General features: G+C 44.0%; 1 protein-coding gene and 1 long non-coding RNA gene across 2 annotated transcripts; one reads left to right on the forward strand and one right to left on the reverse strand.

Annotated features, from left to right (window-relative positions):
* Window positions 1-57,417: 57,417 nt before the first annotated feature.
* On the reverse strand, window positions 57,418-109,076 carry LOC142362583 (uncharacterized). The gene is made up of 3 exons (XR_012765175.1): window positions 108,698-109,076; window positions 107,776-108,180; window positions 57,418-66,268 (listed from the first exon to the last, which is right to left on the reverse strand). It is a non-coding gene; the product is annotated as an uncharacterized LOC142362583 (long non-coding RNA).
* A 397-nt stretch (window positions 109,077-109,473) lies between these two features.
* On the forward strand, window positions 109,474-119,766 carry ARRDC4 (arrestin domain containing 4). Its single transcript, XM_075431878.1, has 8 exons — window positions 109,474-109,859; window positions 110,801-110,867; window positions 111,155-111,302; window positions 113,135-113,237; window positions 113,944-114,200; window positions 114,773-114,935; window positions 116,555-116,709; window positions 116,827-119,766. Exons 1-8 carry the CDS (start codon window positions 109,517-109,519, stop codon window positions 116,881-116,883), a joined length of 1,293 nt encoding a protein of 430 aa, XP_075287993.1. The 5' UTR covers window positions 109,474-109,516; the 3' UTR covers window positions 116,884-119,766.
* Window positions 119,767-132,508: the final 12,742 nt, after the last annotated feature.

The following is a 132,508-nucleotide window of genomic DNA, read 5'->3' on the forward strand; positions in this document are numbered from 1 at the left end:
ATTCAGGGGCAGCTGGGAGAAATCTTTTATCCACAAAGACCTTACATGAGAAGTTTGAATGGGGGATGCTTTTATGCTACAGGATGGAATTTGATAACTAGGCTCCGTACCTCTTTCACTTGTGGGTTATTAGGTCTCTTTCACTCTTGGGATCAGTATAGCGTATGGTTTGTGTAGGAATAGATAGTTCTTGTCTCTGTTGTGAAGACAGTGTGGTTGTAGGAGCCCTCCTGGGACTCTTCTAATGATCAGTACAGAAAACTCAAGTCTATCCTGGAGCAGGAAAGTGCATCGTTTAATGAAAACATTGTCCGTTATTAATAGAGTGATGGTAGAACTGAGGAAGAAGCAGGCCTGGGGGGCCTTTGGGTCTTCAGCTAAGTGTTTCTACTCTGCTTCTCTCTTTTTTTTTTTTTTTTTTTCCTTCCCAACCCCTGGAAAAGAGCAGTTACAGTAACCTGAAGGAAGAGATACAATCAAGAGACAGCCTAGAGCAAGAAAAGGTCTCTGTTGTATTTCAGTGAGGTCATTTGTAGTTCACAAAGCAAGGTCAGACAGATGAGACTGCTGCAGGCTCTACATGCAGTCACTATCACTAAAAGTTAAATTTTCAATTTTTTCTTACATGTCTTGCTGTATTTTGTTGGGGGCTGCATGGGTCTGTTATTACAGAGCATCTTATCAACTGTATTCTCTATAACAAGCAAATCTGCTTGCCTGAGACCTGTTTTGTTGATCATACGCTACAAAAACAAATAGTAATTGCAAGGGAAAGGGTGTGCATGGGACATTAACCTATAAACTAACAGAAAGATAGACTGAGATTGCAGTTGTTTATTCAGTGAGCTTGTTGGGTGATCACTGACATAAGTATTAGTCTCCTTGTTTTTGTCCATGTTTAATTTTCTCTGTTAAAGTCCAGTAGGAAAGTTGGTGGGGTTTCCATAAATCCACAGGCAGGAGAGCAATTGTCTGTATAGCCAATTATAAAAGAAGAAATATTTAAATTATTCAGAAGGCATATCTGTTCCTGCATATGGGGCCTGGTAGAGTATATGTGTTTTTCTGAAATCAGGATAGGGTTAGGAACAAACAAGTTCTTGATTTGCTTGCTGAGATACAGGAAAGAAATATCAGTATGTGCATATATACAGATCTGTCATGTATACACAGTTAGCACATGCGTATGTATTAGCTTTCTTAAGAGAAACTTTTCTACACATTTTGATAAAGACATTTCCCAAACTACAGAGTTTCTTTGTTAGTCCTGTGCCAGCCCTCTACATGTGATAGATTTAAAAACAATAAGTGATGTACTGAGTCACTGTTGGCGGAACTTCTAGATGATTAATGTGTTTTGAAATTTTCTTCTCGGTAGGGTCAGTCCTGCAAGGTGCTGGTGACTGAGGCCAAATCCCAAAAAACTTATGCACTCACTTAACTCTAATTAGATGCTAACATCTCTCTAAAAATCAGCACCCTGCAAGGCTAAGCCCATAGAAATTTTCAAAAAATGCATTTACTTTTTTCTATTTTTCAAGTGCTTTCTTTGCTAAAGAGAGAGTTGTAGGGCATATATGTATGTGCTTAAAGTGTGTGTTAAAATATTTTGGTGGACTAGGCTGAAGTGCTCAGCATACTTGAGTGTTCTAGGGCCAATTCTGATGTGTTCCAGTGTGTGAATCCTTCTCTTAAAAGGGACTTCTTGAGGAGTTAGGTACCACACTATGAGTAAGGATATTAGAAGCTGGCCCATAATGTTGATAAATCATTTTTAACAGATGTTTGCCATTAAACTGTATCTAACACACTGCAAATACTAGAAATACTGGGTCACAAAATATGTGAGTGATATTCGTGTAATGCCAGATTGTGCACACATGTTAGTGAGCACTTACCCACTGGGAAGTCTCCCTGAACTTACTCAGATGAGGAAGGACTTGAAAGACAGAAGGGTTGCACAATTAAACCCTCAATAATTTGATTTATAAGCAAACCACCCTGAGAATGCTCCAAGGGGGTCTCCAACAATATTATATTTTCTTCCTCAAATTATAATTTAAAACATTCTCTTAGAATTCTTTTTAAAAATAAAAAAAAACCCTATGGAAGCCCAACACAAAAAGTGATGAAGCTTAAGGGTCAGGGGAAGGCAGAGGGTGAAATAAAGGAAACATAATTTAGGGTAAAATCACTTGGCAGGAAAGATGAATGCTGTCATTTACAATCCTGCTGTCTCTCTCTCGGGTGGGGTTGTAACTTTATGGATGAAGTGATTTGAGCTGCTGGGACCATAGACACTGTGGAGAGTATCCTAATGTCCTCACCAGTCAGGGTCAGCAATGTGTCTAGTCTGCTTAAGACTAAAGAATCACCATGCAAGTTTTGGAGAGCTGGAACAGCACCCTACTGGGCAGGAGTCACTCTTGTGAATTAACTTGTGTTCTCAGAAGCTGTAGAGCTTCCTTCAGAAAGAAACCTTCTGAAATTGTGAGCTCTCTGGAGCTGGCCTCATCCTTTTTCTTAGTGTTTTGAATAATACTTAAAATGCACTGTTGTCTTTGTGTGAAATGCAGATAAATATCATTGTTTAGTCAGGAACTATTTGAAAATACGCTCACAACTATTTTGATAGAATATTAAAGGATAATTCTATTAATAAAGTATTTTTAAAAATAGTTTAGAGCCTCTTTAATTTCATATATTAATGGGAAATACGGTTTAATCTGTTAATTCCATAGAATTAGCCCTACAAACTTTTAACAGAGGTAGGTAACAGATGTTGCAGATGGTTTCAAATAGCCGAGTAGACAAGTGTTTACTTTCTGTGGGTGGACTTGTAAAATACACCCCTTCATGCATGTACACACACAAGATGTAGATTAATAATTAATTCATAACCTGTTACAGTCAGGCAGGAGGCTGCAGGCGCAGGTAGAACATGCCCTAAGGATAGGTCTCATATGAAGAACTGCAGATGTTTCAAATTGAATTATTTTTTTCATAAGTATCTGCAAGCAAATCTTTATGAAAACTGAACATTTCAGGCAATTGTCTGCTGCAGCTCAGCTCAGAAATCTTAGTTTGTGTAACTGCTACTCATATATAAAGAAATAAAGCACACAGGCTTTCAAAATCTGTGGGGGGGGATGTGCATTTATGTGAAAGAATATATGCATGGCTAAGTTTTGATGTATAATAATATAACACGTGGCCCTCAATTGACTGCAGAGTTGTAATCCAGGTGTTATGCTAACTGTTTTAATTGTGCACTGTGGTACATATGCCTGGGGCTCAAATTGGGAAGGGAATTGGAAGGAAAACAGTGATCCTCTTGTTGAAAAATGTAATTAGTTTCATAAGTATAGTAGTGGACAAAGGATGGAGTGAGGGGAGAGGTCCTTTGTTCAATGTTTACCAATGCAGCCTTGCAGGTACTCACATATGCTGAGTATTTGTCACTGCTAAAAGACAACCGTTCAAATTCATACTTCCCAAAATTCCTTCCTTTAAATGCTCTTCCACTTTTTTCCTAAAGGAATACACAGATAAGTAATGTGTGAGTTGGTAAGTGGAGTGCCCAGCTCCCATAGAAAAAGCAAGAGGCATTCCTTTTTCTGAACCAACCTGTGACCCTTCTCAGTGACAGAAATAAGAGGCAAAATCAGTGCAAATGTCCCAAGTGTCCTTCTCTCCAGTTTCAGGACTGTTCCATATCTAGAACCCTATTTCCCACCAAGGTTTGAGATATTCTTTGAAGTCACATTTTGAAAGTCTTAAGGAACTGAACTTAGTTTTCAGACACTGCCTGACAGGTTTAAAAGAACCTCCCATCGGGGAGGTTCTCCTGCTGCTTAAAGTATTTATTCCCTGAATTTTGTCATGCTTCTTTCTAAATTACTCTTTGTACCTTACTCATCACTTAGCGAAGTCAGGATTCCTCTTTGGGTAGTTCTCACAGTATCACCTTATCTCCAATTAGTCTCACCATATCATTTCACCTATTTGCATTTTCCACAGGCTTCAGGATTATAGCAGTCAAATTCTGGTTTTCTCTGTTCCTGCATCCACCTCTGTTCACCTCATCCAAATTGCTTTGTCAAAGGGGAAAAAGTTTTCAGCAAAACTTCATCACAAAACATTATAAAGTCAGGTTGATACTAACATGTAGTTAACTTGTTTCAGTGTTGTCAACTTGTTTGAAGGCAAAATGTCCTCCAAAAAAGTTAAATATCTGAATACCAGTTTGAACATTCAAAACTCTTTCAACCGTTCATTTCAAAATGCATTGTTAATTTACCTCTGAGGGCTTTTCTTCTGTTTGTTCTTGCGCTAATTCACCAAATTGCAGAAATCTCCTTTACTTCAGGTGCTTAGCCAGGACACCTAAACGTGTCAAACTATAAGGTCTGAAAATTGGTGAGTCATTTCCTCAGTTTAGGATGTGTCCCTGGGGAAGAGCTGTATCAGGATATTTGACAGGGAGTTAGTGAAGTGGCCACCACTCCAGGTGTTTCAGTAGTGGATCAACTAGTGCATAGTGTGTTGCTAATCTATCAGACTATGAATTATCAACACTTAAAAGAAAATGTGTATCTGGAAAAGCTTGTGAAGTAGTCCTGAAAAAAATAAAGAAAATGTTCTATAGTCGTTGGAAAACACTCACATTTTTGTAGTGCTGAAGCAAAATTATTGCAAAATATTTGTAATGCCCAACTACAGAAATAAAACTGCACAGAATAAAGGAAATACTTGGAGAACAAATAGCCAGCAGCATTTGGAAGAAAAACTGCAGCCTAGGACTCTTCTTACAGCCTTCTTGATAATAAAGAGTGGCTTAGCCTGCCAGCCAAGCAATCAAAGAAAAAACAAAAGTGAATTTGTAACCAAAGACAAGACCACATTGCAGATGCCTCGATAGAAGACACAGCTTACATCTGCCTCCAGAATCCAGAAGCTGTGGAATGTCTGACAGGGAGGGATATGTTTTGGCAATGTTACCTGATCTGTGTGTCAAGGGAAGCATTAACACCATACTTCCATCCCTCACAGACATAGATTGATGGAAGCAACATTCTCATAAACAAGTCACAAGGGGCCACCTCGCTCTCCTCTCACTACTTCTAACCAGGCACATCCCACAAAGCCGTATGTCTTCAGCAGGGTGTTAGAAGCCAGGCAAGACGGAACCAGTGCATTGGCACTTGAAGCAGCCAAAATTGTCATGTTGCTTGCACTATTTTTTTTATGTGCTGGAGCTTATGGGCCTCCTTTGTTACCAGACACGTGCTGTCAGGAGAGATTTATAGACAGATACTTTTTTTATGTAACATAGGTTTGTTTAAAATAAGTAAAACAAGAATAGGATATCAAGGGAACCATAGTGTATTACTAGAGAGAATAATATCTGAGAAAAAACTTTTAAAGAAATCATGTTTGCCTTTCATATTCTGTCCATAATTTCTTTTACTCTGTTAATTATTAGTGCAATTGCTGTCTTGTAGCCCTTCTTCCTTTAGATGAGCCTGCAGTGAACCCGTAATGTGATGTAATACACACTTTTACTTACATAGCATCTTTCACCTAAGAATCATAAATCAGCATATCAATAAGATTTAATTTCCAAATAGGGGAAGCCATTGCATGTTTACTTCACAGAAGCACACAAACTCCAAATTTGTATAAGGATCGGTACTCACTTCACAAAGCAGATTCAAAGACCAGTCAGGCTTGGAGGGACAGGGCAAGATGTGAGCAGAGGAGAGAGATCACTAACACTGGATAACCTTGCAACTGTTACTTAATTTTCTCACCGCATCCAAGTATAATCTCTCCTTCCACTGCAAAACATAAGTGGTTTTAAACTCTTCATCCTACATGGGCAAATTGAGATGTGCACCATTAAGCTCATACTGAAGCGCTGGTGGAGCCAGAGAGTGCCTGCTTTGCAAGCCTGCAAGGTGTGTAGGTACATTGCAATTCACCGATTAGGATCTCCTCTCCCGCTTTGATTGTGGGATTTTCTCCCTGCAAAATAGCCTGTCTTACCTCTCCGGATCCAAAAGCTGAAGAGTTGGGGGCTGGGGCTGGCAGCAGGAATGTTGTTGCTTCAAAGCAAACAGCAGCACTCTATGTCTCCAAGTGGAAGAGATTGATCTCCAAAGTATTTGAAATGTGCCGCTTCTTGGATGCTGTGGGACCATGTGCAAGTGATCCCACTTGGTACTACCAAAGCAGCACAGAGAACAGCTAAAAGAGAAGCACGAGAGCAACAGTGCCAAGAGCTTCTTGCAGCACATAACCAATCTGTGAATAAATCACCGCTTATTTTGGTTGCCTCAGAGTAAATATGTGTAACAGCAGAGTGATACACACAATTGTTGTGCTCACTGTTACACCACCGGAGTGTTGTGCTGTTGGAGATGACGTGTGTGTTAGCAAGTAGTCTGTTAGGAGTGGGTCTGTCAAGCAAAACAGTGAGGACTTGGCATCCACGCTATTCTGGTTTTGAGGGGCTGCTTTTGGCTTGGCTCTTTCTAGTCCCATTAGCAGCTGGAGTGCAGTAGGTGCACTCATGGCACGTATCTTCTGGTTTAGATTCATCCAAGAGGAATGGATGAATCTAAAGCAGCCCAGACCATTCCCACAACTCAAGCCAAAGCACAGTAAGGAGGATTAATCTGAAGCACACTCCTGAAACCAACTAAAATGATAATGTATATGCACTTGGCATCATTCAAAGGTCTTTTAGAGTTGCCTCCGAAGCAGCATGGTGTATGCCGTTAGCAGGCTGCCTGTTCCCTCAGTAACTCTCAGATCGGATGGTTAATCTCAACAATTCAACATTTGATATCAGCGCAGAGATCTAAGATGCCATGTTTCTGTAAGTTTGGGAAACACAAGTGGATGGATAGGAAAAAGCCTCCAAAACAGTGACCTTTCTGAAGATGAAGGCTGTGTTGTGAGTTCAGCTATTGAAAAGAGGCTGCAAGAAATCCAGAGGAACAGCATAAGTACCCCAGCAACAGGAAAAAAAACAGATTAGAGCTCACACCTTGTTAGACACGAAGTAATCCAAACATGAGACACAATACCACAGGCTTCACACAATCCAATCCTCCCAAAAAACCCTGCTTGCTTACGTGGCAGTCTGTGTTTCTGTGGTTATGAGGTGTAAGTTTTTCCTATCCTTCCACTTGCATGCTGGATTTTACTGTGCCAGGAAGGGCTATGTTGTTTTGTACAACTTCACTGCAGGTGACAAAGTTCAGAGCCAAGAACGGTGTTACAGGCATGGAAGGGAACAGCCCACAGGTGTTGGCCTGCAGAACAGGAGGGTGCTCCTCAGTACCTACAAACAAGGGTAGGACCTGTTTTCACCTACAGCTTTAGCTTCACTGCTGCCTTCACCACAATGTAAAAATACCCCAGGTTCTTAGCTCACATGCTGCTATTTATAATCTTTGTGTGATGCCAGACATGTGCATATATCAGTATGACACTTTCAGAAAGCAATGCTGCTATTTTAGCAGCCCTCTAATGAACAGCGTGGGCGAAGCCACCTAGACAGGCTGATTGAGAAAAGTGTTGGTGAGGGAGGGCTGAGGTGGTTTGTTTCTGTTTTGGTTTTTTTTAAAAAAAAAAGTATTAGGTGCTTTTTTTTTTTCCTTTCACACTTTGTTGCCATTAAGAATAATCTTAAATGGCCCCTTTCTTTCCTGCCAGTCCTCCCTCCCCCTCGGCACCCCTCCCCCAGATGTCTTGATTAGTGGCTGTGTGTATGCTGGTCAGATTCTGGGATTAATGATGGCTAATTTGTCTGAGGTTGGTACAGCCTAGCCAGCAGGCTCTCTACCACCAGCTTTTGCTGCCATATGGGTAGAAGCAGCTGTTTCAATTACTTTCTGTGCCCAGATGTGTCAGACGAGACACCAGTGCTCTGCGGGGTACGTTCAGCCGCTCGGCAGCTAATTACTTCAATCGCGTGTCGAAGCATGGTGCTGTATACTGTAAAAGGGGGTTTTGAAAACAGCCGAGTGCCAGCTGTCATTACAGCTCACATTGATGTGAGCCTGATAGTCTGTGACTAGATTTTAACTTCAACTTTCCCGGAATCTTAATACATACAGTGGATGTGTCTAATGGTGGGACTCTGATCTGCTTATGCATGTGCCTGTATGTGTATGTATGTACTTTTGTTGCAGAGAAAAGTGTCCTGAATAATGAAAGCTATAGAACAGGTGCTGTGTAACATCCATGTGTATGCATGTAAAATACTCTCAGCTGGTGTAAACCAGACTAGCTCTGTTAGCTTCACCGGAGTTTCTGACACTTACACCAGCTGACCATTTCCCTAGGCTGTGCATATAAAACCTGTTTTGTTGTGGGTTTTTTTTTCCTTCTCACTGACAGCGGTGTAAATTTGGAGTCTTTATATTTTACTTAATGCAGTTCCACTGACATAAGGTGAATGTGACAAGGGGATCTGGTCCATCGAATGTCTGTCAGTCAGTGTGACAATCTCATTCTAGTTCTCAGTTGCCAGACTCAACAGTTTTGCCTCAGTCCTCTAGTTTTACTTTCAGGGTCCTTTCAGCGTCAGTCCCTGCTTGATCTGGTGTTCATTGTCCCAGGTGGCAGAACCACATGTGGCTTTGAGCTGGATTCTTTCCTAGTGGAGACTTCTTTGCACTTGGCAATATAATGAGACCATCCAACGTACTCACAAGGAAGAACATTAACTGTTACACCAGCCCTAGTGTACTGATAAACCAGGAGACCTGTGTTACTAGCATTTCTTTGTGGTCCCTGCAATTCCCAAGAATATTTTTCTTATGCTGAAGTTTAAGTCATTTCCAAAGGATGTCTTTAGGGGAAGATAGAAAGGGGGCAGTTCCAAAATACTCTTCCTCCAGCAAGAAGATGGTTTACAAAGTTCCTCCTGTCTTCTGTCACCAGCTGCTCCTTCCCACCCTTCTACAGTGTGCTTCCTCTTGGGTGTATCAGCAAAACCATGGTGCTGGGTCTCAGCTGGATTGGAGAACTTACTTGCCTTAAAAGAATAATTTATTTTCCCCTCAATTTTCGGGGAGCAGATCTTGATTTAAAATGTAATAATACTTAAGCAACAAAAGCAAATGTCCAGGGATATGGGTAGGAATTAACTAAACGGTGAAGACCACTATCTTAGCCAAAGATGTGATTTAAGGTTATAGCTTAGCCCATCATTCCAAAAGCTTGTTTGGCTGGAGCTGTGTTTATTTGGGGAGATAAACTAGCCCAGCCAAAACAGTGACTAGGATATTTTGCCATTTTAACTTCCCAGATGTGCTTACCAGGATCCAGAAAGCGTGAACAGTGGCTCAGTGGAAGTGAGATAAGCTCAGCAGAGAAATCAGATGGCAGCCTAGAATCATTTGCAGGATGAATTAAGCCAAGAAGTGGGATTAGACACATAGGGGCTCAAGAAAAGCAAACAGAAGTCTCTCCCATTGTGCTACCAACATTTCTACTTCATTTAACATAGCACCTTTTTTCCCTTCAAAGCGCTTAAACCTAACCCTGCATATAGTCTATGGGTTTAAATTTATATTTTCATTTATTGTAGTGTAACTCCCTGAGTACACAATCCCTGAGTGTAAATTAAAATCAAGCCTGTGTTGTCTACTAGGTGAGAGCCTTATAAAAAGGTTAATAGTGAGATGACTAATGTCAGAAAAGTGTTGTGGTCAGCTGTGAAGTGATCAATGAATCCAACTGGTATTATAATTAGTGGAGCTGGTAGAGAGTCAGGGAGAGGGAACGGGGTGGGAGAAAGAGTGAGGAAAGAATCTGTTATAAATACACTTCTTACACAAATTACTAGAGGCAAGTCTGAAAACAAGTGCAGAGCAAAGCATTTAATACTACGCCTTTGGCATTTTGGGCAAATACTCTGTAATTTGGGGTAGTTACTAACATTATCATCATCATCATAATACACATATTTAGAAAAAATAAACATTTTTTTTGTGCTAATTCTATGGTAATCAGGGTGATTGTACTGTACTTAGCTACTGTTTGTTACCATGGTTATTTCTAGTGGTTCTTCGTTATTAATGTCCTGGAAGATTCGACAGTCTTCAGCGCTATTTCAGTGTGCTCTCCGCCAATAGGCACAAATATCTGGGGGTTTGGGTTTTTTTATTCTAACGATCTATCACAAGGTTTTATAAACAAAAATAGATTTGCTTCTTGTCAGACAAACACTAGACACTGGCTTCTTGCTTTGCACCAGTCTAGCAGTGTAAAGGCCCTGGAGTTAAGTGTCATCTATCCTCACTAGGAAGCTTTATTTATATTGCCAGATGGGTGCAGAGAAGCCTTCATGTAAAGTGAATCAGTCTTCCCCATGTGTTTTGTGGTCTATAATCTCATAAAGATGGACGGTGTTGTAACATTCTTGTAAGTGAAGTAACGGGTGTCATGAAGAACAACATAGAAACACATTTTTTAATGTATTCTAGAAGCTATTTTTAGTCTTTCAAATGAATTTTTAAAATCACAGAAGCATACTGGCATGATGGACATATTTGTGTGGGAATTAAGACTCGGATTTTACAAGTTACTGCGGCTGATCTGTGATAACCGTGTACGTGCGTGCTCTTCACGAGAGTGACCGGGGCTAACTCAGCACATGACCGTGACTGCCTAGCACTTAATGGGCTGTAACCTTTTCCTGAGTCTGGGCTTTACCTTCTAATCCTATTTCCCTGCTCACTTTCTTATCACTTCCTGCTTTGTTCAGTAGTTAGTGTATTGGTAAAATGTAAATAACAATTAAACACCCCTTTAACAGGCACTGTGAATGGCAGGTTGTGTACAAGTAGCTTGTTTGAACTGCTTATCATAGCTCTGTATGCGAGCCCAGATGAGAAAGGTACAGTTACATGTTAAAATGTATGGATCCAAAAAGCTGCTCTTATTTTTTTTTTCACTTACGTGTCTATAACATAGTAAAGTTTTACAGTTATGGTTCTTTTGGTACTATTTTTACAGTGGGACACATGGATATATCTTGGCAATGTAATATGCTATATGAAAGACTGACGGGCTCCAGACACTTCCAGACAGGAAGGAAAACTTTTGCAGCAAAACACCTTTGTACAATTTTATTCCTGATGCAATGTATGTGATATCCTTGGAACCAGCATAGTTTTTCTTAAGATAATGCACCCCTTCTTCACTGATTTCACTCTATAAGTTTGTCTAAGGGAACAGTCAGGTTAAACCATGTTCAGCAAGATTACTAATTGTATCTGTGCATATTCGATAGGTGGGCTGAGACCTGAACTGGATCCAGTTTGGGTTTGAATTGGGGGATGGCTTAATCCAAGGTTATAATTCTGTTTCGAATGGCAGAGCAGAAAATTGACGATGATAAGGGAGAGGAGGGTGATGATCAAACCTTTCTGCATCTTTTTCCACTGTGTGTAATTGCACAAACAGTAAAAGCAGAGTAATTTCACCTTTTTTTTTTTTTAACTATGGAGGTCTGACTTCAGTGTCTCTATTCATGCCCACCTGATGTTTTAATGTGCTTTTCGAAGTATTAGTGGCCATCATCAGTTGACTGTCAATCTGTTGAAAGTGGAAGGTTATAATAATGGAAATAAAATCAAGTGGAAGTCAGAAGGCAGTCAAGCCTGTTTTTGGAAAGGCAGAATCTTCAACTATGGGGTAAAAGTACCAAACTCTTCACAGATGGTGCCTCTGTACTGTGTGCAGGACAGCTTTTGAATCCTGTGGACGTTGTCTTAGCTCAGCTGGAACTTAACAAATGAATTGTCATTTCCTGAAAGAAATGAAAGTCAGAACTACAAATGAATTGCATAAACGTGACAACCTTGAAGCCTAATAAGCAGACAAAAGAGTGGAAAGCTTCCCAGAAATATTCCCTGGGGAGAAGTCAAGAATTATCTAATGTGGATAAACAGGTTAAAAGGATATCCACATCTTTGGTTTTTGATAAATTTAGGATTGACAGGTTGAATGAGGAAGAGGTAGCCCTAAGCAGAAGCTTGTATTTAGGGTGAGATGTCAACTGAGGGAAGAACAGGCTCAAAGCTGAAGCGTATGATTTAATAAAGGAATCTGACAGACTTACTGAAAACTTCTTAGATAAGACACTGGAAATAAAAGAGACAATGTCAATAAATACATGTGATTCTCATACTTGGTCCAAGAAGCAAAGTTCTTGACTAAATGGAAGTTGAGATCACATTCAAAAATACTTCATCTCTTCCTTGTGGAGCAGGGTAGAAGATCAAAAATACCGAGATGTATGTTGGTATTGAGGGAAAATGTATGCCCAAGAAGAGCTTCACTGAGTTACTGAAAAACCTAAATAAAGAGATGGATCTTCTCTCTGTGGACTTTGTAGCACAGATGAGATTGCATGAGTTTGGATATGGATTGCTAATGCAAGTTGAGCTATAAAATGAAGCAGGTGATGTCAAACCATGACAGAAACCAGATAGGCCCAGCTGGATTTGAGCATAATTTGTTTTGTGTTCATTGAAGTCTCATAGCTAGATTTATGGAGGCTAAATGCATGGGAAAGCTTGCACAATGAGTCAATAGTTAATTCAGGCTTAGAATATTTCATGGCTTTATTCCATGTCCCTATGGTATGTAACATATTTACTTGTATTCTACTGAAAGAAATGGCTTTTGTTACAGGCCTTTGTGAATATATGCATCATATTCAGGGATTAAAGGGTTAATTTGAAGGTTTCTTTTAGTTTATAGTTATACATAACGTACGGGGAATAAAAAAATTACTATCCCGTACAACATTAAATCTGGATTAATAACCTTCAGAATCCAGTTTGTGACATAATAATGTAATATACTTTTGGAAAAACAGGTCAGTTATTTTGTGCAAGGAAGAAGAATTGCCAGGTCCTCAGAAACTGACTGTATAACACGTAGAAGTTGAAGAAAAACACAGGTAAAAATGCAGCCCATGGAATCCTCTTAAAAGAAAGGAAAGAATAGGCTAGATGAGTGGTTTACTGCAGCCTTTCTGAACAGAGAGAAAGGGGAATGTGAGCATTCTTAAGTTACACATAAAAATAACATTAGTTTTTCTTCTACATTTTTACGATTGAGGAGGGAGGCTCACTGGTATCTAAGAACTTCCAGAGCTGGCAGATAACTCACAGACCTCTTTGAATACACTGCTACTCCAAGAACAAGACAGGAACCATCAAGATAATTGCCTGATACAAATCTTTTGTTAGAGTAATAGATTTTATACTGTCACGATTCCTGAATTATAGCCATATGTACTAGTGAATGATGAAACATGTAAATGGTAATTCATCATTAACTGTGCATAAGAAACTAAATTGTTCTTTTTCAATGCTGTTCTTGTATCTGAGACATGATACATTACGTTATGCTGTAAATTATAGACACGGTGGAATCAGCCAAAAAGTTGTATTCTTTTCCAACACATATAGTTTAATATTTAGGCTTCTTTTCCCTCATTCATTCAGTTTTTATTTAATTGTAATTTATTTCCTCAGGGAAAATTATGCATAGTGGCTTTCTTCCAGAAAAATGGGATGCAGCTTAATATGGCAGCTTTGGATTTGTCTAAAAGTTTTGATGCCAATAGCCTGTATAATTTTGAGGAAATCACTCCAGTCTTTCCATGTATACTGTAGGAGAGGCTAATGATACGCAACTGTGCCACAGGTGTGCCCCTTAATATTCAGAGGTGTATCTAAGAATAAGAATGGAACTTTTTACCACCACCTACAAATAATCAGCTTTATCAAAGTCAAGAAGACTTGAAAAAAAGGAAGAGAGAAGTCTACTCATGAGTGCCCCTCTCTGGGTAAAAAAATTGTCATTTTCTATTTTGAAAAGAGCATCAAAATGTCTAACTTTGAAAATAATAATTTGGCTCTGACTGCTCCATGGCATTAATTTATTTAAACCTTAAATGGAACGTGGCCTTTCAGTCTGTTCAAATGTAATGCTGCTGGGGTGCTGCTGAGGCAAATCAAACAAAGATTAGGAATAACTGCTATTTTGGGTGCCCCAAATTCTGCAACCAGAAGAAAGGCCTGGGAAAGGTAGCCAGAGTAATGGAATACTGCTACAAAAATGGTTGTGTGATTTAACTGTGTTTATTGACATTATTCATGCTGGCATGTTCTGTGCAAGCTATAGCACACACCAAGGTGATCAAATAAATGGCAAAGATTTTGCGTATTTCAATCAAAGTGATAAGAGCAGATGAAATTGAAATCAGAAACAGACTCTGTGTTGCAGTTTAAAGGCCAAAGGAGGGGCAGGGTTAGTATCAATACTCAAGAAACAAGCCTTTTTAATTGACTTTTCTGGAAAAAGCTTTCTGGTTTCGGAAAAGTTTCACCCAGCTTGATGTCCATTTCCAATGTGGTGGTTTTTTTTTCTCTCTCTCACTACATCTGTAAAACATAGAAGTGCTGTATTGTTTTATCTCCCAGGGAAGATATCCTTTCTTGTAGATGTAACCCTACCCCTAAATGACTTCAGAGTTCAGATTCCTGGAGGTGTAGTGGATATATGGCAATCCAGGCCATAATTTACAATAAACCATTTTCTGACACCACTTCCATGACTTAATGCTGGAAGTATGTTGTTGGAGAGGCTGCCCTACACTGCCATGGTGAGGGAGACTTGTGGCGTCATGGTAAATATTATTTATCCTGTTGTGGTTATTTCGTATGCTGCCACAGACGTTTTCTTAATTTGTGTTTCTGCCTGAACACATTTTTTGATATCCCTCCTGGAACAGGCAGATGTTCCTAATGGACAAAAAATTCAATGTTTGCAGCATACACTGGCTAGTTTAAATATCCTTAAATACTGAAGAAGCTTTTAATCTCTCAAGAGCAGTGTTCAAATCCTGAGCACAAAGTATTAAGGAAAGTGAGTAGAACTAGAGAAAAACATCCATCTTCTCCTTTTTTTTTTTTTTTTTTTGTTTAAAAGAATGATTGGTCAAGAATGTTTTCTATATCTCTTGATTTTTTTCTGTATTTTGTATTTTGCAGTGGGACAGTTGCTTATTTTCACACAAAAACAGTGTAATTTTGAAAATGCAGTAGTTATGAAATTGGTCAGTAAACTATATTGCACTGGCCTGCAAAATTAGCAAATATTTTCAGATCAAGAGAAGTAAAGCTGTGCACAGTGACAATATCTGGAATGCATGACCCTGCATGCCTTCTTGTTGAAGAGCATGTTTGGGACATTTGTGATCTTTAGTCTTTTTGCTGTCTTCTCCTGTTATTTTTGGACAGGTTACGTAATTATCTCATGATTCACCTTCTGCATTTATTAAGGATTTAATGATACAGGAGCAAGTGGCTTACTTCTCTGGTACCTGTGAAGTCTCACCTGTTGTAAGATTTAATCCAGGGATCAGAATGCTGGAAGTACTATCCATTACTATGAAACATTGCAATGTAATTATCTTTAAATTCTCTGCTTAGAGAATTGATTAACCAAAAAATGTCACTAAGAATTATCCTCCCCCGGTTACTAACAGGCGTCGTTTGCTAGGGAATTGGAATTGCAAGAACAATGTCAAGAAAGGACCCTGTGAAGATGAGACTTTTGAATTATCTCTGTGTATCACACCAATACACATCTACAATGCAGCAGATATTTTTGTGGGGGAGAATATACTTTAAAAAATTTATTTTACACGTGGCACTTTAATATGATTGCTTAAAAAGAGTATAACATGAACAGACCTCTCTCAGGAGCTATCTTTTGGTAAAGTGAAAAAACCCTGTTCTAACATTACAAAATCCCTACAGATAAATTTGAAATATATGTCCTTTCCAGTGTTTTGACAGACTACAGCTGAATTACCGTGAATGAAAGAAATCTTGAGGGTTGAAACTGGAGGGGAGGGGTCTGCTTTCACTTCGGGGACACATTCTATACAAGCCCGTGCCTGATGATACTCAGCTTCATTTCAGTGTTCATCATCACTAATCCTTAGTACAAATGAATATCTGCACTTTTAAACAATCAAAGGTTAAAGACAACTCAGCCATTCATGTGATCTCATTATACTATGCTGATTGCAGTACATCACAGTTATTTATAACCTTAGTTCATAAAGTTGGATTTCCAGTAAATGAGTTCCTTTCCAAAGGTTAAATATTTATGTCCTTATTTTCTGTCTGAAACAGTCTATAGTTATGAACATGCACTAACTAATGAACCATCACAGCCATCTTCAAGAAGATAAATAAAAGTTTTGAGTTGGTATACTGACTCCCAAACCTTCTCCTTGCATAAACTGCTGCTCACTGCTCCTGTGTGGGTTTTCAAAACAGATCAATGTCATGGCAAAGACTTTAAACCATTAGATTTATGTAGTCAGGCTTAGCCTCCATTGAGTGTGCAAAACAGTAGTAGTAATAATAATGATATCCTTTATCGGCTTTCCTTCTACTGAGCTCAAGGAGCCAATACAGTTACCCCCAAAGGACAGTAATATAATTAATGCTTTCAGCCCTTCTTAGTTTGTAGCCTAGGGACAGGTGCTTTGCACTCCCACAAAGTGTAGGTGGGAGATCCTATGTTGTCATTCTTTTATCCACCAATTAACACCAATTTTGATCCAGCAGTCTTTGGTTAATTGATTTCTGGACTTACATTTCTCCCATTTATCCAACATGGCTGGAACACAGTTCTCTGAGGTTACTGAGAGTGCTTTCTGTTTAAAATAAATCAGTATATAACAAGCTAAGTTGCACATTCATTATCTTGAACAGTATAAAAAACCAGATGTCTTTGTGCAAGAGGAGTACCCTGTCACCTATTGTCCTGTGAGAAGATACAGGGAAAAAATTGAGTGGATTTGTCTAATGCTGATTATGCTGATTTCTGATTCAAAAATGTATAAAGTAATGAAACTTGAAAAACATCTGTAATGAAGTACAAAGGCATTAGTATTCAAAAGGCATTCAAGACATCAAGACATCCTGCAGCTACATGTCACAGACATATTTATGCTACAGTTTACTTATTCTTTTTGTCTTGTAGTGAATTTTTTAAGCAGTAAGTAGTGGATACTAGCTTGGTTAAGATCTCTGTTGTATTTATGCTTGAAAGGCAAGTCTTAGTATTCATTACATGTCAAACTTGGAGGGTCTGTCTCTGAAAGCATAGAGAGATTAAATCCCCCAGCAAACACAGACTCCCCTAAACCAATCCAGCTGTTTTCCAGGATCACTGATACTTTCTTCAGGTTAGTCTCCAAGATCAGGTTTTGTTGGTTGTTTTTTTTTAGTATCTATCGCTTTGGAACTTTTCCAGCTGTTCTGTGATCTCTGCATCCTAAATTAAAGGAGGAAAAACATGGTGAAAGTTTCACAGTCACTAAGGCTTTTCACTTGTATCCCTTCTTGTATCCCCATAGCTACCCTTGATGTAAATCTGTGCAGAGTAAACGCTGTTTCAGCTGGGATGATGCCTTTACACATATATACTGCACAGGTAGACTTAAGTCCCAGTTATGGATGTAAATATAGTTTGTAGAGGCATGGATATGAACCAACTCTTGCTGTCAGATATCCTTGATTTGGAGAGAATTTGGGTCTGGAGCTGTTACACTGCCTTGATGTATGCTGATGATGTATCCAGCTGTCCGCTTCAATGGCAATTGCGACAACCCTAGACATTAGTGGAAGTGAGAACCCAAGTGACCTTCTCAGTATTTCTTTCAAGCTGCCTTTCTCTCCCCCAAAGGCCCTATAGGTCTTCACTTGACCACTTCAAGCAGATCACATTCAGTCCTTTAGGAATAGTATAGTCTGCAGAGATGTGAAATAAGTGTAACTTCTTTTTGCACATTTTTTCCTGAGGCTTACACTTACAAGTGTAAGGCATGTAGTAAAAGATAAATCATGTAACTTTGATTTGTCACTAGAAAAGTGCAGAAGATACCAGAGATGCTGCCAAAACTTAATTTCCCCATAGGAGCAGGAAATTTGTTAAATTGTGTACCCAGGTGATGCTACAAGGATGTTAACGTCCCAGACTCCAGAGAAGGAAGAAAAACCCAGTAATAGTCATTGTCAATTGTGGAAACAGTAGTCATCCTTAAGTCTGCTGCTAGAGTCTCTGGGTAACAACTTTGCAGTCATACAAGCTTTGAATCCCCTTTTCCCCCTACAGAATTATAGAGTGGTGAGCCAGGAGACATGATTATAATTATCTACCTAGCATCAGGTGGTAATTTCATCGAACTGTGAAATTCACTATATGAAGGCCATAACATCTTTATAGGAAGACATCCAATCTCAATGTCAATTCCATGTGACAAAATTCCTGGGTTTTCATGTGGGCAGGGAATAACACTAGAATCAGTCATACAGTTAGTGTGGGACCAACCCACATCCTTTCCATCTCCTTCAGAAAAATTGTAATCCTTATTAATTTTTTTTTTTGAGGGACTGTTTTACTACTTTTTTTTCCTTGAGTCTGAAAATTATGGATGAATAATGATCTCCCAGTTGCCCTTCACAATCATGATACAGCCAAAGAAGTTAATAAGCCACCTCTGTAGCCCCCCCTCCCTTCTCTGTACAGACATTTTTTACCACATGGGTGAACACAAAGAAATAATCAGATAGGAGATTTTTCTTCTAAATTAGGCCTCTTGTTTGTAAACTGAAAGAGTGCTAATGCAGTTCAAACTCAGCTGTGTACCACATACGCACACTCGGCCCAGGAGTATTATAAAGAGTGGGAGAATAGGAGGTTTTGTTCTATTCTTTGGTCTCTTTCTATATGAGAGGGCCATTCATTCAATGCCTATGCTTCTCTCTCTCTCTCTATTTCTCTCCATAATGCCAGCATTAGCTGCAAGCTGCTAGCTGTAAAAGTGCTTTGATGTTGACCTCTCACTGCCATTGACAGACCCTCATTGGTGGGTGAGTAGCAGAGCAATAAGGGCATGTGTGGGAGAAAAGAGGATGAAAGCCTGGACAGCTAGGAGGGGATAATATGAACAGATTCCTGCCTGTTCACTTAGTTTCTTTTTTTTTCTAACTGGGTCTTCTGATTACAGAGGTTACGAACCAGTAAAACTTCAGAAATGACCACTGAAAGCCCACTGTACATGAAGAATCAGATAATTGTTCCAGCTCTTGCCTTGTAAAATTAAATCAAGCCATGAACTAGGCAAGAACGCGTAGGGGAGTTGAAAACATTTTCCTGTTTAAGGCAATGAAATAGTGGGATTTTGTCCGATACATACAGTAATATCACAAGGGCTAGTAGCATGTAAATGGCATGGGGGTAGGGGACAAAAGGGAGAGTTTCCTACTACTGATGTTGATTATTTTGTTTCTCATCTTGTGCCAAAACCTAAAGCATAAGTCTTAGACTTTAAAAGGATCAAAACAAAAAGGTGCAGTAAGAGGTCAAAAGAACTTAGGAGAGGTTTCTGCCCTAGGGAGCACGTGTGTGCATACACATGGATGTATACACACAGAAAACTACTTATTGCTCCCCACAGTGTTCTTGCATAGAAGTGCTTCGATACCCAGATCACAGTGGGGCCCCTGGCCCAAAAGCAGCTTTGCACCCTCCAAAGAGAGCTGGAGAGTTAAGGGCACGATCGGGACCATGGGCCATATGGGCCCCCAGCCAGCTGTTTTGTGAAAGCGTAGTCAGCTAAGCTGGGAAACACGGGAAGCGTTACTGCTGCCAGTGCCCTATTGAGGCAGGATGTCTCCAGCCACTTCACCTCTGCACTCCCCCTTCACCTCTGTGAAAGCTCTGCTTGTCATACTGATAATTAAACCCTAAGGCTCTAACCTGAAACGGCCAAAAGGCTCTGCAGGGCCAGTAGAAGGGAAGGAAAGTTCACACAAATTTGTATTAGAAACTTTGTTTTTAGTTGCCATCTGAAGGACCAGCTATCACAACCAAGCTGCATGCCTATTAGTTCCCGTTCCCTGTGCTCTGTAGAGCAGCTTCTGATCTTCTGCTTATTTGGGACATGAAGAAGTCTCTTCTACCTCCACTTCAGACCCTGCCACAAATCCCTGTTGGCAGCATTAGGCCATCAGAGTTGAACTATTTTAGGTGAGCTGTAGATCATTGGTTCAAACGTGACCTATGACAGTTACAACACACATGCTGTCGTGTAGTGGGTAAAAACTGGCTGGAACAAAATCATAGAATCGTAAGTTGGAAAAGACCTCAAAGATCATAAATTCCAACCGTCAACCCAACACCACCATGCCTACTAAATGAACCAGTTGCTGAAAAAACAGGGGAACGGGTGAAACAGGCGCCCATGTTACAAACTGCCATGCAATAGCATTTGTTAGCAATGTCAGCATTCAAATAATACTCTGTTACAAGTACTTGGATAAGAAAGAAGCCATCAATGTTATGATGTGGATTGGAATTCTTCTTTAAAAATTATAAGGAATTCAGCACACACTTTTGGTGCAGAGACTCTTAACACATTAATCTACCAGAAAGAAAGAAATCTTTTACTGAATGATTAAAATACATTTTGGAGAGGAAAAACTTCTACAGCACTTTTTGCCTTGCTGTCTGCATTTGCTATCAGGGAACTAATTCTCCAGTCAATTTCACAGATGGTTTCTTGTCATTACTATACAATTCTATTTATTTAATAATAATTTTATAGGACTTTTCCGGAGGGATTTGGAATTGCGTGTTCAGCTTGTAGCAGTTTTTAGAAGGTGTGTGAATACTTCACTCAGTCAAAACTTCCTTGCCTAAACTTTTAAAATAGAAAATGCTTTTTCAATTCAAGCAAGAAACCTTGCCAGACGTGTCTTGGTTAAAGTTTTTCAATGCATTTGTCTCCATATAAAGGGAAGTGTATATAACCCTCTCTGTTCTGTCACTTTACCTTTTGCTCTTTTGAACCGATTTGAAATAAAGACTATTTCACCTTTCCGACAAGAAATGAAACAGGACTTCATAGTTTTTCAGAAAGGTACCATTTTTTATCTTGAAAGCAAAATGTAGCATATATTTTAAATTTCATATTTGCTTTCACTTTTTAAAGATAGACATGATGGACTTAATGATTGGGTCAGACACTGCCTCAAACTGGGTTTTGTGCAAGTTGAAACTCTACCCAAAAGAGAGTGTATCTGTCCTGTTTCCATTCTTCTTCCTGGAAAGATCTCCTCTGACATCAGCTGCTTCTTGATGAATATTTTCCTTGAAACTGTTTTTTAAAATGGTCCAGTATATGATAGGACACTGTGTTGTTGCTAAACCACCTGAGATTACAAGCCGTTGCTGTTTGGTGAGACTCCATTGAGCACGGCATTGTTGGAGTGAGTAAGGATTTTTTGTATGTTCCTTCAGGAGAACAGGTCTTCATGGGGAACAAGGTCTATTCTACAACTGCAAAGAGAAGATATTTGAATCTGGTTTAAGCTTCTCGAGAGGTACCTTACAGAAGCCTGTGGAGCTTCTGCACTGTGAGCTAGGCCCATGACTGTAAAAAAAAGGTCTCTTCTCTAGCATTTTCAATTAACAAAGCCTTAGGGGATCTGGATAGGCAGTTGGAGTCTCCATTCAAAAGGATTAAAAATATATATTTGCCAGAGGTACGGCAGATTTTTTGGTAGGTACTTTGTGTTCTGCCTGTCCGTGGGCTGCTGGAATCCTTACTGTTCCCTGATGTATCATTTTACTCCAGTGAAAATCGCAAGCAATAACTCAGGAGGCAGTAAAATTACAGGGGTCATGGAGTACCCCCAGTATGCTTGAAATCAGGTCACCAGGCTCACTCAGCTGGCCCTCTTGCTCATAACTCCCCTTTTCCCTTTTCTCCTCTCCCCTGTTCACTCTGTACCTCAATTATTTTTCCTAAAAAACAGGGGAAAAGAAAAGAGCCAACTCTCGAGGGCCCATAAAAACAAGTACACTTGGACAGCTATGGCAACAGACAGTGCTGGAGTAAGGGAGAATAGGTGTCTGCTACCATGTGGTCTGATCTGGCCCTGTGTTTGGCACAGCTGATAACATCCTGTGTTCCTATCATGCTTTGCAGTCTTCCAGCACTGCACAGCACAGAATGGAGCCCTGCCTGACAGCAAGTCCTGTTTCAAAAGGAAACTCAAGTAATAAATACGTGATTGTCAGCAGGAGTGACTGTTATTGACTCCCAAATGGTTTGATGAAGCATGTCAACATTGGTACTTTGCAATTTTATAGTATAAGCTGAGCGTGAAAAACGATGGAGTGAGGGAGAGAAGAGAAAAGGGCTATGGATGTAAAAGGCAGAAAGTTTTCTAGTCCCAGTCTTCTCGTGATGCTCACAGATGAGCCATGAGTGGTGGAATGAACTGGATCAGTCTTTCAAATTCAAGTTTTCTCCCCAGTCCAGCATGGTCAAGAATCAACAAAATTTATAAGAACTTAGAATATTGCAGGGGTATTTCATTGCTATAATGTTTGTTCCTTGAATTTTCTCCTACTCTCTATAGGAAAGTAAGGACTCCAAACTGAAGGGCACTGGGTGAACACCCAAAGCATCCACTGAAGACTTCTAGCATGCTAGTTACTTCATTGATTTCTTGTTCAGTGAATGCTCTCTTTATACAGTCTTTCTGATACCCAATCTCTTGTTTGGGCTTATGAAGCTTTAATTTTTGCTGATCTTTTTACAACAATTCCCTGGAAAATGCTGAGCTGGACTTCCTTAGTTTTGATAAATTGAAGTATATGTATTAGACATCTGTACTTCAATTTATCCAAACTATCCATTCTGTGATTCTGTGATACCTACTGTACGAGGCGTTTCTGCTCTGGGGGCCTCTTCTTCCGCTCTCAGAAGTCAGTACTCTCCATTCCTCACTGAGACAAGCTTTGTGGCTGTGCAAAAGTCCAGCTTCACTGAGGGTTTTTTGTGGGGTTTGATTATGTCAAAGCAAGAAAAAATAGTGATGGCTTGTTTTCTTAAAAGCCTCCAAAAAAATTTAGAGGGTGTGAGCCTTTCTTTTCCTCCTCGCTCCAAACATCCTTCTTCCTGCTAGTTCTTTGCAGAAGGAGCTCAGAGATCACTGTGCTTTGCTTGTAAGCTAGAAGCAGTCTTCCTTCCTTGCAGTGGAGGGAAGAGCCGTTATAAATCAGTAAGGCAATGAACGCATTTCAGTTGCCTGCTCGGTAGGATGGGGGCAAGGAACTGAGGAAACCACCTACAGATGAGGCAGTTGTGTGAGTTACGAGAAGAGAGAAATGTTCAGCACTTCTCAGGAGGTTTTTCCCAATTGTAGAGAGGGAGCCGAGCATTTATGAGCACTTTTAGAAGCTCCTAAGTAAAACTCCCAGAAAATATTAAGCTCAGTTAGCGCATGGACAGCCACGAGGAGGCCAAGACCCAGTGTTTCCTTCTGAGGGGTACTCATCTTACAGAGGGAGCAGGAAAGCTTTCTTGCAATGGATGTTATTGTCCAGAGTTCCTCAGGGCAGGTTTGTTCCCTTGACTTTTAATATTCCAATTTTCCTCTGTTTGTGCCAGAAAATGTGACTTGGGTTTCATTTTATAAAAGTAATAAAGCCACAAAAGGTTAAACTCAGATTTGGCCTCTTTGCTTTCTAAAGGACAGCAATAGACATTTTCAAAGGACTGATTCCAAGCTTTATTATACTACTACAAGGCCCGCAGGAGGGAAGAGTGTTTTGCCCAACTCATAGTGCAGACAGAGAAAGATGGATTTTTAAATTATCTACCTTTGCTTTGCAACGTGAACATTTCAGGGCAATTATCCTGAGATAATGCCTACAAATTGCTGAAGACTTTGGGTTTATAATTGCTCATGTTCATTTAAGGTTCCCAGCAGACTAGACCAGGAAAATCACTGCCAGTCAAGCCAAGGTTGATAGTGTACGGTAACTGAGTTTTTCTTAGAAGACAGACAAGCAAATCAGTTTTCTTTAAGAGCAATAATTCTAACTAATTGTTCGGTTTCATTGTGTTTCCATAGCAGGAGCTGTAGTGCTTGGCAAGGCAGAACAGTGACCCTTCCCATCCAAGACACATCCATGTAAATGGGCAAATTGAATTCCACTGCATGAGGTTATTCTCATACAGCAGTAAGTAGTCAGCAGCCCTCTACAGCATATCCCCACATTTCCTTATTTACACACTGGTAGCCATTCCAGTTACCTTAGAAAGTGAATCAAGAATTTACAGCGAGATAATGTTATCATGTCAACGCAGAAAGAAATAACTGTAGCTGCCTGCCATGTTTGCAATTAAAGAATATTTCTTAGTGTAATACTTAGCTGAGGTTTCAAATCAGCAAGAACATTCATAATAAAGAACATCATTTCAAAGCAGGAATGTGTTCATATCTTCAAGTCATTTGACTGCTTTTATATATACCTATTACCTATTTATATACTTATATGCCTATTTGTGTATACCTATATATTTTGTATGTAGCCTTACTCCCCACTAGTTTCATTGTGAAGCTCTGATAGCATTCATGTCGCAGACGTCCTCCACTGGCCCCAGGCATCCGTTAGACAATGGAAGATTCATATCATCCTTATTATTTGCTAAGCACAAGCAGCATTGGCCAGTTTAGGTGTCTAAACTCCAGCAGTGTAAAATCTCCCCTTCTGTCCCTCCAACTGTTGCCATTAGAGCCTCTGAATAACTGATTTTTCTCATTCAGTAACTAAGACTAAAGAAAAACTTATAAAGTAGGACTTAGCTGACATTTCTGACATTTAGGAAAGAAAAAAAAGTTAATCAGAAAGAAATCTGTTCTCCACCCCCAAAAGTGCATTGGGTTATCAAAAATATTTTGCTTGACCTATATCAAAAATGCTTGGGTGGTTTTCATGTTATTTTTTAATGCGCTTCAACAATATTTGGACTGAAAATACTGTCTGGAGAGAAATAGTGAAATATATGGTTAAAAAATGTTGAAAATGTGTGTCTAGACTTTTCTGAATATTTTTGCATTTTTTGGCCTTATTTATTAGAATTTACAGATAACAGTGGGCAGTTTGAAGCTAGATTTTTCAGTGAAGAAACTAATTTCCTGAAAAATTCTGTCTAGTATTAGGAAGCAAGTAACATGCCCTGCCCCGGAACTGAAAATGTCATCAGTACCCTGCTTGCGTACTACAGTAGCAATTGCTAAATTATTCCATTTTTAGTGGGTTATTGTATGCTCAGTGGGGAAAGTTTTTGAAACTTGTGCCTTTATAAAGTTGAGGAGATCATATGCTGTAGTTGGATACAGAACTGAAAGCCATCAGGTCAATACTCATCTTCCCAGTCAGCAAAAACATCCGCTTTCTTCTCAGTTGCTCCTTCCCAGCTCTTCTTCATTTCTCACAAACTGTTGCAAAAATAACTTTCTGGGTGAACATTCAGATGGATGCTTTCTTGTTTGTTTCCTCCTGCAATGTCTCCTGGTGGTTTTGTTTTTCTGTTTAATTTTTTCCTTTTTTTATCTGACCTTTTGCAAATTCTGCTTGCTTCTTTTTTTTTTCTTTTTTTTTAAATGTTGTGTTGTACAAAAAAATGGCAGAGCTGGAAAAAACTCAGGTCAGGGAGATAAGAGGGTTTTATGTCACCAAATTTTTGTTTTGGTATATAAAGCACAGAGATTTGAGCCCCAGATACTGCTAGATTTGTTTTACAATTTTATTCATATTTCCTTTCTCATGAAAATAAGTCTGTAAAAATAAAACTGTTTCCAGTGGGCTATATGGGTACCAATAGCTGATTTATGTCATAGACAACCAAATCTAGGACTTATCATAAATTATTGATGTCAAGACATACTTCCAGAGAAAACCAAAGAGCATATGTTACTGCTGGCAAGCGGGCTCTTAGAATGAGGAAAAATCAATTTTTTTATCCGCAGTTCTTCTCAGATAAAAAAGTAGTATTTTTCCCTAAAATGGTTTTGGGATATCACATACACATGAACTAAATATGTCACTGTCTTTTTGAGATACTAACCTGACTAACTCTCATCTCCAAAAGATTCTTCTCATATTGTAAAGTCTCCTGTTTACTGGTGTCATCATTTTGGATGGTAAAGTGATGTCTCTTCCCATCTTCCTTGGCTGTAAAGGAATAACACAAAAGACTACATGTAAATCTAAGAACATACATCTGGAATATCAAATCCACTTAGCATGGTGGCTATGGGGCAGCAATGTTACTTTGTAGCATTCATAATCTCATCAGATTGTATTTTAAAACTATCTGCATGCATTTTAGTATTTTGGTTTGGGATTTTTTCCTCCACTACACTCACTGGAAGGTCATTTCAGGAATCTTTACTCAAATGGTTAGAAACATCCTGTAATTCCCAAATTATGTGAAGTGAAAGCGAGTTTATAGCCATTTCTTCCTCGGTCACCCCTATACGTATATACCTTTATGTAGCTGGTGTGGAAGCCCCCCATTGCTGAATTGTATCTGTGTCCCTTTAAGCCTGCAGACTCCTTTCGTTTCCTCTCAGAAATTCTCTGGTTCCTTGATCATTGTAATAGTCCTCTTTGCACCCTCTGTTCCAATTTGCATGCATCCTTCTTGAGCATGGGTGACCAGAATTTATGCTGTATTTCAGATAATGTCTCACCAGTGCTTTGTGTAGTAGCATTAATATTTTCCTCTTGTTATTAGCACTATTACAGGTGATGAATCCTAGGATTGCATCTGCCTTTTCAGTTGTATTATATTATGGCACATATTTATCCTGTAATCAACTAGCAAACCCAGGTCTTTCTCCTCCTTTGTCATTCCCAACAGCTTCTAGCAGAAATTCTCATTATTAGTCCTTTAGTGCATGACCTTGCATTTTGTACTGTTCAATTTCATCCCATTTCTATTACTTCTGTCCTCAAGGTCATCCAATTCTTCCTGTATGATATTGCGATTTTCGTTTGTTTTGATGGTGCCTCCCAACTTTATACAATCTGCAAATTTCATTTGAACACTCTTACTTTTTGTGCCAAGTTTATTAATGAACCATTAAATGAGATCAGTCCAAAAACTGATCTTTGAGGAACTCCCCTAATATCTTCCCTCCAGCCCCATATTTCCCCCTGCAGCATATTACATCTTCACTTCCCCTGTCACCAACCCAGACCTTAGAGTTCTGACCAATTCTCTATTTTCCCCCAGTGAACTATGTAGTTCCCAAGCAGCACCTGCTGAAATACTTAATGAAGACTGGATAATTTTTAAGAATTCTAATTCAAAAAATATTTTTTGTCAAAAAAACTCTCAGGGTAGCCTGGCACAGTCTAGCTTCAGGAAACCCATACGGTAAGTGTCTGCCCTTTACTCCTTTTGATTCTTTCTTCAAATTTGTTCAAAAATCTCGTACACTATTAAGGGCTGACAGACAGGTCTTCCCTGAATTCCATTTATCTACTCTAAGAAGAAAATGATACTACAAGGTACAAGAAGTAGGTACAAAAGAGGTAGGTACTGCTATTCCTTCCCCGTGTTACAGTGCACCACTTTGCTAACTCTGTTAGCTACTGGCAGTTGCTACTGGATCTGCAATTTCACATGCTTATTCTCAGCTACAGATCATCCAGTCTCCTGGCCAAAATGCACTGACATTTTAATTTTATTTCCTATTTAGATGTAGGTATATTTCTAAATGACAATATCTTTGTTGTTTCCTAATGTTTGACACTGCCACTCTAAAGAGAGAATAAAAGGCAGGTGTTCATTTAGGCTTGTGAAATTTTCTGCCCTCTCAACCCATCTTTTCCACCACAGCAATTTTCATTCCTTCTTCCCTTGTTCTCTTTCCATTCACTCAAATTATGTTGTGATTAGTTAATTTCCCGTCAAAAGTGTAACACAGTTCTCTGAAGTTCCTGTTTCTCTCATCTCTCTTTAACAGCATCCTTATGAACGCTGAATCCCTGCTTGAATTCCAGTTTTGTGGCACAACTGAAAATCCAGCTCCTCCTGGCCTGTCAGCATAGAAGAAAACATTCTAGCTGTGTGCACACACACAGTGCATTAGGCTCTGCAGCAAGAAACACAACTGTTCAGGGCTCCACAAGGCTCACCATGACATTTAACAAACCTTAATATGTTTGCAAGGTTCTTGGACTCTTCTTTATCTTCACTTTCTAACTCATAGCTGCTTGAAAAGGTTTTAAGAGCTCTCTTGTCGAGTCCATGTAGATTTACCTCTCTCTGGAGGAAGGCTGTGCCACAGGAGTCAAAAAACTTTTTTTCAAAAGCAGTGGCTACAAAAGGTGTCCCCTAACTATTTTGGAGGAGCACTGCAATGTTTTTTGCTGATTACCAAAGGCAGAGACTGACAGCATACTGAAAAAGCAGAGATCCTTCCTTGGGAGAGAAAAAGGCAGGAACTTTTGAACCAAGAAACAAATATTCTTCCTTCCACCCTGGTTTGTAACAGTGCCTTTCACCTAGGTAGACTTCAAGCTGTGTCAAATTTCCCTCTGTATTTTTCCCAGGGCATTTCTAGTATGTGTGGAAGTATGTGGAGTTCAGCAAGCCATGGTTTAGATGAAGCAGCATAGCAAGCAGCATTCACAGAACCAGAATTTGATAAGCAGAAAATTAGCACCTTGCTGGCCTGGCTGGATAGTTTAACAGGGTAGGTTGTATTAAAGTTTTATTTCACCTCTTGGAAGATGCATTTGGATGATGGCAGCAAGCTGTGGCCTTCTGTGGAGTTGTGCACCAAACATCTGAGGTGCCCCCTGGAAATGAGTTTCTCATGATTCTTGTCTCAAAACCTCTAGAACTACTCTGTAAGCAGAGAGACAGACCAATATTTGCTTTTTGTGAGCTGGACTCTTCTGTTCCATGTAGCATATGCTGTTTGTTAATTATTCTTTCTCTTGTACCGTCTTTCCTGCTCCTGTTTATCCTCCACTGTGTTTTACTTTTCTGATGGTTTGATCTCTTGTGCTGCGTCTCCTCAGCCCCAGCATGCTTTTTTGCATGTTGGTTTTGATTTTCTTTTGCTTATGGGAATATACATTTATAACAGACCTTTCCGGAGCCTGAAAAGGAGTATGTCTTGATAGTCAGAATGAGGAAAACATCCTCTCTAAATAAAGAATCCCTTATGCTGATTATTGACGGGGAAAAAAAGAGTTTTAAAGCCTTGCCCTCAATCTCTTCCTTTTTTGTGGCCTGAGTTGCTTCTTTCAATATCAGAAACACTTACCTTGTCTCTTTTGCTTATGCCACTGCTGCTGGTATGCAGTGAGCATGGTGTATGGCAGCGTGATACCACAAGGTGTGGTGATGTAGCAGCCCTCAAGTATGTTACCGTGGCTGTTTTCTAATTCCACATCAGGGTACACCTTGAAAGGAGGCCTTGGCCAGCAAAACTCGTACACAAGGGTAGTGTTACTGAAATCACAGGTGCAGTTGTGGGGATGGGGTTTGGAGAGCTCTCTTCCAAAAAGGCCCCAGGTTCCATTCCAAGGCAAAAATCAAATCTGGTTTGCTTTAAAAGAGTTTTCTTATGCTGCAATGAATTCTGGGCTTCTTCTGTTTGAATTACCAGGACACCAGATGGAATAGATAGGGGCAAATTAATGAGAAGAAGACGACAGGAAAATGCCTAAGGTACCAGTCAGTGGAGAAAAGAAGGGCTCTGCCATCAAAACCTGCCCCAGTGAAAAGACCCAGCAGGATACAGTGACTAAACGTATTCGTCACAGCACTGATGGTTAAAGGAAAGTTACTTTCATTCACCAGAAGTGGAAAAAGATATCTGAAAAAGCCCTTCTCCTTTTTATTCCCTTAGTTCTTGTCAACAAAGTGAAGTTCTGAATGGCAAGGGGGAAAATCATCTCCCTACCTTTCCAGCCAGTGCAGCCTGCCTGCCATGTTGCTGTACCTGGTGGGGAAATGGTCACTCCGCCAAAGAGTGATTACAACGCGAGCAATAAAATGTGATGCTGTCAGTGAAAGGCTGTATTTTGATATTGTTTCCTGCATTTAATTTCCCGTGTGAAACCCAATGAGATTTTTTTCTTTTTGTGCTTGTGGGGGTTCAAAGGCTGCAGTATTCATCAAGGTACTTGAGAAAAGTAGGAAAGGAGAACAAACTCCAGTTGCAGTCAGAAGACTGTGCTTACTTTCTTTGTGCAGAATCCAGGGTGATTTCTGGGCATGAGTCCTGTCCCTTTCCATGGCAGGCAGTAGGTATCATCCTATTATTCACTGAAATACTAGGGCAGGGACCTCTAGTGTGCTCCAAGTTTTATAAACTCTGGAAAGGTCTTTATAGTCACGTAGCTAAATGGTTATTTGGAGTCATGTAGAAAAATGTCTCAAGGAAGGAATTGTTCAAAGAACTGGAATGGTCCAGCAGCATCCCATCCTCTATATATTGCTAGCAGATATATAGAGGATGTTTAATAAATGTTGTTCCAGAGGCTCTCAGACCACAAGCATCTGAGTCTCGGTCCTTGGTCATGCTGAAATCTCTATTTCTTCCATTACTGTGGAATACATGGAGTTTCTCACAGGCTAGAGAATTTTGCTGTAATCCCTAGGGTGTTTTACCATTGCCAAAACCACCAGATTGTTAGGGTGATCTGTGTTTTAAGGACTCTGCTCCCCAAAACATCACTTTTCATATGCTTTGCATTGTAATACTGCATGTGACATGCTGCATTGCACTTATCTATGTCATATACTAGGGAGCTGCTTCTCATCTTCTTTCATGGATGGGAGCAGAGTGCTTTAAATCAAAGCATTTGACTTTGAACCTCTCTTGAGCTGGCCTTCAGGCAAGTTCTTTCTGATCAAAGACAGAAGCATACCAGGGTCTAGGTATTAAGGCTGAATAATTGGTGCAGACTAAAATAAGAACTGTCCCAGGCCTCCACAGAGAAAGTTTTTATGAAGTTTAAAAAAAGTGCAGGTAACTTTTTTCTCCTTGATATACTTCTGTGTTTTCGGATGGAGTTCCACTGCAGAGATGGCTAATGCTGTATCTGACCGTGTTCATGCTAGAAATACTGGTCGACTTTACCAGTCAAAGCTTATCAGATTACCTTAGAAACAGTTAGAATTGGGGGTCCTGAAGCAGAGTGGCTTTTTGTATGGCAGAAGGTGGGATACTATCAGCATAGCACAATATAATTGAGGTGATTCTGAAAGATCCTGATTTCTCCTGCAGTGCAGGATTCCCTGTTTTTCTGAAGAAACGCATATAGCATGTGTTTCCACAGCACATACAGCTGTGGCTTTTCTGGCGATATCACATACCCTTCAGACTGGGGGGGAGAAAAACAAACCAACAACCAGGCAATCACAAACAATTCACCAGACGGACCGGGATGCCTGTAGCATCCCAAGCAGCCGGAGCCTGTCTGCCTCTGTTTAGGATAAATACTGAAACCGCACCTCTGTGAACTCTTCTGCCTTTGCCCATCAGTAATGTGTATATAAAAAGTCTATGCCTGGGGATCAGCTAACGGGATTATTCACAGACACAAAATGAAGCTGGCCCGATCCTGACGTCCGTTGCAGCCCTCCCTGCAGCCTGCTGAGAGGGGCAAAAGCACGATCAGGCTCCAGGTCCTCATAATTTTGGCGGCTTTTGAAGAATGTGGAGGGAATCTGGAAGGGTGGTAGCAGTGGAAATAGGTTCACTTTTTTTGTTGTTGCTGTTTTTCATTTTTAATAGAACAACTTTCAGTCCTAAAGGAAACCCTGGTGAAGTGGTGAGGCTTTTGTCTCTTGCTGTAATGCCACTGGGCTTTGGATTGACCTGTGTGATACAGTGACACTGTGCGGTTTGAATTTTTACATACAGCTGCATAAAGCAATTCTCATGTAAATTTTGGAGGTAAATAAGCCTGCTGTTGGTCTGCTGCATGGACACATATGCTCAAACCATTAGGCTTGAAAGGAGATTAGAATTAACCCACCCGTCTCTCACTGGCTCGCTCTTTCCCTACCCACCACACAGCTCTTACAAGAGACTAAACCACCTCGCTATTTTAACGAATGGCAGCAGAGGTAAGGCTGACAGAAGAGAATTGTTGTATCCCCTTCCTCCCCCCCTTTCCACACCCGCAGAGCCTCTGCTAGCAGCAGTGTGAATTTAGACGAGGCCACGAGCTGATTACCGTAGCATAGGCAGGCAGGTTGGAGTTGATGCACTTCCCTCACTCCCTCAACCTTTAAATTGCACAGGACTGAGCTGATCCCTTTCGGTTCCCACTGCGGCAGCAGGAAGTCTCAGAGCCTGTGGTATCAGGCCTCGTGTGTTTTTCGTCCGCTCTGGATAGCTCCTGCTGGGTGAGGAAAGCTTTCAAGAGCGAAGAAGCTGTAAAGTCCTTTCCAGCCACCTGACGCTGGGACGTACCCAGGTGCTTCTGCAGGGCTTGAAAGGGCAGGGTCGCGCCCAGCAGCAAGCAGTGGCCGCTGGCTACCATCGTATCTGAATGTGATATCTCAATTGCTTTGCTTTCTGACTGAGGAAGGTTTTTGTTGCGTGTTCTTTAAAGGCAAGAGAGAGACAAAGCGCGTGCACGCACACACGTGTGCAAAAATGCAGAGGGGGTGAGTGGGCTAAGGGGAGCCTGGCCTGGGGTTGTTTGTTTATGCGAACTTTAAATAATTCATTTTTGTCCCTATTGAGCTCATCACAGCGTGACAAAAATAAACGTGTCTTCTTGGCCTATTGTTTGGAGCTGAGGATTGTCAAGCGAGAGGAAAATATTACAGTGACTGAGGGAGATACACGCAAGAGTGTGACCTTTAACTGCAGTACCTATAACCAGTCTCATCAAATTAAAGCACTGTATATTTTCCTTAATAATCTCTGATTAGGCTCAGAGTATGAGCGGACACGAACGCCCGCCATTGCTATGCAGCGGGAGGCCTGCTAAGCACCAGCCGAGCGCTTGGGAATAAGTGAGCAAAATGCTTTAATTTGATAGGGTTAGAATCCTGCAGGCTCCGGGGTGAGAAGTCACCAACAGCTCCGCTCGCACTGAATATGCAGAAATAAAAAAGTAAATTGCTTACATCTGCTGCAGGCAGGAGGGAAAATGATCTGATTGGACAGGCCGAGGGCTCTCCATCTCTTTTGGGTTAGAAAGAGGGGTTTGGAGCATCAAAAGCTCGTAATTGGAGTAATTCTGAATTAATGGACATATATAGACAGACACAAGCGTGCACACCATTTTGAAGCAGCTGGTCACAGGATGCACATGCTCAGGAATGTTTGGGGATTGCAAAAACGCCATTAAAAATGTTGTCCCTTATTCCTAATATTATTGACATTTTGATTTCATCACCTGTAAGAAGTGCAGTAAGTACAAAAAGCCCTGCCCATCTGCCAGATAAAATTGCCTGCCTCAGCCTACATCTGTTTATTCACAATACAATTATTCTATCTCTCTGTCTGTCTCTCTATCTCTGCTGTATATCGGTTCTTTCATGTCTGAGGGTCTTCGCTGTATGCAGAATCTCAGGCTTTAGCCTTGCCATCTGATACTGTATTTAATCTATGTATTTGATCAATAAGAATCAAAGGCAAGGCTCAAGGTCTTTTTGGCACAAGGCATTCAGCTTTGTGTCGGGTGTCAGAGGTTGTCTACAGTGTCACCTTGATGGTGTCACACTAATTTGTAACCTACTTTGCTTGCCTCTCTGATCACGGTCTGCACTGTTTTTTTCCTCCCTGTCTCTCTTTTTTTAATGGTTGTTTTTATTAGTTTGGGAGGAAGGAGGTGGGGGAGCTTAGAGATGGGAGGCTGAAGACATTAACTGGGAGATTTAAGGAGCACCCTTCCTCCCCCTCCTCCCCCCGCCCCGTCTTCTCTCTCCGAGTCACTTACACCACATAAGGATAAGGGTGTTACCTCCACCTGACAGGCACCGTATCCCAAGGGGGAAGACAGTACTAAATCCAAAATGACCAAGGGAAGAAATCCTGCAAGGCAAACTTTCAAGAGTGATTTCTCAGCTTGCTGCTGACAGGGAAAGGCAGGCGCACCAAACCCGGGACTGGGAGGCCGGAGTCCAGGTTTCAGTTCACTTCTGGGTAAATCCACACAGTAGGTATATCTCTAAATTTCAGTGTTATTTTTCTTGGAGCCAGGGTTCTTTGGATCTCTCACTGATGCACAAACTTGAACAATTTGTTCTTTTATGGCTGCCTAAGGCTGTACTGCATCATTTCAATGGCCTTTTGTCTTGTGACAAGTATTGCAATGCCTATAATGTACTAAACATTCTAAAAATCCATGTAATTAATTCCCCAACATATCTGATATAGAACTGTTATCTTGAGGACAGATATATGCAGTTTATTATCGTTTTTTCCTTTGCCAACACCTCTTCATTTTCTTTTCTGTGCTGTTATTTAACACAGAAAATAATAGCACAGTAAATGTATTCTTCAACACTCTTGTTTAGAATTGTGTGTGTGTGAAGGCACTGCACAAAATGAGGCTGTGTTTAGACTCAGGTCCTTAGATGTAGACTGCAAGCTCCACCACAGATTTCCTGAGGTGCCTTGGAAAGTCAGCCAAATTTTTCACAAATAGGAGACCAACATTAAGCATCCATTTTTGAGTCTTGTTGTCAGAGGCACCAACCACCGACAATGGCTGCAAGTATCAATGGGGACTGGAAAGCTTCAGAACCATGTACCTCCAGCCAGTGCACTCAATTTTTGTGCTTGTAAGAATTCATATTACAGTATTGTTTAATGAACTGGTAGAAACAATAGAACTTAGGAACAGCAGAAGGTCCACCTACCCTGGGATCCTGTCCCTAGTAACAGCTGGGGTGGATGCTTAAGGACAAGGTACCTGAGAGAGAACAAACTAATAGGGAAAAATCCAGTCGTATTTTTAAAAACCACACGCTCTGGGAAAAGGGGGGGGACTAAGTGCATAGCTTTGCTGTTACGATTAAGATGTATGTTACGATTAAGACGTATTTTGAAGTTGCCTAGAAGAAAGGACACCCTGAATGGATCCCACACACTCTTTGCACAATGCTGCTTTTTATGTCTGGCTGGCTATCAGCTGCTGGAGATAGAAAACGGCGTTGATTTTCCAGGTTTTACTCTAGAAATTTCTTCGGGGAAGCCAGCTATTTCCTGGTTAAGGTGCCGTGTCTCTTGAATCACTCTGCTTCGGTCTCTGTTGTAGAGAAGCCTCTTTTGTCTGCCTGGCCATGCCTGCCACAGTCTATTGGAAGGTATTTGTCAACAATTATATGTCTATTAAGGACAAGTCAATCAGGCCATGTGCAAATAGCCAGACCTCTGGGGTCTGCCTATTGATAGGGACTTGTCAATAGCCAATCTAGTCTTTTTTCAACCAAACAAGAAATTAAGCACTCACCAAAATCATTGCTAGTCTAAGTCCCTACGGCCCATTTTTATTCTCAGAGTATTGGTCTCTTTATTTTTTTTTTCTGGGCTAATATTTATTTTGAATAAACAAAAGAGACTAGAAGGCGCTCGTTAAAGCACTGTATTAACTGTAAGAAGAATGTCTCCCCAATGTAATTAAGAATATTACCAAATGGTTGTGCTTGTAGGTGGCTGCAGTTAATCCTGATGGCAGTGAAACTATAAGGAAATTAATAACAGAAACTTTAAATTAGCCCAACTGTAATTAATATCTACAGTGTATAAACATCCATTCTTCCACCAATACAAATTTCAGACATATTTACCTATATTAGGCTGAGGAAGGTAGTAATATTATGCAATATTTTCATGCGTATTCAATTTGTAAACTCAACAGTTGATTTTGTAATTTATATCGCAAATTACTTGGCTATTTCACACACGTGAGCAGGAAAGAGAGCGGGAGAGACAAGACAGTGTGCTGGAAGCATCCTTTAAACAAAAGCCTCTAGCAAAAGCCATGACATGAAAAAGATGCTCCATAGGGCCATCTCCTTTGAACTGGCAGAACTCCGGTATCACAGAATACACTGGTGTTACACAACAAACGGCAGCATTAGATAACTTTGCACAGACCTGAAATGACCACAAATATTGAAAGCAGATGTAGTATTTAAAGGAGAAATGATACCTGATCTGTCCTTTTTAGGTACATCACAGCTGGCATAGTTAGTAATTACCGAAACAAACATTCTGTCCACCAGGGTTTTATTTCTTTTCATTTCTGCTCCTCAGTCAGGGCAAATACTGAGAGCCGAGCATTTTTCCCTACTATTCAAGCACCAAATTAATAATCAGTAAACCGACTAATATTATAATTCAGCATTTATCCAATAACATCCTTAAAACGCCTGTTCTTTGAACTGAGGTGATGCATTTCTGCCCTGAAAAATTAGCAGAATGCAAAGATCTATTCTTTGCAGAATACTCCACGGCCACTGGAGGATTGCTAGGTATAGCGATAGTTTTAATTTGGTTATGAAGTTTCTTATATTTTGAATTAAACCTTAACCAAGGGAGAGCTTTTTATTGCTGGCTTTTATCTTGGTCTTATTTTAGATGTTTCATTAAAAAAATTAGAATTACCTTTTTAGTTTCCCATTTTAATGGATTTTTTTTACTTTTTAAAAAGTCTTCCTGATTGCAGTTCATTTTTTAATTCCCCACCCTCCCCCCAGACATGGACCCTTCAGAAAACAGCTTTGGTTGTTTTTTAATCTGATTTTAGCAGGTGCAGCACATGGACGAAAGCTTTTCAGCAGATGCTTTGGGAAAATGACCGTTAAAGGCGGGCGATTTATTTCACTGTAAATACGAGCTATTTTTGCTAAGGAGCCCTAAAAAAAATTCAAGCATGTCAGTACACAGGTTTAGCATGCATGCTTCCAGCTTCTCTGAGCATGCTGTGCTGTGTCAGTTTTCACATGTAAAATTAGCTCTCAAGAGATTATTTATGTAATAATCTAACTTCACAGAAGATGAACCTGTAACATTAAAAAGCCCCACTTAAAACAATCTTTCATATATACATGGGTACAGAAGAACTATGACACTTACCTCGCAAATAAGTACCAAATAAAAGGTATTTGTCTAAAAGCTTTTAATTTTACTTCATTTTTACCTCCCTGAACTGAAAGGTACAGTGACTTCATAGAAAACAGCAGCAGTTCCCAAATTCATAAATTTTAAAACCACAAGAGCCCATGTTGTCTGACATCCTACATAATAGAGACCAAAAACCCTACCACCCGTTTCTGCCCAGCTCCTACTGAAAGGAAAACATATATGGTTAGAAATTATATTTTAAAACAACTTGCCCATCCTATCAGCATTGATATTTATCTGGTTGATGGACTTTAAAACATCCCGGGAAGGTTTTGGGGGGATCTTCCTTTTCAGTTTTTATTCAAGAAAGAAAGGGCAAATTTAATATTCAAAGGGCTTAAAACACTGCTAAAGGTCTGTCTTGAAATTCCCTAAAGTTTAGAGAATTTAGCGAGAAAGATGACGGCTCTTCTGCTCTGCATTCATATTTACACAGTAGAACAGCCTGCAAAGAGCGTGACTCTCCAAACAGTGTGAAATGGGCTGTAATAGCTTCCCTTAAAGGGGTGAGCTAAGGACAGAATATTTGCCTTTGAATTTCAGGGGTTCTGTTTTTTTGATGAATGTTGGTCAGCTTTAGCCGAGTTACTTGCTATGAAATAGCTTTTCCACTATACCTTCTAAAATTGCATTTTTTTGTCTTTTTTTCTCTTCTTTAACAAGTTATTTTCTTTATCAATATTCATGAAGAAAAAAAAATGCAAGAAAAAGCTTTGTAACTTGGTAGAGTAGGACCTAATTCTGGACCTAACTCGGGACTGCACTGAGGGAGCTCATTACTGACACAGGGGTAGCGCTGACTCGTCCGTCCCCGTGCTGCTCGGGGACAGCCGAACACTTGCAAAATTCAAGATTACCTGAGAAAAGAGTTGAAACATTTGATGAGGAGTAGCCCATAATTACAAAGCCTCAGCCAGTATGTGTATATATTCCACCTCTTTTACATGAAAAAGAATCTAATTTTAATGGGCAGGGAGAGGTTATTTGGGGATGATTTTGTAAAAGGAAATGGTGTAGAAAAATATATGGTGTTGTATGCAAAATATACATAGTATAGGCACTCCAGATATTATGTTTAATAGTTTAAGAGTGTTTTTTTCTGTGAAGCTGGTATTTGTGTTGGGTGGTTTCTGTTTGAAATACCTGCTTAAAACAGCATGGGGGTCGAATCAACAAACAAAGAGCAACCCTGCTCTGAAGCACAGAATTTCATCCCTTCCTCAGGGATGGCGGGGCCGGTAAAAGGGAAGGGGTTGTGCGTGTACCTCGAGCGATTCCCTCTTCACCGAGTGGAGAAACAGACTGGGTCCAGAGAGGTTGCAAAAGGGTTACAAGTTCTTGCTGTGATTTTAAACTCTGTACAGGCAACGTCTGTCTCTCTTTTGATGAGTCAGAGAGATTCTTTTTCATGAAAAGAATTGCTACCCTCTGCCCTAAAGTTGCAGCGTGCTCGGTTCCGTGTCCCGCATGACACGGCTTTCTGCTCAGTGAGGACACGCACCGCATAGATTACTAGCCATGAAGTTTCCTCCTACTCTAAAACCGAGTTCAGTGAACACAGGCTTGCTACAGATGCAAAATCTTAACTTATGTGTGGGAAAATGGACCATAAAGTCTCCATTTTCCAAAAAAAAAAAACCAAACAGCAACCCCAGCATTTCGCAACAGCTGACATCCTGTTACCATAGTTATCCCTTTCTGTACGAGGAAGGGACAGTGCTTTCGTCTGCCCTTACGGAAAAGCGTGCACAGACAAAACCAGAGAATGAAATAGGTTTGCGTGCTGTGCGGCGCCAGTGCACAGGGATGCAGCTCCCTGTGCTGGAATACAGCTCGGAGACTGCTAAGGAATTTTTCTCGTTTTACAAATGGTTAGGGCTCAGGGGTTTGCTAAAAATATGCTTTTGAAGCTGGTCTGGTCCTTCGTGAGCATTTCAATTTATCCTCCCTTTAGTGGCATGAAAGTGGGTTTTGTTAGGGCTGGGTATGTGATCTCTTCTGCCCAGCACTCGAAGGAAGAGGGGAAAAAGCCTCTGATGCAGGTACGTAAGAAGGGAAGAAAGAAGCGGCTTTTGATCCGGTTATTTCGTGATCAAAATTCCTGGCAGTGAACTTTGATCCTGGGGCTATCCTGAAGAAACACAGCTAACAAATAAACCCAACGGGAAACAAAAAAAAAAAGAAATCCTTAAAGCTTTCATTCTCTCCTCGGTTTCCTTAGGCGTCTTGTCATCGGCTACGGCCCGATTCCAAGGAAACTTCCCCGGACTTCGCGCCAGGCCCCTCGGCTGCACCTTCCTGGCAGCAGGGACCGACGCCGTACGTGTGCGGCGTGCAGAGCCCAGCGCGCCTGGCGCTGAGCAAGCGATAAGTAATAACAATAACTGCCCACTAACCACGTCGCTGTTTTAAGGGTCTCACGTAAGTGGATAACTTGATCTGTAAATAAACTACATTTCAGGCCTATTTCATCAGCACCCTGTGCTAAGCTGGTGCCTGGGGTAATATAGATTTCCATCCATATTCATCTCTGCGCAGGAATTCCCCGGAGCTGCGGGGGCTTTGCAGCAAGCGCGTGCTTTCATGTTAATTCTTCCCCCCCCCCCCCAAATCGTGATAGAAACCCTGTTAAACAAAAAAAATATATATCTAGAAACCGGCTCTAATTGCATCACTGGCTGAGCGAGCGAGCGCTGTTCAGTGCCGGGAGCGGACAACCCCCCCCCCCCCCCCTCCCCGGTGCAGCGGGGCGGCCCGGGGCGGCCCCGCCCCTCCCCTCCCTCCCCCCCCCGCGGCGGGGCGCGGGCAGGAGCGCGCAGCGGGGCCGCCTCCGCGGTGCGACAGCGCCATCTACCGGCGCTGCGTGGCGCCGCCGCCGCCGAGCACAAAGCGGGGCCGGGGGTCGCGGGGCCCCGCCGGCTGCCTTCCCCTCCCGCCGCTCCCCGGGCCGGTCCCGCCGCCTCGCTAACGGGGTCCCGGTGCGGAGTTCCGTGGCGGCCCGGAGCCCGGGCTCGGCGTCCGGGGAGCTCGCACCTCGTGTGAGGGTCGGGGTGTTGTCGCGTCTGTGCTCACAGCGAAGGAGCGTGCTTGGTCAGCGCCTGGTTCCTCATCGCTTGTTTACATACCCGGTCTCTATCTCGTAACCCGAGGATCGAATGGTTTCAGAATTCCCCTTTATTTATCCTACAAAGCCTGACAGCCAGGCTCACGGAACGAGAGGATCCGTAATTCTGTGCTGCGGGTGCTGCAACGGGGAAACCAGACCAGAGGCGGGAGAGCCTCGGCGCCCGCGAGCCGTCGGGTAGCTCCCACGCAGGAGATGATCTGTGCACAGGCTTCTGTACTGTTTTTATAGTAATGGTTTTATAAGAATGTAGAAGAGATTTTTTTTGTGGCGATTGATTTGCTTCTGAACCAATCCATCAGTGTAACTGGTTTGATTTCAGTTCTGCAGTGGACTGGGGTGATGGAGCAACTACAAATTTAAGCCATTTTACACATCGTTTTTCATTTTGGCTAGCAACACATTGGGTGTTGCCTTTATTTTAGAGCATCCAGTTGCCCAGGGTCATGAGTTTGACAGTCAGCAATCCCTGTGGTATGAGGTTGTGCTGAATAGGTGTCCCGTTGTCCCCAGCTGTGCAGTCTGGCAACAGCTGGAAATCCCCAGGCAGCCCTTCGGAAATGGAGGGGTCCTCACATCAACTCGCTGCAGAGCAGCGTCACCAAACCCGCTGAGAGCCCCTGTCCCGGTGAGCACCGGCCACCTGGCTTGCTTACGGTACGCTCGTGCTTTGTAGCTGCAGTGGGCCACATCTAAAGTATCTCTGTCCGGAAACAAGCGGCTAAAGCAGCAGTTGAGGGCCTAGCTTCTGATTTAATGTGACACCAAGGATGGGAAACTATATTATTCCAGTGTTTCCCTGCAGCATTGAAACCGTGATCAGCTGTGATGGGTGTTTAGAATACTGCTGCTGAAAGTCTGGTATGTCTTACTCAAAGCTGTGCTCTAGCAAGGGATGACATTAAGGTATTTTCTTTTGAGTGTAATTGATCTGTATGTCTGTTTTCAGATGTAACAAAAGCTGCACTGAGTTGCTGAAGCTCTGAGTGTTGTGATTTGCACTTCAGGAGTTCACACTGGGGGGAAACTGTTCCACCTATTTAGTTATCATTCAGTTACCCTGCCTCACTGTACTTTTGCGTTCCCTTCTGTACGGATTTTTCCTGTGCTTCTGCTGTCTATCCTTGATATGCAGAGAGCTGTTTTGAATATTTTCAGTTTTTAAAGGGAATGTTTGGTACTAAGCATTGGTACAGTAAGAGCAAAGCATCTTCTGGGAATATAAAATGTGACCCAATGGACATATTTTGCTTTTTAATGGAAAAGTACCTTTTAATATGCTAATTATATTTTGGGATGGATAGGACAACAGCGTGGGCTGCTTTGGGGGGAAAGAATTGCAGTCTTTGGGGTATTAAAATGAAGGGGTGAGCAACAGGGGCTTGCAGATGTCCATCACAGTTCTGCAATTCACTGACTGAAATTTTAAGTTTGTTTACTAAATCTCTGCCCTGTTTCTAACTGGAATGAAGCTGTTCTGGGGCTGGCAATCCAGCTGCCATGTGGGCGTTGGAGACTGGCAGGGAATGCTGGGATGAGAATACAGTTCTATATAAGCTTGCTGGTGTTCCTCGCACCGAGACCTGCAGACCTTGGGCTGTGGCTGTCTCTTCCTCTGGGAGCAGGAATCATCTGGAATTATTCCTGCTGGAGTAACTTGAACTGACCAGAGGTGAGGTCTTCTTAAGCCCCAGAGTTTCTCCAGAGAGAAGATAAAAGACATGCATTGCTTGGAAGTGTCTGGTGACTCTAGAAGGCTTTGGCTGGACTTCACATCTGCCTGGTTGTGAACCTGCCTCACCCCACATGGGTTGAATTTTTTTGATTAAGACTTTGGTTTTGTTTTTATCCTAAAAGTGAGATAAACGTAAGACCTCCTCTTGTGGTGACCCCTTCAGTCTTGGCTGAAGGACTAAAGTGGGCCCACAGCTCTGCACTACTCAGTCCTCAGGTGAGATGCACAGAGCCCTGCTGACTTGAGTTTGCAAGAGAAAGCAGGGGGCCGAGTGAGGACTGGAGCCCTTCCAGTTCCGTCGGAGTTTTGCCTGGCTAAGGACGTAGGCATTTGGCTACAAATGAATTCAGTTTAGTTTTCACCCTGAGAATGCTGTAAACTCCCCAGAAAGAGAGATTTATTTTTTTTTCCTCACTAACACAACCACAAAATAATACAAACTTCTCCCCACAAAGTGTTGATTGTTCTATAATGAAATCGTAAGTAATTTTGTAGTTGCTTTGGGGAAAAAGCAAAAACTGTTCTTAGCACCTGCTGTATGATATCACAAAGCTACTGTTCATAATGATTCTAATATGTGAAGGCAGTTGCATAATATCATCATATTACAGTTTGTATAAGAAAAAAAAAATCATGGACAAGAGATTGCCAGTAGAAACTCTTCACGAATGCTATTTTTTTCCTTATTGCTGTTCCTCTGTCTCAAAATATCTTTGCATTTTCCTTGTCAGAGTCTGTAGGTTTCATTGGTGAAAATAACAGCCAGCAAATAATGAAGAGGGAAGGAAAAAAAAAAATCACCATGTTTAAAAAAAAAATGCATTTTTCTATAGAAGCTAATGTTCTATAAAGAGATGCAAAAGGAAGAGAAAAAGATACTAGATAGCACAGCTGCATTGAATTGCAAGACAGCTGGAATTTTTCAATGTAACCAGATTTTAGATGAGTTTTCTTTTCATTTCTCTATAATAAGATCTTTGTAAACCACAGTCCTAAACAAAATCTTCTTGGTGGTGATGAAAACAGGGAAGAGCAGTGCTGCTTGTGCTGTGTGTGTGACAGTCAAAATACGAGGCCAGATCCTTAGCAGCTATAAACCCCTGTCAGCAGAGCTATGCAATTTCCACCAGCTGCAGAGCTGCCTTGTTGCAGGCACTGAGGTATAAGGATTGCATCATGTGAGGGAATAGTGTCTCGTGGTCAGGATGCCCTGAGTGCCCTCAGCTGAATGGGTAAGAACGAAAGAAATTTCAGGCAGAGCCTCTAATAAGACTTACAGCTGAATCAGAATTTGCCCTGGAAAATCCTGGGCACTGCATACCACAGCAGCTACTCCAGCCTTGGAAGAAATCCAAGATGCCTCTGCCTCACGCCCAGACTCTCAGTCTGACCTCTCGGAGTGATAAATAGTGAGTTCACATTTCACCCTGATCCTTCCTGAACCTGCCCCCTTGCAGAGGGCTTGGCGTAGGAGGGGTCAGGGCCCTCGTGGGCATGCAAAGGTGTGATAAAAGGAGAGAAGTTCTTGTGCACTCGCTCCCTTGCTCCCTTCCTCATTACATTCACACAGGTCAGCGTAGTCTGACTTTTCAGCAGACAGAAGAGCAAGAGGCATTTCCAAGCTATAGTTCCTGTTCTGCCACCTGCCTGCCATGTGGTCTTTAGCAAGCTACCTAATCCCTCTGTCAGTTTGCTCATCTATAAAACGCAGTACAAATGCAGCCTTACAGAAGAGAAGTACAAATCCTCTTCCTGTTAAACATCTCATTGAGAAGCCAGTGTATTCAAATACTCTGGATACCTTAATATGCAGAACTTGCCAAAAATAAAACGGCATAAAAAATCCATTTTGAGGAGACTTTTTAATGCACCTTAGCAGGATGGAAAGAACTGCTGGGTGTCTGCAGTTGGAAAAATAGTCTCTTGACATTTTGTTCTATATCCTAACAACATCATCCTTTGAGCTAGAAATCAGTGCAGTACTCATCTTTCTGATGTGGTTACTTTAAGTTCTTAAACTGGATCAGAACCAATGCTTTTTCTTGTGGCAGCAGGGGGATGATTTAGTTAATGCCGGGATCGGGTGCCAAATCATGAGTTCCAGCTTATTCCTATCAGTGGTCATCCATCACCAGACTTGGGGGAGTAAGGCAGAAATATAAGCACACTGACAATTTGCCAGAATGATTTAAGACCTGGCATTTAAGAGTTCCTGTTGTAGTTGTTCTTTTGACATGCCTCCTAATTTGCTCCTATCTTGAAGATGCTCACTACTTTTAAGACTTAAACAATCTTCATGTGGGAATGGAACACAGCAGCAGGAACAGGGAGACCTTATCCAAGGGTAAGGTTGCACAAGGGCAGACAAGCCTACTTACTTTTGGGTTATCAGCAAACATAAATGTGCTTGTGGTAATGCTACGTGCACTGCTCTATTGGCTTTGCCTCTCACATGGGAAGAGAAGCCGAAAAGCAATATGCATTATTGATCAGAATGTGCAGGTGAATGAAGATGGACAAGGGTAGGTCACAACTTATTAACTCCACTTGCACAGATCCAGGGCTGAATTATCCTGGCTGGATACCCTGGATCACAAAGAATAGTGATCCACAGATCCACCCGCTCCTCCGAATCCTTCACCACAGGTTGTGGACATGGTGCCAGCAAGAGATTGTGCAAAGACTTCAAGACTCCCTTGCTGTCGTAGGCATAGATGCCAGCAGCAATATCCAAGGCTGCCTGTGTCATGGGAGCCGGTCTCTCCTTCACCAGCCATTAAGAGCCATGACTGAGCTGAAGTATTGGGATAAGAGAGGTACAGTTGTCTCTCATGAACAGAGTGATAGAGTAGCTGCCAGCTCTCGCTTACCCTTCCCACATACGCAGAAAAGCAGAAGAACCTGCTGGTAACTCACACTGTCCCATTACCATTTTTGGCTGCTGTCTCTACTCGTGTCCTAAACATCCTTTCCATACACTCCTGTGACAATCATTCACCATAATAACAAGAAAGTCAAGAAACACTAAAGCTGTGGAAAAAGCTGAACACAACCAAGACGGAGCAAGCATCATTTAAGCAGAGTGCACTGTACTACAGTGAAGTCACGTATCTTCTCTCAACATAGTGCAAATTGGCTGAATAACTGAGTCTGTGAATCCCCTCTCTGTTATTTAATTGCCTCTGAATAGATTGCAGCTTTCTGAGATTCATTTGCTCTTCACAATGAATCACTGAAATATTTTCATGGTCACAAATGTTCACAGCAAAACTATTCAGATAAGTATTTGATAGTCAGAAATCCAGGCAGTATTTTTTTCTCATTCTGACTAGATCCACTGATCACACATTACAAAAGGTTTTCTCTTCTGTCACAAGGTGTTTCCTGCTCTCACCACAGAAATGACATTAGTCTGTGCTGCTCTTAGGGCTGGTATCATTAGCAACATCCTTGAGGAGCTGCAAAGAAAATCAAACATGGATACGTGGTAGGAGTACAATAGTACTTAAAATAGATAAGTTTGTATCTTGAACTAAAATTTCAATGTGCTTACATGTAATGGATGTGTACGCATCTGTGTGCATGACCAACATATTTAGACCTGAAGGCTGGCTTTTCTGTTCTCCAGAGTTAATCATTTCTCCTGCTATGACTTTTTTCTTTCATGATTAGGTGAACAAGACAATGATCTCAAGTTTTCGAGTGAGCATACCTGTGAGATGGCAACTGCTTTACCATGAATACCTGCCTGCATTTGCTCAGAGTTGCGTAGAGCTGTTTTTTCAAGTGTTCCCACTGTTAACTATGTTCAATACAGTGGATGTAGAAAGCAAATGAAAAAGGCATGGGAATGCTTTCATGGAAGCTGTTATGCTATATCTGCTTGGCTCTTCTCAGCACTCAGGATTTGAAAATTTCTGCTAAATTTTGAGTAATTTTTGACACAGCATTATTGCTGCCAAATAAGCTTGGAGCAGGACGTCCCACCATGCAAAGCTATCAGTTGAACTACTAGATTCAGAGCCTGCATTTGCTCTTCCCAAATAACACAACATGTACAAGGGTCTAGAAAAAAATGCACTCTTTGTTTGGAGGTAAGGTAAGGAGAAATATATAGAGAAAGCTCACAGCATAGCGAAGCCCGATATGGTCCAGTATGCTGTCTCCAAAGAGTGTTGATAATGACTTAGTAAAAAATAGTGACCTGTGCATTGGTGAAGAATTTTTTTCCTGAACCAGCCAGCAGTAACCTTGTCCCAGAAAACGTGAGGACGTGCTGCTGTTCTAAAGATCCACTCTTCCTTTTTGATGCATTTTTAAGTGGGGGAAATGATACTCAAATGCGCTTGAAAATCTTCAAGGACTGCTCTTGGAACATTTTCTTCCTTGGGTTTGATTTTTCTTTAAGTCATTCTTTCTTTCATTCTGTATCTATCCATATAACTCTGTCTGCTAGTCCAAAAAGCTCAATATGACAGTAAAATCTGACCAAGTTTCTTTAAAAATTTCTCCTTTGATTTAAGCCATTTTTTCCTAGGAAAGTATCACAAACAAGAAAGCTATATTCCAAGCTCATTTGAATGGGTAATAAAACCAACAGGGAATTTGTTTGTATTTATTTTTAAAGCAACACCCTGAATATCGCATTTTGTCAAAGCTAAGTGAAACACTGCAAGTGTCAAGTTTATGTCTGTACCCAGTCATGACGTCTGAGCAGGCTTCAAGGTCTCATTCTGCCAAAGACTGACACATGCACTTAACTTTCTGCACTCGTATCTTTCGTTGACTTTAATGCAGTCATCTCTGTGGGATCAAGGCCGGTGTTTGTGCAGATACATTAGCTGTCTCTTGTGTGTCTCTGTTATGCACAGCCAATTCAGCTTCTGTTGTTGTGATTTTTTTAAATTGTCTGCTAGGGAAGCAAAGGAAGACTCTATTCATCAAGAATATGGTCTGAAATGGGAGAAGGAGGTGAATGAAGAGCAGAATAAGAGAAAGGACACATTTCGTCTTGAGGTGGAGACTGAATCCATTTGCCTGATAGTCAGTGACAGGGTGGTTCCACAGACACTCTCTTCTCTGAACAAAGTTGACTTGCTTCTGACTATATGCCGACAAATTCCTAATAAACATTCTTCGCTTCCTTTACCTCTCTCCTAGCTTCTGATAATCACATGCTATGTCCCATGAAAACACATAAAAACAAAGAAAAAACAAATCCCAAAGCAAAAGCTATTTCCACGCAAGAGATTTCTCCCAGGACATATCAGTGAGAGCTCCAGAGCAGAAGTTTACAGCCAGTCTGAGGTGCTATCAGCATGCCAGGACTAAAAAGAGACCAAATGAGCCACGGTGTGAGGGAGAAGATGTCAGCCTAGACACAGCGCACAATATGACTGGGATAAAGAAACAATGCAAAAACCAGCAGTGGCTAACAGATGAGGTATTAGGCCTAGCGGGGAGAAGACAAGGGCTTAAATCAATAAGACGTCCTGATGAGGCTGGATGTAAGCTGAGCACACAAGCCTCCGACAAGGGATATGAGAGGTGGTTAGATGAAACACTGCAGGAATTCATCCATGGTGAGCAGCGCGGGAGTTGGAGCAACAGGACGGGAGAGGTGGATGCAAAGGAACTTTTCAGCACTGTCAAGGAAACTGGCCAAACGCTCCCTCCCGGAGGCAGTGTCATCAGGGCAGCATATGGCAAAAGTGAAAAAAAAAATGGAAGGAAACTAATGGAACAAAAGAGACAAGAATATTTTAAGAATCTAGAAGATAGCCCCAGAGCAAGGCAATCACAATATAAATGTACTCAAAAAAATCTAGGTATTAGAGGTGGGCCTTTTTAACTGCTCCTTTTCCACAAGCTTTGTAACAAAGAACTTCCCGTAGCAAAAGAGAGATGAAGTAAGGAATGAGCTCAGCTCTTAATGCTTAATTCTGTCTGTGTAAAAGTACCCCTCTGTGCCCAGAGACAGCCACAGCCCAGTGCACCGAGGTCCTGCAGCCACAGGTCAGTCTGGGAGCTGAGTCCAGGGAAAAATCTGTTCTTCCATCCTCTTGGTAGCATGGAGTGGCCAGAATGATGCCCTGAGATGGTCCCAGTCAGCTCCCATAAACACAGGGAGCTTGGGTCACTGTGAAACGTGCAAGGGACAAAGGAGTGATGAGTCTAATCCTTTGTATTACTAACCCTCCTCGAGTTCATTGAGAGTCAGGAACTGAAATGGGAGAGGAGTCCAAGGGTATAGCAACATGGCATCATCTATTTATAATTATCTGGAATATGGAAAAGCACTTGGGATTTCCATATATGGCCATAGAGTGGGTGGGTTGGTGGGGGATGTGCTTCTGGTGGCAGGGAGCCACCATCTAAACCAAGGCAAAGCCAAGGATCTTAAATTCATTATAAATATAGGGACCTGGGCAGCAGGTTTAGACACTTAAAACGAGAGTGGCCAAGGGAAAGTCTTTCAAAAGCAAGTGAATTGTTTAGTAACTTAAGTTACTTTCTAAATCCAGGGCTTAGGAACTATCCTCCTCACTCATTGGGATGCTTTTGGAAGCTTTTGCTAAGTTACAGGAGGCGGCTGTGGACAATCTGGGATTTCAAGCCTAATCTTTGGAGCTGGTGTAGGCCATAAGCTCATCTCTCACTTATTTTTGTAACTTCTTCTGATGGTGTAATGTGAAAAGATTTTTATATTTAAAATATTTAAAATATTTATCCTATTAACATGATGCAAAATCGTCAATAATTTACATATATTTACATCTAATGTTCATTTATAGGCAGACAAATATAAATTTATCAGTGTGTGTGCATATGGCTGTAACATATGATTAATACACTGTCAGCATAATCTAACAGCTCAGAACCATCAGTTGTGCAAATAGTTAGTCCTTTGTAGCCATGTTTCCTACTGCTATTTAACCTTTCTCTTTCTCTTCCTCCCCCTCTTTCACAGTCTGTCTAACTCACACTTGCTTCAGTAGCCTGCCTTAAAATAGCAGGCGAGGTCTGTGCTGTGGCGACTCTGTTTATACATATTTCACAATGCCTAAAAAATTAGGGGATCTGTTCTCTGAGGCTTTTGGATACAAAAGGAACGGAAGTTAACAAAAATGTTCCTTTCTCCTAGAAATCTTCAATATGCAACTAATAAAAAGGAGTCCTCCAGAGTAATGCTCTTGATTCACTGTCCAGCCTTAGCTATTAAATATCTTAATGTGCCATTTCCTGGCACACCAAGAGTCCTTTTTGGTCTAGGACTCTCACATCTTCCTCGTGTCTACCAGAATGAGCATGAGCACTTGGCCTCATCACACAGCATCTGCAATGGCCAAAGCATATCACACCATAGCACGCCAATCAAGTGGTGCGACAGCATGGGATCCTGGCCACAGAGGAGCAGCAGCTATCCCAAATAACTTTCCAGATCGCTTTGGTGGAATGGAGCTGTCAAAGTCCAGTCCCAACCATCTGCCGCCGGAGTTCTGTTTTCAATAATCTTTCCCAGGAACAGAAGATCAGGTTTGGTCATACAGCAGAGATGTCTAGCATATACATGAGTAATGTCTGTGTCATTGCAGTACCGACTCACATTTCATGATACAATATATTTTGCATGCTTTATGGCCGCATCCTGAAATTTTTATTTGATGCGAGTGATTCTTCATCCTCAAAATAGTTCTATTGCCTTCATGGGACTCTCCGGACTTCCCATGAAAGTGAAGTTTATAGTCTCACTCGTGTTTCTCCTTTATGGCCCAAAGCACCTAGCTGACCTTCAAGGAGGTTCTGTACTCTTGTGAGCAAAGCAGTTGCTTTTTCTCTGTTTTCCTCTCATGATACTTGCTCCTCTCACTGCACTGAAGTAGACAAGGCAACACTTACGGTATGCACTAAACACTTCCAGACTGCCGTGCTCAGGGACAGACACCTGTCTTATTTCACACGTTCTGCCTCCTGAAACCCCTGCTTGGATTTACACCCCGGGAAATTGCTGAATTTATGGAGGCTTAATTTCCCTCCCTTTCTGGAGCCCTGTTCCTGTGTTTTGTCCAGTGCATGAGAACTGAAATATGACTGTAGCGCGTTTCTGCCAGCCAGTGTTTTGTTGGGGACTGTGTAGCAAACCCAGCACCGGTGAATGCCCAGACCATGCTTCAGTTCATCCTGTTAATGAACTACTTGCATATCGCCGTGCTGAAAGCCACGTACCTATCTAGACCTGACCCCTCTCTTTAAGGAATTAAAATATTAAACTGAGAATTTGTAATAGCCTTTGTGAGGGATGCCAGCTTTCCGTCTTCTCATTTCACTTCCTGTCTCCGTTTCTTGGCACTCTCAATATGCCTTTCTCTTTTCAATCCACAGATAGTTTTGTTCCAGCAAAGCGTCAAATGATCAGACTTCTTTCCTCCAAAAAAATTCTGACCTGTCATTAAAAGAAAACAAAATGTTTCATGTTTTCAGCAGAAAAGTATTTGATGAAAATAAGTATTTTTTTCTGTGAAACACACTGTTCATGAAACTTTAATTGAAAAATCAGTTTTCCATCAAAAATGTTTTCATCCGAGAGTTTTTCTCCCAGCCTTTTATTCAGTGTGCAGTCCTGCTAACTGTTAGTGAGGTGCAACATCTGTTGACTTCAGTCAAAGTTGCACCCCAGTAATTGAAAGCAGAATTCGGTCTGTTCTTTGTAAGGTGTGCTGAGCGGACAAAATCTTGCATTGACTGAAGTGTTAGTCTCAGCAGTGAAGTGATCTTCTAATTTAATCCTCCCCTCTATTCACGTCTCAGATGCAAAATGTTTAATAAACTACAGCTTAATGGTAAGGGTGAGTTACCCATCAGCATGTTTCTCAGCCAAAATAGGTGAGTAAACTACTCTCAATAGCAGGTTTATATCACCATGTACATTACTGGGTGAAAACTAAACTTGGATGGCTTATGTATTATGTGTTACTTACATAATAGGCTATATAAGCAGGTTTATTTTCTCAGCTTCGTCCATTTTCATGTTGGATATCACTTGATTTTACATATTAGTGGTAAATTATGAATGTTATTTTTTTCTTTTATATACTACATGTACCCGTGCAACTGGATTTTGCATCCAGTGTGTAGCTTCCTGTGATTTGAAAAAGAATCTCCCCAAACCTCTAATTCCGCGTGGAACTCTAGTACAGCTTTGGTTAAGTCCCAGACATACCTGACATTTCATCATTCCCGGATTCAAACTTGCCCTTCATGCACACAAAATACATTTCTGTGCCCATTTTTATGAAATTAAATACTTTTGGTTCGTGTTTTTGAAAATTTTGGCATGAATAGAAAGCTTCTCAAAGAATTGCAAATCTATTGACTGTTTAAATAACTTCTGTTTAAGTGAAACTATTTTATTTTGAAGTGAAAAAGATCTTATGCCTGTTAGAAACATTTACATAAAAGCAAACTTGTGGTCTCATTACATGCCAAAAATATTTATGTACAATCTTTAAGCATACAAGTAGACCCAAATTACTAGTGTTATTCAGGGGAATTAAGTTTTATAAGCATCTGAAACATGAAGCCTTTGTGTTTTCTACTTAGATTTTTGCCAACAGCGATTTTCTGCTAGTCCAATGAGAGACCTCACCATTAATGGCATTTTAAAAGAAGCAAACAAAATATTTATTATCTAATTCCTTATAAATTTCAATCGCCAGCTGTAATACCATAGATTTTCACAGATGTTTTTAAAAGTCTTGACCTGTTTTAAATCAGTGATGAAAAATATTCATATCATTCTAAAGGTCTTTGTTTTAAATTCTTCCTTCTAGATAACCAGTTATTTCTATGAGCAGTTGATTTCCAAAATCTCTGTAACATAATTCTACTGGAGCCAAATGCGTTACTGCAGCAATTATTTGGTCTTTTAAAGTTTTACATCAATAGGCAAACACACAAGTCTAATATGCAGAATTCATGTTCTGGTGTTAAATACTGGTAGAAAAAAATGTAGGTGGCACAATAGCGTGGAACAATTCACTGAAACATTTAAAGCTGATTAAATTGTGTTGATCAATCATTCTGAATAACAGAGGAGAAGCAAAACTGAATATTGTGAGGAATGAGGATGGGGCATGATTTTTCAGCAAGAAAAGCTTTTCTGACTTAACATGAAAATATAATGTGTTAACAGAGTCTTAAAATCAATATACCATGAATTAGCAGTCAGCAGAGAACAGCCAGATGACAAGGGGAATATGATTCATTTCTTAGAATGACTAAGATCTCAGGCAGCTTGTTGAGCAAAATATTCGGTGACTGTGAATAGAGTTAAAAGAAATTCCTTTAATTTGATCTGGAAGTGTGTTTATGACAGACGTAAAGTATTTGAATTCTGCTGAGGATTTCCTCTTGTGCTGCAGTCTTCCTGACTCTGCTCTTTACAGCTGTTCTTTAAGTACCAACTACTGAGCCAGGCAAGCTAGTCCTCTCACACCTTAATGCATGAAAATGAAGTTTCCAGCTCTAGCCAAGTAATTAGATAACGCAGCACTGACAAAATAATGATAATGAAGTGAAGAGGAAAGGATCCCTAAATAATCAGATCCTTTTCCAGGGATTTAAAAGAAAATGCATTTTGATGTTTTTCAAAAGACACTCAGCCGTCTTATTCTACTTCTTTGCTTTCTTTCATTTCAGCTTAAAAATTACAGTTTGTTCATCAGAAGAACAACATCCATAGGTGTTCTGGATGCAAACGAATGTGGATTGCCTTAATATGGGAAGTGACAGCCCCTGGCATTTGTCTGAATATTAATGCTGAATCGGATGGAGAAATCATTATGGCTGATGTTTTTGGTTATTAAGTTTAAAATGTCAGAAGCCTGAGTTTAAGTTTTCATGACAGCAACAAATGTTTTTGTAGATTTTTTAAATGCTTAAGTTTCAATTTAAATTCAAATTTCCACTTCTTTTTTTTTTTTTTTTCTTATTTTTGGGGCTTTCAGACTGTCCAGGAACTTTCATTTTTGGTGCATTGGGAGAAATCTGAAACCCCCTCTGAGCTGGGGGCAAGATCCCGTTGTCTGTAATTGCAGGTAGCACCTTTTCTTTTTGTGCAATCAGCCTATCCAGTCTCCTCCTTATCTGGTTGTGTAGGACAACCTTTTCAGAGGAGCTCATGGCCAGTTTTTTGAGTACTGCTAGCCTGGGCCAGATTTTCAGAGCTGCATCCTGCAGTTCCCACCATTGTGTTCACAGGCAAAAGTTCAACAAAGCTGTCAAGCTGTTGAGTTCTTTTGAACACCTGGCCATATATTTCTGTGTTGGCTTCAGAGATAAAAACTGGGCACTAGTACTGTGCGGTTGAGCTCTTCTACTATTTCTGATCTTAGAGAACGTCCGCAAGTTCTGGTGGTGCACATGTCAGGACCACAAGCACCTGGAGAGGTCTGGAAGTCTGGACAGTCTCGTCTTGCGTGGAAGTGGGTGTTGGAGGACACGGAAAGACTTTGGCATGTGACTGGCCTCAGACAATGAAAGGTGTGCTCTTGTGTCCCATGAAATTATGGCCATACCACCAGGCCAAATGTAGGTGCAACCCCACTCTGTTAAACTCTAGATCTGAAGTGCCTCTCTCTCCGTTTTCTAAGGCATGTATTTTCCTTCTTTAGTATAGGGCCACCTCTTAGCCACCTCCTGGTTCTGCAAATGCAGGGGTGGCCCTTGCTGTAGCATACCTCACTGAGCCTGGCAATGAAAAGGAAGGTCTGAAGGTCAGATTACAAGGGAGGGATGAACTTGGGCTCAGACAGAAGCACTGCTGGTGAAGCAGAGGAAAGTGAACCACTCCTTGTGCAGAGTCTTGAGCGACGACTGTGCTTGATGGCAGAAGGGAGTATGAGGTGAAGCAATCTGCTGAGAAAAGGGAGGGAAATTCTGGATATCCATTGGAGATTAATAACTCAGTAACCTCGGTAGGAAGTCTGACAGGTGCAACCACAGTAGCAGAAATCTCTCCAGCACACGCACTGTGCTTTTGAGCATTAGTCTCCCACTCCACCTTCCCACGCAGAGCCTCCTGCCTTACAAACTGGACCTGAGTTGCTGTGCTTGCTGGGAGATCCAGCACGGGGAGGTGCCAATTACTGCTGCGAAGCCATAGACCCTCCCACATCAACACTTCTTCAACCCCACTGGTTTTGCTGCGAGTGGTAGCAGGTCCCCAAACTGCAAATCCTGTAAGGCAGGGCCTGTGGGTGGCTGTACACATGCAAAATGTCAGCTGCGCTTGAGGGATGACATATTCAGAAGCATCTAAGTGACTTGGAAGCGTAAGCCCCCAGCAATTTCGACTTCTCTGCAGTCTCTAAATTGCTTTGACTTTCAGAAAGACTAGGGCTATTCAGATGTTTATTCACTTCTAAAAGCATTTCCGCTGGTGTTTAACAAATAACAGTATGTACCCTCTTCGGGGGACTACAGTGAGTAACGGCCCGCTTCTCTTGAGAAGTGCGGAGGAGAACTGAAGGCCTGTCCCCTGCTCACATCATTTATTTTGGTAGAAAATGTGCAAGCTTTTTTCAGGACTTCTGAAGTTCCCTGTTCAGGTGCCTGTTCCCCATTTTAAATCTGGTTTTCTCCTCCCCTTTCTAACACTTCAGACTTTTAATTTGGTTGAAGGGGGGGAAGGGGAATGGCTGTTTCTTTCCCATTTATTGTGGCAGGGAATGGGGGATGGAGGAGAGCTTTCTTGGACTCTTATATTCAAAATACCTATAAATAATTAGTTACAGGGGCCTAGCTTCCCCCTCATTTTAAGGCCTAATTTAGGTTCTTTATCAAAATGATTTAAAATGCCTTTCTCAGTAGGAAACCATATTTCAGAGCTTTTATTTATTAGACTTCTAAAAAAGTGTGTTTTTAATGCACATCCTGACTTTCTGCCAAAACTGTCCATTGTAACATTGGGACTGGAGCAACCCTTTGTATAGGGAGTTATATTTATTAGATTTTTACATATTGATACAGAGCAATTAATCTAAATAAATCATACACTGAATTGGCACATAAATCTCCCAGTCTTCACTACTCACTGCATTATATTACTAACCTGACAACCTTCCCTCAAATACAGAAAAACTTTCCTCTTGGTGGACTTTTTTCTAGTCCTCTTAAAGTGTCAATAATTTTCCAGGGCTGCGTAGCTTGTTTGTTGTTGTTGTTGTGAGCTGTAGGCATTTGGGCTGTGTTCTGTTATGTAGGGACAGGAAAACCTTACCGCATTTTAAAGCAGAGCAAACAGCCTCGTACTCTGCAAAATGCGTGAGGAACGTAACATAGTAAAGCGAAGACGGATTTCATGGTAGATGGTTGAATATCTGAATGTTTTAGCGTTATGAGCCCATCATGACACCGAGATGAGATTAATTCCTTCCGGTTTAAGAAGTGCAGCTTTTCTTGTGCTGGATGGCCAGTCTGAGGAGTGCAGTTTGCTTCGGCAGTTTCAGGATTCCCAGAGTAAGTGTGTGTGCACGTGTGTTTGTGGATCGGACCCATCCATTCTGGGACACCCTCTGTCCTCCTCTCAAATTGTTTCCTGCTCTGTGAGCAGAAACTGCATATGAGACAGTCTGGGCCTAATTACTTTAAGCAAATACGAAACCATAAACCAGGTCATGCATGGGTATAATTCAGTGTAACATTGGCAATTTACACCAGCAAAAGCTCTGCCTGGCTGTATTCTGAATACCTCTCATTACAAATCCCAGGGATGTGACAGCCTTCTCTAAAAACTAAAGTTCAGTCTTTCCCAGTGATGGTTTAAAAGCTGTGGCTTTCCAAAGGGATTTTGTAGTACTGGGAACCATCACTCCAGAAGGCTCTGGTGTTTCTGACGAAAAGGCTCTGACATCCAGGCAGTACTCTTGAAAGCTCAGAGTTTGGAAACCGGGAGCTCTGTAAGAAATCATTACAATAAAAGGTAGAACAGATTCTAGCAAGTGTTCAATCGCTCAGCATGGTGCCACTTAGAGGCAGAAGACCTTAAAACAGCCAGCAAGATGTCTGCAGAAGAAACCTCTGCTGCCAGCTCTCGGCACTCTGTATCCTGTCATTTGACGCCTTTCATCTTGGGTAAGTTCAGCAGATGGGTCGCAGTAAAGGCTGGGTCAGTGATCAGAGCCTGGGCACTGCTGGTGAGGCTCGGTTCAGACGTCACGTGGGAAGGGGCTTGCTTGTGCCGTGCACCAAGTACAGCCAGGCCTCAGGAAACAGCAGAGGCTGAGAGCTTGCACTGAGCCCTGCTGCATGACCAACCGCTCCTCGTGTGGTTTTGGCTGTAAGGTCGGTGCAGGTGCCTAGTGCAGATGGTTCACCTCTTCCAGTCCCTTCAAGGGATCGGGTTTTGGAAGCCAGGATCTGCGGCCGTGGTTTCCACTCACAGAGCTCAGGGAGACGCTGGTTACAGGCATGGGGGTACCGGGGTCCCACCTCCTGCAGGAGAGCAACCATGGAAGGTGAGAGCGTGAGAGCAGGGATGAAATGACCAGCTAGACATCTCTTTACAGTGTCCCTTGCTGTCTGTGAAGCTCAAAGTGCCTCCAAGCTAAACATTTCTTTCCTCCAATTGAACTATTTGAATTAGCAATGCCAACAGCCCAGCGTTTCGAGGATCAGTTCAGAGGTCTTACAGGGCAACAGCTCCCACCCAGACACTTTCTCTGAGATGTGAAATGGGGCTGACCCTTTCTTTTAACTGTATGAGGGCCACAGCCATCCTTTTATTCAATAGAAGAAAATAGAAAATATCCAATTAAATGCTAAGATCATTTTCCTGATTGAAAAACCAGCATCTTGTATGAGGATGCTTAATTTAGAAATAGGGAAACTGAGGCGCAAAAGGCACAGTGACCTCCAGGGGGCCATCAGTGACATTGCTGTCAGCATTCACGTCTGACTGGTGTCCAGCTGGTGCCATCTCCTAGAGGCCCAGTGACAGCACTGGGAGCACGTTTAGGGAAGAAAGCAAACATGGAGACCCTTCAATTTCAAAAAATCTTCTTCCAGTGCCCTCCTAGTACAAACTGCTCCAACAGGAGAAGGGGATACTCCAGCCCTGCTCCCTGTCAAGGCGTCTCATGTCATATTGGCAGTTCATGGTTTGATGGGTAACTCTGTCAGGCCTGCCTCTGGCCGACGCTGTTTGTAAAAGGGTGATAGGATTAATTTGAAAGTTCAACTCTGAGTGCACTTGAACAAGGAGAATTTAACTCTATTTATTGCTTTTTATGTTAAGCAGTTTTATTCATGAAGGGAATAAACACATGCAGCTAAAGAGCAATATGTACCACTGGTAATTTTAATGAAGGATGACTCTGACGTTTTTTATATTTAATATTCAAATATATTGTTTACATTCAACCTTAATTTTTCATAAAATGGCAGAATTCTTTTAAAATACATGTAAACTTGCCTCAGGAGAGTCAAAATTTCTTTGAATGGTAAACAAAAATTCGGATTTTGTTTTCATTTTTTTTTTACTTGAAATATGTGTGAATGTCATAAAATATTTCCGTGTACTTTCAAGAATAATTGAAGCATATGTACCCAAAGTGTAATACTTTTCATAATGGTTTCAGACTAAATTATCCATTATATGGGACTAACACATAAAAGCCTTCCCCTACTTCAAGTGATAGATCAAAGGGAGGAACGATGGCTTGTCCACATGCATAAACCACACCTCTCGAATTCTGAGAACAAGGGTATGCAGTCTGCATTTTAACTACATCTCCATGACATGAAACGGTATTCCTGTGTCTCCTACTGCGGGAGAGTCAGGTAGTCCCGGCTACAAAGATTTCCTTTTACATTTCTTACCTCTTTTTTTTTCTTTCCATCTCACGGACGACATTTCAGTGACTAGTCCCGGGTGAGTCTAATTTGAAAGCTAAACTTCGCTCAGTTCCTCCCAGCGCGGTGGGGGAACCTGCCAGGGGAAGGTCCTCAGTCATTTCATGGTAAATCCATGAACCCGAGCGCCAGTGCTGCAGCCTGGGGGACGGATGCTGGTGGAGACATGCTCCAGCACAAAGCCCGAGCAGCTTGGGTGGGCGCACCACGAGGACTGCTGTCTGCCTGTCCCATGGGTGCCCGTCCTGCTGTTAGTGGCTAGAGCCCAGGGCTGTGAGTCAGACCTTCTCCTCTCTAGTGCCTGGTTTGTTGAGCTCACATGAATTTTAAACTTTCTGTGCTTCAGTTGCCTACCTGCAGAACTAATCTGGTAATATTTCCACCCTCACAGGGATTCTTTCATTACTTTGTCTACCTAAAACGTTTTCTGTCGGGTGGATACTGTGAGGGAGACAAATGCTGAGCATTATTGCTGGTAAGCACTAACAAACCACTCAAAGATAGAGATCCAACAGTCTCAGCTTTTGGGGTGTTTTGTTGTGAGTTTTTCTCGCCACCTTTCTATTAGTAATAAGAAATGCAAACTTACTGGTTTAGTGGCATAATTAAAGAGGCTTATGTTTGAAATTTGACTGCAGTGGAAGATGTATAGTTTCATTTAAGTACATGCCTAGATCTAGTCTCCCAGCCAGTAGATTGGATGTTACCCAATTATTCCCATTAGCATCTGGTTTCTGAGCACTGATGTACTACCATGATCAGAGAATAAAGTTCCTTAAAATAACCTACCCTCGCTGAAACATAAATGTACCTTTTATTATTGTCACGGCTGCTAAAAATGTGAAGTGCACTGGGGAAGTGCTGAGTTGAGGCACCAGAAGAAGAGGCTGTGATCATGGAAAGGCTGAAACTTCTCCTCTGATCATTTCTGACAGCTCAGAGTGGTTCTTCCACAATTGGAACCACTTGCGCTGCTTATTAATATAATGAAACTTATCCTCCAGCAAAAACAGAACCAAAGGTTGACACAAGAGTGGAGGGAGAGGCTGAAACCTGATCTGGTTAGGGATCTCTTAAAGATGATGGAAGACTAATAAAATCCAGTCTGCTTCCTACCTCCATTACAACTCCCACTCCCCGGCTGTCTTCACAAGCTCAAGTGGAACAATGGCTCCTTCCAGAGCCAAGCCAAACCCACCGTTCCGCTTGAGTACCAGTACAGCCCAACAGCATCTAACGGCCTTTGGCACCAGGGCCTGTTTTGTACCTTCCCTAATGTGTGAAATTCTTTATTTTGAATCCAGTGGGGGCTGGATGAGGCCTCTAAAATACCTCTTATTTCTGCAGGAGTAGACTTTTTTTTTTGGTGTTTTCTTTGTTTAATTATTTTTAGGGGTTTAAAAAATGTTTCCACAGTACTTCAGAAAAGCTCGGTGTTTGGTACATCTTCATCATGGAGATTAACATCAGTTAAGAACAGAAAAAACATACATTTTTCCATTAGCAATGGATTAGAGAAATAGTCTAAACTCTGCATGTAGTAGGATTCCTCAACACCAGGAGGGAGATCATCAGATGTGGAGTGCAAAAAATACCCTAATGATTAAAAAAACACCCAACAAAAACCCCTGAGGTCTTCAGCCTTTTCAAGAAGTAGGTAGGAAAGCAGCTAAACAGAACTGTAAGGAAGGGTAAGCAGGGCAAAATGTCAGAGTTGATTTAACTCATTACATTTAAGTGGAAAATAAGGGATGAAAGTTTAGTTTAAGAAAAATTAAGGAAATACCCAAGAATGCATTTACAAAGTGCAATATTTTCTCTCAAAGCCGTAGGGTTAGCAGGTTGGTATCCAGCATCTGTGACTGATTAGGGGCATTTGAGATGGCAGGTGGCTTTAGGAAATGGAAACCTTACAGGGCTTTACAAATACTTTCTGTAGTTAGGCAGTTATTTGATTTATTCTTACTGGTTCTCATTCTATAGCCTGGTTTAAAATCTATCAACTTGTCTTAATCCATGTTAATATTTTCTTATGGACACAGTGTTGCGAAAATTCTCCAATCAGATTCTTTAGACTTGCCCTGGAGAATAATAGAGTTACTGGGTTTACACAACCGAGGGCTGTGTTAAGATGAAGAACATAAATCATGGCATTTAAAAATGCCAGCCAAATCTTTTAGACAGCAATGAGATCAAGAACCAGATCGGATCACATTTGCTCCTGACGATTTTAGAACGACGTATAATTCTGCGTGCTTCCACTATGTGTGGTCATGTTGGAATCGCATGTCTGTATTAAGAAGCCAACCCCCCCAAAAAACTACTGGGCAGGCTTAAAGGGTGCAGCTGGGTTGAGACGCACCACTGCACAGGGCAGTGCCACACGCCTGGAGGCGGAGCAGGGAAAGCCAAACTTAGGGCGCATCTGTTCTGTGCTGTGGTCGGCAGGCCACGAGCTCCTCTGAGTCTGTGCAGGACGCAGGATGGCAGAAGAGCTCACGGTACTCCTCCTTCCCTTTGGATGGGAACCAAAACTGATCTCTGGGAAGAAATGTTGGGAAGAGAGACTCAAGACAGGAAAGGAAACCCCATGGGAAATGGCTGGAGCTGCTTCGCGAATCAAGCCAGTATACGAGAACTGGCTCCTTAAAAAAACCGATAACAATAGGTGAAATAGAATTTGCAGCTGCAAGCAGTACAACTACAAGATGATTCAGGGCAGATGGAGTTAAAAATCTCAATCAGCCTTCCCAAATAGCATTCCTGGGGAATAACTCAAGGAGCAAATACTGCAGAAGGCCCAGCACAGGTTTGTTATTACTACAGAAGAAAAATCAGCATTTGGCCAAACCTTCCCATTATCTGATATTGTAAAACCAGTCCTGCAGTGCTGTCTGAGCTGTTCGAACCTCGGCACTCGTCCAGGTCCATTTCCAGCTACAGACTCTGTGTGTGTGTCTCTGTGTGTCTGTGTTCTTCTGCAGATCTATTTTAAATTGCCCTTCCTGAAGCTGTTCGGCATTCTGATTTATAGGATTTTACTAAGCTTCACATAGCCTTTTCTTTACTAAGCATGTTTTACTACTTTCTATTCTTTTCTCAAAGAAATAGATTTTATTGGACAGCGGTTCACACATAGCTGCATAATGTTTGTCTTATGGATTTTGTATTAAACCACTTTAACACTTTTGTAGACCCGAGGAACTCAGCAAATACTGTGAGTGAAATGCCCTGAGCTTCATCTTGCATGCTTGGAACTGAGCACAGTGAACTTTGCCTAGTTACCGAGCTGACACGTGAACAATCCATTTGCAATTCAGAGGGAGAGAGAGAGAGGGCCTGATCCTGCTCTTACCAAAGCCAAAGGAAATCCTGCTGCTCACTGCAGCAAGACCAGCAGCAAAACCTTAACGAGTATTTAAGATGATATTTCACAAGTACAGTAATGTGACAATCATGATGAAGCGGTGGTTTTTCCAGAGGCAGTGTCTGAATTAATAGGGTCTTTCTAACTAGCTCTCCTTTAAACGGGTTGCAAGAGGTAAAATAAATAAATAAAAAGTCTCTAGGATACTTCCCCGTTGTCAGGATTTTTATTCATTTAATAAATAACTGTTATATTTTGGAGTCTTTTTTTTCATCATTGTCGTCTTCTCCTTCTTTATTGTAGCATGAGTAATCTAATTTTTCTGCATAGCATGTTGCAGTTTGATAGACAGGTCTCTGAGGGATGCCTTATGTGTCAGCATCAGTGAAAATGACTTCTGAGGTTGGCTCACACCCCCGCGCGAGTGTGGAATCCAAATCACCCCAGAGTTACGCATCCGCTTGCCCCACGACTCGCTGCTGGATAATGTATTCATTTGCCTCTGGCGAAAAAAAAAAAGTGAGATCCTCCATCGCATACTGATGTCGTGTGGAAGAAGCCGTAATTGGGACTGGTCACATGTTAAAGGAACGGTAGGCTGCTTTTTGCCATCTGTGTAGATAAAGTTCATCTCTCTTAATCTGCACCTATAGACATCACGTACTCTCGAGTACACGCAAGGCTTGGAGACCTAGCAACTCAGACCTGCATTTCACAAAAAAAAAGAGAATGCAAATCGGCTGGAGGCTCCCAGGTCTATCTTTTTTCCAGAATCTCATCATAGTGGCAGAAGATTTTTATTTGGCTCCGTCACTACTTTGGTTTATCAGTAATAATTAATGGCTTGTGCAATTGCATTCCCCACTGTAATCAAGGACAGAGATTTCAAATCCACAGTTCTAGCAAGACGGCATTCACAAATCAGCTGCCCTTCCTTTTCCTTTCTACAGGCAGATGCAGACAGCGAAAGAGGGGTTGTTTGCTTCAGGTGCCTATCCAGCTTCACAGCTTGGCTTCCAAGAGGAGTCCTGGGGACTGAGCTTCCCAAGTTTCATGCCTCATTCCCTGCTCCCAGCAACACACCCTAAATAATTTGGGTTCTGACTGTTTCAAATCCTCATGTGAAGCCCACTGAACGGACAGAAAGATTTCCAGTGACTCATCTGTTTCCAGTTAGGCCCCTAAGAGCACTCCTGCCCTTTCTTCCTGCTTGCAATAGCTGGAGAAGTTACTAGGTCTGCTGGGTCTAGCTGGGGGCTCTGGGTCATCTGCCACTGCTTTCTGTGGATTTGGATCATTGCTCTGTGACTCAGTTTCCCTGTCTGTAAAAAAGACCTTTAATAAGGGCATGGGCTCTCCAAGGCATGGAAGAGATGCTGAGCAACGGAGATGAATGCTGCAACCTGATAATGGTGTAATTGCTGTCAATGACACTAGAGCTGAATCTGCAGACATGAAATAAGGCTGTAATTTCTGATTTCGCTGTCGTCCCACTTCCAGGCAGGGAAATGGAGCTGGTTTTGGTACAAACCCACCACATTCAGTCCTCTTAACCTTCAGTCTGGATAGCTGCAAAGGTGAACAGAAGTTTTCATGCCCAACATTTTAACTTGGGTTGATACTCTTCCCAGCAGCATGTAAATAAACTACTTTATTTGGAGCAAAACCCATTTCTCATTTAGCAGATTTAATTTTGCCGGCTCTATGCATATTTTACTTGAAAATGAAGATGCAAGGAGACATGTCTTTATCATCGAAAGCCACCAACAGCAGAGACTTAAGAGTCCATCTTTGCTGCTCTTTTAGAGTCGAAGCCTGAGACAGCTCTAGCAAGGGGTTAGCCGTATGTGACACTAGGCATAGATTTCCTGGCAAACTTTATAACTCTTAATCGCCACTGGCAACTCTCGAGTAATAATGTTGATGGATATCAAATCTTAAGTACATAAGACTCAATTATGATCTTGTAGAACACAGAGGCTGCTAAAATCCAGTCCAGACTGTGAACTCACAATCTGCTGTTTACTTAAAGTATATAGAAAGCACTTGACCTCTTCTCAGTGGCACCCATGTGGAAACACTCGACAATAGAGGCCTTCCTTGATTTTCTTAGGAATCATGTTTCGACATTTTTATCTCCTCTAATTAAGGTCAGCGGTCATATACTCCCACTTCTCGCCCCACTCTTCCACCAAAATTGCAGGCACTTATCCAGCTCCAGTTACCCTGCATGAAACATATTGGGCCCAATTTGTGTATATGGAATTCCAGAGGGGGTGAACAGAGTCACAGCGATTTGGGGCTTTGCTGAACCAAATGCTGCGTCTGAGCTTTTGTGTTCACGTGCTCCTACACCACGATGAGCAGCGGAGTCTAACAGTCAGAAGCAAACAGGAGGCGGGGGGTAGGATTGCCGCAAATGTAATTCCACCACGAGAATATTTCCTAACCCACAGTGCATGTTCCCACCCAGTGGGAAAGGTGTGAGAGATTTCTGAAGGAGGACAGCGGAGAGCGAATCTCATCTCCCTTTGCAACACTGTAAGTGCTAATTGCAGGCGGGAAGGAAGGGTGGAACTGGTAGACGTCTAGGAGAAAGCCTGGGGAATACGGCACAAGGACTCATTTTGTCGTTGTCGAAGAAACCCATGAGCGCTTCGCATCCCAGCATCCCTGGGCAGATTCACTTCGGCACGGCTGTGCTTTGACTCCAGCCCTGGCTGCATCTTTGTGAAAACCCTCCCCACACTCAGTGGGGCACCTCCGAGGAATGCTAATGCCCCAGCCCAGGCCGTTGTACCGGGATGGCAGAGGACACCTCCCAGCCCACCACCATGCCTGAAAGAACTCATCCCACTGAATAAGGGGCATGTAGGGGCTAGATTTAACGATAAAAAGCCACAGTAGCTCTTCCAAGTAGTATACATCCTGCTTAGTAATTACCTCTTTTCTACTAAAAAGTTGATTTCTTTTTATTATTATTTATTATTGTTGAGTAGGTCGCAGGTATGAATGGTTAACAATGAAAGGGAGAGGTTTGTGAAATAAAACTCTGTGTTGGTAGAAGTCACCTTGCATATGTAAAACAAAAACTGGGCCAGGCAGCTGCAGACCTTGGTATTTATTTAGGCTTGCAGCCGACACATTGCACTCTTTCCCTTTAGACTGACCTGTTCTCGTTTCTCACACATAGCAGAATATCATTTCCAGAAAAAAGCCAATGCTGTCTTTTTTTTTATTAAAAAAAACAGAGCAAAACTAGCAGAATTGTGCCCTATGTGAGATTGTCTTGACCCCTTTGCAAAGGTAAGTCTGTGAGCCAGATCCTCAGCACCTCCCTCAGCACACGCTTCCAGCCTCACTCCTTTACTTGTGCTGAGCTCAGCCATGACCGTGGGTGCAGGATCAGGCCACCTGTTTTCGATAGAGAATAACAGTCCCAAAACATGATTTTTCCCCCCTCCTGTGCTGTTTTTGTAAGTAGCTGGAAATGTCTGTCTGCTTCTAAGGGCGGAGCGGGGCAGCCTGTGCTGTTTTGCAGTGCCGTGGGTTCCCCACCCCAGCGGCACGGGGACGGCGTCGGTAGTTTCCTGGCGCCGGAGAGACGTGTCGGAGCGATCTGACAACCTGGAGAGATGGATTTGTCATGTAAAAGTGGAAAGTTATTAGCTCCAAAATGTTCTCGGCTGCGGCAGGGCAGCTAGCGCCGCCACAGCGAAGGCAGGTGATGGGCCAGCATGGCCCTGCAAAAGGTTTTGTGTTGTCACTTGTTGGAGAACAGTGTAATAAAAATCAGGGATGTTCAGCCTGAAAGAGCTCAGTCTCTCCTGCCACAAGTAAGGTTATGTTTAATTAAATATTTAGCCCCTTTATATATTTTTACCAGGCTCTGAATAGCACTCCCTTTCCTTACAACCAGAGGACAGTCCCACATCTTCGAAGATTTTACAAATAAGGTGAGTTCAGAGGGGCTTTTTCCCCTTGGAACTGAAATTAAGCTACTTTGGAGCTGGAAACCAGCAACTCTTGAAAATAACTCTGCCAGCAGAGCAGGCCAGGAAGAGAAAAAAATACAATATCCCAGAAGTGACAGGATGATTTTTTAGTAGCAGAGAAACTATATTATTACATAGTACTTGCTTTGTTGTTATGTGGGAGGGATGGGTTGGACATCTTCCATTTAGTTCTGTAAATGACCCCTGTACTTCCGTGACTCCTTGTTTCATTTCTGCAGCGCTTTCCTGACTCCTTTTTGGAGAAACCTTCATATTCTTGCCAAAATTTAGTCACCAGCGACTGCTCAGATATCCTCAGACCCCCTTTGGATTTAAACTCCATCTTTTTTGCGAGTATGCTGTAAGTTTTCTTCATTGCTGGGATATGTGTTATCTTGTTCCATTGCATTTAATTTTGCATCAATTTGCACATTCTCGTCCTGGGCTGAATCCGTCAAGATTTTTCCATGACACATTTTGCCTCTGCTGTTCCCAAGACACATGTTCCTTCTGCTGTGGCAAGATCTGCTTTGTGGATTAGTCTTTTTTTTGAGAAAAGTGAGTTTGTTTTTCTGGAGTTCAGGTTCTCACTGTTAGGATTTTCTGTGCCTTCGCAAATTTGTACTGATGTCAGTTTAGACACAGTCTTCTCCAGCTCAGTGGGGATGAAACGTGAAATCCTTTCTCACTTGAGTCTCTTAGTTGGCTTGAGCGAAAGGTTGCAGTTTGTGCCATATCATCTGGTTTGCTGTTGGGTGTTTTGTGCTTTCTTTAAGCCTGTTTCTGTGTTCACAAGGCTGCATTTTAAATACCATCCAAAGACTGGTCAAGTGTGTGCAGCACTGGGACCCTTCTCGAAGAACAGCTTTGGGCGAGTCACTTGACCTCTCCGTGCCTCAGTTCCCCACGTGTAACAGGAGAGAATAATATTAATGCCAGCCTAACTTCCTTCAGATATTGTGAGGATCAGTGCACGAACAGAGGTGATGTTCTTGAGTATTACAGTAGTAGGGGTCACAGGAGCTAGATAGAAAAATAAAGCAGAAGCTAGTTAAGACTTTCACGGCTGCTAAAGATTCATTTTAAAATCTCTGGCTCTTGACAAACTGGGAGAGTTACTAACATGTAGATTAAAAAAAAACCCAAACCAGCTTCCCAACTGAAACAAGGGTGTTAGCAAGTCTAACAGCGCAGCGCACTGTACCTTCTCTCTGTCTCGGTGAAAAATCAAAGGCACATTTCCAGCTGTGCCCGTGAGCACTATTTGGTCATTGAACAAAGCAACTGGCACCTCATATCCAGCCTACCGAATGATCACAGCCTGATTCAGGTGCACAAACAAGTGCAGAAATGAGCTCCATGCACAGAACTCATTGTTATTCAATCAAGCCTTTAATTGTAAATGTTTTAAGCAAGGAATTGCCCTGTTTTATGAAAGTGTGCTCAGCATTACTCCGCCACAGACATCTGTCATTCAGCAGGCGCCACCCAATAAAACTGCTTAAAATGTTCTGTTCCTCAATTAAAATATAAACCAGAGCTGTTTAAGGGCTTTTACGAGGTGATTTCTATTTACCTGACAGATTTCCACACTGGAGGAGCAAGAAGCAGGGTTTACATTTCTGATCAGAAGCAACGGCTCCACAAAACCTTAAAGCTTTGATTGATTTATTTCTTTTTTTTTAACTTCAGAAATAGTAAAAATCCATGAAGAAGAAAGAAGTCCATACGTCAGAGAAAAGTTCAGGACTAGGAAGGGTTGTTGCTGATCAGGCACGCTGTACTCCACAAAAGGAGCCAGGTCACTTTGGCCCTGGGCTTGTTCGCTGAAGGAACATGGGAACAAGAACGAACCTCTGGAGCCTGCGTCAGCACCTGCTAGCCTCTTCTTCTGCATTTCATCTGGCAAAAGCCAGGAAAAAGGGTGCTCTGCTCTGGTCTGAAACAGCCTCTGGCTAGACAAAGTCTCCCATTTTCCCCTAACAAAACACTGTATGAATGTTCTCATGGTTATTCCATTGCACACGGATAGCTCCTCTCCTGTCCTGCCTTACTGTGGCTCTGAACAGAGATCTTTCTTTTTTCCTCCTGCTACTCAAGCAAGAGTGGACCTTGCAGTGACAACAAGCATTTTCACACACAAAAAAAACCCAGACCTGTACTTCTCCTTGTTCCGGAGCCTCAGAAACTCACCTTCACCAGCATGAGAGATGCCACTTGTCAACAGTAGCATGGCCGCTCCAAGCACATCTACTCAAGGTCACAGAAACAAGAGTGCCCACATCAGAGGTGCCACCTTTCGCAGTACCGCTGCTGCTGCAGCACTAATGCCAAAAGGCTCACTGTGCCGTCGGGTAGAGGCAGCCATGCGTAACCTTGTCAGGATTTCCCTGTTATTCACCTGCATCTTTGCTTAACCGTATCCTGTCCCTCTCTGGTACATGAACCACATTTGGGAAGCCACTGCCAGCTCGTGTGGGAGGCTGGCAAGCAGGAAAACACTGGCCCGATCCGTCTTCAGCCCGAAAACTGCAGAAAAGGCTTTGCTTTGTATTATGCTTTGTACAGTGGGCTGATCCATGGTCCCCTGTGCTCCGTCCTTTGGCAGGTCATCACTTCATCGTACCCAGTCAGTCTCGGGGCGGAGGAGGATGGCAGTGTCAGGACGAGAGGGTTGTAACCTGGCAATACAAAGCCTTCAACACCAAGTCTCAAACCCAAGCCTTCTGCTCTTGCAGGTAACAATAATTTTTGGACCGATTCTCCCTGTCTTACATTGCCATTAAGCCATTGTGCCACTCTTCATCACACCGAGGTCACAGCTGGTCTCTGGCAGCGGGGGCAAGCAAAGGATGGAGCCCGGGGGGCTGTGCTGGGGGATGCGAAGGTGGGTGGGTTTTCCCCACTCTTCTCCATAGCTGGGTGCACCCTGCTCCTCCCTGCATCTGCTTTCGGGTGCCTGCAGCTCCACAGAGCTGCCACATCACCTAACGACCTTCTCCCAGGAGCTTCAGGTATGCTGTGTTCATCCTGCCGCTCCTCGCTGAGGACAGAAAACTGCCTGTGCTGGATGTAAAAATCATTGGTGATACGAAGCCTCGAGTTGGTGAATCTCTGCTGAGCTGCATCATTATAATCTTCCAAGAGAAGTGTTAATTTCCTTTTAAAGTTAAGGAGAGGCAAAGCAAACAGCAGCTAAACCCAAGAACAGGTAAACAACGAGCTCCTTGATTTTGCACGGCAGGTATTCGGAGGAGGCTTTCTCCCTTGAACCACACTGCTCAGAAAATGCTAGGAAATCTTATGTTAGTCCTTAACTCAATCTGTTGTGTGCTTTTTTTTTCCTCTCCAGCAGCAGCATGAGTTAAGGAGGAGGCATTAGCCCTAGCTGCGATACCCCCACTGTCAGTTCAAGTCAGATTCTTCATGTTATTTATATGTACCTTTTTGTAGGCGTATCGATTACACAAGTGAGTTCTCAAGTGCTCAGGCACTCAATACAGCCACACGGTGGAGGAAAGCACCCAGGTTAACACGGAATTACACGTGTGCTGAACATGCCAGGGGACAAGAATAAATAGTGACATGTACAATTCAAAGCCACGTCTTAAGAGCTCCCTGTTTTGTTGCAAGGCAGCGCTTCACGCTATTAAAAATAAAACCTGCATTTCAATTTCCAAGGTGTAGCAACCAAAGTTTGTCCGTTATTCTTAGCCATGGCAGAATTGCCATCTTCAGGCCACTTCTGAACACACCAGATTACTCCACGATAATCCAAAATCCAGTGCAAGCTCCTCCCTCCCCTCTGTTCATTCTACCCTTTGCATTATGAATGCTGTGGGTAAGGACTGCCTGTTTCACAGGGGGCTTGGTATCACAGAAAGCTGGTTGTTGATCTCTGGATGCCTGCAGGCCAGCAATCTGTGCTACAAGTTACCCCTCTTAAAAAAAATTTTTTAAAAAAAGACAAGTGGATAACACTGATACAAGCATCTGTAACAAGCTAATTGGACCCTTGTGGGCAGCATAGCAGATACAAAATTAAAACAAACAAAACATCTCGTCATACAACTGTACTTTCAGGACCGTTATCACAAAGGGGTCCTTCTGGATTTTTATTTTAGTTTTGTTTTGTTTAAAAGGACCTAATTATGGCCAGAGCTGGAGTATCACAAGTCTGTTTTCATCTATAAAGAAAGGATATTTTGCCTCTGAACCTGAGAAATTGTTAGAAGTTGGTAATTAGTATGACTTGTTAATAGAGTTTGGCTGTGATTAAGCTGTGATTGAGTGTGAGTTTGGTTCTTGTCAATGCGAATGCCTGTAAGGTTGAGAGATGTTTAATGAGACACCTGTTGTCAGCAGCACCCGGTGGGCTTTGTCGCGCCTGATTGGAATTTGTACTGCAGAGCCGGAGCAGCAGCGTGCCGAAACGCCGGCCGGCAGCTCCGCGGCAGCGCGGAAGGGCCCAAGCGTCAAGGAGGGTTGGACCCCTGGCTACGTCCGTCCGTCCCTTCAGCATGGCCAGAGCCCGCGCTCGAACGCACTGGGGACGGGCTGCGTCCAAGGGGTTGTGGGCCTTGGCATGATAAATCATCCGCGGCCATGCAGTTACATCTGACCTGGGGAGTGCAACAGGCAAAAAATGTTGATGTCTTAATTTAGTCACTACAGGAGGTTGGCCTGGGCCACTGTGCGATGGTGGGTCTTTGGGAGAAGGCAAGAGAGGGGACGCAGCCAGGACCCCCTTCCGCCCCCCCCCCCCCCCCCCCCCAAACGTCCAGCCCTTGGGAGCTAGCAGTACTGGGGCTCTTTAAAATGTGACACTGACGGAGAAAGGTTCTGCACAGCCCAGCCCTTGTGAATCCTTTCCCTTGGGGATCATCCTGCAGGACAAATGTCCCACTGAGTGACCTCAGTATCTCCTGAGCTTTGGACAGAGGAAGTTTCATTCACGGACTGCCTTTTTGTCTCAAAAATCAGCATAATTTTCCACGTGACTCCATGTAGCCACTCCCCACACCAAAATCCAGGCCTGACGATAGATCTGTGTATTTGGACTGCATACATAAAATATTATTTCCCCCAAAATGTCTATTAAACATTTTCAAGTGGCTGCTACTTAAAACATACCTGGATTTTACATGCAAAAAGCCAAAGAAGCTGGAAGCAATCAAGCTGGCCACTGTCACAGCCTTTTAACATCTGCGACATGCCTTAGCTGGGAACGAGAGCAGAACCATTCCGGCTCGCGCAGTGTCCCCGAGGAAGGAGCCGTGGCTTTGTGATGAATCTGAGCAACCACTGGATGGCAATGCTCTACACGAATGCACCTGCGAGCCCCCGCCGCGGAGCCCCCGCAGGCTGCTGGGCCCAGCACATCAGCGCGGACCCAAGAGGCTCGGGCCACCGTGACCTCACCGGTCCTGTAAATAACGTTCACACTTCTCTTAGCTGTCTGGCTGTGAACTGCGGGCAGAGTTTGGGCAGAGCGAACAAAGCCGACATCCCGAAGCAAACTTATTACTAGGCTGAGTGCATTTTTCTTTCATTTTACGTTAGATCTAATATTCAGCCAGTTTTTGATGATTTTCCTTCTCATGATATGGGAAAAAGAATCATTTGTAATTTATGACTGTATCAAACTATGGCAGGGCAAGTGCACCCAGCGAGCTGACGGGAGCTGTGATCCTCCAGACGTGCTGGCCGGCCAGCTCCGCTCCCCGGGCCCGGGGCTCACATGGTGGGAGTCAGCTAAGGCTGTTTAGCTGGGCAGGTCATTCATGTGTAGTGTGAAAAGCAAAACTAAAGAAAAAAAAAATGGGTGTCTGGCTTTGATATGGGCTCCAGAATATTGAGGCCAGGTTATTATCCCAAGTGCAGTGCCTCTCCATGTGACAGTGGCCTCTCAGCACGTGTTAATACAACTTTGCCTTCTGCTACATCACTTATTGATAAGGAATCAGCTGGTCGCCAAATAACCTGATGTTCGTATTTTCCCCCGGGGGTCTGTGTTTCTTCCATTAACGATGCTCTGCGTTGGCCTGGTTCTTTTAACGACTACATCTGGCCAAGTCTATCTGAAAATGTCATTGGCCCAGTCCACGCCCAAAAGAAACCTGCTGACGGCTTTGGAGACACAGCAGGATATTTGGAATTGCACCCCACAGAAGGTGCATCTGGAGGGGAATAGTGCAGTGTTGGTGAGGGTCAAGTCTGAAGTCAACTGGCAGTCACAGCCAGCACGTGTATCTTCAGACTAGGATATAACTTCACATCAGGTGAGCCTTGTACATTGGCCATTAGGTAAGGTGGGCACAGACTGCCCACTGGTATCGCCCCAGTTTTGACCAGTCTAATAAATTTAATAATCATAGTCATTTGGATAACTCCACTTACAGCGGGAGTAAAATTAGATGGTCAGTCCAAGTCCTGCAAAAGCCCCTACACTCCCAGTTCTCAGCTGTGTGCTGCAAGCCCTGTGTCTCGCTCAGCTGCCTTTTTAAGTACTGGCGAAGTAGGATGAGTAAATCACTTTACAAAATAAACGTTACATTTCTTTTATGACCCCATCTGTCTCCTTTTTCTGGACCTGCCTCCTAATCCAAACAACAAGAGAACTGTATCCATCTTGATCTGCTCAGCAGTCTGCTGGCAAATGCTTTCTACTGTCAGAAACGCTTAGACTCGGTGGGAAATTAAGATTGTCTCAGCAGCAGGCTGCTCAGGTCCCACTTCTGGTGGCCACCACTCTGCTGCAGTGACTCCAAGAGGAGGCCAAGACAACTGGTGTTGATTAACTGCTTGGTGTCTCCTATTAGGAACGGCTGCTCGAGGTTTCTTGTGTCGCCCATGGGGAGACCTCTGCGAAGTGACACAAGCCTTAAGTGGGCTCAGTGGTTTCAGTTTCTTTCCACTGACTCCAGAGCGAAAGGCAATTTGTTTCCAACTTCAGCACCTCAGGGCTGTGTTTGAACACAGGCAGGATAAATCTGAATATCTGCATTTATTTAACAGTCAAGGAGCACAAAGACTAAAAAGCAGGGTGCTGCCTATTGCTCTTCCGTTGCACAACAGGCTGGCTCTGGACAAGATCCCCTTGGATACCAGCATTCACGAGGGATGGCAGAAATCCGAACCGGGGTGCCCACTGCTGCGCTGGCTGTTCTAAGGCAGATATGTACAGGCAGTCAGCCTGGAAATTCAGCATGTAAATTTGCTCTGGATCTTTTTAGAGTCAGAGCAACTCTCCAGCCCTCCAAAAAGTCAAGGTGACCTTGGAAAAACTGCAGGGCAGTCAAGAATGCTGGCAGGCAAAGGGAATTCAGAAAAATGAAATTCTAGACTAATTCCAACCCATTACAAAACTCTCAGGAAAAATGAACTGTATCCGCTGAAGTGGCTCGTTCTGTTCAGTGGCACAATGTAATGGGGGATCTGTCACTGTCAGCGCCGCTCTCGTCTCGCTGAAAGCCACCGTGCCTTTCACAACCACTAAATAAAAATTCAAGCCAGCTGTCCCACCTGCCGGAGCAGTTTCTATTCTGGGCTCTGGTGTGCCGTAGGTGTTGTGCTTATTGATTAGCTGTGGCTTATTGTCCCTCGGCATTGTCAGGGAATATTCTCCCGGCTACACTCGCTAGAACTGATACAGGCAGAACGTTTTGAACCCGGCTGCAGGAGCCCAGGAGGGGCCATGCCGGGCTGCGGCTACCTCTCCAGGTCAGACTACGGCGGGATTGGTATGAAATGAAAAGGAAGCTAAGAAAGGAATATTTTGAGAAGTCACCCAAGTCAGAAAAGACTGGGGGCCTCTCTGACTGTAGCTGTCAATAAGGTGTTAGATAGGGGAAGATTAACACCCTTTAGCAATGACACAGCTGTTCCATTGAAGGTGATAACATGCAGTCAGGGGAGGGAAGAGTCTAGCACGGAATAATGAACAGAGCAAGCGAATATTAGCAAAAGGGAAGCCTTTTTAGCCCAAGAAGCTGAAAAAGCCTCTCCAAGCTGATTATTCCAATGGAAATAAACAAGTGCAAAAAAATCCAGAGCCTCGATTTAGGTCTGCAAAACGACCTCAAATATTTACCCCTCTTTTTAAAGTCAGACTGGCTCCTAGGAAGGAGAAAAATAGTGATAATGTAGAGAATAAAGTCCCTTATCTGCCTCGGCAGTGAGTGTGCAGATAAACACAAAAATCCCTACCCTGAAGAAGGCATGTAGCACTGAATCTCCTCCTCTGAAAGCACGGTAAATTGTGATAAGAGTAGGTTGGGGAAGACAATAGATTTAATAGTGGAAAGAACCTAGTATTTTGCCCACTCTTGTCTTCCATGGAAGGGAATCAGAGCAATGAATTTCTCCCTCCACTGCTACGGGCTAAAGGTAGAACTTAGTGTTTTGACACACCTTCACCTTTTCTACTGACCTGACTGCGATTGTCCAATGCAACAGGAACCCTGGGTCACTACAACGGCAAAGATTTCCGCCAGGGCTGGAACGCATCAGGACACTTCACTGAGAGTCCTGTGTGGGAATGAGATGATGCCAGCCAAGGGTGCAGTTTCACAGTCAGCTTAAGCCGAAGCGAGGCCAGGATGCCACCATCATTACCTCTCTGCTCACCCTGCACAGCATTTCTTCAGCTGTGTGGGCCCATTCCATGATGAGATTTTGGCTGGACTTGAGCAAGGTGAGGGTGTCTAGCTGAGAGACAGAGGAGAAAATGGGATCACCCCTTTAAAATGCAGCATGGGCTGAAGCCCATGACTGTGAACCATACTTGGTCTTTGTAGGCAGTGTTTGGAGGGTCTCATCTAACACATGCTCTGCCTACGTGCAGAGAGGAACCAAATCCCATGGTACTCACTGAGAGAGGGAACATTTTAGTCGGTCTCTACCAAACCCTTCAGAGCCCTGAATTCCTGCTGGGTAGGAACTGAGAGGAACAGGAGTCAGGGACCTGCTAGTCCTTCGCCACCTCACTCCCTGCTGCCCATCTCATCAATTACACACAGCACACCAGAAAAAAGGATTTCTCCTAGACCCCCCCAGCCCCAAAGCTGGCAGGCCTGTTCCCCCTGCCAGGCACGGGCCAGTCACCCACCTCAGCTCGGGCCTGCCCCACGGGAGCATCCCTGCTCTCTCCATGGCCCTTTTCAGTCTAAGCCGCTCCCCGGCCATCCCACACGAGCCATTTGGAGGAATAAAGCGAGACAGGCCATGCCGCTGGCGCACAGGGAAGTGACAACAGCTACATCTGTTCACTCTCCTCGGCGCTCGGGAGCTGTGACATTGCTGTCGGTACAGCCTGAAACAGAACAGGCAGGAGCTCCGGGGAGGAGGAGAGGGTCTGGATGGAAATGATAACAACCGCAGGGACACCACCGGCACCAGCGGGAGCAAAAATGTTGCTTTACCACTTCTGAGTGCAGCAGAGCATATGGAGAGTCTGGGACTGTTGTCAGCAGCCCAGAATGGGGCAGCTCTGTTCTGGCAAACTCCATTTTTTGTCTTTATGACCAAAGAATAGTTGCATGTTGGAAGCTCTGTAGTTGCTAGGGGAAGAGCCATTAATATGTTGGTGACTGAGAAGTCAGCCAAAGCAAATGCTGAGATAAAATTACTTTTTCCCACTTCTGTTTCACCCCGAGTGTGTCATCCAGTGTGTTTGCTCTGCTCAGGGTACCTCAGGCACACTATGCTGTGCTAAATTCTTTGTCCGTTTTGATTTTATTTTTCACCTTTCCCAACCACGACTCCAAAGAATAATACAAATCTGACAGCCTGGAAAGACTTACATGATAAATCCCTGCTTACTGGCAGAGTAAGACTGCAGACTGGTTTTCTCCTGTAAAAAACTTATCTCTAATAGCCTGAAAAGTAGGAATAGCAAATAAAATAATACTGATGGTAATGGTGAGATTGTATTGCTAAATCAAAGCATGAGAATGGGAGTACACCCACAGGAGGGAGATCCTACAGAATGATTAATAATTTGGTGATGGGGCTCAAGGGTGCTGCCTGGTTCACAGCACACAAAAGGTTAACACGCCTCTCCCCGCCCGGCCCTTGGGGTAACTTTGTGCATAATCTCATTCCAGAATAGCAATAGCTTTTCCCTCCAGTCAGTGGCTTCCTGGGTAAGGCTCTCCCCTTCTGCACTTGCAGCCTGTTTCTCCACAGTGGTCAGTGACCCCACAGGTGACAAGCCCAATTCTGGAAAGGTTTAATCCAAACCAGAATAAAATATTCCAAAATAAATACGTTTGTAAATCTCCTGATTACAGAACAGAATTCACAAAGCAATGGAGAGAATACAAGGTAAGTGCCTCTTAAGCACCCCTCCCTCCCTCCAGCTCAGTCCCCATCATAAATAACAGTGCAGCTATACACAGAAGACGAGATTTCTTTTTTTTTTTCAAAAGCTCTCAGTTTTAAAGCAACTGTTCCCAGTTCCCTCCAGTAATTCCCCAGACACGTCCCCTTTACCCTGCTACACAGGAGTATGGCTCCAAACCATTCTCAAATGAAGTCAGTTCTGCTTTGTTTAGTTGTTTGCTCTGACCCACACCACTTAAAGCTATTTTCAAAACTGGGAAACAATACAAAGGCGCATTTTGTATGATCATGCAATACCCTGCAAACACAAGTATTCATTAAAAAAATAGTCCAGGCGCTACGACTGCCAGCTTCTGACTCCACTGTGACACAGGCACAATTTTTTTCCACCAGAGGATATTTTTTTCATCATGAGACACCGAACAAAAGTCACGAGAGTTCCTCTGATCAAAAGAAATCTCTGCTAGAGTCTGCGGCTTGTTCACCCCGTCCCTTCGCGCCAGCCACTGTTCATTTCATTGAACATTCGCTCTGCTCTACAGTTGGCTCTTGAGACAAGTCAGAGCAAATTCTGCACTGTACAGTAACACATGGAGAACGAATGTGTTGTTTCTATCAGCAGAAAAGGAATTTAACTATTCCTGGGGCATGGAAGCCTCAAACACAGTGGTTAGCAATGCTGAGGTCTGTTAATACTTTGCCTACACTGTCAGTATGGACGAACCTGGCCTTGTTTTGGTGCTGATCAGTGTTGTAGAAGGAAACAGCAAAACAGTATTCATTTTTAAAAATGCTTTGCTTTTCTGTAACAGATCAAGTAAAGTCTGAAAAAAAACACCCCAAGATGTCATAACCAGTTTCAAAGCCTGCTAAATCCTACGCTCATTTTCTCCACAGATCATGTGACTGTTCATTTAAACACAGGGTCAGGGTAGGATTTCTGTTGCAGCTTTGCATCACCTGTATCTGCTCCCCGACACTCTCAGCATCTCTGAACGCACCTAGTGACTGCAGTCTGCTTCACAGGCAGCTACTGTGCAATAAGTAACTAGCCACTTCGTTATAGGTGCAGTATTAAATCAGTCCATTCTGAAAGCGCCTAGAAGTGTAGGCGGTGAGTTCTGTGAGGACAGGAACAGCATTTGCTGAATGTACTTTGGATGTCTTCAGTCAAACCATGAACGAGAGTGCTTCGGATTGAGAATGCATCTCTGTTTCTCATGAGACTTGACTATTTTTTTCCATTGGCTTCCAGACTAATTTGGAACAAAAACACAAGCATTTTGACCTGTTCCATTACAGAGTACAAGAGCATGTCTCCAAGGCAGTGGGAACCACGAAATCAGGAGCTGGCGTACAAAGTTGTGGCTTCTTTTTAGAAAACCGAAGAGCAGCTGGGAACCTCAAAGCCCCAGCAGAGCCAGGAATCCTGGACCGCTGTCCTTACAGCTCACTGACTTCCAGCATATGGATGTGTGAAGGAAAAAGCCCTGCTGTCGCAGCCCCTGATGAGCATGAAAGTCTCGTGCTGTAAGCTCCCAGCTGACCCTCTACAGCTCCTGAACAGAAGCCGCAAGTCTCATAGAGCCAAACGTCCACTTGAGTCTTTCCACTACAGGAGAAAAAAGGCAGCTTGGGATCTGATGCTCCCAAGGCTTCCCAGCTCCTGGCTTCTCCCTGGCTTGGCAGATACATCGCAGAGGAAACAGGAGCCAACAGGGCCAGTGGCTCCCAGCACCTCCGTGAGCAGCTGTGATAGAGTCGGCTAATTGGTAGGAAAGAGCAGATTCTCGTACCTTGGTCAGCATCTGACCTATCAATTTTCTTTAACGGAAAACTGCTCCGTGAGGGAATTGCATCAGCTCCAGTCACTTGTGCAATGAAAACCACAAGGGTAACCATGAGCTTTATGTCATGTTCGGGCATAAAACTCCATGTTCTCCACGAGAAAGGAAATAAATCATTATCCAAATTTCACACATGGTGAAACTGAGGCACCAAGAGGTGAAGTTCCCTCACTATCGTTGTTCACAAATTCACTGGTCCAGCTGGGTCTGGCTGTCAGCTCTCCCGACTTCTGCTCTTGCAGCACAGGCTGTGTTTCCATCTCGTCGCTGCACACAGGCAGCCACGGTAGCAACAGACCATGAACTCGTCCTTCTCACCTCTTGAATATTCAGTATCAATGCTCAAACATGGCTTCAAACACTTTAAATGTTCTGAACTTTTCATTTAAATGGAAGAGTGCTCTTCAAGGTGAGGGAAGAGTGAGACCCTTACGCTTTCTATGTCTGGAAAAAATTGTAATTGTTTGAAGAAAATAGCCCTTCTCATTGATTCAAATGGAATAATTGAAACACTGTTAATAGCTATTAGTTCAGTGATGAGAAGGCCCTATTTAGTGAGGCTAAAGGATTAAAGAGGAAACAATTTGAATTCCTCAAGACAATCTCCCTCCTTCACAGCACACCCCCTCCAAAACCTCCTCCTCAACTCAACGGCTACCCGGCTGACTTTAAACTGCCAACACCGACAAAAAGGGGATGTTGCATCTTTTATAAACAGCCTTTTGTTTGCCGCTCTGACACCTGCGAAAAGCAAAATTGTTATTTTCTTGCTGCTTGTTGCTAGTTTGATGCCCGCTCTGGGGCCCTACATCAGAGACACTGTTCAAAACAGGTTGCAGGGGTCCGTTTCCGTGCTGTCTGCCGATGGTGCTGCCTGAAGGAAAACCATGGAAACGGAGTTTGACAGGCTCGCGGGGACCCACGGCTGCCAGAGCCGCTGCCTTTGAGCGCCTGATGAAGACATCACAGAGCAAACACAACATTAAAACACTGCTGGCTGCTTTGCATCACTTAGAATGCAAATCTCTTTGTTCTGCTCGGCCCTTGCGTTTGGTAGCTGAGGAATCTGTGCCGTCATCTAACATGGATTTGACGACCTTTTTTCCCCTCCCTGTACATGCCCCCCTCGCCCCCCCAAAAAATCATTTGTTGCGGGAGGGAGGCTCGCGTGGGGATGTATGTATGAAACAGCCCTGGCTTTTTTCAGTTCCTGGGATTTCTACACACAAATTAAACACCCGTATGGCAGAGCAGAGCAGGCTGGGTTGCTTTGTTGCTCCCTGTGTATTATTTGACTTGCATTCATTTACATGGCAACTCGCAGGGGTAAATTTTATGTCATCTTCATGTCGCAGATTAAAAGGCAAAAGTAATCTTTATTGGAGCAGCACATGCCTTCCAACCCTCAAGCTGTACAGGTGAAAACAGGGGAAAAAACCCAGACCCGCTCACCCCCATAATTCCTTTTTTATAACTTTTTATGCTAAATTTGAGCTGTATGGTTATTAATAGCCCCTTCCCTTTGTAAGCAGCCTGTATTTTAGTTGCAGTTTCTGGTTGCCTTGGTCAAGGTTAAAACTTCAACCCGTGCCCTGGTGCTCAGGTGTGCCATTTCAGTAGCTCCTGACAAGCTGTGCTGAACGTGGGGCAGCCGAGAAGGCTTTTGTACTGATTGGAGAAACCCTGATGAACGTCTGCAGAAGGAAGAAGCTGGTGGGGGACAGCAAACAAACTGACCGTCCTCTCAGAAGTGGCAATTTATAATTTTATTCTTCTTACGCTGCCTAACTCGCACATTACTCACACTGGGAGAGGGTTATCGTTACTAAACCAGCAGCAATACCCAGCTGAGGGCTACAGCTTGAAATCGGGAAATTATTTAAGCACAAGTTTAAATCGCCTCTACCAAGATTCAGTAAGACTTAAATGGGTGTTTAGGTTCAGACCACTCTCAAAATTTCCTAAAAATACAGCTAGAGGCCTTATCTAACTAGCTTCGGGAAGCTTGGGCTCAAGTCCCTGGCTGGACTGGAGGACTTGCCAGTGGATGAGCCATCTTCATGGACATACCTTGGGGTTACACCAAAATGAAGCTGCTGCCTCCTGCCCAGGTATTTTTCTGATAAAGCTGGCGGCCATTGGAAACAATCCAGAGGAAGGCCACAGTTTTGCTACCCTCATTTTTAGTAGGATCAGTTCTACAACTGGGAACACAGGACAGACCCGAGGCTAAAGACATCTCCAAGTCATGGCCAAGTCCTTTTCCTTTCCTTGCCACTGTCACAGTGGATGCTGGTCTATGTCATCTGCGGGTCCATCAAGATTAGGTATCTTCATACAAAGCCAGTGAATAACGGTCTGCCTAGACAAGGTTTCCTAGCGAGCAGCTGTTTTCTGCTTCCAGTACTGGTCCCAAGCTGCTTTGAGTCTGTTTTCCAGCTACAGCCTGGGAAAAGACACGCTTTACAGCATGGGTTAGCTGTGTCTGCAGAAACTATTATTTGTGGGTGAAATCAGTGTGCAGTTATTGGAAAATACAGCTGTAAATCTCCATGCAAGTGTTGAGGCGATGTCTCACAGTATTTTGGCAGCCAAGGAGATCCAGGTGCTCTCATTTCTCTCTGCTTCCAAAGCTCCTTTGGGTTATGCAAGTCTTCCTCCTCTTACACACTGTTCCACCCTTTTTCCTTCTTTTCAGGCTGACTCCTGGAAGGACCTTCCATTTTCTTATGGACTCATTGACTCTTCTTTCCTGACTCAAAACCCTGCACAAGACCTCACAGAAGTGACATCAAAAAAATCACCATTTTGAGGCCACATTTTTTTTCCTGCGCATTGATGTCCTCTGAGTCTGAATGGCAGTGTTTAGTTTTGACTGTAAGGCTAAGTTGGTCGTTTCCCAACTAATCCAAAGTCAAGTCAGAAAAGAATGAAAACCAGAGAGGCGCCCCAGAATATCTAAGCAGAAGACAATCAGATTTCTATGTCAAAAAAAGGGCAAAACTGAGCATGTGGACTTGCATGAAAAATCTTGTAGACTGTTATTTTCTTCCTCTTCCTTTCTCTCACAATGGGACAAATTCCACTTTTATTTCAGTTCATCCATAAAACATGAGGAGCCAGCTGAGCGTAGCGTTGGTTCAGAATGAGGGCAGCTGACAACGGAAAAGTAAAAGGAACCTGTAACTGCTGCAGTTCTCTCCAAGAAATTGTTGCAACATGAAAAAACCTCAAACTTCCAAAGGATACAGGAAGGCACTAGGACATCATCTAACATTCCCGGACACAGCAGACTCTATGGTGTAATTAATGCCTTAGTCATTTCAATATAGGCCATCATCTCTTGTCGTCTCAGGTTCCCTAGAGGTACATGATCGCGTTGTCCTCTGGTGCTTGCTTACAGAGGACTGCAAACAAGAAGGAGGCAGCTCTAAGGGTCTGGGAGCAGAGTTAATGGTCAGAACTTGGATGCAGTTGGAAGAGCAGGACATGGCAGAGCAGCTTGGCTAGAAAAAGGTTAGGACCAGCTGCTTCAGCCCACACATAAGATGTCTGGGGTGTTTTGGGCATGAATTCTAGCTCCCATACTTCTTTATGTATGTTGATCACTGTGTATTACTTTGAGTCAGGGACGGTGATACCCGAAGACCAAAGCCTGCATTCCGTACACAAGGTACTTTCCAAATGTCCCTTCATTCTCAAAGACTTTGGAAATTAATCTTCAAGGCAAGCTGTAAAAGACTTGTTCATCAACAGCACGTGACACTTCCCATGGAGCACCCTGCTCCTCTCCTTACTCCTGAAACCCTAGCTCTGCGTCTCCAGCTCCTTGACATGGAGAGGTACGATGGCACGCGGCGTCACCCAGGGAACTGTCCCCACTAACACTGACACTGCTCAAGTGGAGCCCGAGTCCTGTCAGCGGGAAAGACCCCTCCCATCCAGACAGCAGCACTGAGCAGTGAGTTTGCGACTCCCAGGACGTTACAATTTGCAAGTCTACAGCTATTAGACTGAGAGGGATATTCAGAAACAGCCTAATTAGTTGCATTTTCTTTTCTAACCTCAGTCAAAAACCAGTCAGACTGTGCTTTAGACTTTGACATCCTATTAAACGCAGAACACAGGCCAATAGCTTTCATTTTCCCTTGTGATGCTACAGACTCTTGTTTTTATAGCTTGACAGAGAGACATAATTAGGCCTCAAAAAGGACAAGTCTAGACTATTAGTTCCCCACAGAGGCTCCCTCGAAAATCAGAACCCACAATTATTCTCCACTTTCCCACTGAGGCAAATTTGTGGAAATCTGCTCTCCCGCCTCTGATACCCCGTTCACAACCTTTAAGCCTGTGACTTTACAGTCCTCTCACTTGACGGGCGCAAGGCAAGAGACAAGGAAGGATGATGCCGGTGTTGGACTTTCCAAAGGGACAAGAGCAATTTAAGGACAACACATGGCATCACTAATGCTGCAGGTGAGTGCTTTTCAGTGCTGCACCCACAGCAGCAAAGAAATTTGTTGCTGTATTTCTGCCCCCTTTCTTGCTGCCCAACAGAACTGGGCTTTTAAAAAAACAGTTACAGCTTTTCATCTCCATCAGATGTAAAATGAACCAGACACACAATTGCAGACTGAGCATGATTCCCTTCCAGGACAAGGCATTTAGTGACACTCATTCACTGGGGTCCTTGCCCATTCTCCTCCTCTGCAGCTTCATTTTTTGGTTCTCCACAACAAGGGAGCAGATTCAGTCCCCGACTGCTACAGGCTCTCCCTCACAGGCAATCCCTTAGTCTTTCTTTGCCAAGTGGTACATACATGCTTGGATGGTTTCTGTACCTCTCCTGTTGAGCTGCAACCTTGGCCACATCTGATTGAAATGAGCTCTCAGCCTCAATATGAGCACGGAGCACTGGTCCTTTGTTTATTTTTGCAGTAGCATCATATTTCAGATGCATCTTCAGTTTATAATCCCCGGTAATCCTCAGATCCTGCTGTGCCTAGCCAGCAGTCGCTAATTCTATGTAAACCATTCTACAGCTGTCTTTATTATATCACGTTACTGTTTTCAAGTCATTTCCCCAATCTATCAGCATTGTAATGAATTTTAATCCTGTCTTCCAAAGTGTTACTCAACACATTTCCTGGGAATCTGAGTCACAAGGAGCATCAACTCCTGTTCCCTCCTGTCTTCTGCTCCCCATCGCTCACCTCGGTGCACAGTCTGTTCCCATACCAGCAATGTGCAGTGCAGAATATCCTGCTGGTGCCTCTTTTTGTTGTTGCAGCGTTGTCCTTTCCCATGCGGGATGTCAAACCTACTCAAGACTGCTTCACCTCATGGAAAACCCTGGATGCTTGGTACCACAGAGATGAGCAGAGCTTACTTTCCCCTTAACAAGTGCAAGAAAATGTTTTCCATTTCTAATAATCAAGGTTTACTTCTCACTTTGACCATGGGTTATCAGATCCCTAGCAGGTTGCCACAGAAACCGAAGCGCTCCATCACCCAGGAGTGTGCAGTTTCTAAATGTCCGCATCGCTGACACTGGCACCTTTTCCAGGCTGAAGGGGCATCGGTTGTGGAGAGCTGCAAGATCCCGACCACAGCCCCGCACCCTATAACCACTCAATTAGCCCAGTCGCTTGTGCTCAGCCTCCCAAGCACTCGGTGGAAGTAAAAGGCTTACACGATCCCTTTGCCTATAAGGCCTTGAAATCTTTAGGGGGCCTGGCTTTGCTGCCTGGTTTTCCATTGACAAGCTGATAGAGACATCACAAATCTCTCCAAAGGCCGGTCGCTAGGCTTCTTTCAACATCAAAGGGTGTCAGTGTTCACTCTGTCTCAGAGCCTGGGGCAATATAAATCACACATGAATAGGTGAACTGAGCGTTTGAGGTTAAATTCTCTCCGCATATATAAATATTTCTCCTTGGGTAACTGATATTATTGCCTTGTTTCCCCATCAACATCAAATATTTTCTATAAATCGTAATATTCCCATGGAAAACAAAGCTTTATAGGTGAAAAAATAAAAAGGATGAACTAAAGTGTTGTGGAAGAGAATTAACTCATTTTAAATACACAATGTCATTTTCTTGGAAGAAAAATCAGTAATCTGATGGGTTTTTGTGTTGGGCTCCATAGTTACGTTCATGCTCTCTTTGACTGAACTGATGCTCCAGCAACAGGGATGTGAACCACCTTCCCCGCAGCAGATCCAACGTGTTCCTTCCCAAATGCACTTGACCCCCGGCGGGGCTGACGACTGCCCACAGAGCGCCCGCTCCCCACACTGCTCCTCGCAGCCAGTTGGCACTGATGCTGGCTCCTGGCTCGGGTCATCAGCCGGGGAAGGCGAAACGCCGGGGTGGTGGCTGCTTGGAGACTCTGATTCGCCCTGACTGGCGCAGTTGTGGCATCTCTGCAGGGGGTCTCTGCCACCTCCAAACAGGAGACAGGACAGCTGGGGCTGTCAGGAAATTACACTGCACAAAGATAGCTCTTGTGCCTGCCTAGCCTTCTGCAGGCAGGGCCCTGGCAGGAGCTCCCGTGCCAGTGCTTCATCAGCACATTTGCACGATGCCTGCGCCGCTGCCAACTGGCCCTGTCTGCTCCCAGCAGCAGTTGCAAGCACCTGATGCTGCTGCGGAGAGGATTTGGTCCAGCATCTTGCAGAGCATTCAACAGATCATCCCGTGGGAGAGAGTGCCAAGTCCCCAGGGGTTTTGCTGTTCCCGGGAATGAACCAGCTATTAAATTCAGGCTGTTGGCTACTCGACAGCCTTGCTCAGCTCCAAGCCTCCCCGCATCTCGCCTGCAGCCGGTGACATCCCCCTGGATCGGCAGCACAGGGAGCGAAGCAGACGGCAGCTCGGCAGCCTCTGCGTCCTCCGGCACAGCACACAGCTCGCCCTCCCCGCCGTGACTGCCGTGCCCCACACCAGAGAGGGATTTTTCCCTCAGGCAGCCACCCAGCCAGCCTCCAAGGCTTCGCACCAAGCAGAAACGGGAGCTGGGAAACTAACTGGTCTTAAACGGTGTGGGTTTAATGAGAGCTTTTTTTATGACCTCTGCAGTAAATTGCCTGTGCTCAGTATTGTGCTGGAGTAAGTAACACCCGGCAGAAACTGTAGCGGGGCAGTAATTGCAGAGTAGCTGTCTAAGATCTCCGTGCCATCAGGCAGGGATTTTCATTTCATACATTAGTCATAATTTGCTGTCATAGTTGCACATAATCAGTACGTCCCTTTGAACGGGAAGAAGGAAATAGGGGAGAAAATCGCCCAGCACTGGGAAATGCATGGAGTCACCGTGGGTTGTGTGGATCTCCCCATCACCCCTCCAGCCAGCCAGGAGCTGCATTGCTACTCCAGTCGCACACCCCTTTAACATACGCTCAGGGATTAAGACAGGAAAAATGTGTTTGCTGGCCCATTTCCAGAAGGTTTTAGTGAGCATCGGGTGGATTATACACCAGATTTTCCACTATTGCCATTGCCCAAGCTGCAACAACGGCAGATTCCCAGCCATCCTAATGCAAAGTATCTTTTTTTCCTCTGGAAAGCAGTTCCTTAGAAATATGGACTCCTCAAAGGGATCAGGGGGAGTGGCTCTCTGCTTTGCTCACTGTTGCCATATAAAACACCTGCAGCATTACAGGTACCTCAACAACAGTCATTCTCATTTCACGCTGCCCTGGCTCCCTTCCTTCTCACACCAAAACGTCCTCCTGCCCCTCTGGACCATATTCATACTCTCATTATTGTCAAATGCACCAAGCAGTTTCCCTACCTTCAGATCTCTGAGCTTTTGGATGCCGTATCCCAAGTTGGTTTTCATTCCTGATTCCTCCCGCTGCTTCTCATCATTGCAGCCATCAGAGGGTGTGTGGGGATGTGAGCCTGTGCTGTGTGATCTCCTTGAGAGGTTATCAGGAAGCCCTGGCAGGAGAGACAGCCACGTCAGGGACAGGCACGCAGCCTGAAAGGGCAATCGCTTGTGGTGTGTGTTGCTAACCCAGCCAGTGCTCTGGTGAGCAGGGGACAGGCTGGTGTCAAGAGACAGAAAGCAGCTTGAAAAGTTCGAACTGATGGTCAGAAAAATTCCCACACTGCCTTATTTGGTGCAGGAGACATTCATCACCTCAATCCTTCAAAGCCAGCATGCACGGCTAGAGAAGAATTACACTTTGGCACCCACAATCCTTTTTTGGCACAACAGCGTTAGGGTCAAGGTTTCAGGCTGTAACTACTAGCAGAATTGTGCTTCCCCAACAGCCAGAGTTTTTACACCTTTCTGGTCTGCACTCTTAGATGTTCACAGTGAGCCCATCGCCCTGGCACCTCCACACCTCAGTCCCCTCTCTAGCTTTTCCCATAGCAAGAGAGAATGGCTTTCCCTGAGATTTTAAACAGCCTTGAAAGGACCATTGCGAGATTTTTCACTCATTTGAGTCCATTATTGTGAAATCACAATGTGAAAATCTTTACACTTCAAACAGTGTTTGACTCCTTCTGGGGTTTTTTTGACAGCAGTCTGCTCGGCTGCAGTCAGGGAATGATTACCTTGCAGAAGTTGTACCTCGTCCATCGACTCGCTGGGCGCATCTCATGCCTAGCTTACAATCTGCATAATGAGAACAAAGCCATTTTCCTTGCAATCCATTCTCCTGTTCAAAGTTTCTCATGTGCCAGGTTGTTGTTATTTAATCACGCAAAATGGTATATATTAATGAGCTCTGAAGTTACATAAAGATAGATCTAGAGCATAAAAACACTAACATGCCTTGTAGCATCCAGTGCTTTGAACACGGAATGGCATCTGTGTGAGAGTGTGATTGCGTGCAGCTATGGAAACCAATGCCAGAAAATGAGGAAATGCTGAACAAGTGGTGCAAGATTGGAAAAAAACTGGGAACAAAGATATTCTATTTGCATAAAAAGGCCTAGTTCGCTGCAACTTTCTGCTTTTAAATGATTATTCCCTGGTTTTGCTGGCAATGCGTAGATTGTCTTTTTCCTGAAAGCAAATTTCCCTCTCCCTCCAGCCCCCAGCAGAAATAAAGGGTGAGCTGGTTCCCAGGGCAGATGTGGCTATTCCAAACGGGACAAGCTTTGCAACCGTGGAAAAGTGCAAGGCCTTTCCTTGCCTTTGCGTTCATCCTGAGCAATTTCCTTCTCATTTCCAGATGGTGCCAATTAAGTGTAAGAACCCCTGCCCTAACGGTTGTTAACAAAACAAGCACAATCTGAGACTTTAATGAGTAAAACCAGAGTCACATAATATGCCCAAGAGAAGCCAAAATGAAAAGAACGATTGCAGTTGGCAAACACTTAGGTTGCTAGGTCTTAAATTTGTAAAATTCTAGGGTTGGAGATTTTATTTTTAATACTTAGGGCTGCCTTCTACTGCCGAGTTCAGTGGGATTATTTTGGAGCTTAAAGATAAGCACTTGGATAAACCATTCCAATCAGTGACTGAGGCAGGACTTAAGCAAAGCTGGGCCATGTGTAATTCATACTAGAAGGTATTTTTCTAATATATTGTTGAGTTCACTTTGTTGATCAGTAGTTGGTAATTAGGATAGCATCCACGCTTTCCAAAAAAGTCAGATAGTCCTGGTTAGAAGAGCTCACCATCAAGATGCAACAAAAACCACCAGCTAGAAATGGAAGCTACATGAACTCAGGCTACAAACCAGACCCACATGTTTTATGTCATGGGGAGGCAATTACCTCTCTTCACAGATTACCTAAGGTTGTAATGGATGATCTGTCACTTGAAAACCTCACCTCGAGGGTGAGCACCTAACTGAAGAGCGTTCTCTAGTGCAGCTATGTGCAACTTTTCTCAATTTGCAGATTTCTGAAAATATTGCTATGGATGTTTCAGCTCTCAGGTAGCAAACCTTACACCTGCCCTGTTTGTATTAGTTACCTTTTCCTGACTCCGCACAAATAAGTCATGAACCCTGGGACTCCTGCACCACGGTCTGAAAAACTGTCATTTTGCTCAACGCAAAGTTCTGAAGTTGACGGAAGAATTGCTGAAACAATCCCCATGTAGTGGAAGGGGTCCTTCTGACCATACGGTTTGTAAATTCAAAAAGATATGTTGGAAATGCCATTGAGAGGAGATAAACCCAACGAATGTTGAATAATCTTTTCCTTTAATAAATCAGTTTTGTGTTGGGAAAAATACTGTGTTATTTTTATATTTGAAAATGCTTGATTTTTTGGTATGATTGTATTCAAAGCCTGAGCACACACCAGCTGGTAGGATTCTACATCAAAACCCCTGCCCTGCCCATCATAGCATAAGCCTGTTAAAAAATGAAGGAAGAAATACAAATATCTCAGGCTACTCTTCTATGCTGATTTACAATATTTGCTTCCTTCCTTGCGTGAAACACCGGCACGGAGCAGAGCAGATTTAACACATTTACATCACGCGAGATGCTCCAGTCTTCCTCTGAAACCTGATATTCTGCTGGCCAAGAGGTGGCACCAAAGAAACACACTGTGCCGTCATAATTAAGAGAGGGGTGGGCTTTTTTCCCTCCATCTTTGGATCTGATCGGCACAAATGTTGCTGCTCTGAGTACATGACAATAAACAAAAACCAGTTCAACTTTCTCGGCATGCTTTGTACTGTTTGGGCATATGCTGCATTGCGCTTGGGCTTTATTAAAGAACTGGCGGTTCCACTTGCAAGGGGATCTGTAACCCTGACGTGCATACCTCTGAGGTTGCTTCTCCAGAACCAGGAGCACTCTCTTACCTGCAGTTCTCTTGTGCTGCTAATTGAGGAGCCTGTGAACATCTAGGTTCAGGCGCTCACTCAGGAATGGGATCACCAGGCACTTCTGGCCAGTGCAAACGAGAAACAGTCGCAACGATCACTTAGAGCATGAGCTGACCAATTCCCTCCTTGTTTTAATTTTTCACCAAAATTTAAGATGACCCAAGCAGTTTGTCACTCAGCATGCATTCTAACAGCATCCCTCCCAGCTCAGTAGAAGAGATGGACGCGCATCCATCGGTGGGGGGGGCAGATGCTCAACGGGCAGCTACCTCACCAGCCAGCTTCACGCAGCATGTGTACAGGTACAACTTTGGGGTCCTTCAGATCACAGCAGGGCAGGGACAGAGAAGTGGGGTTGCCCTCCATGGTACCACGCCCTGTTGCAGTAGCGGAAGCAATGCAGTGGATCAGAAGAGGTGGGAATTAATCAAGGACATGGGGACGACAGCAGCGACGTGAGGGCAGATCAAAGGTCCGTCCAGCCCAGTGACTCCACATGTCCAACAGCAAGTACGGGGAAGAAGCAGGTATGATAGGAGAGTATTTTGTGGCACATTCTCCTAGAGCCTTCCTGAACCAAGCGACACAAGCAGATCATCAAGTGTAACACTCACCAATTTCCAGCTGGAGTCTCCTCCTCAAACCTCCTGTTCTCCCCACCCCGAAATCACCAAGCCTATAATGTGGCTTGGGAAGCAAAGCAGATGTGCTCCCAGTCTGTCCTGCAGAGGATAAACCTTTGCTGTGGCATGAGAAGATCCAGGGTAAAACCTTAAACCCAAAAACTCCCTTTGAGGGACATGTAGCTCCTCATAAAGTCCTCATTGCCAAGGAGTTTTCTGAGAAATTTATAAGGATCGCGTCAGCTCTGATACCAAGGTGACTCCCTCAAGCTCAGAGTCAACTCCTGCTTCCCAAACTCCAGGAAGCTAAAACTGGGTATTTCTCAGCATCCACTATAGTTTGTGCAGCCTTCCAGGTCCTTCATTGCTGTTGTATGTGCATTTATCAGCAAGGTGAGACAAGGAACGCGAGATTCAGCGAATCACAAAGGAGCAAACAGAAAGGAGGAGTCTAGGAAGGTAGATGGGGAAGATCCTTCAGTTTAGGAGGAAACCCTGGTATTTTGTCCAGACACAAGGAGTCAGTTTTGAAAGCAGTTTGATACCATACACAGGGATTTCTGAGCCAGCAAGCTGAGCTGTGCTGCACACTGCAATCAAAAAAATTAGAGGCAGCAAAAGGTTACATCATCCAGGTCTTAATCCAGAGATACACGTACTAAAAAATGTGGCACGTGGTTAAATGCTTTGCTAGGTCAGAGACCTAATTTGCTCCCTGTCAGTAGGGCTATTCTCTATCATGGACGTTGTTTGGGCTAATTAGACTCTGCTCCTGGCCACTGCAAGAGCAAAACCCAAGGCATGAACCCTCTGGCACTTCTAAGTACTGTCAGCACTTTGCAGATAACAACGAATAATAATAACAACCTTTGTGTTTGAGGTCTGTGCTCGGGGTGGTTTGAGGGGTGATCAGATGTGGCGGGAGATTTCCAAGCCAATGAGGACAGCCCCAGCCCAGTGCGAAAGATGCCCCAGATGCAAACCTGGATGCGGAGTTATTTTGTGCAGTTTTTTAACTCCCCTCTGCCTCCAATTTCTAAGTGTTCTTGTGGATCATCCCTCCCCGATTCTTGAACTTTAGATGCTAAACTGGGTCTGATTTTAGGCCTGCAAAGTACATTTGCTACTGCACAACTAATTTGCATGCACAATTAACTTGCATGCGCCTAGGCAGTGGGTGATGGTCGTTAAGGTGCTCTCCTGTTCCTGGATTCGCCTACTCGTTGCTGCTGGCTTGCAGACTTGCGAGGAAGGAACCGTCTTGCACCGCGCCATGTGTGCGGTGCCCGATTCCACTTCCCTCATGAGCGCACAGAAGCACTGCTGCAACACAAACCACATTAATAATGCCACTATGCACGCTGCATATGCAAATTTGACACATCATTGGGCATATATTTTGTGCATGAAATTCCATGATTGCTTTCCCGACAACATGCTCCTTCAGCACGGTCTCCGCTTTGCTTTCTGAGATCCACATTAATTTTTGAACCGCATTGCAACATCTCCTATTCCATCACATAATAAAGAACTTTCATTTGCCCGAGTTACTACAATCATGTATTAAAGACCAGTAACATCTGGTTATTAATAACGGAAGTTTATTTGCTTGTCTGCCTTCCCCTTGGGCTTTCGAAGCTGTGGGCAGCCAGGCGCTGCGGTTTCTGGCGGGCAAGGGGCCGGCAGGCATGGCTGTGCACACTAGATGGCACTTTGCAGCAAGAAAGGTTAAGAGCTTACGCAACTACAAGCAAACCTCATTTATTGCCCTCATTCCCAGGGCAAGACTTTTTGCTCACCATGCCCTCGCCACCTCGTTTGTCCTAATTCAGTGTTTAGTCCACAGAGAAAAAGCTGATCGGTTCCCAGACAAATTCTTGCCTTCACCAAAGGATAAGTCTCTGGTGACGTGATCATTTCATGATGAGCTCTAGCTTATATTAATATCAGACTATTTTGTGTTTTGCCTCAAGTTGAAGCATATGCAAGGAGCAGCTGTATGATAATTGCTGGGCCAGATACTCCAAAAGCTGTAAATTTTCCTCCCGATTAAAAGACAAAAACAGACCCAGCAATGACCTTGCTGTCATTTGCCAAACAGCAGCATCAGAAAACGAAGGTGCTGCTTCAGGTGTAGAGATTCCTCCTGCCTCTCACAGCAGGCTGTGTCCGGGATCATTTCAAAGGGACAGATGTTGCCATCAGTTCGTGCCTGGAATTTGCTGGCCCAAGGGGGGCTGAGTGATGCTGTGTTACTCGCAGTCACGCCGCGATGGAGCAGAGACAAAATGGTCCAGCCCTGAAGACTGGACCCCTCCTTGAAAGAGTGACAGGGAGACATGCAGGTGCCTCAGGCTGTCCCCTGGGTCAGCTGAGGACAAGGAGCTGCCCTTTTTCCTGCTGACACCTGGAGCTGGTACGAGGACCAGCATTCATGGCAACATGGCTCCTTTTATTTATCCCTGAGGCTGTGCTGGAATAGTAACCCACAGCCAGCCCCAGCCTGTCTTGCAGAGCAGGTACGTGAGCATGGTCCGGAGCATCCTCCTCCTCCTCTCCTGGAAGCTGAGGTTTCACCCCACCTCTGCCAAGCCTGGCCTCCAGGCAGCACCCAGCCCTGCGAGTGCCCTGCAAGCAGGGCAGGAAAGCAGGCTGCGGCCACGGTAAACACCTTGCCGTCATCTATTTAGGTGCAAGGGTAAACAGCCATCGATTACGCAGTAAACATGATGTGTAGAAGGTTTGCAATTGCCCTCAAGACTCGGGTTATCCATGGGGAGCTGCAGGTGCCCATCCACCCTGCCGGCACCTGGGCCCCTCTGCGGAGAGCTCGGTCCCCACGGCATCTTCCCGGGGACGCCTGCCCAGGCTGTGGTGCCACACTGATGGCAGGGCATCGCTTACAGGGCAGCGAAGGCAGAGCTGGCGAGCACCGGCTCCACGCCCAGAAGAGCAGGAAGGCTGTGTCCTGTGCGCATCATACAGACAGCCACACTGTGGGCTTTCTGGAGCCAATGCCCTTCTTCACCTCTTCCTTCAGACATCTCCCAGGTAACATCCAGGGTAAATCTCCCACTAGTGCTACTTCACCTGTTCTGGAAACCCTTTTTCCTTCCTTTTACAGCCATTATTCCTTCATCCTTTTGATAAGGCGTCCACCTCGGCTGACTGCCAGCTGTTGCTACTCCCTCAGAGCAGCAGTGCTCCTGCCCAGCCTGATCTTTCCCAAGGTCTTTCTCGGCTGCTTTCAAAACAGACAATGCACTTCCCACCTTTTGTAGCTTTATGTCTCTCTTTTACTTAAAAGATTTCTACATTTTTTAAGCCATCACCTGGATTATTTTTTTATTCTCTCATCCTTTCCTGTCTCCTCAGCAAGGGCAGTGTTTCATTGCTCAGAAGTATTTCTTCTCCCTTCCTCCACTCTACCAGGTTCTCTTTTTTCCCCAGCCACCACTCAGGAAAATAACTTGCTTTCCCCCAAAGTCTCAGCTATGCAGTTTCTGAATTAGTCAAGCTGTTCGAAGAGCTGATCGCACATCTGCACAGGTTCTCCTTATTCCAGAAAGAGCTGGATGATTCTCAAAAACAATTCCAGTTTCTGATGCTACCACAAATATTGTCCTCCCCTAATTTAGTAGTTTGAGTTCACATTACTCCCTCGTGCTTTGTTCTGCTTTACTATTGTTTCCCAGCTCCTCAGGCAAATTCTGGGCAAATTCAAGAGGACTTTTGTCTAAGGACTGAATAGACTTCTCAGAATTGTACCCCAGCCCCACAGCTGTGGCTAAACAGCACCAGTAGCTACCAGCATGCTGCTACTGGCCTTCACCATCGGCAGTGGCTTCATCAGCGGTGGCAGAGGCAATGAAATCGAGAGAGATGACAACAGCAAGGCGCTGGGCTGGGGCCTGGACTACTCCAGCATGGGACCAGCTGGGCTCCCTGGCCGGGGAGGGCGAGGGAAACCTCCCACTCCTGGTCCTCCCTGGGGAGCGAGACGCAGAGGCTGGAGGTTGGCTGGTCAAGGGGCTTCTCACTGCTATTGCCAACACCAAAAGCCCATGACCTCCCCCACAACACCTGTGCAGGGTCTCATCCAGCACTGCCTGTGCATAAAAAACCACCTCCACACCAACCAAACAACAACGAACCAACCAACAGATCGTAGCAGATTCTTCCATTCTTGCTTATCACAGACTGTGGCCTGCTAACCTAATAAAGCCGCTTCAACCTTTCAGTCCAGGAGAATTCTCCCCATTGTTTCCACAGAAATCTCTCTGGATGTGCTGCCAAGAGTGTGTGTTTGCTGTTGCGTTCCAAGTTGCTTGAAATAACAAAGAATTATCCTTACAATTAAGATCAGGCTGTACAATTTAGATACATGCCTTAAAAGAGTTATTCTCTGCCAGAGACGTATTGTTCTTCTCCATTTAATTTTATTTACTTTTTTAGTGGATGCAACAGTTACGCTGTCATTTATCGGAGAAGAAGGAAGCAGCAGCTGCAGAGCTGTGTATATAAAATAAACACAATGTGGATGAAGCTATCAGAAGCTCAGATTTCAAGGAGGAGGGGGGGAGGATTGCTTTTAATAAGATCTCGTGTCAGCAAAGTTGTGAGATGGAACGGCAGGGTCTTACCATATTAAAAATAAGAGTGGGGATAAATTCTTTTATTTAATGGAACAGCAGTGTTAGCTGTGTGCATACAGACAGAGGGCTTAATTTAGAAAGTAAAAAGCAATTTGGTCATTCATGTTCAGACTCTGGGCACTCCACAGCGCATGCCGAACGCACTCATTTCTTTTTAACCCTTTGGCTGCAAGACCTGTACAGCACCGAAGAGGCAAAGCCTGGCAGTATTCATCCCCTTGAACAGGACTTTTTTCTCCCTTGCGGTGCTGTGCAGGCAGCCGCTGACCGCAGGAGAGGCAGGTGGGAGGCAGGCGCCCCGCTCCCAGCTCTGACGGTGCTTTGTTGTGTTGCGATGGTGAATCGCTTCACTCGCCATCGGTACAAACACAGACACTGAGCTGATCAATGGCCGCTACTTGTTTGTTTGTTCATTTGTATTAAGCCGGTGACCAGCAACCCCCCCCAAGCAGGAGAGCACCCGGCCCAGCGGGCTGCACGAGAGCCGGCTGCAGCCGTATTCCCCAACACACTGTCGCCTGCCATGACACAAACCTGCCCTGTCCCTCCCACACTGACACGGTGGTGGCTGGGATGCCTGGGTACTCCGAGCCCACGCAGGCACGGTGAAAGGCCTGTCCCAAACACAGCAGAGGTGAGTGCAAACCGGGGCTCGCCAGCCCGACCCCGCAGCCCAGCATAAGGAGGACGGTGGCTCGGGAGTGCCCACATGGGCAGCTGCACCCCAGCCTGCCTGCACCTCGCACCGGCATCAGAACTGAGCGACACAGCGAGCCGGGCCAGCGAAGCACCACATCAGGCTGGATGAACATCCTTATCGCAGGTGTTACACAATAATGCCGAAACCATTTTGTAATAGAGCCGGGTCCACCCACAGGTGACAGCAGAAACAACCCACACGCGCCTGCGGTCTGTCCCCGTCTGCACAAGCAGCACACCTCACGCGAGATGGAGCTGCACGAGCGCCGGACAATGCTGAAACAACCAACCATGGCTGTGTTTTCCTAAATATGTGCATATACACACACACACAAGCAGTTCTATCATGGGCACTATTTCAGTAATAGCATAATTGTGCAAAATATGTAAGTATTTTCTATAATTGTATAATCATCATGTAATTATATAGAGGAGAAAATATAAACATATATTAAACAGGTGAGTGCATTTATTATTCAAATATAAATTTCAGTGGTAACTGAAATCGCACCAGTCTGTACATGTGTGTGTAATTAATAGAGGACTGGAATCAAATATATTGCATTTGTATAAGTACCTGATACAACTAAGGCCACCTTTGACTAGGAGATCACAGCGACAACATGTGTAAAGGCATCAGAGGATGGCAGAAGCACATCTGCATGAGGCCTTCCGCCAGTTTGAGGGATCTCTCTCTCACTCTGTTCTGCTGAAAAATGAATAGCAGTAACGAAAGGAAATAGTCATAGCTTTTGTTGTGCAGTTGCAGCTGCAAGGTGAGCAAGGAGTCCGGTGACCACAATATCTGACACCAGAGACTGTGAAATCACCATCTACACCTCTTAGACCCAACAACCTGACCTGATAAATAGCAGCATATAAATTTTGAAGGAAAAGGTGGTTACATCTTCGACCTCCTTTCACTCCTGCTTCTCCTGATGTCAGCTGCAGTCGGCCACTGGAGGCAAAAATTAGGCCTCTAGGTTTTTATGTCTCATCTAGAAAAGCCACGTTCCAGAAAAACAAACCCATTAGCCCAAGTGTCTTCCAAGAGAAATATTTTATCATATGGAACGGCTCAGGGATTCAGCCTTCAACGAGGACTATGCTTCGATCACAGATGGGATCTTGGGAACTGCACTAAATCACAGATGGTATATTTTTTCCTATAATTCACAAAATGGGCTATTTCCACTGCTTGCTGGGTTTTTTTCCCTTCTCTGATTTTTATATTTTGCACATGGCAATTGCAAACATAGATACAATTTTTAAAAGGGCCCTTGAAAACATTTTCTTTTAATGATGCATGTAATCTTTTCCTGTTCAGTAAACCTAACACCAAAACGTCATTCTTTTCAGAAATTAAAACATACTTAATTTTAATAGGATTGAGTTTAGGTTTTATATGCTTTGCTTATTTATCATCTGTGTCATTTCTGTTTTCTTGGATAAGCTCGGCGTTCCCTTGTTATCTCTTGAAATACCGCATCAGCCATGAGCTAGTGCCTAGACTGAGCCACGGCAGCTTCTGCTGCTGCCCACTCGTGTGCCACGGGCAACCGGTGGATCACACATGCACACTCCTTACAGCCTCTGTCATCCGAATTCTGAACCGTGACCAGCTGAAGACAGCAGCACAGCCCAAATCCCCCCCATCCGACTCCGGCCCTTGACTGGTGCAATGTATAAAATCCCGGTGCAGTCAGGGGAAGAGGATGGAGGGAGGGAAGGAGGAGGAGAGCAGGGAGCATCCCCTGGCACATCATGCTCTTGGAGAAGCCTCTCTCTCTGTTGTCTATGTAGGGAGCCTAAGGCAGACAGGTACTGCACCAAAGTTGGGGAAGGGAAAGGGATTTGGACATCCTCCAAACAACTTAGTCTTAAAACAACAGATGGAAACAGAGAGATATGAGGGTCCACGAACAGTCAATGAGATTGTGATATGAGTTTGCATAATACACGCCTGGCTCTGCACATCAGTGCATCTCCTCTTTCTAGCTGCTAAGTGACAGCAAAACAAAGCCAAAATTACATCTAATACTTTCCTGAAATTGCTTCATTGCTTTTCCATGTAAACTGCTGCTATAGCTGGCAGAGAGTTTTTATTTGTTTGCTGGTAGGAAAGGAGGACAGCCTATACAATACGAGTAAGAGAAAAGGCAGCTACGAGCAAATCTGTTCAGCTAGGATCCAAAAAGATGTAGAGCTCCACATGTTGATATCGATACGGTAACAACTGGGCTCCTACCAGCATCATGCTGCGATCCAACCTCTGGGGATCCTCTTCTATATCCATTTAACTTTTCCACCTCATTTGCTATCACAAGATGCTCAAATGCTGTTGTCATTTTGTTTCTGTTTTGTATTTACTGATGTTATCAAATATTACACTTCACTGGAGGGTAATTTAGACAGCATTTCATGCCCTCGTCAATACAGAGCTGCTCAAACACTTGCGTGTCAGCCCCAGAGCCGAATAGCAAGTCAAACCAAGGCTCGATGCAAGGCAACGGTAATCTTTCCACTAGGCTTTGAATCAGCCTTTTTAAGAGTATTTCTAATTCACATAAAATCAGGATTTAATAATCCTTTGGCACCGATAAGAGCTTGGTATTGCGATGACACCGAATCCCGCTCAGGGGGTGTTTGTCACCGTGGATGGTCAGGCTTATGGAGCCTTGTGCTGCTTTTCCTGACCCTTGGGAAATGCCCACAGCGATCTCCTGGGATCATGGACTGCGATTTAGACCGACTCATGAGCAGCATCAAATCCCACTGTCAATACTTGCACCTCAAACATGATCACACTTTTTAGCATGTTCTAATTGCACAGAGTTCACAACCTCACTTCAGATCCCTGCCAACATATGTCTCTCACATGCCCACTGCCTTTTTTAGGAGAAAAGGCACATCTAACGAGAGGTCTCAGAGGTCTCTACAGAACAGGCAGCACTGAGAGAGAGCCTGACAACATGGTGCCCCTCATACTGGACCAGAGCAAGGGCCCAGTGTCCCATCTTTGATCGGTCCAGTGCTGCTGGTGAGGTAAATCAGCAGCTTGCTCATTAGATGGCCTCCTGTTTTCTGTCAATCAAAAATTGGGGTCTTCTTCGATCAGGGGTTGCTTCTGGACCACCGTGTTTCAGGGCCAGCAAAGCATCTTTCCTCCACTGATTTTGCTCCTCATTTAACATATTTCTATTGCTGGCTTCTGAGTCTTCCACAGCCTCTCATGGCTTGCCCGACTATTTAAATACGCACTGTGGGAAATCAGCATTTCTTTGCGAGAGGTTTGGGGCTTTTTTGACTCTTGTTGTACCCTGCTAATGCGTCCCTCTCCTACATCTCCCTCACGTAGAAGTGGTGCCATACTACCAATCTTGTTGCCTTTTTGGCTAGCAAGGTAGGAAAAGCCAGGAAAGTGGCCAGGCATCTATATTTTTCACAGATCCAGGATGCCAAGTAGCCAGCGAAAAGGAGTATGCGAGGTGTAGTCTTCTGACCGCATCTCCCCATGAGGGAGCTCCACAGCTGGAATGGATTCTTGGGTTTTAACGCTCATACACCCTCTCCCATACGGCCCAACTATTCAGCCTTTACGAGGGTGAAGTGGATATGAGCCTAAACGTTTTAGATGCAGTGAGTTTGTAGTCATGCCACACATGATTTAGTGAATAACTGATGCAAGGCAAAAAGATGGCAGAGCTCTGTGGTCTAACAGCTGTGCAAACAGGCTAGAGAATTTAAAATTCAGGAAGCTGTATCTCCAGGAAAGCATTTAAAAAAAAAAAAATCCCTAGTGCCACATCTGGTGGCATCAAATTGTCATTATGACATGGTATTTAAGATGATTTAATAGGTTTATTGCCAAGTAAGAACCTTGGAGTTTGCTTAAACTACTGTGCATTAAAAGGATGTAACTCTTTAAATGATATTCTGACAAAGTACTGCCTAAACAGTTCATTATCTTTCAGGGATACACACGCATGTACATCAGCATGTGTGTATACGGAAATAAAGAGATCAATAGACAGAAAGATGAATAGAGCTGCACATGTACACACGCACATATCTAACGATACACTACAGCAGACTCACATGTGTTGCGAGAGCTATCTCTTGGAAAAATTCATTCAGTCCCCTTTCTCCCTCTCTTTTCTACACCTCATACATCCATACAGCAGGCAAGATTTCTGTCCACCTTAATTACTTCTCACTTAGGGCACTGAATCAATGGGTGGTTTTGAAACAAAGGGTTCAGCTACTAAAAACAGCCTGGGAAAGTGCCTGGGAAAGGTTACTGATTATAGACGACTTCTAAGAAAAGGTGTCCAGAAAAAGAAAAGGTGTCTCTCTTTCTTGCTGAATATTTTTAATGTGACTTAGTGTTTCTTTCACCTTTAGTTCCTGGAACAGTTCTCATTTCCTCTGAATGTTCTGACTTCTTATCTCAGTCCCTTTCAGCTTGTTGATTTTAAATTCAATCTGGCTAATTCAAATTCAAGGCACGCTGCTCCTGAAGTCTTTCACCATCTTCTGATTCCACAGAATGGGGCTGTTAATAGTATGGGGTTTTGTCAGCGAGGAACGGTGCAAACTTCCTTTTACACTTATTCCTTTCATATTAGATTGACACGAACGTTGCAAGCCAGTCAGGCAATCCTTGCTCTGGGTGTCTAACTCGGGTGGTTCTCTCTCCGCTGACTGCATACAGAAGGGAGGGTTCCAGCCGAGGGTGCTCTGCTGCGCACCTCGGGTAGATGCTTTAAGCGAACAATGAGAATCACCACCTGCGAAATCGTACAACGGAGCAGATTTGTCCAACCGGACAAATTTCTGAATTACTCCATCAAGTCATCGGGAGCTTTTCCATCATCTATGGCAATTTTCCACCATCAGTGCGTTTGCCTTTTAGCATGCAAATAAACTGTCAAAGCATCGTCTGCCTCTGCTAGTCAACCTCGTGTGCATGTAACGGGAAAGGAACAAAGGCACTTTTTCTCTGATCCAGGCTGTCTTAGCTGTTTAGATACCAGAATCGACCTAGGCAGAGCAGCACGGAGCTTCGCATGTCCCAGGTGCAGTGACGTGCCTACACTGTCCATGAAGAGACCGGCCCTTCTAGGTGAGCCTCTGCTGATGATCTCCCTCCACGCAGGTCCACCAAACAGCTCGGGGCTAGCTCTTACTGGCAGGCCACCCTGTAGCACTTCGCTACCTGTTTACATCTCTGATTTTAATTTCTATGTATCTATAACAAATTATACTTATTTTTCATTTATTTTTTCCCTAGCAAAACCCACCTCTTACAAAGCACGAAGGAAGCTGGACTTTCTTCTGAAAGCAAGTCAGCTTCATTTCAAAAATGAAAGGGGTCTTCAACAGCCAAAGGGTGGTTTTATCTCCCTTTTGTTTTTTCGGTGAGGACTTGATAGTGAATAATTGGAAGAGAGAAAAAAATAACCTCAGGTTGTATATTGCCACTTTCTCTTGCATTGCTGTTAATGCAAACCTTTGATTAGCCTGCTGAAGAGACCACACATTCAATAATTTGAAGCAAAAGGTTAATGGTGTTATTACAACTATTACCCCTTTTAAAATCATTATCCTCTTGTTTTTTATGTCTATATTACCTTCACCTTTCCGTGAACCCACTTTACCAGCTGTTTCCCTCTGTCATAAAGTTTGCTGAACATCATCCTAGGAATAGGATAAATGCCATGTTTTATCAATCAAGCCTAAGGGAATTCTCAGCTTCTCATAACCCAAACTGTAAAGGGAGATTACGACAAAGTTTCTATTTTGATTTTTAAATTGGCCATGAGTGAAATATACAGTTAATGTCAAGGTGCTAAATATTGCAATTACGCCGCCATTTTTCTTGGGAAGTTTTACAGATTAGCAAAGTATGAAAACTGAAGACTTAGAAGAGAAAAATCAATTATAATTAATTTTAAACTGGTTATTTATTAGAAGGACAAATAGTCCCAAGCAAAAATGCACAGAATGACGAAAACAAAGATAAATAAATTGTGCTAAATCGAGGTGATAATCAGCCCCATTTCTTAAGCATCTTCCCAACTCAGGAACCTAAATCCTGCCGACTTTTCAGGAAGCCTTATGCTCCTGTCCCTCATATTGGAAAATTTGACTTAACTTCCTAAAATTTCAGAGTGAGACTGACCCCTAAATCCATGGCAGTGTCTGACACGTATCTGAAAATGCGCCTTTCTCTCCAGAGACACCAAAAGGATCCACATTGCCTAACTTCAGCCACCTCAAGTTGTTGCTCCATCAACATTTGAGCTAAATCTTTGGTTTTTATAAGTTAACTTCCTGGTGCAGTTTATAGTTGGCACCTTCAGTAATCCATATCTATGTTTTTCAGATCCTGTGGACACCAGTAGTCAGTGTCTTCATCAGTTACATACTGAGCCCCAGACCTAACATTGGGCCTAGAAGAACTAGTCTACATAGAAGAAATTTTCAGTGAACTTGAGTAAAAAAATTAAGTGTGGAGGAAATTAAAGGCCTTAAACCAATAAAATTTTATAAGTGCTCAGACTTCATTATTCCAAATAAAAATATCACACTCTTCCTGGAATTTGAAAAGAATCTGTTAATGATAATGCCTCTATATGAAAATACATTCTTTGCAGAATGGCAACAGTGCAGCATTTACTGAGCTTTTAGTAAAATAAATGAAGTGCTCTGTGATTGCTTCCTTTGAACATGAAAAAATACAGGTAGTGCATACTAATGTTTTCCAACAATAGCATCTATCAGGGAAAAGCTGTGATCTGTACAGATATTTAAGCAGAACAAAACGTAGGCTCTGCCTATGCCATTTTTATAATCATGGATGCACAGGAGAAGTTAATGTCTGTATAACTTAGAGCATTGGTGGCAGCAGAAGTGAGACGTTTTCTTTTTCTCTTTTTTAAATTCTGAACATTTTCCTACCAACTTCTGAGTGGTAATTCAGGAAGAAAAAAGGGGAAAATGTGCCCCATGAAAGATGCAATAAGAAGCAAATTCCCACTACAAAAGTCCTATGATTGACGTGGTCTTGTCATTATCATTGAAAATAATCTTCTGGTGTGTTATAATGACAAGAGGATGTGTAATGTTATTCTGATACAAGAAAAGACTGTGTACATTCATTGATCCAAAGAATTCTAATTCACCCCATAGAGGAAGATAAGAATCACAACAGCAGGCAGTTAAAAGTCCATCTAGCCCTGTATCCTGGCTCTGACAATGCCCAATACTTCATATTTCAGAAGAAAGTGTCAAAATAGGAACCTCATTGTGAGCAGTTCTGAAAATGAACAGTATTAATAGTAAGTGTGTTCCTGTCTCCCGTGCTTTTCACGGCTAGCTGACCATTATTGGCTTCCACAATAGTTACCATAGCAAGTGAGCTTTATGCATGCTCTCTTCTTCTTTTACACATATATATTTATGCATATATGCATACATGCGTATATACGCATGTCTGTAACACACAGATACTACATACATATCTAGTAATTGAAATGACAGAAAGTCACAATCTTTTCTTACATTTAAGAATAATTTGTGTACTTTATTTTAAAAGGAAATACAGGCTTAACCAGCCACTGTCAGCCCAGCTTTTTCATCTCTTTTAATCTTATCTTGAACTGGTTACTGAGAAATTTCTCAAGAAATATTTAAATATTTTTAAACGTGGTCAACCCACTAATGGCTTAAAAAAAAAAACACACCTGGGAAAGTTTAAACATAGACTCACAGGTATGAGAAAATGGGCATCAAGATATGAGGCATAAAAGATTCAACTTCTTCAGCTTATGAAAGCAAAGGTTTGTTAGGATGACAATTCTCGATAGCTAGCTAGAAGAATTCAGTACTGTGAATGATTCAACCTCATACAGAGTAGCAAAACAATAACCTATTATTGAGAAACTAATAATTTCTACCTTGAATTAAGACACAATTTCCTTGAAGCGTGATGAATAAAAACCAGAGGCGACGGGAAAGAATAATGGTGTTGCCATGTCCTGGCATCTATAGGTCCAGATTCAGTCTCTTCCTAGGCTGCGTACTCTGATCCTGTGTTTGCAAAAGTCTCTACTTGAATGCACAGGAAGGGGGAGGAAGATGTGACTCAAAATGTCCTGGTCTACCCAGGGCCTACGAAATGATGTGAGAGAGATTCAGATTCACTTCCATAACAGGACACGCTCATAAAAGGTGCGGCTCTACCCTAAGACAATAACGATAATCAGATTTCATGCCTTGCAGCATCAGCTGGTTACCAGTAAATGTAAGAGGATTTTTCCCCCTAGGTTTGTTAGTCAGCTTCCATCGCTGGGGGTGTTCTACCTTCCTCCAAAGCACTGGAGGCAGGAGCTCAATGTCCTCTCTTGTGACACCAAGAATATCCTTGGCTGGCCTGATGATATGCCTTGCTTACAGGTCCAAGGTTATTCTGGTCACCAGATTTTAGGGAAAGGTTGTTAACGAGCTGGGTTGTTTGGGGCTACGCTTGCTTTTCTGTCTTCTTCTGACATCCAGGGTTTTTTTGATGGGACCATGTGGGGAGACCCCACCTGCACACACCTCACCAGTGACGGTGCCCTGCTTTCACTTGCTCCCCGCCTGTGCTAGGTACTGCAATCATATGATGACTGAAAGGCTGGGCCTTTAAGCTTGAGCAAAAGCATGTAAGGAAAACTTTGCAGCTTGTGATACTGGGTTAGCTTGACTAGATGGACTTAACTCTGGGCAGTTACCATGGAACTCCAAACCCTCCCTCAGTCTTAGAGTGAAAGAGGCTCCAAGCCATGAAACAACTTCCACTACTCCAGGTGTAGGAGGTCGAATATCTGAACGCATTTGTGCAACTTCCCTAACATCACTCTTTCTCTTCTAACAATCCCACAATCTGACATCAAGCATAGGTACCTCACAACACACGCATCTTTTTAAGGGCAGAACAAGGCTGTGTCTATATCGCAAATTGTGCTGAAATAGCAGTAAAAGCCAATTAACACTGTTCTAAGTTAAAGCACACATTCCCATCAGCAGAGCTCGACTGCCATCCCCGGCTGCTTCCTGCCCTGCCGATCACTCGTGTCATCTCAGGCTGCTGACTCCACTTTCCATCCATTGCAGCTCTTACTCTGCATTCCCTTTTGGCATAAAGCATTCCATTATCTCCATTTGCTGCTGAAGTAAAATCTTTCCTAAGCCTGGGCAACAACAGCAGCCATCAGAAATGGTGTTGTGAAAGAAACACTTCACGTGGAGCACCCCTGCATCTGATAATTGCTGCATTGCTGGACTGCGCTGAGAGCCGCACAGAGCCATGAAGGTGATTGCTTCAACCAGATGCTGACCAGCAAATAGCACACTTGGAACTGTCTTTACAGTGATTCTGGATACACCATCTCTCTTTTCTCAGAGATATGATCCCATGTCATTGTTTGGTGTGAACTGGTAGGGCTGAAGAGTCACCCCAAGGCACACATTATGCCTTACAGGAATGCTCTAATAAAAGATGAGTGCAGATCCAGGCGTGCACTTCCCTTCAGTGTGAGGTTTTCTGGTATGAGATTCGGGTTCATCCCAAGTTCAAACTTCTTCAGCTTAAATTGAAAAAAAGGCACTTTACAAAGCCCTCAAAACCCTCAAATTACAGCCCATACTAGAAACCAGCAAAAGCAGCACACAACTAAGAACCCAAATGAGTTTGTTAATTCCCCTTTCCCTTTCTGGCTATTCATTCCCTTGAGCTGGAACACCAAACCACGATCCACACATGAATAATGCAACTGCTCTTCCAGAGCTGATTCAACAACAGCACTCTGTATCCCCCCTCTGTGACAGATATTTATAGGAATATTTCTGACCACCGTGCTTTGAAGTCAGAGCCACTGAAAGGCAGAGGGGTCCACATTACAATCATAGGAAGCTCTTTCTCCAGAAAAGCACTGCCAGAAGGCCACTCTAATTGTGCAGGTGCCACTAACCCGATAAATCTTTCCACCCTCGGGGGACACCAGGATGAAGGGATGTTCTAACCACATCCACTTCTCTCTACTCATGCTCTTTGCAAAGCCTGTAGTAGCTGTAAACAGCCAAAGCCACCTCCAAGCAGTCCTCTGCTGCCCAACCGAGTGCTGGATTTAGATCACTTGTATCTAAGGGAACTAGCCATAACAGATCCTGCCATCTGATTCACTGTATAAATATTTAATCAAACAACAGGTCACTCAAGTGTTTTCTTTACCAGTACATGAAACATGATGGTCCATCACATGCTGAGACGCAATGCCAGTGCGTTGGGCTAGGAACTGGTAGGGGGACCCTTGTCCTATGGGCAGGCTTGCTGCTGCCACCTCCCGAGATCGTTCACCTGGAGGGGAGGGGGTCGGTCCCAGCACTGCACTGGCACTAGAAGTGGAAAGGAACCCCAGAACCTTTTCCTCTATCCCAGCCTCTCAACCCGGGGAGGAGACGCACCTCTCCCACCCCTCAGAAGCTAAGTACAGGGTAGGAGGCAGCCATATGAACCAAGTACTCTGTGCATGAGCCTCAACAGTTTGGTCCTCAGTCACCAACCTAACACCACCTACTCTGCCCCTACTCTGCCCCAGACTTCCTACACTGTCAGTCCTACTGTCATTTGTGATTTTCCATTTCCAGACTTAACCATGTATTAAGACTGGTCCTGTGGCCTTGAAGACAATTGCGCTTTGTCTGACAGGCTGCATGAACAAACACCTGCCAAGATAAAATGTGCACCTGGAGATTCCTGGGCCAGTATCTCAGCGTTTGCTTTTCTCAATGTACCATGTACAGCATCATTCTTAAAAATACGCTCACCGGTGTTTCACACCTTGGCAGTGGTGACATATGCAACTAGCTGGGCACTGTGTTTGCAGCAGCTTTTAGGAAAGCATCTCCTATCCTTAAATGTCACTTAATTGTCTAAGAAAAATTTGGCTGACCTTTCAATTACTGGTAATAGAATAAAAGCAATAAGAGACCGTACGTGACAGCAAGTGTCACCAATACCCACTCGTTGCCTTCTTGTGCTGATTGGGAGCCCCAGGGAGAACTCACACTCCACTCCAGGGCTGCATTTTTGGCACAGCGCTTACAAAGGACCTTGCTGGTAAAAGGCCAGGAACTCGGCAAAGAAAGGAATCGCCTCCCATCCCTGACTGTCCTAACTCCATGAACAAACCCAGAAAGGGGATTTTTTAATATCTGGGAAAAAGGCCCTATATTCTGAGGGTTTTTGTGGAACTTCAGAGCCTGTAATATCTGCTTTCAGGGGTAAACTCATTGTTCTTTTCCAACTGCTTTCTAACATCTGTCAGACCCACCAAGATAGGTGAAACTACTGGCAGATAAAGAACGAGGTATACAGGCAACCCCTACCACGCAGAAAGAAGGTCAGTGTGGGGTGTGCACACTGTGCACTGCCTCTGGGAGGCCTTCACTCAAGCAGAGCCTGCCTCGTGGCTCCTCCGCAGAACTCAACTGCAGCGCAGGCACTTGGGTTTTGTCTGTCGTGTTTGGCACTGGATAAGAAAGACACTTGGACGGATGTTATAGTACAGCAATCTCAAGTAAGAAATTCACAGTTTGTAAATTAACTGTTAGCAGCTCTCACAAACACTTCTCAAAGTCCTCCTCCAGTAGCAGAAATAGCTGTTCACTCTCTAAACTGTCAGGCTATCAACTACGATCAGAACGACTTTGTTGGCAAACTCCTAGTGCTGGTGCCCGACTCGTTACGAAGAGCGCTGTCTCAGTTCCCTTTGAGCAGGAAGAGGACAGCAAACACTCATCAAGTTTTTCACTTCCTTCCCAGTCGCTGTTTGGATCCCTGAAAAACAGAGACCTACTTGGCAGAGGTCGCTGTTGCTAAGACCACTCCTTATCTTGCATCTTCCACAAAAATGGTTAATCATATATCAGTGTCCTTCCCTGTGCAGAAGCTTGGAATCTATATGATACTTTCAAAAACTCTTCTGGCAGGTTCAAGCCCTGAGAGCCTATTTTCAATATGTGCACTGAAATGAGTCAAAAAATAAGTACTACATGTAGAAGCGTACACTGTCGGATCCATCTAAATTCAGTGATCTGACCCCAGCAATCATCTCCAAATTAACCAGTAGAGCTAGGAGATTACCAGCTGCTGCAGGAAGATACTGTCCTAGTCCCTTCACCTTTGAGGGAAGTCTGTGATTGCTGCCAGAGCTGTTCACAGCTTTGCGGATACTCTCAAACAAGACCTTTCTGTGTATTCTTTACTCTTACAGGCTAACTTGTGCATTAACTAATTTTTTCAGGCAGCTCTTTCTTACATAGTCCTGAATAAAGTGCCAAAATAAGTGAAACAAAAATATAATCAAGCATTTTAATATATCTCTTGCTCTTTCACACATACACCCGCACACACACATCCAGTCACACACATACACCCACACTGTCTGAGTGTTCAACTTCTGTTGCTTCCTTCTGGCTTATCAGAGACTAAAATAGTGGTGAGGTGGTTTCCACCATCCGTGCTACAACTTCACTGTGTTGGTCACTTAAAAATGCCTCATGCACCAGAAAGTTCTCTCAAGATGGGTGGATGAGAAAACCAATTGCTCCATAGCAATTTCAACAAGTTCTGGTCTTGGAATCCAGATGAAAAGATTTATATTAATGGGCAAACAAACACATGGAGCAAGTATCCTCTGACTGTGACAGACCGTTCCTATTAATTGTGTCCTCTATGGGCTAATTGTTCCAGTTATTCAAGCCTCTTCACTCTCACTAATTCTGTATAATGTTTTGTTTCATATGCAATTGTCTGTGTTTATTCATTTCCCTATCTAGCTCATTTGCACTTGCAAAGAATAAACGGGAGGCAACGTTCAAATGGTCGCGTAATATCCATAAAAGAATTAATTACTTCTATACAGGATCTAATTCATACAAGAAAAAAAGGGAGGTGTGGGATTTCGGGCTTTTTTCCTCTTTCAAAATCCGTTGCAAGAAATTGCATACACACATTGTACCTAAGCAAATCTAGCAAATGAGCAAATATTCAGTACGCACATCCAAGCATATTCTGTTGGCTGGCTACAATACTAACCTGATACTTGGTAATGTAAAAATATGGATAGAAGGAAGAGATATATGCAAAACTAGACATTCAAGCTGTACTAGATTCATTCAACTAAAAATAGCAAAGACAGCATGATTTTATACACCAGAACTCCCAACTATAATGCAGCATTTGCAGTTTCTATAAAACCTATTTCAAAAATCACAAAGGGGATGAGAATATCCAAAAATTCTTTGAATAAACAACAACCACAGCATTATTTTCTTTAGTTACATAATTCTTCATCACGAGCTGGGGAACCTGTGGCCAAGGGTCCAAATGAAGCCTATGAATTGCCCCCGTCTGTAACCACATTACTTTTTCCCACATTATTGTTATTGATTAACACAGGGGTATGCATTAACCTGTAGCCAGCAAAGGTGTTCAAAAGGCCTACCTCACTCTCAGCAAGGACAAGTTCTTCATCACAGAAGCAACTCTAAATCCGAGCCCATGGTTCACGGGACAGGGTATCACATAGGTATGCCAGGGATTCTGAAGAAGCCTGATGTTATCTCGTCAGTTATTTAAAAGCCAAGGCTTTGAGTCTGGGAGACATTTTTTGCTAATTTCAGTAATTAACTGAGTCAGTTGGGAAACACCAGGCTGGTGTTCTCCAGCTCTCCAGAGTGATGAAGGAATGCAGGAAGATGCAGCTCTCAGAAGCTTCAAGCAGGCAGATGACTCGGACCGGGAAATGACTCCTTCGTTACCAATGGAAATGCTGGCAGATCACTCATCGTACACACCTTCAGGAAGATGCACGACTGCCAACTCGGGCAATCATCCAATTTGACACTTCCTAGAACAAAATTAATTTTTAGTATCTGTCCAGTATATGCAATGCGTTTCATTTTGTAACGCGCATTGGGCTGGCTGTTGGTTGGATCGGGGGCACAGAGCTGCCGCAGCCTCACCTCAGTCGCGTGCTGGATCTGGCCGTGTAGTCACCTATCAACACAAGACACATTTCCCACTCTTCCTATAGGTTCTGTGGGTTCTCCTAAGCTCACACTTCTAAAAATTGGAAATTACAGCAAACCTTGCATTTATGCTAGCGGATGAGTCTCCAAAGCGTTACCTACAGATCATTTGCATGCAAAGGTTTATGCTACACTGCTCAGGCATGACTGCACGCAGCTCTGCGCATCCCTTTACCTATCCAGTTACATAGCAAGGGTTGTAGAAACCAAGCTCTTGAACCAGGGTGCTCTGTGGTTTACAAAGTGTGGAAAAACTCAGCACTGGTGCGGACAGCGAGGCCTGCAGGCAATCCAGGCCGGCTCGTTCGCAGCCTGACCCCTTCACCTCCCGCTCACCTGCAGGGCCAGGAGAGGGGTTCACACCGGGGGCGCAGACTTCCTCAGGTAACCCCCGGGTAAATCGGGGGGGGGATGGCGGTACCGCATCATTTTGCCCCATTTTAACGTTCTCAGCCCGTCCAGCTGTTGGTGGGGAGAGGCTGAGACCGAGCACAAGGCGACGCAGCGCTCCCTCCCTCGGCCGCCATGACAGGGACCGAGGCTCAGTGAGGCCTCAAGGCCTCCCCACAGCGCGGGGCCCACCACCCCGCTGTGGCAGTGACCCAGCCGAGTGACGGGACCGCGGGGCAGGGGCCGGGGAGCAGGGCCGGGATGGGGGTCGGGGCCGGGTCCCCCCGAGGCCCCGCGGCCCACGCTCCCCTCAGGAGCGTGAGAGACGCCGCGCGCCGCCTCACCCCGCCTCACCCCACCCCGCCCCACCCCGCCCCCGCGGCCCTCGCCCCGCCCTTTGGCTGCCTGTTTATCCACAGGCTGTGCACGTGGAGGCCGCGCCGCTCCATTGGCCCTCTCGCCCGGTAGCTGCGGCCGCCCTGCCAATCGCGGCGCTGTCCACGCGCCGCCGTCCGCATCCGATTGGCTCCGCCGCCGCGATCACGCAGCGTGACGCACTCCGAGCGTGCTCCCGCCGCGGAACCAATGAGGAGGGGGAGACCCGGGGGCAGCCCGCAGCGAATAGTAGGGCGAGGAGCAGAGGGGTGGCCAATGAGGAGCGGGCCGGGGCGGGACTTTCCGCTGAGGGCGCTGGCGGACACGGGCGGGTTTTAAAGGAACCGTCGACAGCGGCTGCAGGCTTCCCCCCCCCGGAGCCGGGGAGCGATGGCGGCGGCCGGGCCGGGCCTGGGCCCCGGGGCCGGCGGGGCGGTGAAGACGCTGGCCCTGGTGCTGGAGGACGAGGCCCGGCGCGGCGGCGGCGGTTACTGCAGCGGGGACACGGTGTCCGGCCAGGTGCTGCTGGAGCTGGCGGGCCCGCTGCCCCTCCGCGGGCTGCGCCTGGAGGCCGCCGGCCGGGCCCGCGTCGCCTGGAACGAGAGCTCGGGCGCTGTCCCCGGGGCGAGGACCTGGGGGGTGGCGGTGAGGGCGCCGGGGCCCGGGCCGCGGCGGGAGGCGGAGGTTCGCTACCTGGACGTCCGACAGAGCCTCCTGCGCGACCCGCCCGAAGGTGAGGGGCGGCCGGCACCGGGCGGGGGGAGGCTCCCGGGCGCCACCGCGGGGGTGGGAGCGGCGGGCCTGGCGCCTCCTTCGCGGGGGGCGGTGGCAGGGCCGGGCTCCGGGTTCCCCCCCCCCCCCCCCCGCCCCTGCTGCTCCCTGGGGTGGCGGCGGGGCTCCCCGGCGCGGGGGGAGGCTGAGGGGAGAAGCCCCGGGGGGAGCTCCTCGGCGCTTCCAGCCGGCGCTGGCTGCCTGCCGAGGCCCCTCCGTCGGGCTCGGTGGGGCTGCGGGCGGAGGATGGCCGGAGCGGTCGGCAGCCCTTGGTCGGGGCGGGGGTAGCGGGGGAAGGGCTTTGCCGCACGACGGTGGGGCTGCGGGGGTGGGGGGGGTGGATGCTCGGGCACTGCGGCAGGGTGGAAAATCAAAGGGAGGTGGCATTTGGGTCTGCAGGGGTGGAACGCTCCTCAGGTTTGTCTGGAGGAGAAGTAAACTTAAGCCTTTAAAAACTGTTTAACAGTAGGCCCTCTATGAATGCGTTAAGATTACGTATTTTAATAGTATTTCATAACGCTGACCTTAAATTGCAGCTTTTTTAGCACAAAAGTTAAGCCTGATTGTTAACTGAAAAAGTAGATGAATTGCCATCCTGCTGCAAAGGAAAAGAAACTTACTTTATGCTTCCCAGAAGCCATTTTGGATTAGAAATTGGCCCGAGTCCTGAGCTGAAGCTCAAGGTCTCTCCATGTTTCCTTGATTTTTTTTTTTCCCTCATTGAAATCACATCACAGCGTAAATAAAGCATGGGCTCCAATCCAGAACCCACTGGGATCAATAAAAACTTGTCCCAGCCCCTTGCATCTGGGTGGCTTTATACATAAATAATTCATAAAAGTGCCTTCTTTGTTCTTCTATTTACAGAATAACAAAAACATACTATTAATTTTTATCCTACAGGTGAGGAAAGCTTAATTCTTCTAGATGGAAGACACGAATTTCCGTTCAGCTTTCAACTCCCTCAAGAGTAAGTTGAATAATCCAACCTAAAGGGATTGTGCTGGACGCTGCTTGTTGTGGAACGTTAACTTAATGTAGTTTGACTGGTGTGGGTTTTTAATATCAAACCGATAGATCAGCTTTGCACGTCTGTCTTAATCAGCCACCTCACAGACGTGCCTTGTTTGCTTCAGTTTCCCTCAGGCCCTAAAAGTGCAAGCTGTAAATCGGTGAACATTTGTGGACGCAGGAAGTGTTCATGTTCGGAACTGAGTTACAAACTTAGCGTAATGCTTTTATAACTGCTTGTTTCAGACCTCTGGTGACCTCTTTCGCTGGGAAGTATGGCAGTATTCAGTACTATGTGAAAGCAGTTCTGGAGAGGCCTGCGGCACCTGACCAAAGCGTACAGACAGAGCTTCAGGTCATTAGCCATATCGACGTCAGCTCGCCAGCTTTATTGGTAAGACGGTCCTCCACTCCTCCTCCCTCCTTTAAAGCCAGCTGCGAAAATATAATTTCCAAGAAGCATTCACATCCAGCCATAACCATTCCCATGTTATTCTGGAGTGTCATTTTCTGACTTCTGAAAGCATATAAGCTCCCTAAGCTTTTCTCTATAAATAGATGATCTTAGGTTGTGTGAATAGCAAAGAAGAGTGGCTTTTTTTAATACCATTGATTACATCCCTGCTGGCAGAGATGCTCTTGCCAAAAAGTTAGGCAGGCTTCAGATGCATAAATAAGGCTTAATAATAATATTGCAGAAGCATAAAGGAGTTACTCTTACCAGAGCAACTACATTCACAGGGCTGCAGTGTCCTAAACTCCCCAATAATAGTAGGTTGAGGAGCAGTAATTACAGAAGAGTATTAATCATGCCCAGCCTGTCATTTATGCTCTGGCCATTATGTTACGTATCCTTCCATTTTGCATGTCGTTTTCTAACATTAAGTGCGTGCATGCAGCTGCTTCGGATATCTTTTCAGTTATTTCCTTCTGACAGATTTAGCCACATTAAAGCATTGAGTTTCTAATAATCGCTAGAAATACTGTAGAGTAATAAGAAAGATCAGGCATTAAGTAATGAGAAAATAGGCAAGATGGAAGCTAATGAGCTGGGCTCTTTTATCTCAACCCATATTATGAAAATAATATAAAATTATACCTTGCACTTTCGTGATAGCAACTGGATCTAAATGGTTATTCATTTAAATGTGAATGAGTAATTTCTGTTTTATTTAAAATGCTAGGATAATTTTAACATTTCGTCATGATGTGAACGTAGCTAAGAGATGTTTTGAGCAGGGTTTTTTCCTCTTTATATGCTTATGTTTTCATTTTTCTCGCTAGGCAGAACTTAAAGAAGTATTTTGGCGGTGGCATCTGTAAGCAGAATATAGCCTTTATATTCAGCAGCTTGTGCTAGGAGTGTGGCGACAGCCTATCCAGATACTGCAAGGACAGAGTAGACGACAGGGTATTGCACAGGAGAGGGCTGTGGGGCACACGAAGTAGGCAGTGCCTGTCTTCATAGATGCCAAGGCTGCCACCAAAAAAGTGCAAAGCAACACAGATTTTAGACATCGTAATTGTATTGACTGGGCGCTAGTGCCCAGTAAATCATTTTAAAGAGCTTGGACCCTGGCTTGGACACTTGGTATGTGCACTTTTATGTTTTAAGTTTATTCTAAAGAAAAATTTACAGACAGTGTAAGTGTCATCTAGTGTGACAGTCCTCCATGAGTAATTAAAATGGTTTTTGTCATGAGCATAAATTTTTGGGGGGTTGAGTGGCTTGCAAGTTACGAAGATGCATCGCCTTAGCCCAGTGTGCATACATCTGTCCCTTCTTATGAAGGATACAAAGGTAAAAACAGTTACCTGCTTAGCTGCTAGCTGCTTGCAGATGAAATTAATTCTGCATTCTTCTGCACTGAGGAACATGGGTATAAATACTGCAGTAGTCCATTAGACCTTTAACAAGCCTCTCCTATAAAATTTGCTCAATCCATCTTTTTGAAGGCAGATTATGTTCAAATGCACGCTGGTCTCCGTGTTACCTAGTGGACAGATTGTAAATGCAGACTGGCATTTTAAAACAGTCATATGTTCAGCTGGCCAAACCTTGGTTCCATTTTACGGGGTGGCAAAACTCCAGCTGCATTGAGCAGTGCAGTGGTTCGAATCAAGTGGATTTTAGAGCTAGATTACAATGAGTGATATGCATAACATTAAACTGCAAGTGACTGATAACTTTATGCCATAAAATGAAAAATACTCTATATTTTATAGACACCTGTTCTAAGAAGTCAGGAGAAGATGGTTGGCTGTTGGTTTTTCACCTCTGGGCCAGTGTCTCTCAGTGCCAAAATTGAGAGGAAGGGATACTGTAATGGTAAGAGTAGTTATCTTCAAAACATGAATATTAAACATCTAATAGGGTTTTTTTTTCATCTCTGTGAAGCCAGTGCCTTGTAATTGAAAGAATAGTTCCATTCAGTAGGTAGTAAATTGAGATCTCTATGAACTTGGTTTAACAAAACTCATCTTGCCTTGCCCCTCGCTCCCCCTTTGGGAATATAAATTGAAAGGAAGTCCTTTTAGTAATCTTATGGAAAAGTCGTGTACGTTTGAGTGTAAAGAATAACAAAACACTTTTATTTGGAATAAAATGCTTAATTGGGGATGTAATGAGGTTTTTATGTCCTGCTTGTGTAGGTTTACATTTCTGTAGGAATGAGCTTTAGCAGCTTCATTGTCATCTTGATAACATTAGATACATTGAGGAAATAAAACATTCTGGAATTCGGTTAGTACTATATAAAAGGAAGATTGGTGCACAATTTGCAAATAAAGCTTTTATAGCTTGTTCATATTACGGTTAATGTTTCAAAATGAATCATTGTTTATACATAGAATGTTGTAGGTGGTTATAATTCTGCTTGGATACCACTCTGCAGAAAGAAACCTAGCTTGAGGAAACTAACAAGTATTGTTCTCATAACATTGCAGATGATGTACGTGCTGCATAACATGCTTTGATACTCCCAGAGGAAAGTTGGTAAATACAAGTTATTCATTGAACTTTTTCTGTCTTTAAGGGGAAGCCATACCAATCTATGCAGAAATTGAGAACTGCTCTTCTCGTTTGATTGTTCCAAAAGCTGCCATTTTCCAAACACAAACTTACCTGGCCAGTGGGAAGACAAAAACTTTCCGTCAGATGGTTGCCAATGTCCGAGGAAACCATATTGCCTCTGGGAGTACAGATACCTGGAATGGGAAAACTCTAAAAATCCCACCTGTATCCCCCTCTATACTTGACTGCTGTATTATTAGAGTAGAATATTCATTAGCTGTAAGTATGGACTTTTACTACAAGTGTACATACTCTTGAATACTACATTGAGTTAGGAACAGAATAATTTTGTCTCCTGAGCAGCTATTAGATTTTGAATTTAGGAACAACAAATACAAACACCATATACCATATAGGTGAGAGACTGAAGATCATGAGGAGATCCTGAAATGGAAAGATAGGAATAATGGGGAAAATGGAAAAATGTTTCTGGGGAAGAAGCAGCTTAGTTATAGACCTGCAGAGGTTATCGGGGGAAAGTAGTTCAAGCTGAATGGGTTCTTCCAGCCATTCTTTTCAGAAATGGGAAGACAGAACTGAAAATCAAGTGCATAATTATTTTTGTCAACCTGTTGTGTATTTTTTTTATGTCATCTAGAGACAAGGTACAGAAAGAAGAAAGTTGCTGGGAAATAAGGAAAGTTGCCAGACTATTAGCTAAACATACATGGGCTGAGAAAACTCTTAATTTTTAGACAGTCTGCAGTACAGGGAGTAGGGTAGCTTCTAGGAGCAGCAATTCAATGGGGTCTCATGATGTTTTTTTCTTTTATTTGGGGGTTGTCACATAGGTGTATATCCATATTCCTGGTGCTAAGAAATTGATGATTGAAATGCCTCTGGTGATTGGCACTATTCCATGTATTGGATTTTCAAGCAGAAACTCCAGCATTACCAGCCAGTTCAGTATGGATATGAGTTGGCTGGCATTGACCATGCCAGAACACCCCGAAGGTAACCCATATTGAACTCTTTACAATACAGCACAGTACTGTCTACGACAGAAGGAGAGTAGGGCCAGTCTAAGGGCACTGCTAGGGCTGTAGGCCATTAAAGCATGACTCAGGAGGAGCGAGGCACATAAATCTAAGTCAAGATCCAAAAGGACTGGTGAGGATACCCTAACTCCAGCCTGCTTTAAGTCTCTCTTTACTCCTGTCTGACTGCTGGATGAGCGGTCAGTGAAGTGGATAGAGAACTGGCTGAATGGCAGAACTCAGAGGGTTGTCATCAGCGGCTCCGAGTCTAGTTGGAGGCTGGTAACAAGTGGTGTCCCCCAGGGGTCAGTACTGGGCCCAGTCTTGTTTAACTTCTTCATCAATGACCCGGATGAAGAGTTAGAATGTACCCTCAGCAAGTTTGCTGATGACACCAAACTGGGAGGTGTGGTAGACACACCGGAAGGCTGTGCTGCCATTCAGCGTGACCTGGATAGGCTGGAAAGCTGGGCAGAGAGGAACCTGATGAGGTTCAACAAAGGCAAATGCAGGGTCCTGCACCTGGGGAGGAACAACCCCAGGCACCAGTACAGGCTTGGGACGGACCTGCTGGAGTGCAGCTCTGCGGAGAGGGACCTGGGTGTCCTGGTGGACGACAGGTTGACCATGAGCCAGCAGTGTGCCCTGGCTGCCAAGAAAGCAAATGGAATCCTGGGGTGCATCAAGAAGAGTGTGGCCAGCAGGATGAGGGAGGTTCTCCTTCTCCTCTACACTGCCCTGGTGAGGCCCCATCTGGAGTACTGTGTCCAGTTCTGGGCTCCCCAGTTCAAGAAAGATGAAGAGCTACTGGAGAGAGTCCAGCGGAGGGCTACAAGGATGATGAGGGGACTGGAACATCTCCCCTATGAGGAGAGGCTGAGGGAGCTGGGCTTGTTCAGCCTGAAGAAGAGAAGGCTGAGAGGGGACCTAATAAATGCTTATAAATATCTGAAGGGTGGGTGTCAGGAGGATGGGGCCAAGCTCTTTTCAGTGGTGCCCAGTGACAGGACAAGGGGCAATGGGCACAAAATGAGGCACAGGAAGTTCCATCTGAACATGAGGAAGAACTTCTTCCCTCTGAGGGTGACGGAGCCCTGGAACAGGCTGCCCAGGGAGGTTGTGGAGTCTCCTTCTCTGGAGATATTCAAGACCCGCCTGGACAAGGTCCTGTGCAGCCTGCTGTAGGTGACCCTGCTTTGGCAGGGGGGTTGGACTAGATGACCCACAGAGGTCCCTTCCAACCCCTACTATTCTGTGATTCTGTGAATCTTGAAATAACTGACTTCTAATAGTGGGAATTCTACTTTGGAGGTAGATGTCTTAAAGCTAATCATTACTGAATGTATCTTGATAGAACACAGGTTTGTTGCTGGAGTAGCCCTAAAAGCATCTATAGTGTTCCTGCTGAATCACCTAAGCTTACTAAAAATGTAATTCTAGTTAAAGTATTTATGAGTATAGTGCACTTTATACAATGTGACAATAGTACAACGTTTAATTAATACAGTCTGCGTGGTCTTGGATGCTGTAATACATATGTTGTCTTGCTGTAAGTGAATAGTTTGAAATTTGACACTAGCATCTCTTGTGTTTCAGCACCACCAAATTATGCTGATGTAGTGTCTGAGGAAGAGTTCTCCAGACATGTTCCTGCTTATTCACCACCAATTGACTGCGAAGAACAATTATGTTGTCCTGTCTTTGCTTATATACAAGAGTTCCGGTTTCAGCCTCCACCTCTTTATTCAGAGGTAAGAAAATAAACAGCAGGTGCTGTTTTTATTGTCAGATGGCAAAAAAAAGAAAAACCCCACATACAAAAATGCAAGAATTATAGGCAGTAATTGTTGCCTTTCTTCTCTCTGTAGATTGATCCACATCCAACTGATGTAGAAGAAGTTCAGCCTGTTTCATTCATGCTCTGAAGAGAGTTTGTGATGAGCATCATTGTGATGAATGTCTTAAATCTTTCTGCTGCTTAAGCTGATCGTGCAGCTAAAAAGGAAACTTTTCTTTTTCAACACTTAAGTTTGTGTACAAGAAAGGCAAAGGAAAATGGAGAGGGAGGTATGAGCACGTTTGGTGATGGAAGAGAATCTGCTGGATTAGTCTGCACAGAGGTTACTGTGGGAGCAGCTATGCTTGGGATACTTGAAGTACCCGAAAACACCGAAGGCTTTCTAACAAGTGGATATACTACATAAAGTACGAAGAGGAGATGTAAGGATCTTCAGAAGAGAAAAGAATTTATATTTTGTTTGGAACACTCTGGAAGAATTTACGTGATGATGTTGACAACTTCTGTAGTAGAACCTGTGTAGTAGAACAGAATGTGGGGTGAGAAAACATTTCCAAAATATTCCAGTCTTCAAGGGGCTTCAGTTTGGCACTGTTGGCATCCAAGAAAGGAACACTACTAAAATGTGAAGTCTTCACTCGAGCTTAATTTTGTATTTGGTGAGAACCTGTCCTTCTAACAACTGCCACGTGGTACTATTGCATCAATTGTGCTGATTCTAAAGACATCGTGGATGACAGAATAGCTATTATGCAATATCACGAAGGCAACCATTTACTGAATTAGACGCAAGTATGTAAAAAGAAAACTGAACTTTGATAGGAGCTTATGCACTATGCTTTCTTTCAAGGGATTTCTTAAGGGAATTACTCTGTCCTCTTCTACTGTGAGTTCTTTTTCTGCATCTTAAGCCTATGGATAGCATGATGGGGGAAGCATGGCAAGGAAGAATCCTTTTGCCAACAGCAGGTATACCTAGCAAAATGGACAATACTTATTTATTCAGAAGCCTTTATAAGCCTACCTCTGTTTTGGATATTTTACTTACGGTCAGATTTGAGACCAAAAAAAGTCCTGTTAAAGCTCCAGTATACTTCAAGGTTCTAAAAGGGACCCTAAATGGTTTCTGTGGTTAGTGAATGAGATGGGAGGCATAGGGAGAGGTGTAAATATACCCAGAATAGACATAGCTTATAACTGAAGTGAAAGCAGACGTCAGGGGAACAAAATCCTCTGGTAATTGCACAAAGCTTTTCATTACTCCTGCATTTTTGTCTAGAGATCTATTGTCCGGGGCTGCACTGGTCACTTGCTATCCATACTATTTTTTTGTTAGTGTGTTTCCTTGTGTTTTTTTTTTGCTGTTTAATTTTGTTTTGGTGCAATATTTTAACATTTTCTTTCTCAGGTCATTTAGAACAGTGAGAGTTTGTTGCTGCTAAGAGTGAAGGCACAGCATTTTACTTGGCCCTTCTGCTGCCTTCATTTCAAGTAGAATGTTTGCTTCCTGTCAGGTATCAATTGGAATAAGTAAGCCACCATCAACGGGTCACTTAAAGGAGCAGAAACACAGCATTCTCAGTATATGCACGTTTACAGTCGGGTCTTAAAACTACAGCAGATTTTGGACTGCTAGAACTACTCCATATGTCTTAGAGAAGGGTTTTGGGTTAAAGCCCGGTGCATCACGTGGTAAAACATTGTACCTTCAGATAACTGCAAGACTAGTAATTGAGTTTCCTTCATTTCATCAATAACTGCGGTTTAAAACAGTTTAAATGGTTTTTTATGAAATCTGTCTACATTTAAGAAGCAGGAATTTTTCTGCAGGCACACACGGATATATATTTTTAGTCATCTTTTAGTATGACTTCCTTACATTGTCCAATTTCAAGCACTTCACCTCAAGTCACTTTTACATCAGTGTAAAAGACCTACTGATTGAGATTCACCCTTCCAAACTGCAATTATTTTTTTCATTTGCAACTTCTTAAGTATTGTCTTATGTAGCAAATACAGCTTTAACCAAAATTTGAGCGTATGTTTCAGTCAGGACATGCTAAAAAGTCTCCAGATGTAGCTCTCCTGCCTTTTTATTTAAGTGATGGCGTGCCCATACAATCAATGGAGGATTTTCATTCACATCACCTGAAAAGGGAACAAGTATATTTTCCTTAAATGGATACCATTATAGTTACTTGAAAAGTAATGTGGCTGCGTGTTAACTTGCATGTTAATAATTCAAAATATTAGCTTAAAGAACATTAGGTGCTTTTTTGGACTGTAATATCTGGTAGGTGATGTGTGCTACCTGGTATAAACATGGTCAAGCAAACAAGAGCATGAAGGGTAAAGATGTGCTTTTTTTTTTTCCTAAAATATTTGAGTTGTTTTTTATTTGCAGATAAACTGTGGCCTTAAATTGTTTGCTGCAGAAAAGACAAACAACTAGAATGTGTTTCTTAGGAAGCACACATGGCCCTTCAAAGGAGGGGTGAAAACAAGATTAAATTCTGCTCTCTGACACTTGGCTTAGTGCAGAAGCTGATCCTTAAAAATAATTACTGTTTGCACAATAATAAGTTCAATATGCAGGGGCTTTGTTTTGATAACTGTGAAACAGTTTAAAAGAGACAAAATAAAAAAAAAAGAAACCAACCATGCTGTTTAACATACAGGAACATGATTGTATTTTGTACTAATAAATGAGCCCCATGGGTTCTTTGTTAATAAAAGTGTCAACTCTGCGTGGTGCTGTTTGTCTCTGTTTCGGTGTCTCCAAACCAGCTCTCTGGTTCAGTTCCCTGAACTATCCATAACCAAGGATTGGAACAAATTTATTAAAAGGGGCCTGCTCCCACCTATAGTTGTTATGTAGTATACAGGACTTAATCGTGGGTATCTTACCCGTGGTGACTGAAGTGGGGGGATGTGTGCTTTAATTGGATTTCTCATCTCATGTATTAATCTCGCAGGATATTTTATTGTGTTTCCTTTACACAAGATTATCTTTAATGTGCAGTTCATTGATCTAAATACATCAGAACAACCTTACAACCATAGTACAGAATGACTAAAGCAGAGTAGCTCCTACCACTGGGTAACAGATGACAAATTGCATTGAACTGTGTCTACCACATAGCTCACCTAAGCCATAAATGAGGTGATGAAGTCTCTGCCAGGGTCCTGCCTCCCAAAGATTCGAGGAACAACAACTTCATATCTTCTTCCCATTTCTACTTTTGAGGCAAGACAGCAAACCTCTCCCTGGAAAAGGCAGACGAAGATGCTGGTCAGAACATGTTCAAGCACTGGAGCTTGCAGAAGGGGTCATGACTCACGGAAAGGAAAATGCAAAACCTCAAATTCTGGTCTTAGATTTCTAAAAGATCTCTTACTAAATTTCCTAAAATATCCTATTGCGAAGTTCACTGCAGCAATTCCACTTGATTCACTGTTAAGTTTTACAGGGGACTATTTCTGTTGACAAACTGTAAATGTCTGTTAAAATGTTTAGTGTTTAAACAGGGAGTAAATGATGTGCTCTGCCATGCAGGGGTAGGGCAGTCTTGTGTTTGCAGCTCTGATCCTTCTGCTGTTTGCACTGAAACACATCAGCTCCTGGGGCATGTTCCAAACTATCGAAATAGCATGGTCTGTTACTTCACCACCCAATGGGAACAGCAGAAGGGAACACCTAACGCATTTTGTAAAATCTCTACTATATATAACATAAAGAAGTGTTCGGAGAGCACAGTTTGCAGACAAAGTTGTTTTGAAGACAATCAATTGCTCTGCTCCCCCCCCAGTAAATCCCACAGCAGAAATATCTACTTTCTGCTTACATTCTGCTGATTTTCAGTACTCTTCTTTGGGTGGCGAATGAGCACAGGGACACAGAAACCGGCTTTCAGACTGCTGCATTTTCTAAAGCTGATTATATAATATGTTAACATCAATACGGGTGGTGCAGGCCACTGCACAAAGCAGATTCTCTAAAGAACTGATCAGGCCTGTGGTGAGCCCGGTCAGTCACTTGTAATATTAAAACTTTCTATCTAGTGTAGCAGGGTGACAGTCTTGTTCCAAATTATGTGGTGGTCATAATTTCTGAATGATTACTATGAAATGATAATACACAAAAGCTGTACTAGCACATCACCGCACTGTTGGCATTTTAGGACAACTGACTAATAACCATAAGCCAAAAAACCATAAAGCACAGTTTTATATGGAATGCAAAATGGCAACTCAGGTGGGACTTCGCTAGCATTATGCCAGCAACATGCTGTGGGCCGCCTTCGTTACACAGGACAGACTCGATCTGATTAAGTACAACTGTATTACTGATAAATCTCTGAGCACCCGTCCCTTCAAAAGAAAAGAGGAAATCCTTCTTAGTTTTGGCTTACATTCAGCCATCTGGCTGCCTGCAGGGTGAGGAGAACACGAAACGCAAGGTGAAGGTAGGAGCAAGTGCTGGCGCTTGACAGACACCTACAGCTAGATTGCCTCAAGTGACAGGAACAATGCAGAGCAGCCCGAAACATGTTTATACGAATGCACGCGATATTTGCTGTGTCAGCTGACACAGGGTTTCGCATGATTATTTGTGGTCTGAAATAACAAGTGACTGTGGTCAGATCAAGGATACCTAAGCAAGTACCACATCAGGCCCATTTGCACTTAGCACTCAGCAACTGTGACGGCCGAACAAAAAGCATCACCCAAGCGTCAGACCCGCCCTTCTGCTTTGCTTCTAGCTCCACTCGCTGTCCCAGACCTCTATGGACGCCTTTACCCTGCTCGCCCCTCCCAGCAAAACTGTTCGCTGATACTTCGCGTGTAGCAGAAGACTCAGCTGAAGTCTCTGTAGGCTCACACAGATGGGGAGGCAGCCTAAAGACGCTTCTAGTCTCATTAAATAGAAGAACAGACGTAAAAATGGCAGGCAGTCATCGGAGTGGGGGGTGTGGGACGGAAGCTGAATGAGAGGGGAAACACAGCGGGTGTGGAAAGGAGAAGCGATGGGTGTCGGGCTGAGGACACAGACCCAGCAGCAGGCACTCCTCTGCCAGGGGGTTTAACCTCAACCCCAAAACCAACCGCTCACCCCCGGCTCCTGGAGTTGTGCTGGCAGGACTTGGTCTCAGACGTGGTGGCACACAACGTCTGCAGACACGGAGGCTTAGCCCAGCCAAATACTTACGGCTGTGAACAACTCCGGTTATTTTACAGCGCTTTGGAAGAGCATCAGCCTCCCCAGAAATTAGGCGTTGGGCACTGTCCGTCGCAGACAACAACAGAAGGTGACTGTATCTGTACTGCAGTACCCAGTTGTGTGATATTTATGTGTACACACACAAAGTCTTTTCAAAAAATGAGGAACACATATTCCATATGTATAACAGCAACTTCCTACAAGTCAGCTTCAGCGGATCAGACCATCATCGCGACCTGACTTTCCGTCACGTGAATCTCCAGGTCAGCCCTTGCAGTGCCTGTGTGTTGCGAACAGCGGTACCTCTGTTTTGGGGAACACGAACACACACCTTACTCTGCCCTGCTCCAGGGAAAAGGAAAGAATAGCTTTAAGAGCTGATGGTGGGGACTGGAGCATGGGCGACAGGGTAACAGTTTGACTGCAAGGTCTGAAACAGAATTGTTGCACATCCAGAAAGGTCTCAGGTTTCTGTGTAGGCCAGTCCCATTTGATGTCACGTGTAGAATCAGGTCATGTAAGTCACAACAGATCAGACCACAGCATGAGGACAAAATGATTCTTATTGCTGAACTAATTAGATTAATCAATGCACAAAAGAGAGCACAAGTGACAAATAAATTAAATAATTTAAGCCCTGAAGTGCTTTTCTCCTATGTCTTAACGTGATGTGACCAATGCATTAGCCTTCACAAATTACAAAGATACTAAAATAGAAAATATTCTGCTGTCCTGAGTGTAAAATGAGAGCAGAAAGGGAAAAACATTAACTGGTCTGACAGATTCTCGTACTACAGCGTCCTGGAGGAGGAGAGCTGTGTCTGAGAGGGTTTAGTGCCCATACAGACCGATGAAGTTTTGCACGTTGTGTGCACGGCTGGTACGCCTTGCCCCAGTGGTGGCATTTGGGTGCCGGCACGTCCCTCCCTCGCTCTGAGGTCCTACAGCAGGTTGGCCTGATCCAGTATCTGCAGCGCAGCCATCAGACCTGCTCCGCAGCAGGGAGCAAGCTCGAAAAGCCACGATGCGAAGAGGCCCTCTCCTGTCTCACAGCCCGGAGCAGCTGCGCTGTCGTCTGTGAGGACGTGAGCTCACACGCGAGCGGCACAGCCCGCTCCTCCGAACCCGCACAGGAGGCTCGCACAGCGGGGGCAAAGAATTGGAGAGGTCCGTGTGCAGGAGGTGTTAAATAGAAAGGTCCCCAGGAAGGGCAGCTTCGCAGGCTTTTTCTCATGTGATCCCACCTGCCATCGTTGGGAGAGGACTTTACACTCATCCAAACAAATTAACAATTCATTTCGAACCCTGACATGAAGATTAACCCTGCCAATTAATTCTTTAATCTCTTGCTGCCGACAAGGCTCACCGTTGCCATGTGGATGCTTGTCCATTGGGGCCTGAAGCAGGGCCGTTCTGTCTAATTAACGCTGCATCCAGGATACGGTGCCGCCGATATTCAAACATATTCCAACTATAGAAACCAGAGCTGTATCTCACGCTTCACTGATGCACCAGACAGCGTTTGATGGATACCTCGAAAAGGGCATAGATTATCTCCATGCTTATGGCAGCTTCTGCTGCATGAAGGAGATACATCAACCGATACGGAGTCCTTCAGCCATTGTGTGGTCGTATAACTGTAGAAAACGCTGCTTGGTCGTTTCCATGATAGATATGATAGCTTTACAAGTTCAACAGGATTGTGAGGGGTTTTTTAAGATTTTTGTAGGAAATAGTTGAACTTTATGATGAGACAGTGCTGTGACAACAGCAGCCTCCAGCTCAAACACAAGCACAAGCTGCTGCATCAGGAGAGGTGTCCACCCAGGTTTCTGGCAGGGAAGAGTTTCTCTCTAATTTTGCAGGGTTTCGTGGCAAAGAAAAGCAGAGAAACAAGACAGCAGCGAGAGCAAGCACCAGGTCTGCAGCCTCGAGCGCAGGGGAAGCGTTTTGGGGCAGGGCGTTATGTGCAACGCATTTGAATCCACGACCACAGGTGAAGTCTCGTGGTATGCAGCAGCGTGCAGAAAAAAACAGCATTTTGCATGTTGCCAGCAAGCAGCAGGAAAATAAAACTCCTTGAGACTATGTCAGTCTTGTCACTCCCACCTAAAATAACTGACAAGATGTTGGTTTTTGACTCAAGTGCTGGAGGGAGCAGGGGCAGCCGCACTGCATGCGGAGGCTGCTTCAGGGAAGAGGAGTGAGGTGTGATCTGAATTGACAGAAATTGGGAAACGTGTGAAACAATAAAAAGGAAAAGGGATGCTCAGTCACCTCAAGGGCTCTTTGTAAACCAGCTATAACAAATTGGGTCAATTTTCCTTTGTTTCTATAGGTTTTGCCATATATAATTAAAAAGACACTGCCCATTAAGTTGCTTTACAAAGTTAACTAATACTCAATAAAATCTATGAATAATATTAAATTAAAGACTACAAAACCTCTCTGGACATATACACCAGGAAATTGCAGGTGTATAAAGTAAGTAAGCAACAAAAACCCCATAATTTAGTGCCTGTTACAACTAGTCTGGCGGGTGGGACAAGTGAAGGTCTCGCAGAACTGCAAGGAGCATATGGATTGTATAAACACACAACGTAAATGATGTTTACAGATCAGTACTGGGAGGGAGGCAGGACAATATACTGGACAGGCCTCTCTGCTCCACGTACAAGTTAGGTAATCTCTGGTTTGGGGTTTGGGTTGGGGTTTTGTTGTTGTTCTGTATGTGGATTCAATGCTCAACTATACCCTGAACTCCCTTAGCCCAGGAAGGGTCAAGGTCACCCTGCTGCAATAGCTGGCCAGGCAGAGTGAAAAATGAAGTCTGGGTTTCCCTGTAGACCTCTGCCCATCAGCTCCTGACAAGGCAAGAGAAACATCTGCTGTCTGGGAGTTATGAAAGGGCAAACGACATTTGATGCAAAAATTGCATCTACTTGATTGGAACAACCAGCCCAACAGCTGTACAGCTGTACCTGTTTCAGAGGTCATAGTAGAGAGGTATTTTCTTCTTTAGCAGATCCTTCATTTAAGATGTGCAGCAAAACCATCAAAGGTTTGAGGACTGGAAGAGTCTGAAGCAGAGATCGCTATTTACATAGCAGAGGTGTCTTCAAAGACGCTGTGCCATGGCGTTGGAGAACCGAGGCTTTGTGCCCACAGGGTTTGTTTCCAAGGGTTTTTCAGAAGGACAAAAAGCTCACACGATCTTCCGCATGGGCTCTTGCCTGTGACGTGGCGTTTTGCGCAGGACTCCAGCTGTCCTTGTTGATTCTTGGTGGCGTTTCCTTCATCAAGTCACTTGGTACCAGTTCTCACTAGGGTTTGGGGCTGTTCGTGTATGTGTGTGCAGGGGTTAATTTGCTGCTTTCTGCAGGATTGTTTGGCAATTCCTTGCTTTCTGAAGTTGTCACACTTTCTTCTAGGAACTCCTGCTATAAATAGCTCTTGAGTGGGTGCCAGGTGTGTATTTTTTCCAGGCAGAAGCCCAAACTAAGCAGTGAAACACGTTACTATCAAACACGGCACACAGCAGTGTACTGATACGTGGACCCAGGCACAGGCAGGTAATCTGTTGGGTGTGCACCGCGGGAGTCGATAGGAAAGCCTAGGCAGTGCTAAGAGCACCACCCTTCCCTCCTGCACTCAATTTATGCTTAAAATTATTTATGGAATGCAACTTTGACAAAGCTACACCGAACGCTGGCAGAGCTCGGAGTCCTGCTCAAGCCCTGTACATACATTTTGCTGGCTGTGCTCAGCGGACCCGATCCGTCACCCCCAGATGCACTCATGCACATCATAGGATGAGCCCCCCCCAGCCCCATTCCAGCCCCCACCTCGCACCCGCAGCTCCCCCGGAGCTCAGCCTCCCACTTCTGCTCAGATCCCCTTCAACCAGCAACCACAGCAATCATTTGCATCTCCTGTCATTAAGCCTTCTGTTTGATCACAGCCAAGCAGCCCTTATGGGGATCTGGCACACGCTCACAATCCAAGCACGTTGGGAAAATGACTTCAAGGCTATTTAGAGAGGATTCCCATGCCTACAACAGTTCATAGTTCAAGGGGATCCCCATCTCTGCCTGCAACACACTGTTCAACACATGCCGCCAGAAAATTTTGCTTTGGAAGGGGAAAAGCAGAAATGAAAACGGCCTGACAAGAAGTTTGACAACATCAGCCTTGGTCTGGGATGTTTTAATTTAATGCAGGATGGCAATCCGGGATGGACCGGGCTTGGTTTTTCACTGTCCCCTCTTTCTCCCCCCCCCCACACTCTCCATCCATTTAGAGCGGTGCCACTTCTCCCAAGCGTAAGCCACCAGCCGCAGGGCCGAGCAGGCAGCAATCCCTCCCACGCCTTCAGCTGCACCTTAACGACTCCCTTCCTTCCCGACAGCCGCACGCCAATCCCTGTTATCTTGGCTACATCACAACTGCAATCCCCGAGCAAAGACCGGCTAGCCTATCGCCCACCCTCAACCGTTCAGTCCTTCCCTTCTCCCCCTTACACCCAAATTGCATTGATCTTAAAATCCCTGCACAGAGCAGGGGTTGGCAAACGAGCAGGAGGAAGGCAGGGAACAAGGCCTCCTGTGCTCGCAACACAAGCAATTGCTGTCGCAGCTCTCCTTGCCAGCTCATTTGAGCCAACGGTTGAACGAAATTAATAAGGCTGTGTCCCAGCCTCTGCTACGCTAAGTGAGAAGCAATCTTGCCATCGCTGGCACGCGTTCCTGGCTCTCTGGCAGACAGAGCTGGCAGGAGGTGGCGTGGGATGCCAGAAGATGCCCCTCCTTGGGTTATGCATGACTCCAGCAGCAGCAGGGCAGCCCTTCTGCCTGGGGTCTGGCACCGGGACACGCAGCTCGTACACCGCGGCGACTGCTCCTGTGCCAACGCCTGTTTGAGTAAAGATATTTTCAAGCTGATGCCTGCAGAGATGTTTGCATTTTGCTCCCATACACCTCAGGAGTGTTTTCTTTTAATTGCTCTCTCAGCCTGGGATTTTCCTAAAATACTTAATGGTTTTATGGCCTTGCTTCCAGGAGGACTTTTGTTCCCTTTAAATAGACTTCAGTGCAGAGTAATGTTTCACTCCTTCTCTTGAAGATCTTGGGCTTTCTGGGCTCTAGAAATCCAGATGCCAGTTTTCCTGCTCTCAGCCCCTGGCATCCTTCTCCTGCTCTCATCTCTTGGCAATGAAATGAAACCAATTTGCAAGAAAATCTACTGCAGACATTGTCTTAAGCTGAGTGCAAACTCCCAGTTCTTTTTGCTGTTGCTGGCTTAGGAACATTTGTGGTTTCTGGCACATCCCTAGCAGGTATGAAACTTGTACTGGGTCATGAGCCGTGCAGGGACTGACGCACCGCACCGCGTAGTCAACTTTCAGAGGTGGCCTTTGCCTGAAAATTGTCTGGGAGGAGGGAGAGGTGAACACCAAAAACGTCTGTGGAGATGCGGGGGCGGAGGTGCGGGCCACAGGCCAGCGGCAGCCGGGAAGAGGTGGCCCTAGCTGGGAAGGGGTGTGTGGCTCACACGGCTCGGCCCGTGGAGGACTGGGCTGAGCTCCCGGGGACAACAGCTTGTTTGTAACGCTGCTCTTTTCCCCATGCAATGGCTGCAAACAGGGGAAACGGCATCGTGCCTGTCTGACAGCCAGCAGCAAAGACAACGGCACTCCTACTTACCCAGCTACACAAGTCTAATGTCCAATTCGATCACCCCACGCACCCCAGGTCCCTTCAAGCAAATTATTATGGAATATAATTAGAAACGCTCTCTACAAAGAGAAAAGGTAAGATGAACAACGGAGCAAAGACACACTTGGAGGGAATTTGGCTTTCTGCATCAATTAGTAGGCATGGTGGTGATGGGCTGACGGTGGGACTTGCTGGTCTTGGAGGTCTTTTCCAACCTTAATGATTCTTAATGATTCTATGAATTCTCTAATAATCAAAAAGACCGGAAAGCATCTGAAATCAACAGCTGGAAGTCTGAGCTGCTTCTCTCTGTACGTCTTTTAAAGCAGAAAGGAAGAAATTTCTCCAGGCAGACCCTGCCATTGCTAGGCAGTAAGGACACACGCTGGGCAGCTCCTGTTTGGAGGCCCATGCAGAGATACTCTACTGAATGAGCAAGGCTGCTGTGTTTTGAAAGGACAAAGGTGTAATACAGAATGATCAGCACCATAAGAGCCTCCTGGCCACAGTGATCTGTTGGTAATGGACCACAAGTATGTGGTGGAGTTTGCAGTAGTATAAACAGGCAGCCTAGTAAGTTTACGCTGCATTAGTCATGACAGTGGCAGTCATGGTCTATTGTAACATAACCAGAATTCATTAGGTGCTTCCCTGTCATCCATATGAGTAATAACAATAATAACAACAATTAATACTTCAAACATGAACAAGTTTGTCCTGCTCTTTTACAAGCAAAAATATTGCTGCCCTTATTTTAAGGATGGGAACCCTAGATAAGCAACGAGGGCGACTTAATCATTGTTACTCTTTGGAATACACAATCACTTATGGTGTTTTGTTGCCTGGTTCATTTAGGTAATTATTTTTGTGATCCACCCATAAGTAGAGCAACAAAGATCTGGAAATGGAGAACAGACATAAGACCATGCTGCTCTGTAGGATACTGGACACACTTCACATTATGTCTGACTGGAGGCAACAGACAAAGGAGCTTTTGGGAAGAAAGGTGGAATATGATGGGTGAATGCATCCTGCTTAGATCTTGGCTCCAGACCTAGTGAGCACAAGGTTCATGCACATTTTCACTCTATCCTAAAGCTCTTGGTGCCAGGAACAGATACAAAAAGGGGGCAAAGATTTTAACATCTGTCTGGAATCCAGCCTCTTGGATCCAGAACCAGACCTGCTGTCATTGGGGATGAATTCAACATCATAGAATCATATAATCATACAATCGTACAATCATACAATCATAGAATGGTTTAGGTTGGAAGGCACCTTGTAGATTATCCAGTTCCACCCGCCCCCTGCCATAGGCAGGGACACCTTCCCATGCTTTGACCAGCTTGCTCAAAGCCCTGTCCAACCTGGCCTTGAACGCTTCCAGGGAGGGGGCGGCCACAACTTCTCTGGGCGAAAGGACAGAGGGCCACCCAGCTCTGCTTCCACAACCAGCATGACAGAACATGTCCCACCAGGCAGAATCAAGGCAGTAGTTACCAATCACTCCATACTGCTAGTAAGCCTGTCCTGGAAAACTCCAAGTATTGCTTACCAATCAGTCTCTACTACATCCTGCTTTTTGTGCTGTATTCACCGAACACACAAGTCTGCTACCACATTTACCTACCTCGCAGTTGTTTATTTCAGATAGCAGAAACTTCTGCTTTTAGCTTCAGACACCCAAGATCATTCCCTTTATAAGAATAAAAGTTTAAGCCTTTATACCAAAATCTCCAAACACTAGATAAGCACTACAGTAATCATCATAATACATAACCATCAGTCCTAGAGTCAGTCTACAATCTGTATATATCAGAGTAATTTTCCTGGGGGATGCAGAAGGCAGTGGACTCCTAAATCCCTGTCTTGGAGTCTAGCACCAGAGCGGGATGGGTGACAGATCAGGAGCTTCACTAGTTTCTGTGCAGTGAAGGAACCATTGCACCCTGTGCCTACATCAGTCACGTTTCAGTAATGCTGGAGGCTGCCAAGCTAGAGAAGACCACAGTGACAGAGGTACTTAGAAAGCTCTTGACTTAAACCAGCTTGTTTCCGACTCTGCTGGAAGGCAATTACCCCTCACCACACCCAGACTTAAGTGATGATCCCGCCAGAGTGACAGGATGCAGTTCATAGGGGTATTTTTCACACGGGCAGTTTCATCCTCATACTAAGCTCAGTCATCTCAAAGGTCACAGCAGAGACCTTTGATGCTGCTGTATGACCGACAGAGTTTACGGGAAGATCCACCCTCTCCCAGTCTGCAGCTTTTCCCATTCACGCCTATGCCCCTACTTCAGCCTCAGGCTTGGCAGGCAGGCAGATGGCTGCTCCGTTACCTAAACATGTGGCACAGGCAGCAGAATGACTGACTGGCACAAGCCACTCCGAGATTTGTGCAAGCGTGTCCAGGAGTTTTCAAAGCTCTTGGATTTTGCAAAAGAGTTTGCAAAGCTGCAAGAGGCCTTTGAGACCGCAGCCCTTGAAAAATCAGCTCAACCATGTCTCTGTTCCTCACTTGCTGACCAAAAGAAAAAAAATCACCACTGTCAGCCACACATGTGTTGAACTATGGAAGAAACAGGTTGCTTTCTTCATCTTCCTGCCCTGTTAACCAAATTGACAGGTGTTAAGGAGGATCACGTGCCTTCTTGAAGGTTGGGGCTGGTGGACAGAGTGACGGAGGAGAGTGGAATTTCAGATCTTGGTTTGGACATGCAGTTTAGCAGCGCCAAGTAAAGACATCTCCTTGGGTTTGAGCAATGCACACATCTGATATGGAGCCATGAGAAAGGGAAACCCCAAAGGGAATCGGGAACACATCCAAACTCCATCAGACTCAAGCAGTTGTCTTCCAGAATCCAACAAGTCAAATCCCTGGTCCCAAAGTTATTCCTACCCCGACCCTCGCCTCATTACGTTGTCAGCATTGTGATTTGCCCCGTCGCGCCTTTCCTGAGGCAGCCACTTTGAAGCAAAGGTGGGTGGTAATGACTATGTCCGACTGCAACATCCTGCCAAGCTTGGGAGCCCACAAGCCTGGCATATCCCCAGAGCACTACCAACCTCACCTAATTCCCAGGAAGGATCTTCTGATGGAATGGCAGATGCCACTTCTTTCCACCACACTCAGGTCGCTTAATTCAGAAGACCACTGTACCTCCCTCCTCTCTGCTTGCTCTCTCTCCAGACTACGATCCATCAGTAAGGGTTTGGACAGCAGGGAGAAGTATAGCACTTCATAAAGGAGAGTGTAATGATCGTTCACCCCCAAACCCATGCCAGTCCCCACCTTGACACACTGTTCGTCTTGTTCAGCTATGGCTGATAACTGACTTCACTGTAACTTCCATCAGACATGGTAAAACTAATGCTTTTTGGGGGATTTCTATTTCAAGTTGCACTCAGAAACAGTTCGTTATTTGCAGAACTGGTGATAAAGGAGTTGCGTGAATCCTACCAGCATTCAGATGCCAAAGTATTAATTTAATGCATAAACAGTTATCATTGCATTGCATCACATCCCCTGTTCACAGCCTGCAGAAGCCCCTTTTCTCCCTAGCAGCTCTGGCCAGCAGCAGACCTCTCTGCTCATCTCCTGCACTGGGTTCGGTACAGCGGGGGCTGTTAATCGTCTCTGCTCCGCACACACATGACCTGGTTGGCCTTGCTTTGGAGACCAGCTGAATCAAGCTCTGGTTTTGCCACGTAAGTGATATAAAAGAGCAGCCCTGTGCAGCAGAGGACTCTGATGGATCAGATTGAAATAGCAAACTAATGCTGGTCTATCCAGGCCACTAAGAATCAGAAATCAGATTAGGGAGAAGTCACTTACTGCACTGTCCTCCAAGCAAGCATTACTCAGGGGCTATAATGGAAGTGGAAGGACTATTAGAAGTGAAATGACCAAACCATGCTAAAACATAGGGTGAAGTTTCCACTAAGGTACATTGTGCAAAGGGTACATTGTTGGGCGAGGACTGAGAGCAGCAACCTTTAATTACCTCCACACACGACACCTCCATTGCTCACTTCAACTACTGGAGGCAGGCAAGGGTGCAATACTGTGCTACATAATGATGGAGCGGTGGAAGGGTGGACAGGAAGGAGAGGAACTGAGGCTTTCTTGAAAATGCAGTACCTCTTGCAAATGAAAAGGATTTTTCTTCTGAGTTAAAAGATGACTGACATTTTCTTCCTGTTCTGCAAGATATAGGATCGTTTTGCTCCTCACTTGAAGATGATCTTAACTATCTAATAAAAACATAGGAAGGGCAAGAACACACTGCAGAGAATGCTGCCCTAACATGGAAAATGTGTTGTGAAGCTTAGATCATGCTGTCCATGAGGCAGGAGCTACCTGTGTTTCTTATTTTTTACAGCACCTTGCACAGGTGTGTGCACTTATGTCCTGACAGCCTAACAAGGAATAATCCTGAGGTTCCAAGTGCAGTGGCAGAATTTGGCCCTATGTGGAAATGTGATCATCCAGACAAAATCAACCCTACTGCAGGCAGACGAAGGGCTGAAGTTTGCTGGGAGGGCAAGTGGGCTGGAGACAGAGCAAAGTGTCTGAGGCAGCTGTCTGGGTGTTAAAGCAGTGAGCAGAACCATAAATTGGATGGCAAGCTCCAAGAACAGGAGTCAATCTGCAAAGCAGCCCGTGAGCACGAGAAAAGGGTACCACCATCACGCCCCAGCTCTGCCCCAGGCATCCCACTGATGGGAGAGCAGGAGGTGACTTTCTGGGTGGACAGATCTATACGTCCCTCTGACCAGCGTCCCACTGATTGACACGAAGCGATGGGACACTG

Source organism: Opisthocomus hoazin, chromosome 10 (assembly GCF_030867145.1).
Source record: "Opisthocomus hoazin isolate bOpiHoa1 chromosome 10, bOpiHoa1.hap1, whole genome shotgun sequence".
NCBI lineage: Eukaryota > Metazoa > Chordata > Aves > Opisthocomiformes > Opisthocomidae > Opisthocomus > Opisthocomus hoazin.

Bases quoted from the DNA above. Each gene is read 5' to 3' on its own strand.
- ARRDC4 (XM_075431878.1), top strand. From the start codon at position 109,517: ATGGCGGCGGCCGGGCCGGGCCTGGGCCCCGGGGCCGGCGGGGCGGTG. The intron at 109,860-110,800 runs GTGAGGGGCGGC...TTTATCCTACAG, and splicing joins CCTGCGCGACCCGCCCGAAG to GTGAGGAAAGCTTAATTCTT. The intron at 113,238-113,943 runs GTAAGAGTAGTT...TCTGTCTTTAAG, and splicing joins GAGGAAGGGATACTGTAATG to GGGAAGCCATACCAATCTAT.